The 144,179-nt window shown below is 36.8% G+C and overlaps 12 protein-coding genes across 13 annotated transcripts in view; 3 read left to right on the top strand and 9 right to left on the bottom strand.

Annotated features, from left to right (window-relative positions):
* Positions 1–2,961: 2,961 nt before the first annotated feature.
* Positions 2,962–28,831, top strand: LOC144437374 (protein O-linked-mannose beta-1,2-N-acetylglucosaminyltransferase 1-like). The gene is made up of 22 exons (XM_078126302.1): positions 2,962–3,059; positions 4,877–5,005; positions 6,894–6,977; positions 7,234–7,426; positions 9,467–9,528; positions 10,447–10,497; positions 11,122–11,339; positions 12,543–12,618; positions 13,140–13,302; positions 13,491–13,600; positions 14,709–14,799; positions 21,520–21,713; positions 22,749–22,841; positions 23,097–23,192; positions 23,946–24,022; positions 24,497–24,590; positions 25,128–25,304; positions 25,676–25,739; positions 26,234–26,449; positions 26,937–27,098; positions 27,753–27,887; positions 28,382–28,831. Exons 2-22 carry the CDS (start codon positions 4,957–4,959, stop codon positions 28,473–28,475), a joined length of 2,499 nt encoding a protein of 832 aa, XP_077982428.1. The 5' UTR covers positions 2,962–3,059; positions 4,877–4,956; the 3' UTR covers positions 28,476–28,831.
* A 1,015-nt stretch (positions 28,832–29,846) lies between these two features.
* Positions 29,847–35,989, bottom strand: LOC144440231 (non-structural maintenance of chromosomes element 3 homolog). 2 transcript variants are annotated; one of them, XM_078129549.1, is made up of 10 exons: positions 35,848–35,989; positions 35,266–35,379; positions 34,509–34,572; positions 34,252–34,331; positions 33,772–33,881; positions 33,002–33,081; positions 32,306–32,348; positions 31,873–31,935; positions 31,435–31,549; positions 29,847–31,019 (listed from the first exon to the last, which is right to left on the bottom strand). In XM_078129549.1, exons 1-10 carry the CDS (start codon positions 35,893–35,895, stop codon positions 30,900–30,902), a joined length of 837 nt encoding a protein of 278 aa, XP_077985675.1. In that variant the 5' UTR covers positions 35,896–35,989; the 3' UTR covers positions 29,847–30,899. The 2 variants fall into 2 exon arrangements, with proteins under 2 accessions (XP_077985675.1, XP_077985684.1); XM_078129558.1 differs by lacking the exon at positions 35,848–35,989 and adding an exon at positions 35,658–35,697.
* A 2,711-nt stretch (positions 35,990–38,700) lies between these two features.
* On the bottom strand, positions 38,701–41,486 carry LOC144442284 (uncharacterized). The gene is made up of 2 exons (XM_078131594.1): positions 41,404–41,486; positions 38,701–40,042 (listed from the first exon to the last, which is right to left on the bottom strand). Exons 1-2 carry the CDS (start codon positions 41,434–41,436, stop codon positions 39,212–39,214), a joined length of 864 nt encoding a protein of 287 aa, XP_077987720.1. The 5' UTR covers positions 41,437–41,486; the 3' UTR covers positions 38,701–39,211.
* A 1,723-nt stretch (positions 41,487–43,209) lies between these two features.
* On the bottom strand, positions 43,210–56,947 carry LOC144440063 (calcium-activated chloride channel regulator 1-like). Its single transcript, XM_078129345.1, has 11 exons — positions 56,768–56,947; positions 51,603–51,894; positions 49,701–49,975; positions 48,624–48,869; positions 48,057–48,281; positions 47,281–47,580; positions 46,786–47,010; positions 46,106–46,379; positions 45,021–45,194; positions 44,400–44,624; positions 43,210–44,069 (listed from the first exon to the last, which is right to left on the bottom strand). The coding sequence occupies exons 1-11, from the start codon at positions 56,945–56,947 to the stop codon at positions 43,210–43,212; spliced, it is 3,276 nt and encodes a 1,091-aa protein (XP_077985471.1).
* A 3,840-nt stretch (positions 56,948–60,787) lies between these two features.
* Positions 60,788–68,641, bottom strand: LOC144440148 (calcium-activated chloride channel regulator 1-like). The gene is made up of 8 exons (XM_078129461.1): positions 68,507–68,641; positions 67,458–67,694; positions 66,369–66,668; positions 64,304–64,534; positions 63,586–63,859; positions 62,753–62,923; positions 61,711–61,950; positions 60,788–61,401 (listed from the first exon to the last, which is right to left on the bottom strand). Exons 1-8 carry the CDS (start codon positions 68,639–68,641, stop codon positions 60,788–60,790), a joined length of 2,202 nt encoding a protein of 733 aa, XP_077985587.1.
* A 635-nt stretch (positions 68,642–69,276) lies between these two features.
* LOC144440228 (calcium-activated chloride channel regulator family member 3-like) lies at positions 69,277–74,397 on the bottom strand. The gene is made up of 5 exons (XM_078129585.1): positions 74,392–74,397; positions 74,067–74,195; positions 69,760–70,048; positions 69,344–69,445; positions 69,277–69,293 (listed from the first exon to the last, which is right to left on the bottom strand). The coding sequence occupies exons 1-5, from the start codon at positions 74,395–74,397 to the stop codon at positions 69,277–69,279; spliced, it is 543 nt and encodes a 180-aa protein (XP_077985711.1).
* Positions 74,398–77,457: 3,060 nt separating this feature from the next.
* Positions 77,458–84,563, bottom strand: LOC144440307 (calcium-activated chloride channel regulator 1-like). Its single transcript, XM_078129698.1, has 8 exons — positions 84,429–84,563; positions 83,511–83,747; positions 82,437–82,736; positions 80,725–80,955; positions 79,996–80,269; positions 79,116–79,286; positions 78,351–78,578; positions 77,458–78,057 (listed from the first exon to the last, which is right to left on the bottom strand). Exons 1-8 carry the CDS (start codon positions 84,561–84,563, stop codon positions 77,498–77,500), a joined length of 2,136 nt encoding a protein of 711 aa, XP_077985824.1. The 3' UTR covers positions 77,458–77,497.
* Positions 84,564–92,100: 7,537 nt separating this feature from the next.
* LOC144440403 (calcium-activated chloride channel regulator 4A-like) lies at positions 92,101–99,545 on the bottom strand. The gene is made up of 11 exons (XM_078129805.1): positions 99,372–99,545; positions 98,457–98,751; positions 97,715–97,995; positions 96,585–96,833; positions 96,032–96,256; positions 95,426–95,725; positions 94,748–94,975; positions 93,884–94,160; positions 93,458–93,628; positions 92,869–93,093; positions 92,101–92,588 (listed from the first exon to the last, which is right to left on the bottom strand). The coding sequence occupies exons 1-11, from the start codon at positions 99,543–99,545 to the stop codon at positions 92,101–92,103; spliced, it is 2,913 nt and encodes a 970-aa protein (XP_077985931.1).
* Positions 99,546–101,279: 1,734 nt separating this feature from the next.
* LOC144440486 (calcium-activated chloride channel regulator 1-like) lies at positions 101,280–112,807 on the bottom strand. The gene is made up of 11 exons (XM_078129905.1): positions 112,646–112,807; positions 109,959–110,253; positions 108,287–108,570; positions 107,753–108,010; positions 107,230–107,460; positions 106,263–106,562; positions 105,714–105,941; positions 104,876–105,158; positions 103,778–103,948; positions 102,645–102,869; positions 101,280–101,749 (listed from the first exon to the last, which is right to left on the bottom strand). Exons 1-11 carry the CDS (start codon positions 112,805–112,807, stop codon positions 101,280–101,282), a joined length of 2,907 nt encoding a protein of 968 aa, XP_077986031.1.
* A 2,792-nt stretch (positions 112,808–115,599) lies between these two features.
* On the bottom strand, positions 115,600–125,370 carry LOC144440584 (calcium-activated chloride channel regulator 4A-like). Its single transcript, XM_078130006.1, has 11 exons — positions 125,196–125,370; positions 123,372–123,662; positions 122,141–122,424; positions 120,963–121,214; positions 120,441–120,674; positions 119,493–119,795; positions 118,677–118,904; positions 118,131–118,413; positions 117,270–117,440; positions 116,506–116,730; positions 115,600–115,976 (listed from the first exon to the last, which is right to left on the bottom strand). Exons 1-11 carry the CDS (start codon positions 125,368–125,370, stop codon positions 115,600–115,602), a joined length of 2,823 nt encoding a protein of 940 aa, XP_077986132.1.
* Positions 125,371–131,638: 6,268 nt separating this feature from the next.
* On the top strand, positions 131,639–139,496 carry LOC144440692 (calcium-activated chloride channel regulator 1-like). The gene is made up of 11 exons (XM_078130108.1): positions 131,639–131,803; positions 132,360–132,654; positions 133,601–133,893; positions 134,362–134,607; positions 135,201–135,425; positions 135,705–136,004; positions 136,166–136,402; positions 136,747–137,023; positions 137,488–137,658; positions 138,072–138,305; positions 139,012–139,496. Exons 1-11 carry the CDS (start codon positions 131,639–131,641, stop codon positions 139,494–139,496), a joined length of 2,928 nt encoding a protein of 975 aa, XP_077986234.1.
* A 3,251-nt stretch (positions 139,497–142,747) lies between these two features.
* The window catches only part of LOC144440789 (calcium-activated chloride channel regulator 1-like), a gene marked incomplete at its 5' end in the record, with an annotated part of 9,433 nt that continues 8,001 nt past the window's right edge, over positions 142,748–144,179 (top strand). The window contains 3 exons of the mRNA XM_078130220.1: positions 142,748–142,767; positions 143,680–143,815; positions 144,027–144,179. The exon at positions 144,027–144,179 is cut by the window's right edge and continues 142 nt beyond it. Of these exons, the coding sequence (XP_077986346.1) occupies positions 142,748–142,767; positions 143,680–143,815; positions 144,027–144,179 (309 nt within the window). The remainder of the gene's footprint in view (positions 142,768–143,679; positions 143,816–144,026) is intronic.

The following is a 144,179-nucleotide window of genomic DNA, read 5'->3' on the forward strand; positions in this document are numbered from 1 at the left end:
TGAAAAAGACAGTTACGTTATTATTTTTATCAATATTAACATCTACACTCAATATGACATTCTCTGTTGACACGGCAGCCACCTTGCTCCTACACAGTATCGTTTCCAAATACACCTCCACTCACAAGTTGGCATCCAGACTATCTTGCCTGTCCGGGTCCTAAGTTTGCACCAGTGCCAGAAGATAGGTTATTCGGCACTTGAAGATCAAGTACATACAGTCTTGAAGTTGAAAAGTAGAAAGGACATTTATTTGTTGGACTGGTAAATTTTATTATTAATTCACAGTTTTATTTTATAGTTACTCGAACGCCCACTAAGACTAAGCTAATGTCCCAAGTAACGAGAACCTCGAAACCCGTACCCGGGCATGTCGTTTCTGGTACCAGTTTCGTTACATTTACATGCACACATGCTATTTGGAATTTGTGCAGAACTGAAATATATTTTCAACACAGTATAAAGGCTTACGTTGATTCTCTTTTGTAATCCTGTACACTGTATTTCAATACTCTTATATCCTTTGCAATTCTGATAGGTACGTATGGAAATGTCACACAAAGATCAAGCTGTTGACATGATGTCTGCGGTTTTTGGAAATGACGGACCAGTGTCCAGTCTTTTAAAGGTACCACATGAGTCAATGCGCATGTTTTGCCAAATCCCCATCGAACGAGCTCTGATGGATGAGGTGACAACCGTTGCCATAGACACCAAACAAAACAAGGTGGTCGGTGCTTGTGTATCATACCTATTCTCAAGCCATGCCGACGGCAAAATCTTCGATGATCCTGCAGGGTCGGCCATACTGAAGCCAACCCATCCAGCAATCGCTTTGTTAGGAGAGCTATCGGAGAGAGTGCTCGTGTCGGAAGAAGTTAAGAAAATATGGTCAGAAGGGAAGAAAGTGATGGAGATATATTTATTGGCTGTAAGTGAGGAATATCAAAATCAAGGCATTGCGAGGCAGATGATCAACCAATGCTTGATGCTGGTGGAAAGGTTGGGGGCCGAGATGGCATACTGTGAAGCTACTGGTCCCATTTCACAACATGTCTTCACTGCACATTGCGGATTTGAAGAAATACTTCCTATGATTATGTATCAAGAGTTTGAATTTCAAGGTTACAAGCCCTTTGAGAAGATGGATCCTCAGTTCCCGGGTTGTAAATTGTTAATTAAGAGATTATAGAACCATCTAGTCCAGCCACAAGCCTCATATCATGCATATCTACAGAGGATCTTGGTCCAGAAGATTTCCCTTCACGTCAACCTTATCTTTTTTTATTTTAAATTCTAACCAAGATTACATTATAATATAGCTGCATCACTTACAAGTTTGTTAAAATATGACATATTGAATATAAAATCACAGTCCGTCTGGTTATAAATTACTATTATAAAGTATCGAAGGTGAACTGTGTTCCATCATAGACAGCGGAGGGGAAACTCCACTGTCTTTGGTTACATTGGTGGTTTCACTTCCTTGTCCACTCCACCGTCATACTATTCAACAAATGGTAACTAATGTAGTTGTCAGTATTACTCAACAACTACTAATACATGTACTTCTTATAACATTTGAATTTGTATTTTGTATCCTTCTTGAGACACTAATTGTTGTATCTAAATAGATAAACAATAATAAATACTTAACATATACATGTAGTTATCTTTGAAGTATGTACCAAATTATAATTTGAAGTATGCATTTGGAGATATAGCCTAATTACTTAAAAGCTGCCGTGTAGCGGCTCATCAATGACTAGTACGCATGCGTGCCGTATATACTATGCGAAAACTCTATGCGAAATTTTTTTTGGGTTCTCCCAGGGATGCATTGCGGCACGCATTGACTACGCATGCGCCTTCCATATACTACGTGCATTCTCCACGCGCTACCGTATCGTCATATAGCATAGGCGACATAACATCACAATGCATTGCAATATTGTAACAGTTGGCCTGTTGGCACGATTATCGTAACATTTTAACGAGTATCGAGGCATCACTGTACCTCAAGGAGAAATTGTTACACTATTTGGAAGTTTGACGCATGGTGGTACGCGATACGGACCACTGATGACATAGCGCAGTTTAATTTCCAGGTTGTGGAAGTGTGGTTTTGACATTTATATTGTCGATAATTGATTTTTTTACATGTTCTAAAAAGAATAACTACTTTCCTATGTTTGTTGGTACAGTAACATTCCTAAATCATCGAGTTGAATTGAGAAATCATGATGTTCGGCAACATGTCAACAAAACATTTGTTCAAAGATCAACGTTGGTGGAGGGTCTATGATAAGTTTGCTGATTGAAAATGAACAATATTAATCTAATGACTATTGGTTTTTGAAACCACAACTGCATAGAGTGTTGACTTTCTTTACTTCTCATCCATGTCAGAGAATTAGATGTCATTCAATAAAATAATTTTTGATGGTCAATACCCCTGGATAATGACCCAAATCAAGTGTACGAACCCTGGCCCAGGCAGCCGGTCAGGAATGAATCTATACCCTGCGCGAGCTTATGGGCTTTGCCTAGTTATGATATTATGGTATATGAACTTTGTTACCATAAATGTATTACCAAATTAAATTTGAAAGTGTATTCTTAAGATATAGCCTAATTACTAAAAATCAATTACATGCTCGCTGCCCCCTGTGGATATACTGACACATACTGGCAATGTTATAGCGCCACCTACGCCACCTAAATCTTGGCGATTATAACTGCCTTCTGCTTCACATTTATGTACGAAATAATGTCGATTATGTTCACAAGACATGATGTTATAAAAGCATTTGTTTAGAATCACCATTTAAATGGAATATTGTTCCACGCCATACTGATCGGATGCAAACTTGATCACGCAATTTTTCATTTTTTTCACATTGCAGATCATTCGAATACAATTTTGAATCCGAATGTGAATTTCCTGATACCAAAGTAAAATAACACGTACAGGCGTACGATAACGTGTGTTCTGTTGTGTTCTGGTTCCCACCAATAACCATGTAGAAATGTTCACGTGAGCGAATATGTCTTTGCAGGTGAGTTTATTACAATTTCCATAATAATGACAATATTATCCTACGACAAGGAAGTGCAAATTAAAAGAAAAGGAAAGAAAAAAATACCAGTCAACGAAGGCCGGACCACGTTATATAGTCGCGATCCGCAAAGCAACGTGTACGTACGTATGGCCTATGGAGCACAGTCCCTGTGCTCTGTCATGTCAGAAGGAGGTTTGCCATTTCGTCGTGTAGTCAATATTCAACAGTTTGTTACCATATGGTTCTCTTGTAACTAAAATTGTGTTGAAATTAATAAATACAACAACAGTATAATATCGCAAGGGTGTATTACATATAGGACACACAGTATCTGTTTGCATAAAATTCGTACACAGGTAAATGACCTAGTTCATTACATAACTGGACTTTTTTGTTGTCATGACAATAGTTTCACCGATCAACAATGTATTTCATATTACATAACTCTTTGCAATGGGATTTTCAGTGCAATGTCAAACAAAGGTGAAGTTTTTTATTGGCTAAATTTCTGTGTGCTTTAGGGAACCAGATAAGTCATGTTCACAAATTGTGCATCTTGTGACTTGTTTATAAATAATTACAAAATTGGCTTAAAAATTGAAGCAGCCTGGTGTACACGTTGGCATCCAGACTAGGGGTGAGGCATCCTGGGATACAAACAATACCGAGGCTGTTCTTTAAAAGGATTTGGAGCTATAATTGTCCCCCCCCCCCCCTGTCCCGGAATGTTTTCCCCATATTATATTTGAAATGATATCGTCCATGAAATAAAAATGAGGAAGATAACTCAAGATTTTTGCATGACTGGTGTATGAATGAAAGCAAAATCAAACCATCATTGTTAGGTTTAGGTATGTAGATTTGTCATTTTTATATTATTTCTGTCAGTGTTTACATTACAAACTGAACATATTTAGTTAGTATGCAGCAGGTGTTTTCTGAACTCTTGTCCCTTAACTATAGCTATATCACTCCGTTGTAGCACATACTAGTATTCAAATACCAGTGAGTGAATAGATTTATTGTTGGATCATATCATGGAAGTATTATACTTCCATGGTTTGATATAAGTTAAACCCCATGACTTATGAGACAAAAAAAAGTTTCCGATGACATGACTTCAGAAAATAGGGTAGGTAGGTCGGAATTTTATTTTATTTTACTTCAAAGTTTAAAAAATTACTTCGACCCCAAGATATAAGATATCTTACCTTGGAAGATACTTGTCAGTCACAATACTTCTGTGAGAGTTTGATGAGGTATGATAAAAGAAATAGATGAACAAATTCATACCATAAGTAGATGAATATGTCGTGCATTGTATTATTATAGTCTCAAAAGACCTGGGTTCTCTCAGGAATAACATTTTTTTTTTTAAAAAGTGACCACAGATGAGGCAAAGGAATGAAAGTGTACTACATAGAAACAAAAGTAAATTGTTACTATTTTACCTTTTTGCATAATTTGCAAAAAATGTTTAGGGTTGTGTGAACAAGTATGAAACTGTACTCATTTTCAAACACATATACATAATATGCAGTAAATATTTGTATTATTTCACTTCTTACCATGGTATGCATTTGCATTGATGTCATTAATTCCTGGGGTGTATGTAATAAAACTAAATTTTGAAATTTGATTGGCTCTACCATTGAACATAGATATAGTTAGTGGTACACCTATAATCCATGTTCTACAGCATGCTACAGAAGTGTCACCCTTGACTCTATCTTGCAGTCTAGCACTACATATGTATCTCACAAAGCTTTCAATTTACAACAGTGTCACCCATCTTGAATTCTTTTTGTTTCTAGAAATGAAGACATTAAGATTTTTTGACTAATTGGTAGCAATGGAGAGAGGAAAAACTGTGTTGTAGACTGAGAAGGTGAAAATGTCGTGGGTGGCAGTTCTATTTGGAAGACGTACCTTTAAAGCTACTGGTAAGTAAAGTTACAAAAGTAAAAAAATAGCTAGGTAATGGCAAGGAACATGTACATGTTATATAAGGGGCAAAATCCTAAAGGCTTTCAGAATGCACAGTGGACACACTAAAAGGTGTACACTACCTCATCGTGATTTTGACCAATGCAATACTTATGAGTTCATTGATAAAACTAGAATGTCCAACTACAGTACATGCATTGATGCCAGTGGATCATAGAACCAGAATTTGATGATCATTGAGTCAAGCAGGACTGGATTCCAAAATGGGATATACTAATTGAAATATTTAATTGGCCCAAAGGATTATTATTATATTAATTATTATTCTCATTCCATGATGTTTCTCTCTCTCAAGTTGTTGTTATTGTTATTATAAAGCAAATGTTGTGGGGGGGGGGGGGGCTGATTGTTGCTTAAAATAAATAAAATATTAAATGGTCTTACTTTTTATACAACTAGTCTGCTGTACTCCTATAATTTTACTACTGAGATTAACAAGTGCACATAGCCTATTTTATTGTACACTGTGTTTACTAACCAACAAATTGCAGAAAAATTTAAATATACTTTCAATGCATGATTAGTTATTGGCATGATGCATATTATACATGTATTCTGATGCCCATTTTAATGTAGTTTTAGAAACTTATCTTGAAAATGATGTGAAAAAAAGATAATCTTGAAAATGATGTGAAAAAAGGATAATAAGACAAGAAGAGATGTCATACCCCACCCTTCATATCATTACACAGAGACAACCTATTTTTGAAATGTATGTGTATTTATTTATTTATTACACCTTTGCAACGGTACACAAAAAGTTATTAAATAAGATAAAATATACAGACACAGAACAAATACACATGACAATACAATCAAACAAAGCAACAAGAAACAAAGAATGGTACTCCCCTGTCAAATTACATGCATACTTAATATGCCAATAACTCTTAGTGACTCAAACTGGAATGTGTATGTGTATGTCATTGGAACCACACCACTTTGTTTACTCACTGTCTCCATGTTATTGGGCACAGATCTTAACACTCTGTATGTATATGATAATAGTAAATAAGTCTCATTTGTTTATAACACTGTTCCATACTGCGTAAAATGATTTACAACTATTACCCCTGGTACATGCTTAAACAGCACGACAGCCTGTTATACTTTCTCAACATCCTGGGGAGGAGCATACAGTGTATGACAGTCTCTGTAAGCACATTGGATAGCATACATTATTGGTTCTGATCACTACTAAGTGCTATATTCAAATATTATATTTATTAACAAGATATACATAACAATTCACATTACAGCCTCTATCCTACCAGGTTCCCAATTACACAGCCGGGTTGAGTGGGGCACAATCATGGTTCAAGTCTTGCCCATGGACTTTAGCCGTTAAGAAAGAAATGGCAGCTTCAACAGTGCTCAAATAAGGAACTTTGGTATTCCAAGCCAACCTTTCTAACTGCTTGACTCTCATCACTACCCAAAGTATCTTACACATTGAAGCATGAATCATTGTTTTGAAACCAAACATTACAGTTAGAATCCTATCCAATCCATTTGTTATCATAAAGGTATCTCATTGGTAAATACAATATGTAAATATAGGCATAATACAGAACAGTGATGTCTATACATAAAAAAGATATCGCATGACGTATATGCCTCAGTGTGTTTCCCTGTTTCAAAGATATAATGTAAATATAAATTTAAACTTTTTTTATGACATCGTTTGGATAATACATATAGAATTTAATTCTTGAGCATTTCCAGTAATTCACAGAGAATTTAATTTTGAATTTTGTTTAACATGTGTTGAATGTCCAGTATTTATATCTGGTGATACTAATGACCTCCTCTTTTCATCCACAGTGATACGTTTGTTCATTATCTTGTTTGGGGTAGTCATTTTGTATAACTGGTACAGTAATAATGGCAGTAATTTGCCTTCAACTGGTAAGTGTATGTTATGATTTGAATGGTTGTCTTGTATTTGAACTGGTTTATATTAATAGTGAAAAATTGAAATGGAAATTGTGATGTCAATTACAAAACAATGAAATGTTTTAGATTTATTACAGCAAGAGGTGAAGTGTCCATTGTAGACTGTACTACGTGGAAATGTAGGCTTCAACAAGAACAGTTCCTTCACTTTGAATGAGACATGTCATGATTTCAAAGGTTTGATTTAATATTACCATTTTTCTTACAGATTTCCAGATTAACATTGATCAGTTTGAAAAAGTAGAAACGGCTGTAGTAACTGAAGAGAAACCGAAGGAAGAGTATGATTCCAGGCCCAAATGTGGAAATATAGATCCTTGTAAAAAAATTGAGACAAGCTTTCATTTAAAGAGTGGAAATGCCCAGTTGGAGGCGCCAAGCATTTGTCTGAATGACATATAGTAAGTGACTTACAGTTGTAGTAACAAATATCAGTATTGATGCACTCTTGTATAAACCTTCATAATTTGTTCATGATACTGAGAAGGAAGTGCTCTCATCACACACTTTATATACTTACAGTTTAATCACAGAATTTTGCAATATTTCACCATAATAAGTAAGTTTTGGGCATTGCGTCAAACCATGCCTCTATTTATCAGTTTGTTTTGCTGTCTTCAGTTCATTATTTATTCACTGATTCTCATTAGTATGGTTGAAAGTTTGCTAATTGATTGTGTGTTGAAGTGAATTTCAATTAGTATATTTGTATTAAAGGATTTGAAATAAAATTTAGGTGTATTTTTCCAAATTACCATCTTTGTCAAGGGGGTGGGGTGGTAGTAGATCTGTAATGGTAAAATGTTCAGGCTGTCACATCATGGATCTACTCTGGGAATAAGGGGAACGTCTGTTACATTTGTAGGTTTATCAGCTGTCAGACAGCAGGCCATAACTCATATATACTCAAGTCCACCACTGTTTATGATTGTATAGTAGGCTTGATAAAATGTTTTTATATATGAAGCTTTAACAAATCTGACCAGTGTGACCTCTCTACTTTTCACTGATTTTCGTTGGTACCATTTTTTTGTCAAACACAATATATGTGTAATGCCTTGCCTACACACTATTATACATTCTGAATGAAAGTTGAAAGTACATATATAGTGACAGAAATGGTTGATAATGGATAAGCATATCCATCAGTAATTCCCCCCCCCCCCCCCCCCCCCCCCCCATATATAATTTCAGAGGAAACTAATCGGTACCAGGACTGTGTTAAAATTCAATGCCTCAGTACAGATGGGGATAGGTTCAACTGTAGACAAATTTGGTATTAAAGCAGATTATTTTAATAGTAATTCTGTGCAGAACTTTGCAGTGAACACATGCTTGTATATGTTATGGAGTGTTATATGTAAATTACTGGTTAAAGGAAATACAAAGTGGCCATATGATGCCCCATTGCAGCGTTATACATGTAAATTACTTTTTTAAGTAAATATTATTATTTATTATTAATTAAGCCGTGTACACAATAAGTGACAATATAAATTAAATTAATTATTATTAAATAGAAAGTGGCCATATGATGTCACATTGCAGTGTTATACATGTAAATTACTGGTTGAGGCAAGACAGAGATCACTGGTACAAAAATAGGAAATAGTGTATGAATGAAAAAGCAAGAGGAATGTTGGCAAAATGTGTTATTAAACCCATAAATTTAGGTGTAATTTAATATGCGTGAGTAGCATAGGATATCAAAAACACAGAACTTTTTGTTTGCATTTCTGTCTAATATAATAATGAAGGTTTATAGTGGAAGTGTATATCAAAATTCAAATTAAATAAAAGCACTCCATTATGATGTGTGTCATGGCTTTCACTATAAGTATAATGAAGGCACAGGTGGTTGTAAATACAGTGTGTGTTTTATTTGCTGGAAATATGCAGTGGACTGACATTATGTTTCAAGTGTTGACCATGAATACCTTAACAGTCACGTAAACAATACAACTTTAATAACATGATATCCTGCAAGTATAGGCCCTAACATACCTAGATACTTAGCATTTTTTGTGCTGGTGATGTTCATAAATCATGTATCAACAAAAGGGCAGGGGCAAAGGATAAAGAGGGTTTCTATCCCAGGTTCTTGCATTAATATATGGTACCATTGGAGCTATGAGGATTACATGGGATCATGTTAAGGACCAACTTTTTTCTATAGCTCTATACCAGACAACTATTTTCAAGTTCATGCCTAAATTTTTAATTCTAATCCAAAGTTGGCCTGGAGTAGAAAGAAATATACCATGAATGAATCATTTATCACCTATTTAGAATACTGGCTCAACATTTGACGCTGTACTTGTGGTGTCTCTTTTAATTTTCAGTATGGTGAAAATAAACGTTTCTTTATTCAGATCCATATTTCAAACATTTAGAAGATAATTAAAACACTTACAAGTTCATTTTTTTGTGTCTTTCCCTAGTATTATTGGAAGAGACCCTAACTTTGTTCCCAGTAGGGGCATGAACATAGCAATAATAGATGGTAAGTCAATTTTTACTTGTTAGGTATGGGTTTATTAGAACCAGTGTGCCTTCTAATGATAGCAAAATATTGTTGTTGCAAGTCAAAATGATAAAAACTGTGATTTCTTGTGAGCCACCACATAGTAAGAGATAAGGGAACACCAAATTTTGGTGCGTCACTAGAAATTGTGTGCACCAGTAGTGTGTCAAATTGGCTTAGAGGGCACACTGATCAGAACAGTATGTCGTAATTGGAGGGTCATGTTACACCTGAATTTGAATGACCATTTACCAAATGAGCCACATGTTTTAGTATTCAACATGAATGTGTAGCTGACAGAACTAGCAGACAGCTGTGAAACAAATGACCATTTAGTATGCAATGTACATGTACATTGTGTATTATTGAAATGCTTTTAGAGGAGTCTATTGAGCTGTAATAACTAGTGTGATATCACTGCCATCTTTGTACTCAATTGATATGACAGACATGTTAAGGAGACAGACTTGATTAGCAAGTAGCTATTTTTCTGGTCTCCTTTTACATACCTCAAAACATGTATTATTTTATTTTGTCTACAAATGTAAAATTTAATTAGTAGGTAATAAAGAAGATATATATATAATTATATGTATTCTGTATATTGACATTGTTACAATGGATCTTTGGATATGTAATAAACTTACTGTATGTCTTGTAAATTACAATTAGTTTATTAAAATGTGCACCTCAATGGATTCCCCAGATTTCTTTTCTTATTTTCAAAAGCACCAGGAGGACACTTTCATATGGCAAAGTTTGAAGTGATTTGAATAACTTTGAAAATCAACATTTTTTTTTAGCCAGAGACAGAGAGAGCTAAGAGAGTACATGTGTGAAACACCAAAGTAATCATAACTAACCTTTTCTTTTTATCTTATCTCATGATTTCATTAGAAACTAGTCAAAATGTGATTTCAAAAGAAGTATTTGATTTGTATGATTATGGTAAGTCTTTTAATGTGTGCTAGTATACATTTATCATGTATTTAATATATTTATTTATTTATTACGCCATTTACACAAGAAGTGACATTGGCAAAAGAACTTAATGTTCAAATGAGTTAAAAGTATTACTTAAAATGTTTTGGAAATGTCCAGTTCATCTTGTATTTAGTATCTACTAGTATACATTTATCTTGTATTTATATTTACTAGTATACGTTCATCTTGTATTTAAATATTTTCTAGTATACATTTATCTTGTACCTGTATACATGATAAAGACAAGAAATTGTGCTTATATGTAAGTCTCTGAATTGTAGAATATAAAATATGTTACATACAAACACACATGTTTAGAAGAAAGTGGTAAAGGAGTAATGGATTGTTTGGTATTTTTCATCATTTTCGATCATTGTTAAATAAAAGGCTATCCCAAATAAAAATTTGTTTTCAATCATTGAAGATTGAATATCAGCTGTTGTGGTATATTGACTAAGTTTAAAAATATCATAAGCTATAATGTGCAAGCATTTCAATTTTTATTAAACCTATCAGACTGTGTTGATCTACCAAGCTGATGAATAATTTTGGTCATTAGGAATTATCATTTTGATGTTTTTTTTGCAGACAGTAGTAAGTTATTGGAATTTTTATCGTCAGTCCAAAATAGCCAAATTCTTCTGTTAGCTACTTTTGATGATGCAGCTGCTCAACTTTCTAGTGAAGCCAGACAAAAATTTAAAGAAGATTTTGGTAGTACAATGATACAGGACTTGAATTACAGAGGGAATTGGGTATTTATTGGTCAAAAAGGAGTGCCAGATTCACCATACCGCCATGAAAAGGTAAGAAATGTGTAGGATTTGTAAAAAGGCACGGTTAATCTTGACAAATGCTCCAATCTTGAAGCAAGCAGGACAGGAGTTACCTGTAAGGCAAGAGAAAGTCTCTGATCTGAAATTGTTTCCTTTACATGACCACTAAAGGAAAAGTCCAGTTAAACTTGTTTCTGACTTTAGTGCACTTGTACTGATTACCGCTGTCAACTTGTATATGATTTTGGGAGATAAAATAGCACCTTAGTAACTTGCTCAGCTTTGAAATCTTGTAAAGAGGCTCTACTACATGTACACGTGTTTAATCATTTTGGGAATTTCCTGCAAAGGTTTGTAGGAAAATCTTGCAGGAAATGACATCACATTACCACAATCTCTGTCATCACATCAAGACAAAATGACTCTCAACCTCAATTGTTATGTATTCATACTTTGAGAAGGAAAATTTCAACCAATTACTTTCCAAAACATTTATGTAAAAAACTATATAATAATATTTTTGTATTGGAAACATAATTGCTTAAAATTGACTGAATTTTGATCCAAAAATGGTAACCAATCAAAGTTTACATTTAGATATTTTAAGTGATAATTTGTAGTACACCATTGGCAAGGAAGGGGTGAGTCTGAAAGACCCAAGAATTGTTCCCATTTAAATAATACACTCAATGTGTGTAGCGAATGGTTACTAAGCAGACAGACGACAGGACCTTTCAAACTATGAAGGGGTATTCTAGATGTAATCCTTATGTAGTCTGATAAACATCAATGAAAAGTCTATTACTGAAATGTCTATTTTTAATATTACTTCAGAGAGTCACACTCTCCAAATTATCACTTAAAAATTAAACAGTGCTTGGATCTTTCAGACTAACCCCTTCCTTGCCAATGGTGTACTGTATAGGAAAAAGATTGTAGTAAAAGTGGTGAACATCATATTATGAAATACATTTTGTGTTCATCATGGACTTTTCAAAAGGTTATGGTTTTCAAATGTATTGTGGTTTCAGAGCAGTATGGCCATTTTTAATCTGAGATTCATTCTATCATCAAGTTGTACAGCCATGTCACTGATATTTTTTAACTCGTCCTGTAAAATTTAGATTTAAAAAAAGGAACAGCAATTTTGGTACAATAGTTGTGCTGTGATTCAAAACAACATTACACTTACAGTCTACTAAACTTGATGAATGACTTTTCAATATTCACCAGATTTATCTATTCAACAAAGAAGAAGGTGAATGGGCTGCTCAGATAGAAATTACAGGATGCCTTCCATTGATTCCAGGTGTGTAGATTGTAATGTATACTTGATATAATTGGCTGAGAATAGCTTGGAAACAGTTAACAGAAGTTCTCTGCAGTAGCAGATAAAATTTAGGTGATCCGCAAAACAGCAAATACGTGGGACAGTATTGTACATATGCAAATATTGCCAATGTTAAACTGAAAAGAATTTGCCAGACTTGAATTATTTCACAGATATGTGTGGGTTGACCAGTAAATGGCTTTATGAATATAAGGTTGATAACAGTTGCCTGTGTTGTACATGAGAAAAATGTGGACCAAGGGAAAGTGCGTAGTCACTGCACGACTGTCCCTCATTCAAAGCCATAAAACTGCCACCAAATAACACCCTCAGTGGTCAAACTGTGCAATCCTTTGTTTATATGGTAATCAAAGTATTGTGTTTTACTAACAATAGCATGTTCAGTAATTTTCATCATACCATAGACCCTCCACCCAGATGGGTGGAGGGTCTATGATCATACTCACAAAACCATTACTTTTTCATATATTTCCTGACAGCTGCAAATGAACAATCTGAAGATGCACCTAAAACTAAACTTGATACTACGATGAAGTGTGGCCTTAATGCACCATGTTCTGTAGATGAGGTAGCTGTCAGTGCTCATTCTGGTTATGTGGAGAAAGACAAGGTCTTCCCCAGTGTATGTGTGGATGGATATGTGTAAGTATTTTAATTTTAATATGTCCAAATTGTTGAAATTATGTGTTATTTTGGTGTACATATATGGTATTTGGTAGGACCTAGAGAAAGCCATTTCATATACAATGTCCTGATCTACCATGCCAGTTTATCATGTTTTTCCACAGAGTTAAGGGTTCTCATCCACCAATATGTGTTTTTCCCCACAGAGTTATGGGTCCTAAAGTGAATACACCTGGAAGAGGATTTAATATTGTTACTGTCAATTCAGAAACCAAAAAATTGGAAAAGTATCGAGTGTTTGATACATACGAATCAGGTAATTGATATGCCTCTATCAGTGAAACTATTGATGTGGCAAATACAGTACTCATGCACGCAATAATTTCCAAAATACAACAGCAGACACAGAGCTTTCAGCTTTATACTGAGATAGACAAAAAATGAAAGTATTGTTTTGACACGTTGATAGAAGCTATTGAATGGATGTGTGTTTAAGTTATACACGCAGTAGGGGAGGGTGTTGTTTCTGATGACTTCCATGATCTTACAGTGTACATTCTTGGGTACTTCCAGCGTTTACGCTATATTGTGTAATCTAACTCATCGAATAGCAACTATAGTCTGAGTTAGTGTCTAGTTTGGTATTAAAGGCTGGAAGCTCAGTCTCCACAGTATTAAGCTTTATTTTATATAGTGAGGATAGCATACCAAATTACCAATGTGATTCTGTCTTAGTATGGGTATTCCAAATTACTAGTGTCTCAAATGTCTGTCAAATTTTTTTGTTGGTGAACTATATTCATATTTAGTACAAATTTTGATTCAAAATAAGGCCAAACTTCACACCAAAACAAAAGAAAGAGCTTGTTTGCAGTAGTGCTGTCCTGTCGGCTTCCTCATGATGACTAGAATTTCATCAGTTTACTTATATTTATTAATGGAATCTCTCCACAATATCTCAAGAACTTAATTACACCTCGTTCTTCATTACGCACTCTTCGTTCATCGGATAAATGCCTTCTGCATACACCCAAATGGAATCTAGTTTCCTATGGTCGCCGCTCCTTCTCTTCAGCAGCTCCTGAACTTTGGAACTCTCTACCCCTGGACATTAAAACCTCTCCCAATGTTAACATTTTCAAAAGACACTTGAAAACCCACATATTTCAGAGAGCTTTTTCATCTCCTTTCTAACTCTAAGCGCCACTGAACATTGTTTTCTTTGGATATTTGGCGCTATATAAATCTATTAGATAGATAGATAGATAGATAGATATTTTGTGACATTCATGCTATTGGCATGACAACAATCCGAAATATTTTTCTTCGTTAACTATTAACTATATAGGTTGTGTTGTTATGTGGGTATACATCATTACAACACACTATATGTCTTAATTAATATACCAAATTTCACATTGCAGAAGAACAGAGCAGAAAAGTGGGTGAATTTCTTGAATCTGTGCCTTTGGGTCACCTGGTTATTGTGACTACATATGATGAAGCTAGTCAACAGTAAGTAACAATGATTCTCTGTAGCTTGCTTGCTCATCAAATTCTATAACAGGATAACTGTGCAGTTGTGATGAGATGAGATATCAAGTTCAGTGAGATGTCTGGCTACAAGGATTTATGTATACAATAGACACCGGTGGAAAGATAAACAACAAGGCGGAGCCGCGTTGTTTATCTTTCCACCGGTGTCTATTGCATTTATGCCCGACAAGTTTACAGGATGGCAGGATTAGTCCATCTCACCCTCGCTAGACTAGATTACGGTAAAGTACACACATCTCACCCTCGCTAGACTAGTCGCTAGACTAGATTACGGTGAAGTACACACATTAATAGTCAGGATGGAACACCAACATGCAAACTCTATTGTTCACTCTTATCACTAATGCCGCTCACACCTTTCATGTTCACACGGACACAAGCGTTACCTCACATGGAGACACAGGCATTATCAGGTGAAAAGTATTTAATTTAAAAACAAAAATTTAAGAAACGGAAAAATATTTACAAGAAAACTAATTGCACCATTTGAAACAGGAAGGGTTTGCCAAAAGAAATTTTCAAAATCAAACTAAACAACACTGGTGACGCGATAATTATACGCTTAGCAATCATAGTGAATGATCAACATTTATATTACACATCTTTGCAAAGTACACACTCACATCAAAATTTAAAATCAAAGTTCACTTCAAATGAATCTTGTAATTTGACATAGTTAAATTTTTTGTGGACGTATGGAAGTGGAGTAGTTGCGTCATTGGTACTAGAACATGAGGAAACGTTTGATACGTGTTTTACTTCACCGATAACCACTGTTTCTTTCCATTGTGAAGAAAAATCTTGACCTTTACCGATGATTACTTTGCGAGACTGTGACTTTGTACTTTGTGCTCTGAACAGGTTTTTGCGTACATTTTGCGAATGACTTGAACACTCGTTGTGTTTTGCGACTGTGTGGAAATATCTATGCCGGATGGCGAGATGGGGACTAGCTTCATGAAATGATTTAACGGTAGTTGAGCATGGTCGTGAATATGTTGCGTTGGTTCAGTCCACCAGTGACATTCTTACTATTTCTGCCGTAGAAAGTAACAAACCGGCCCTGGTCATCGCTTTCAAAGACAAACTGCTCGGCTAATAAATTCCTATGCTCGTCACCAGACCATAAACCAAAAGCTTTGCACGTATAAAAAAAAACATGGCGTGCGATAGTCCGGTCGATGTGCCCATAGACATTAGCCCCTTCGTCCACAACATCTGCTCTTGCTGCATACTTATTGGCTGTGCCTGTTCCTTTACTTCACCATAACCTTGCTGGAGGAGCGCTTTTCTCTTTGCGTCAAGAGCGGCCTTGAACTTCAAGAACCTGCCATTATCATCCATGAAATTAATGTCCCCTCTTCCAAATTCTTCTCTCAGGTGCAGCTGGATACCGGCGCTGAGCCCATTGAGAGTGTCCGGCTTATATGGTTTGCCTTCCCCGTTTCGTACTTCCATTGCAAAGTAGCCCATATAGACGTCAGTGTCTTTGACATTGCATGAGGCTAATTGATCTGTGTTTGGGATTGTTAGTGCATTGCCAGGCAAGTCTGCTTCGTTTCTTGCCTTTGCCCATTCATTCCAAACTTTTGTACTCCATGAAGTTGTTCTTCTCGTACTTTTAGGTACACGGTTCCGTACCATGTCATCCATCTCATCTTTGGTCATGAAACTAAAGCGTGCTTTACTAGTCATGGTTCACCAGGTGACAGTAGAAATCTCTATTACTCTGGATCGACGGGTGACTTGATAGGTTGGAAACGTTGTTACTGGTTTGGAAGCTATATCAGAGTGGTGGTCAGTTTCTACTAGAAAATGCTCTACATAGTACATTGTTATTGTGTATATCTTCACACCTATTTATCCTCTGTTTTATTGACACCTTTTTATCCTCTGTCTGTTTCACCTCCTAACTCAAACACACAGGAGACATGTTGTCCCTGGTATCTTTTCCACTACTGATAGCACTAAGCTCCATGACAAGCTGAACCCATGAAATATCCTGGTGTTGATGCTATTGAAAAAAATGTGACAGATAATCTGTTAATGATCATAACTGAACAGATTGATTGATTGTTGATAACTTGTATATTTTGAGGACAGTACACGTATGTAAAATCTACCTGCAGCCAGACAAGTCACAGCCATGATGTTACTTTCACCAACAAAATAATCATTACAATTGGATACACTAATAAATGCTCTAATACATGTAGTTGTACAATTAATTCAAGGTCAGTCAGTGGAGTTTGCCTTAAGGGAGTGATGAAAATAGATTCATTAATAAATCATAACAAATGAGCTGCTTTGCAATGGAAAAGGGCATCACCCCTGTGAAAAACTTCCCTTGTGATTCATCATTCGTTAGGCTTGTATCATAAAAAAGAAAGCACCTTGAATGTTCACTGGACTGCAATCAGACATGGCATATCTATGCATGTGTATTCTCGGTAATAATTTAGCCAAACATCTCTGATCAAACACAATTTTTGTGGAAGTAGGTGGCTCACACAATGTTGATTGTACTTATGTACTGATGTAAATACTTACATGAAGATTTCACTGGAACTTAAACTTGTAAAACTTTCTGTTTGGAGTCGGACCATTTGAAACCATTGCTCGCACATAGAATCCATTGAATTCCAGTAACCGCACTACAGGCCACAAGAGCCATAAATAATTGGTTGCTGTCACAGTTTGTGCTTGAGAACCATCCAAAGACTTCAGACAGGTTACAAAAGATACCACAGACCATTACTGCAATGTCAATGATGTGTGATGCAAGGGCTACTTCTGATTTGTCTTGACTACCCTGTTGGTCAGTTACTGTAAGTTTGGCTACATATTCTTCAATTTCCTTGTTAATGTCACCGAGATCAGAAAATCCAACTAGTTTACCTGATGTCTTGGAGTAGACAAGGCCAGCTTTGACTTTTATCTCGTCAAATACAACTGTTACATTTCTCTTGAAGTGTGGTAGATCATCAATTTTGATATCAGAATTGATTCGTTCTAAGACATCTGGGTTGTATCCATTTGTGTCCGTACTTGTAAATAGAGTATAGTCATGTAGAGTATTTTCATGTGGAAGTATGAGGAACTTTGATCCACGGATCATCCTGTAAGCTGCAGGCGATTTGAGATGTAGACTTATACACCATTTAATCATGGTAGGATGCCATCGTCTTCGTGTTTTGCTAACTCTGGCTGCTTCTAGTTGTTGTTCCCACAATAATAGTTGTGGACTGTCAGGTGGAAATTCTTTGAAAATACTGTCTTGTTGTTGAGTCATTACTTCTGAGAGAGAGTCTGACATATTACAGTCAATTGCCTCTCCTGTTGTCTCGATGGATGCCTTAATCTTTTCCCTGAGATTCATCACTTTCTCCTTCAGAAAAGTGTTTTCCTTCTGTAAGTGTCTTGCCTTTCTTGTAGCTTGTCTGGTGCCAGCCTGTCATTTCTAATAAATTTGGTACACGTTGGTGTAGATGTGTTCTCTTGTTTATTTTGACGACGAGATGACAAGTCACACTGGTACATGCGACAGACATTGCATTTTACTCTTCACTTGGTCTGATTGAATAAGCAGTTGACAGTCAATTTTGCGCACTGTAGTGTATTCAAGGTACCCTTGTTCTTCATACGCAGCAACTTCACCCATAGAATTTAAGAAGGTGGCTGGTGCTTTCAGTGACACATTTCTACAGAGTTTCTCAAATCCAGGATTTCCATGACATACTTCACTGTTAGCGACGATGGATAAGAGTTCCTCACAACTATTGGAGTTCAGCCTTACAGGGAGTCCTTCAAACAGCACACATTTTTGTTGTTGTCTACCATGGACTTCAACATCCCATGTGCCATTTGAGTTCACTGTCTCTCTGCGTGTCACTTTTCTACAATCATTGCTGTGTAGAATGCAGTACACTTTGTCAGCTACCACTTTCACATAGTACCCATGCACCTTTGCTATCTGTGCAGTTGCTTCCATAAGATGCTGACTCTCAGAGCTGTCACCACTTGGTGTGAAACATATGCAGCATGACAAAGGGTGACACTCAAAATCTCGTAACTTTATGGCACAAGTACCAGGTTTTCCCCTATTCGTGCAGTCTTATTTTCGCGCAATTTCGTGCTCGATCATGACCGCGAAATTAAAACTGCGCGGATGTACTTGTGTGTGCCCCCATGCGGCAATTATTTAACTTCTTTCTTTTTTGTTACAATAACTCCGTATACAACCACACACGCAAACACACTGACACACGAGTTTTCAGACAAGACCCAATAAAGTATTTGCAACGAAGTTTTACAAAGAATTATGCCTCTTTATTTCTTTATACTGTACTAATTCTTCATTGACTAAAACACACATACAAAAATGTGCACAAATAAAACGAAACAAAATGACTTCAAGGCTGCTCACAGTTACAAGAAATGTTCATTTTAATAAAAATACTAGTATACCGTATACAGTGTACAACACAAAACAAAATGCACTGAATTAGAAGATGTACAGTACATGTACTTTATCGGGTATAGTGAAAAGTTTACGAGTGTAACAACTTGTAATGAAATAAAATGACTACAACAATGTTGATCTTTCAATTTACATAAAGGTAGAAAGTTTTAATTTTTTACTTTAGGACACAAACGTTGAAACCTATATTGTAGTACTGTATTACAGTTCAGAGAGTTTAGTTTTGCTGTTCAGCTTCACGCACAACTTGTACACGGTCAGTAATACCAGCATCCCGAAAACCATCTAAACATAACTCCGGGCGATTGTGCAGTGAGTTGACGGCATCGACCATCCACTTGGAATGGATTGGTTTCAGTTCCGACAAACGCAAGTCCACTTTCAAATCGGAGATCGGGGCATCATTGTTGAGGTGACTTAGAACTTTGTCAGTACACCATGATTGGAAACCTTGCCGGAGAATGTCCTTGAATGGTTTGTTTACAGTGAGATCTGGAGGTTGTAGGCGATCGGTACAGCAGGCTGGTACAAACACAGTGGCGATATTGTTGTTGTGAAGTTTTGATAGTAGGTCGGCTGATCTGTGTGCCTTGTAGACGTCAAAAATGGCAAGAGCTTTCTGGTCAGCTGCTAAACCTAGTTTTTCACGTGTTGACGACACAAATGGGATGACAACTCTGTCAACGTAATGATGCATTGTGTCAGTGTTCGACCAGTGATTAGGTGAGTGGAACACGTCCCAGTCGGCTGGAAATTTGTAACGAGGATGACACTGGTTAGTTTTTCCTTCATACAAGAGCTGGGGTGGTAGAACTTGACCGTCAAGCGAAATACCCAGTATAACTGTTATCTGTCGCTTATCGTCGAGGCCTGTAATCTGTACTTGCTTACTTCCATGCAGATCCATTGTCCAGCTACCTGACGGGACGATCGAAACTCCTATCTGATCCCAGTTGAAAATAAGGTCGTCAGGAATGCGATGATCGGTGACTGCTGTTTCAATTTTTTGTAGGTACTCCTCTTTGACGATTTCGAAGTCTTCTACGGGTTTCTTAGCTGCCTTCATCCCCTTTCTCTTCGGGTAGTTCATTCTATTCAGAATTGACTCAGCCCATGTTTTTGATAGTTCAATGCTGCCTCCAAATTCAGTATTTTCATACGACAGGCATCACATATACAGGGTGGGTGAACGTCATTGTCATCCCCATTCACATTGACAGCAGATAAAACGTCTTTAGAAAACTTCTGCTTATAATTTGGGGCTTAATCACTTCTTAACTTAAAACTTTTGCCACACAACCGACAATAAGTCTTTAAGTTCTCCTTGTGAAAATCCATTTTCTGCTGGGGAATAAAAAGTTTCAAAATAAATCTTCTACATAGTAACGATTTGACAATACATTACTTTTAGGTGACATGGGGATTATTTATACTACATACTGAACTAAACAGTCAAAATTACTGACTGTATACATCAAAATTCTAATGTTAACAAGGACCAAAATCTCCAAACAACCTGACCAGTTTCTTTCATTAATACATGAAGAATCTAAAAATATGAAAGAAATTATGATACACATATAAATACATAGAAAAAGTACATTTCGTGTTGTGACATAATTTTCTAGCCTGATAAAGAATTATTTGACTGTCAAGTAAGGGAAGTAATCTATTTTTTCAAAGATATTCATCAATATTTCTCCTCCAAAAAGTATGGAATTCGGACACTGATCTGAAGTGAAATGTCATCGACAGGCTAGGCGAGCACTTGGTCTGATTGAATAAGCAGTTGACAGTCAAGTGAAGATGGATAGTGAACAAGTGAAGATGGATAGTGAAACTTAAAGTAACAACTCCATATTTTCTACAGAAGTCTGAGGTAGAAAGTAGGGGAAATGATAGTCGCTTTGTAGTCAACAAGTTTAGCAACCACCACAGCAGTTAAATAATAGTCTTACTGACACCAAAACCACCTAAAAAAGTAAGGAAAATGCTTCCCTGTGCAACACACACCGTGCATTTGTATATAAGCAAATGACAAAAAAGGGACACGAGCGTATGTGGTGATGTCAAGAAATCAAAATTTTCAACTCGCGTCTGCACACTCCGCAAAAACAACATGTAGACAAAAATACCGTTGGAAAGCATGTAATCTGCGGTACATGGTCAAATACATCTTATGTTTGTTAACGTTACAGGTTAACCTATGAGGCTACAAGTGCTTTGATTGACGTTGGCAGTGGTCAAATACATCTCTTGGAATACAGAGATTCATATATTCTGATTGGACAAAAAGGATTGAAAGGAGTTTCACCATATGAAAAACTGGGAGCAAAGCAGGACCAAAGTTGGGGTCCAAAAGTGGAAATCAAAGAGTGCATCCCAAAAATAAGTAAGTTTAGGGGGAAAATGGAAATACAATTGAAACTAGACAAGTAAGCGTTGTCTGAAATTTAAAATGAAATACCAACAGTTGGTGATTATTCATGTTCAGACTGACATTACATGCTTGTATCTAGTAACTTGATCTGTTGTCTATACATTGCAATTCATATAATTGTAAAAGTGCAAATTTAATTTAAATTGTAATAACATTTTTGGGATATACCATTACAGGTGTCAAAGAGTGTTCGTGCAATTTTCCTTTCTTCCTTTCTTTACATTTGTCAAACACATCACACATATCTTGAGTTTGTTTGTCTTGTATGTGAAACATGTAGTGCAAGTATCATCTTATTGGTTGATAAACAATGGTTTGCGTAATCTGTACTATAATTAATTTCATCCATGAATAACCGCCCAGGGTCCGGCTCACGACAGTCGGCAGCTGTCGGGCCCGCGACCGCCACTCACAATTGCCAGCCTTGACTCAAAGGTTGCCGATGGTAACTACTAGTACTTGAAATACACTTTTCTCTCTTCCCTTGTGTTGATCCATCATTGTCACCTAAGTTTTCTGCTCACATGTGTGTATTGATTTAAAAGACAATGAAGTATAAAAATGTTTGAGAAAAGAGCAATGTAGATGACCATTAATTACAATAATGACAAATACTCAACTATTTATAAAGACGAAGTGTGAACTGACAACAGCTGACGCGATACATTGATATCTGCATGTACAGTACTGTGTGCAAATAAGATGCTGCATACGTTCGACTAGCATTCTTCAACGTCGTCCAAAAAGTATAACACCCTCATATACCTTTTTATAAAGTGTTGATGTTGCGTCCAATCATTAGTTTTCTGTTCAATTTTACTCTGAAAACACTTTTAGTTAGTAGTTTGACATCGTACGTAGCACGAGGATGAAAACATGTAATTTCCAAAATTGGTCCACCAATAAAATTGTCTGTGGTTTTTCACATATCTCGTGTATAAAAATATTTAAACTGTGTGTCATTCTGTAATATTATTATTGTCACAGTTGAACCAGAGGAAGGTGTTCAACCAGTGGTCAATAACAGAAAACGTCAAGAATTCTGCAGACAGTACGAAGGCTATGAAGACTTCTGTTCTGGTATGTTAATATTGTATATATGAATTGAATGCGATATTGTACCAATAACAAATATTGTGTTGACTATTAAATTCTAATTAGGCAAACATCATGTGTACATCCTTGTGTGTTTAGTGGTTACAACAGCACTACAAATAGAAGACATTGAGACATATTATGTACTTGTGTCTGTAAATGACTTTGACAAGCATATTTTCACGTTGGAATAAATGTAAGTATTAGAAGAAGTTAAAGATTCAATTTTTCTCATTTCAGAGGACAAGGTCAAGGAGCTATTGCTGCCAATACCATTAGAGGATGAATCATTAAGGGGCAACAAGGCATATTCTACTCCAATAATAGTAATCCCAGGTAATTTGTACTATACAAACTTCATTGTTTACTATATGTTCATTTGTATGTTCATATGTTTCTTCTAATGAATAAATACCCCTTCTATCAGAGTGTGTGAGTTCAATTTCTATTCGGAGAATATGGTGATTTCAATAACTAAAGGTCATGACAAAGTCACAGATATAGTTTACTTTACATTTGCATAGGCTACCACTAACTCAACCCAACCCAACCTAACCCTACCTTACTCCAACCCAACCCAACCCAACCCAACCCAACCTAACCCTACCTTGCTCCAACCCAACCCAACCCAACCTAGCCCAACCCAACCAAACCTAACCCTACCTTGCTCCAACCCAACCCAACCCAACCCAACCCAACCTAGCCCAACCCAACCTAGCCCAACCCAACCTTACCTTACTCCAACCCAACCAAACCTAACCTTGCTCCAACCCAACCCAACCCAACCAAATCCTACCTTACCCCAGCCAACCCAACCAACCCTTCACATCCGACTCACCTTATCTAATCCAACAATTCATTTCAACCCATCACATATACCAACCCTATCTGCCCATTTCACCTCATTCACCACGTCTCTCATCTATCTCACCCAAATTATCGCAAACCTCCTCCACATGATCCATTACACCCCTACCCCCCTACTAACTCTACACACCTCATCTCAGTAGTCTGCATTGTGTAGTTTGCATCATAATTCCTTACATGATTACTTTATCACATTCATTTATATTCTGCTATATTTATCAGGTGTAGATTTGAACGCATTACGTATTCAACTTGACTCGTTGCTGACTATACCAGGGTTGAATCCACAAATGGTGATGGTATGTAAACTCTTATGATGCCTATAGAGGACTTCTATGTAACAGTAATATTCATAGTGTTAAAAACCCCAAATGAATGAATATTATCAACCACAGACCCTGAAATAGAAATCAAGAAAAACCACTGCAGTAATGTTTAGCCATTGATAGTTCTACTTTTATCATGATATTCACTCATGTTTTTGTTTAGCTTGTCAGTTTTCATTGAATACTTGCCTTTGTTTGTCACTCAGGTAAAACTAGTTAAAAATAATGTACACTTGAATTCAAGAAAGTAAAATCAGAAATGAATGAGATGCAATTCTCTAACAGCCCTCCAGCAAATATTCAACTCAAATGTCACCATGCAATATATTGATTTCTTTGTCTAAATGTTGCAAATGATGGAGACTTTGCTGAACCTATAGCAACAATCCTCCAGCAAGTTTTCAACTCAACCGTTACCATGCCATATATTCTTTTCTTTGTCCAAAGGTTGCAAATGATGGAGACTTTGCTGAACCTATAGCCTTGACACAATTGTATGGTTTCAGACCAGAGAAGTTGAAAGTTACTACCCAGTACCACTGTAAGTAAGCAATGTCAAGTACATGAATATGAATGTTACTGTAAACTGGAAAACTCACTTCACAGCAGAACGAAAAACATGAAAATAATTTTTGATATATGAAAGGAGCCTTTGAAGTTTTTCGAGAAAGTTAGTCAAAAGAATCTACAGAAATCAGGTAGATTTTACCTTCATACAATACAATCCCTAACATAAACACTGTAGGTCATGAAAGAAATCAAAAGTAAGGGAATAACCTCCACAAGTGATTACCCAAGACTTTGGTCCCAAATTTGAAATGATTGTGGTCTTGTGATCTGTTTTACTACAGACCTTGATCATGTAATGATTTCAATTATTATGCATGATCAAGACCTGTAGTAGACAAATTGAAATTGCTTTAAATTTACCTTTCCAAAGTGATCAAGACCTGTAGTAGACAGATCAAAACGTCATAATCATTTCAAATGTACTCTTCCAAAGTGACTATAATTCAGTGTCCAATTCAATTCTTGGAACCATGATCATTAATATTTCCCACTCTTACATTTAATTTAGATCACATGCATAAAGCAATGGAAGTTGCCTTTATCAAATACCCACAACAGGAGTATATAATAATGTTAGAAGAACAGTTTGAAGTGAGCCCAGATTTTCTCAACTATTTTGCTCAGACTCTGCCATTGTTGGACAAAGATCAGAGTATTATATCTGTGTCGGTCTGGAATAATAATGGTAAGTTTGGTTCAGTCTTTGTTCTTGAGTACCTTGGATTATAGTATGTATCCATTTGAATGACCATGAATCAACAAACATGAGGTAGAATTTACATGATGTAGTCACCCACAGAACCATTCAGTTTGATGAGTAGTGATAAACTCTTATGATGCATCACATGTCTAATGTACATACTGTATGATATGTATGCTGTATTTCCATTTTGAATACAACTTGAAAGGCAGTCATTGTTTTTATTTTCATTTTGAAATTTGACCGTCTTGATAATTTTTAACATGTCATTATAATATCAATTATCATAGACATTATTGCAACTTAACTACACCCAAGAAATAAAAGGTTCTTATATTTTTTGTTGCTATTTTCAGGATTTATGGATACATGTGGAGACCCTGCATTGTTGTATCGTACTGAAAATTTTCCTGGATATGGGTAATTTGAGTATTTGAAGATATTATAGTTGTGTTATTGTAAAGTAACTCATATCTCCTCTCATATGTCTTTCCATTTGTGCTGCCAAGTCATCAGCACTCGGCAACCCCAATGTATACACATGTAGTGCGTATTTCACCTTCACAAACTTTTACAGTGTGAAAATCATTTCTCAGTATTCAAAAAATTGTTTTTGTTGAATGTGATGAAATGAAAACCATGAGTACACAACAGTTACTAGATATTTTACATATATCCGTCCAGATCTCGTATTCAAGATCGCTGATGAATTTTTTATACCCAATGTACACTTCAATCATCTAAGTTATCACACAGCATCAAGTTTGTCATACCCCTAAGGTGATCACAAAAATCACACTCCACGAATAGCACTTCTCATCGATTGGCTCCCATACAGAGTACTATGTTTTCACAGTCTAACATATTGCAAAAATTGAAAACAAAACAAAAATATTTGCAATCTTTCTTGATAGGTGGGTATTACGTCGTTCAGTGTGGAATGAAATGAAAGATAAACTAAAGCAGTGCTGTGATACCAGGGTATGGCATGAATGGATGAAAGGAGAGCTACGTAAAGGACGTGAGATGGTCGTACCAGATGTGTCAAGACTGAATTGGTTCAAGAAAGATATATTTAATCCTGAGCAAGACTTCATAGATGTCTTCTTTGTGAATAGAAAAAGTATAGGGTAATGTACATCACATTGTTGTACTAGATATGTACATTGTAGACCTCATCATACAAGTTAAAATGACAATGAAAAACTTTCACTTTCCTGCCCTACATTGTGAAACTGGGCAAGGCCTTGCTAGACTGTGTATGATTTCCCATTTTATCATTGTCTAGCTTTGCTGCACGTTAGCAGGTCTTTGGTATTTAAAAAAAGAGAAAAAACTTGTTTTGATATTTTGTCATGTTTATACTTGATATAATTCAAGTGTTCATGTCTGTTGTACTTTTAAAATAAAGTTATTTTGACTACTTGGCTTATTTTGAGCCACCAACCTGAACAAGGAAACTGCAGTTGACAAACTGTATATCAGTCTATGGGGTAAATACTTCTCACACACAAAAAGCCATATTGTGGTATTGAAAATTTGACCAGTTTCACTGTGATACCCAAAATGGAATATATTCATGATTCATAATTCTTTTTCTATTTTCTTGTTACATAGCAATAATATTATTAAACTGAGGGATGTTGATAACCTGGTGAATGATGAATATGAGAAGGAGATAATTAGACTCCTAGCTTCCAGTACAAACCTTGGTAGTTCATACACCAACATGTGTCTTCAAGGCAAAACAGACAAGTTTACAAAACAGGATGGGTATGGGTAAGCATTGCCAGATTCTGTTTGTGTTAGTTTGTTAGAGCTAGCCTTGTTAACCTGAAAGTTTGAAAAAACACTGCTATAACATCCAGATATTTGTGTTGTACAAAAAAGGGAGTTCTAAAGAAAAAGTGAAAACAAAACATGCAGAAGATTACCGACAAACCATTTTCAAATCGGTAGTATAAACCTAGGTTTGTTCAGGTCTTAGTCTGTATATAAGCAAAGTAAAGCATGAGAGATATTGAGATGTATACGAGAACTGTGTTTAATTGCTTTCAATACATGACTATGTTATCAGTATGCACTTGGAATCTTTCAGTGTAAGTTTCACAATTACAGAAGATAATGTTAAGAAAACAGAATGAAATACATTGTGGTTACAATTCAAGTGTGGTGTGATTCACCCAAATTGTACATTATTCAAGAAAAATTGTGTTGGTGACTGAGATTTTAGGGTGTGTGTGTGGCTCTCTCAATTTCCATCTTTTGAAATTGCAGCGTATATAATATAATCCCTGTGTGACTCAAAATGGTCTGAAATCATTTGAAAATGATAAATATGTGTCTAGTAGTCCTATATAAAATTACCCAAAACTTATTTTACTATAAATTAAATTAATCAACGTTATACCTTTTTCCTATACTTTCTAACAGTAAAGTGTACACAATATATTATGAGGAAAAAGACAACTCAGGTGGTCAAATATCACTCAAGAGGCTATGCAAATGTTTTGGATTATTTTCAATGGACAATTTCAGTGTCAAAGGTTTACATAAAGGATTACTCAGGTAAGTTTTAACAAATCATTGCCAAGTTTAGACTTATAAAAAGTTCAGTTAGTGACTCAGTATAAGAAACATACAGGAATGTTTATTATATATGAAGAATGGTTGATTGAATTCAGTCCACACGTCTTGATACAGTAAAACATGCATGTAGATGTGTATGCTCACATTTGACATTTATAAGAGTGAGATGACAATTATATCATTTAATTTGTAATTCAGTACAAAGTCATATTGAATCGATCTTCAATTAGTTGGGCTTTTTAAAGAAGTTTAAATTAAATTGAGTGGAACCGTAAATGTACCAAAGATTAAAAGAATGTATATGAAGCAGCACTTGAATTACAAATAGAACATCAACTTCAGTACATACATCATAAGTTCATCATGGGGTGAGGTATTTTGCCATGATAAGTTCAGCTAGCCTAGTGCAACCAAACTCACACTCTCAGTAGTATATCTAATTCTATACATTTCTTCATTTATTTGCCATTCAGATTTTACTACCAAGGTAATCATTTCATGCTGATAGGATCACAGTCTCCATACTTTGCCAAAAAAAGAGCTGATGATACCGTTATCCAGGTGTAGTACTACTTAGTAAACTGCATCAACCATACACAGATTTATCATTTCGGATTTACTATTTAATGGTGACAGGGAAACTGGCTGACATTTTTTTTTATGTGGATATAATTAGGTGCAGGAAATATTGAAAGAACATTTTTTCTCCAATTCTTCACAATCAAAAGTAATGAATTATAAGTAATATCAAATAGCGTTTTTTTGTATTTATTCAATATTTATGTACATTTCTGTAAAAGTATAGTATGTTAATGATTTTAAGTACTCAGCTATTTAATAAAATTTGAAAGCATGTATGACAGATTTGACTCAATGCTGTATTTAGGTTAAATTTTGTGGTTATTTCAGGTGTCAGACACTTGTTATTTTATGTATTTGAAGTACATTGGTTATTATTATTATGTTTTTTGGATAATAAATCATAGTCCTAAGGACTCCCTGAAAACATGGTAAAATGTACCGGGTAGTTGTTATTGTGTGAAGCATTAGCTGTGTGTGTGCATTCTTATTTCAGTCTTAGCCTTTACATGTGTTACACTGGTTGAATTTAAGAGTAGAGAGATTGGTTCGTTCACCCACCCCCCCCATATGGAGGAAGCACTGTGCTAACACCATCCTTGTCATTCAGGGCTCCATGCTGGGCAGGTTTCTGTCGTACTTAAAGTGTTCTACCATCCTTCAGCTTTAGTGATCTTTGATACTTTCACATGATTAGAAATGGCTGATCCCAAATGTGCATGTATGAAATAGACATTTTAGAGAGTTTGTTGCAGTGTTGAAGATATGTGTATTATACGCAGATCATTATGCAAATTACCAATTTTTGTATGTACACTATTATGCAAATTAACTGCCATCCCTGCAATCTATCCTGTGGAGAACAGTGGCTGCAACCGTGACATTTTTTCGATCAAACAACATGTATATTTGCTAAAAATTGTTCAATAACTTATAAAAAGACATTGTAACTGTTGTAGTGGTCAATTTTATCTGTAGGTGATGTATGTAGTGACAAGTTTAACTCGAGCGAAAGCTTGATTCTCTAGCTTCATCTTAGTTTGATATGCCTTGATACCTATTTACAGTAAGGCTCATTAGATTAGCTTCACTTTCACTGTGTGCACATTTGGATCAGGAGGTTATCTGCCAGACATGAGAAAGGGAAGAAATCCATCTTACTCACGGGTGCCCAAAGCTTATATTGGGCCAGTAACATTACTAATGTATACTACATCTACTGAAGAATATAACAACTAATGAAAGGAACAAATACACCACCCATAGACTGTAGTTCATTCTATTTTGTCAGGAATTTTTTTATTAATAACATAACATAATATAACATAACATAACAAACATAATATAACAACATGCATGCATGACTGTGTAGCATTTCTTGTAATAAAACTTAACTGAAAAGGCTATAAAAGCTATAAATATTATCATAACAGAAATAAACTTTAGAATAATACCTTTGTATGTAACATTGCACTGAAACATTCTAAACCTAGCATTTGTAAGAAGAGCACAATCTATGTAGTTTTCTGCCACCATGTAAGCTGTTGAAATCATGATTACACTGACAAAGGTAGCCTATAGTCAAGCCATGTGGGGATTTTGACTGTCATCGCCACTCTCACCTAGTATTCCCAATTATTTTAATGAAGAAAGCTGGCATAAATTCCTTTTTGAATTTGCCTGCTGTGACAGGATGTCAATAGCGTCATCATGTGATGAGAACCATCAAGGAGATTGGAGCAGTACGAAGTAATTATGACTACCATATCAAGAAAGTCACTGTGTCTAATTGTAGGTTTGAATACCTAAACCAATTGAGAAATGCTAGGCAACAAGGGGGATAATAGTCAAAATGACCACATGAATTGACTAGGAATTCACAAAGGTTGTTATTTGCATCTGAAGTGGGATGAATTTGACAAAAGATTGGAATTTACATCACTCAGCATTTTTGTTTCTTTCTGTATCACCAGACATAAAAATATAACGTTTTGGACAAATAAGTTTTTTGTAGAAAATGATCACATTTACAACAAAGGGGTATTCCTTTTCAATGTTCTCATTCCAAAATCTGTGTGGAATTTGGGGTTTAAAAGCGATACAGAAATTGTTCTTCATCTATGCTTCAATCTATAATTGTTAGATAGCTTTATGAATAATTCTATGTATACATTAGGCACATTGGTATTGTAGTACATAATCAATACACCATACTTTCAGAATAAGTGTCATTTTGATTCCTGTAGGTATTAATCTCAACAGCAGCCCCGCACTACCAGTACACAAACCTTTTCACGTTATGACAAAAGCAATGACATGGATAGTTCTTCTATCACACTATAATGTATTGATCCCCTGGTTTCATTCACATTACAACTAGATGTGCAGGACTTTTCTGCTGATCAGACCACTTCATACCCCATTACTCTCCCCTCTGTTCACCTGCCCATTGCTGGCCAGTCTTCCTTCTGACCTAAGAACTTCTTTATACTGTGATTTCCATGATTCGACTTGCATATCTTTTCCATACATCTGTAAACGGATATTAAGAACATTTAATTTATAAATATAATGAGGAACTTTTAACTCAATTACAACTCATTTAAGGATCTAGGACCACAAAAGTATAGAAATTACCTTCTCAATATCTAAATTTTACTGTAACAATTATCGTATCCTGTACACAACTTTTTATAATGATGTAATAGAGTATTGTGAATATCATCTCGTATTTTACATACTTGTATTTCCATTAGAGCTACCTCAATTTTTTGAACAGTTCATTACATCATTTTATGTCCCAAACAAAATTATCGGCATGATAAAGAGGTCAGAGTGAATACAATTTATTTGCAGTTGCGGTAAATTATGGAGGCTTGGAGAGTTATTTATGATTTTGATTTCTGTGTATATCTGATATTGCTCCTGATCAAAGATATGAACCTACCTTTGTGACAAACTCTAAAACTTTCCTCTTTGTTGTTTCTTTCAATGCCCTTTGACCCCAACAAAACTGGTAGGCAGGTGGGTCTGAATTAATAACTCTATTGTGTTCCAGGTACCTACACATATAGAGGAAATGAATGGAAACTATGTTGGGGATGCATGTAGTGTTTTGAAAACAAGAAAGAAAGAATACAATTGTGGCAAAAACAAACTTTTGGTACATACTTAGGTGAAGCAAAGTGACTTATAATTTATCATGAAAGCAATAATGAATAGACAAAACTATTCAGACAAATCAAAACAGAATGATTATCCCTGACAAGATTGAATGCCTAATATCGGAAATTTGCTTGTATTTGATTATTGCCACACGATGGCATTGAACTGACCTTAACATTAAACTCCAGGAACCTAACAAAATATTAATTCTAGTACTTACATCTGTCTTACAAATTCTTGAGTTAACAACCTCTTGACATCACCAAAGACTTCATGATTCTTGCTACAAAGTGAACACAATACAGACTGTTTAGAAATTATTACACTGTGTAATACTATGGTGACTCAAAACTAGGCATTAGTTATATGCAATTAAAATAAATGCAATCCCAATCACATACTTTGGGGGATGGAATTATAAACAATGGATAGTGTATGATTGAATCACAGAATTTCATTTTCTTTTTGTCATTAACACAAAGAATAACTTGAAGAAACAATTCCAGTTAACAAGTACTACAGTGAAAATGGAAGACCAGTGTATGGTTTACTACATTAATAATCTGTGTTATCATTTCACTTCACATTGTGCAATGGTTACAGAATACTTATCTCCAGTTATATTAATTTTAATATATACAGTCAGTACTTACTCATTATGAATTCCAAACTTCTTTAGAGTATGCCAAAGTATGGCTGTAAATGAAAAAAAAAAATAATGAAACAATTAAAAAAAGCTGAATTTCTTGATTTTAGATTTTGATGATAAATTACTGGCTGTTAATATTATCAATCTGATTAAAAATTTGATATACCGGTATACATCAGATAGGTGATCAATTTTATTTTATAAGCATTAATTTTTGATTGACTCATCCATCCATTGTAAGTCATATTTATATTTTTGCTTAGGGCAGACATCAAACCCTGGCCTTAAATCCATGACCCCAATATATAGGGTGCAATTACATAGAGTTACAGAAACCAAGTCATTATAGGGTTACACAGATGATTTTTAATGCACACATTGTGGTGAGTCATAAAACTTTCATCACAAGTAACAAGATAACTGTAGGGCCACTATGGTACAGTAACAAAACAGACATAGACTACACTTCCATCATTTGTATGTTCATAATTTCAATGAAATTTCCAGGGGACCCATTATATCTTGCAGATACAACTTGGAAAGACAGCATTAGCTGTGACTTGATACTTACTCTCTGTAACTACACCACCACTCATAAAGATGGTAATCATTAGCTGTGACTTGATACTTACTCTCTGTAACTACAATGTACACCACCACTCATAAAGATGGTAATCATTAGCTGTGACTTGATACTTACTTTCTGTAACTACACCACCACTCATAAAAATGATACTTAAAATCACCATTAGTAGTCCCATCTTGGGTTCTTCAGCTGAACTGTTAGTAATAAATAAATATATAGAGTGTTTTACAAAGATAGGGTTGCAGCATATGATTATCATTCAGTATCAAAATTATGAACCAGAAACTAAACAGTGATTTTGTTAAGGGTGGTATGCAGGTAAAATCTACCTGTCACTTTCCCGGGTTCCCCACCAAAATGATGGTACAATGTATTAGAAACAATGTGTGTTTTACCATATCCCCCATTCTGTTACAGGGTTCCCTAACCTTAGCAAAACACTGCCTAGCATAATTTACATTGTATACATTTGATCTATGTTTCATTGCTTTTACTGTTTGACTCTTAACAGTTCATTCCATTTCATGATATCAAGCCTTTTTTTCAGTGACAAACAGTTTTGTTTATAACATCTGTATCAACTTGTATTTACTATAGGGTGTTTTTCCAAGTTCTCATATTCATTACTTACAATGTATGTGTGCTTTTAACTAATATGCCGTTATAGACATAGACAAACTTTAGTGGTTGAGAACAGTTTCTAATCATATAACTGAATTATTTGCTGTACCCATCTTTTAAAGGTTTTTTTTTCATTGGAAGACAAGTACTTGTACCATCAATTGATTTGGATTTTCTTAAGTTACGTCACTTACAATATTTGTTTGTGTTTTGCAAATGCCAAACAAACAGTATAAGGTAGACAGTAATCCTCCATGACTTACTGATCAATATGATCTGTATCACTGACATCTAATGAGTTAAGTAAAATGTAAGACTTCTGCTTTTTATTGCCTGAACCCTGTTCCAATTCTGTCATTTCAAAACCAAATGTCTGAAAAGAAGCACAATGGAGGACATCTATGTGAATTATAGTAGATGTACAAGTGATGACTTGCATTGGTGTGCATGCATACTATTACTTTTACTATTGGTATTTGCACTGCAATGCAGTAAGGAAAACATTCTTAAACACTGTACGCAAATGAGCATGTGATGTTAAATGTACAGACACATCTTGTGTTTGATAAACACGTAATAAACCATAATAACAATCTATGTAAATCTATGATGTATGTCAGTATTTGTACCTTTAATTGCAGTGTTGTTTACTGCACTTTCGCTCACTCTTGAAAGTACAAAGACCCAAAGTAGGCCTTGGGCCTTTAAGCAAACAATAATAACAATAACAAATGATTACATACCCTTGAAAGTTTGGTTTTGGCACGTGCCATGGCCATTACAAAGATGGCTTTATGGTCTTTTAATACATGTTTATTAATATCTGAAATGAAAAATAAATGTCAATAAACATACAAAATTATGAAAATATCATAAATGTCAATTTAAACATTCATGTTTGAACACTCAAATTTCACAGATGTAAGCATTACACATTTAACAATATTTTCATACAGGTTCCGTTGTTTTCAAAAATGATGACAATGAGACAGACTGTTACCTTGTCTTTTTACGGGAATCTTCTTTTGCTCCATAATCAGCATAAACTGAACGATGTCATTGACCTGAAGAAGTTATGAACGTATACTACAGTTTTAATAGTGCATGTATTTGTTAGTTTTGACCATACAGACACAAGCTGAGTTTGTAAGCTTTTTACTCAAGAGAAAATACTTACATAAAACCTTGATTAATTTTTTTTAGAATAATGTCAACATCCAAGCATACTTGCCCTTCTATGACATTACTATCATTTTATGTCATTGTTAGATCAGTTCACTGTATAGCAGGGACTTCCTTGACATTAGTAATATGTACAGTAAATTACATCAGTGGATCATTGTATAAGCTATATCTAGCACCAGGTTTGAATTCAGTCAATTGCAAATGATGGTCAAGTATATGCCTAAAGTAGAATACTTTGAGTATTTTGAAATATGCAGAAAAAAATCATACTAAAAAATGTATACTGTGTGTACAGTACAGCTTATGCCCCTTACAAATGTTTAGCTATACTTTCATCCTGGGAAGCCAATATCTTTTCTACCACAATTTTTCACTATCAAACTTACTCTCATCAATAGCAACATTTGCAGAATATTCGTCAGCTGAATACTTCATTGTTTGGGGGTGTCAATACAAACAACCCTTTCTCACCATTTGATAAATACTAATAGAAAGTTGACCATCAAAAGACAAGTCTGTATGGTATGTAGAGAAATAATTCAGTACATATTAACACACCGCAAGGGACCTACCAAACCATCAATAGCATCATGAGTTAGATTTACAGCAGCTTTCTGGGCTTGTGTCATTGTCTGGGTTTGACTTTGACTGGCTTGTGTCATCTCCATTTCATCATCATCGTCATCCTAATAGATCAAACAACAAAGACACAGTTGAAAGTAACAATTGAGGTGATCTTCGGGTGTTACCACTGAAACTGGTAGATATTTTGGCTGACCAAAAATGAAAAGGATACATGACTTGTACAGAAGACATTGTTATCGTTTGGGTTGCGTCTCCGATTCTCATGACATTTTGTATTCATATATGTAGTGTCTCAGGCATAGAACAACTGTTGCATGTAATTCTGCCAATGCATGGAGGTGGAACTTGAAGTGCCTACAAGATACACCGGGGTTCCTACCTCCATGGCCACTGTCAGTCGACGTGGAAGAATGGATAGTATTCTAGTACTGTGTCATTAAGAGGATATGTACACACACAGTGACACATAACGGGAGTTCTTATGGCAAACTACTAATAGTTGGCACCTCGTTCACTACATGAACGATTGCAGTAGCCGTACTTTCATTTCATTTTTAAAGTAAACTCACCGATTCCACGACATTTGATCGGCTTGGGTTTCCTCTGGCTTTTGGCATCTTTATTTGGTGTGGAACAATGTGGTCTTCTCTGATACCAAGATACTTGTATGAATAATTTATTCTTCAGCAAATGCAAACTACATTCGTCGTATCAAGAGGAAACCGGAAATGAAATGTTTCTGTCTTCCCCGCGAAAATAACTGCGCATGCGTAAAGGTTGACGGTAGTAGCTCGGTAGTGCTTGATACTGGAAAGAGTGAATAGAAATGTTACTTGCCAAGTCAGTCCTAGGTGATTTAAGCTGGTCGGATATACAGTTTATCCTCAACAATTCTAGGATTACATATCTTGATAGATTACAGAAAATGAATGCACAAGTTGATTTTCACTGAACTCAACAAGTCTATGATAGAAATGGAGAGAGAGACAGACCATGGAAGTAGTTCTACTTCCATGGACAGACAGAGAGACAGAGACAGAGACAGACAGAGAAATTTATATATACATAAATATTCTTACAGAGAATGGATTAGACCATGTATATGGATCCAAACAACCAACAAATACAAATTGACTAAATAGTTATGTCTATCTAGTAACCACAATGAGATGGTATCATTTAAGCGAATCGTTATGAAGTCTTTAGAACACTACGGGTGAATGAATTGGATGAAAAATGATAACGCAAGCGAAAACTACTAGTATGAAATGACCCCGAGGATCATCGTGGCACCTCGCTTTGCTTTAAAATAAGATCTAATTCCATTAATATAGGCGAATAAAGTAAGTTGCACAAATTATCATCTGGTGATTGTAAGCTCTCCTCGAGAGGGGAAGAAGATATTTATCACTTTCTTTTCATGTGTCCTGCTTTTCTTGACATTAGAAAAACGTTTTTATTGCATTTTAAATGAAGTATTTGTAAATTTTGGTAATTATAATGTTTGTAGTAAATTTCATTCAGGGGGTCTTCACTTTAAATTCAATGTTCTTTTCAGTAGGGTCTTGTGGGAGGTCAACCATGACCTTGGGGGGAAGACGTTACAAAGCTAACAAAAACATTGATAAGATCACTATGTGATAAAAGAAACTCGAGGTTGAGACACTTATAGATAATAGACATATTACAGTAAGCTAAATAATAAGACAGTGGAGTGCCATTACTGCTTCATGTTGATCTTTTTGATTTTGTATTGTTATGTGTACTTGTTCGCCACCTGATCTATCTTATGCTATTTTATTGTTCTTTTTGTACTGATGCAAAGGTGAAATAAATAAATAAATAAATGAATAAAAGTAATCTTTTCTAAACTCATTATACATGTTTAGTTGACAAACAAAAACAACTAAAACAACTCAACGGTGTTTTTGAAAATAAGTTCTCCATTGCTGTGACAGAAGAAGTCCAGAATACGGTTGTTCACTCTATGGAGTGTAATCCACATCCTGATCCCTATTCATTCACGCCCCTTTATGGAGAAATCTTTCAAGATGCGAAATGTACTTTAAGAAATGAATTCTGATACAGAATTTAAAACTAACCTTCCCAAAAGTAATGTCTTCGAGACTTCGTTTTGTAATAATTTAAAGTGTGTCTTGCTTAAATGTACATGATAACTTGAGAAAGCTTTGTACGCCTGGAACTTGTGGAAGTATTAAAACACATGAATGACTCCATTTGATAATATTGATTGATTTCAGATTTTTACCTTTATTTGCTATCATTTACGTTTGGTATTTCCATGGTGTTATTTTACACTTAGACTGACAGATCAGCCGTTGTGGGCACGGTCTAATCTCCCTTTCCCCAAACTCTATGACGGTAAAGAGGACGGATACTTACTGGAAGACAAAACGAATGGATTTTTGATTTGTACATTGAGGGCGCAAGTCATATCTCGCCAGAAAAATACTCCTGGTCTTGGGAACGATGAGAAACACTATTTACCGGTAGTTGCCTTACCACAGTCCCTCTGATAGAGAGAGTGGGGCCTTACTTAATTTGGTAATAGTAGGAAACACATGAGTGAAAGCTTCAATATCCATATAACGGTTCAAAGTCAAGAAACCACCTGTTAGATTCTTTACCAGTGCAGCCGCGTAATCAGCAATGCTGATATGATATGCGTATTCAAACCATGTATACACGTCATTAACTAACAGTTCTAGGACTAGGTGACGGGTGCAAATATTAACCAAAATAGGTTGCAGCCCAATGTGACATATCTCCCTGCAAAGCCCGTGACATCTATTTGTAAAGAAATCTCTTGAATATTGTGTATGGACGGACGCCGAAGTCAATTGCCACGGTTATTTTAATGTAGTGTACCGTTCATCTCCAGGGGTGGGGGTACCGTATAATTGTATACTAGTATATAAAAATATGTGTAGCCTGTAGGGGGCTACGAACAGTTTTGGGTTCATTTCAGAGGTCCATAACATTTTTTTGAGATCGGGAAGGATGGGGGTGGGGGTGTTTCTGCGGAAAAGAATTAAGCAAAATATTTTCTCCCCAGCCCCCCCCCCCCCTTCGTAAATTATGTCCTTTCCCCAAGAAGAGTTATACGAGAGTGACATTTTAAACCATAGACAGTGGATTGAGAAAAAAGTCACAAATTGAATACCAGAACAGACATACAACGTGATATCTGTAAGATATAAATGACTAGCACAGTCAGTACCTTCATAAAGTTTATCTGTGGCGATTATGCTTTATTTTGATAGGTTAGTGACTGTCACTGAACTGGAATATATAATTATATATGTATACTCACAGCAGGATTTAAAACAAGAAATGTGTTATATAGCTTGATAGCTTAGACACTCGAATTCCTGATATATGAGAGGATACGTATACGGGTGAGTTTCCACCTCCAGCCCCACATTTCTTCCATGCATGTGAAGGTCGGTTTGGAGTAAATGAATAATAAACACACCAATTCTTGGTGAAAGTACATGTTTCGAACGTGTTTTCGCTATTAAGAATATTGGACAGAACTGTCAAATTATAAATTTTTCAAACTAGCAACCAGAAGCGAGAGTTGACTGACCGCTCTGGTCAATGTCACGGGTTTTACTTTCAAAAAAGTTACTTAAAGCTCAGACCATCAAACAGTCTGAGACTAAAGGCAGCAACTCTCAGCTCTCATTATCTGGTGCAGCCAATATAAATACCATAATGACTAAGTTTTACATTACAAAATGCACCATGGACTACTGTCAAAGTTTCAAAATATTGGAAAATATTCTTATTTGTTTGTGTACATATCTGTTTGCATCGTTCCCCTACCACCCTTCGTAATATTGACTTGGATATATTTTATTTACTCATTGAATTGCATAGGTGACTTTTGGACAGATGATGAATTTGAATTTAGATAACTCGCTCTGTCGGAGTGAACGGCTCAAGGTAATCCTCATCGGGATATTCATTTTGATTCTCTGAAGGATTATCAAGGTGATTTTGACTGGTAGAGTAATCCTGCTGATACTGACCAGTGGGGTCAATCGGGTAATGCTGACTGACAGGATATCCCTGCTGGTCTTGGCTGGTAGGATTATTTCCTTGGTGAAACTGGCTGGCAAACTGATGAGTTTGGCTGACAGGATTTACTGGGCGAAACTGGCTTGCAGGATATTCCATGTGGCTTTGGTCAGTGGGGTTCTCTTGGTGAAATGGAATGACAGGTTGAGGATATTCCTGGTGATTTTGGCCTGTGGGGTTTCCCTGGTGAAGCTGGCTGAAAGCTTCATGATTCTCATACCAAGTTTGTGTCCCACCAACGTGATTCGAACCCATCATGACCGGATTATCAATTCCTTGTGACGTGTTATATCTCATGTCTCTTTGTAAAGCTTCCCTATGAGAGTGCTTTGGCATCTTGGGCTTTGACGGTACAGGTGGTGGATTAGCCTTGGGACCATGGCGGCGGCGGCGGTGGTGAGGAACGGCACCATTCATGTTTATTTCCTTCGGTTTGGTAGTTGCATTTTTGTTAGTACGACGCCTTCTCACACATGAGATGTACACAGACATGAATATGACAATAAAGATAAAAATAGCACTCCACACTGCGATGGTTATGATAATATTTGTCGACAGCAGTGGTGCCTCAGAAACCTGGTTAGTTGTAAGTAATGCTGTGGAGAGCATGGTTGGAGAATTCGACTCGTCATCAGTCATCATGGAATCTGTCGAGGTTGTCTGCAAAATGAAACAGAAAACGGCTGACATTTATTCGAGTGACAAATTCCAAATTCTGGGTCAAGACAACAGGTGTGCACGCACGCACGCACACACACACACATGCGCGCGCAACGAGAGCAAATAACAATTCGGTCATAAAGTTGTTTATTACTATTATATGTATAAACTCAATCTATAATAATGACGAAAGGTAGATTTTTCTTTCCTCTTTTGCATGCCCTACACAGCATGCATGTACATAATGCCACGTCTATGGGCCGGGGACGTATAGGCTTATGCAGCGCTGTAACACATGGATATGTCAACAGTTATATTACTTGACTTGATAAATTTAGTGATAACCAAAATATAATTCGAAAAAATCACAATGTAGTGATACAAAATAATGAGAAACACTAGACACAGTCAGAAATTATTTTCTTAGCTATTATTCAGCATATAGCTTCAATTTACGGGAAAAAAACAACACAAAAAAACAAACAAAATATCAACCGACTGATGAATGTGATTTTTTCATTGGCATTGCAAAGATTGATAAGTATTGTTTTTTCTTATATATTTATTTAGGAACCAACAATTACAGGTTCGACAAATAGACGGAATGCAAAAATTTATGCAAATTAAACATGGCATGCAACCGGAATGGCAGAGTATTGCTGGCCGTTCGTTACGTTATGAAGTTTACACAGTGAACCTTTCTATCCGTCCAGTATATTCAATTCTTTTCCCTAATTCCTTGGTACATCAGATCGTATAACACATTCCTATTTTAATGTAGTCAAATTACTACTAGGTCGCAATGTTCCATGACACTTTGACCTCATACAGTATGAATTGAAAGGCTTCCTCGGGTCCAATACAATGCTTAGCCCATGCATGTGCATGCATCAGTGCTTTTGTAATTCTTTGAGTAGCTGAGGTGAAATAATTCCCTAAGATCCGGGTTGACAATTTCCTGTTACATGCGCAGCTGCTAAGGGTCACATAACACGTACAAGTACAGTGTGTCTTACCTTCGATTTCATATTCCAAAGCGTGTGTAATCAGTTTGTATGCAAAGTTGTGTGAAATGACGTCCCCAATGAATCAACTTTCCATTTGAGATTTGACTATATTGAAATCAATAGAATCTGTACGATGGTAGAATCACCACGTATACTATGCAATTACAACTATTTTGCACTTGAGAATTTAACAAGTGGTACCTCGCTTACTATACGTGCTACACAACTACGGAATGTTTCATGTCACTCTCCCGACGTTTGTTGTCATTTTCGTCCTACTGTGACGAGTTCTTATATACGCATAAGCTTATACTACAAGGACACTACAAGGACACAACATGAAAATATTTTTACCTGTGCTAGGGTACTACCGGTAGTTGCCGCCATGATAGCAGTAGGTTTTAGGTTATGGCGATGTCTTGTTATGGTCCGTCCTGCTATGACACAGAAATCAAAGTAGCGTAAAGTTTTAACACGGGAACACGGGAACACTTTCACATTTCCGAGTTACGCCGTAGATGGCGTCGTGAACACGGTAAATGATTTCCGGGTAAAACAAAAGAAAGAGTAGCCAAGGGAAATCCCCCTTTCGCTACCGTTGTTGTTGTTGTTGTCTCTTCCAAAGTAGTCACAGGAATATGAATACCTGTAACTTACAAGACGTACACCTATAACAAGACGAATGGAGAGTATTGAGTCAATAAATTATAGATATGCATATGTTGAACGTACGGTACCACCAACGATTGCCACTCGTCGCTTGGATATTATTCTCCAACATTGTCTTCGTTCAGCTATGGAAAATACGAGTGATATATTAAAGGGGTCTTGTCACTACGAGTCGCGAGACGAGTATTTTCTGATTTAATGAATACAAATATTGGAGGAGAATAATATAATTATACCTGTGACCCCTCTACCATCAAATAGACCATACCACCACCACCACTACTACTACTACTGCTACTACTACTACTACTACCACCACCACCACCACCACCACCACCACCACCACCACCACCACCACCACCACCACCACCATAGTCATCATGATCTTTGTAAAATGACAAAACTAATTATTAAACGTTAGTTTATTCCAATGTACGCGTAATGGCCAATTACAGACCAAACTACAGACAAAATTACAGACAAAATTCTTTTACCAAAACAAAAGAAACTTTATTAATCTGAATAAGAAAATTAGGGTTAAAACTGTTTCCAGCATAGTTATAGTACTTCTTTTGTTTTGTACTGTATTTTTTTTCAAAGTGTAAGCATATTATTTTCATATCTAGTCAACATTAAAATTGAAGAATCTCTTCTGTAAAGTACGACGACTGACACAATTACTTACGTACAACAATGTTTATCAGTTGCTTGTTTGACATTCCCAATAGCACGATTATAATAGCCAAGTGATAATTGTGCCACGGCCACGGCAATTGCACTGAATTCGAAATGTAGCTAGGACACAGAAAAAATAAACCGTTCACTTGTTACCTGGCTATAAATGCTGTTAGAGGCACCTGATTAGAGAGACTGGAACTCTCCTTTAAAGCTTGGTGTATATTCACCGGTAAAATACGATGCTTCCGTTCTAGTAAATAATGTTCGTTATCTGAGACGGACCAATATATTGTTCACAAAATAATGTTTTGGAAATCTCGTGTACAATACATGTAAGTTCATTTCATATTCTGTATATATAATGAGTTCATAGCGTCAAAGATACTGTGATAAAGTTCATAATACTGATATTAAATCTGTAAATCACGAGCCAAAAATCCAACCTTCTGGCAGAGAACTTTCAAAAACGAAACTCACAGTTCAGTGTTCACTGATCAACAAAGTGTTTATAAGTTAGATGGTATACATCACCACAGAAATGTAAAGCTCGATCATCAAGCGCGCTGACCAAAATCACCCTACCATTATGTTGTAATATCTCCAGATTAATTGACGAATGAATGTTGACTGTCTGTACTTTGTTGTGTATGTCACTGAGTTATATGACATTTTAGTACATGACATTAAAATGTCATCGAATATACCGTAACGTTCAGTTGGGATGCCGAGTACAATATATTTCAATGTAATTTACGAAGTGTAGGTTTTTATTTGAGAGTCAAAACTAAAACATCGACTATGCAAAATTTAATGTTAAAAGTAGCCGTCGCCGCCGCCCCTGCGAGCAGTGTTAAAACAGGCATCGACGTCTATGGTTGTGTTTTCATAAAAAGCAGATTGAACACGTTGTGGAAGCAAGTGATGATCCTGATAATCTATTGGTGGTGTGGTATAAGCTAGACTTGTCTGCGAGTGAAGGCCTCCTTGGGGTACTGTTGGTGGTGTTGCATGATACGGAGCTTCGATACTCTCAGGTATGTCTTCGTAGTCGAGACTGTCAGTAGACGTGAATTTGGAACTTTCAGAATCGCCATACCCGACAAGGTTTGTTTGCCCCTCCATCGTGGACGGCCCTTGTGGTTCGGGTAAGTAGATGTTCCTGTATGACACACGTGGTAGTTTCATAGTTTCAGAATTCAAGAAAGTGTCTATGTATTTCTTTTTCGTCTTCATCTTTTTTGCATTCTTTGCTTGTCGTTTGGCGACACCGACGGCAACAAGAGCCACGATGGCGATGTATATAGCTAACCCGCCACCACTTACAACGATGACCACTGCCAACCCAGAGGTGCCGGATTCAGAAATAACTTCTGGTGGTTGTGTCGTCGTTCCAGGGTTCAATAGACTCGGTGGAATATACACAACGCTGGTGAACACGACGTTGGACGGGTCACCCTGGTTGTCAGCTTTATCTAGTGCTCTTAAAGAGAAGGCATAGGTGTAATTTCCACCGGTATTATTGACGATCAAGGTTACACGTTCACGAGATCCTGAAATTTGTGGTGATGACAGGTTACCTGACACCAAGTCTTCATTTGTTAATTTTGTAGCATTGTCGAGGTCGTCGTACAATTCATCAACGTCTCCGGACATTCTTAAATCATACTCTTGTGCTGAAAATAGAAAATAATCAATAGTGAGAATGATAAAAGTGTTCCAACACAACACAACACAACACAACACAACACAACGCAACACAACGCAACGCAACGCAACGCAACGCAACGCAACACAACGAGGAAATAACACATTTGACAGTATCAAAATGAAGGAGGACACAACAGAAAACCCTGCACTATTTTACAGTTCATTAAAAAAAACTACGTAATTGATTAAACGCTTTATGTGTACTGGGGTCGCTTAGTCATTCTCTTCTTTCCGTTCTTGCAAGATCAAAGCTGTACCGTTCACAGTTTGACACATCGAAAGGTCTTTGCACGTACCTGTGCCTCGATCAAAGTCATCCCCAACAGCTGTCCAGGCCAACACGACAGTACCATTCTCGTAGAAAGTTTCTTCTACTTCTAAATCTTGTATACGTGCTGGAGGAAATACATCTTCTGGCGAACTGCTGTCTGGCCCACCTTCCACGTCAAATGCACCAGCCGACAGAACACGACTAAATGGGTCTGCTGACACCTTGGTAACATTCAATCTGGCGGTGTTTTCTGTAATGTCAGAAATGCAGTATCCATGAAACTACATCTAAGAATCCGAATCCAAACTTAACAGACTTCGATCGTAATGTCACATGACGCTAAGTTTTGAGCTTGTTAAACTGCACGTGTTGGAGAGAGAAGTTCTTTCGATAGCCTTGAAGCTTATGATAGTTGCCTTTCATTACTTATGCAATTTACTCTATCGGTAGATGCATGGGTGACGAAGTTTAAAAGTTTTAGTTCCTTATTTTGGTTTACAAGGAAGGTTGTTTGTACAATAATCTTTACTCTGCTTGTGACATGAGGGAACCAGGAAATGTAAAATGTAAAACTATTGAACCCATTGTTGTTCGTTGACAAAAAACACCCTTATTTATAAGTTCATCGAATTTTACATAGTTTTACCTGGATTCAGTGTCAATGCAGGGCTGTAACCACTGTTGTCATATTTCACTATTTCAGCTTTACCGTCTGCGTTTTTCACCTTGATCTTAACGCCATATTTACACGTGCCGTGACAAGAGGAGTAGTCCAAGAAGAAGGCCGAGTAAACTCCATCGTCTTTTTCAAGGTCAGCTCCTGTGATGTGATAACATTCAATTCATCACTTATATTTGGTCCAAATGATACGTACATTGTATAGTTGGCCTACGTTAGAGTCGTAAAATAGTACATGTATACAATCTGAGCTGCTTGGCTGCTTTACGCTTTAAAATAGTTTTATTTGAGTGAGACTATTTGGGTTCTCCTCTAATGATACTTATTCCATCCAAGAGTTCTATTTTGCTGTTGTAAATGTTCCTATAAAAATTTAAACTAAGCAGCTTAAAGAGTCTGGTACACATTCCTGTATTTATTCAAATCCTTAAGTCATGTTGAATTATGTTTAGCAACTAATAACACACTGCTATTAGGTATTCGGATATGATACTGTATGATGTGGGATGACATATAGCAGAATTGTTTGGTTACCAAAACACCGCAAAAGTTTTACCAAATTGAATTTGCGCCCCCCTCTTTGTACACAGTCAACTACCTCTGTCGATTTGCTCCAAGATATGATTGTGCATTATGAGTGTATCTATGCACTGTCTTTGGCTGAAATTTGGTCCCAGTTATAAACCATCTCATTTTAAAGGCCCGCGATTAATCCCAGGTTCTCGAATTGATGTTTTCTTATCCGACCATCTTTTGGCTCTGGACCATTTTTTCTATAACTATATAGCACATCTGTTTTCACACCTAAATTTGTATCTTTACCCGAAATTACCTGGACAGATCTAGAATTGCGTTCATTCTCATTCAAACAAATTGAGATTTGACTGTGTAAGTAAAGATACACGTTGGCATTTTCAAATCATGATTCGACCCTTTCGAATACGTAATGATTATGACATCTGAAAATATTTGTACTTCGAAGAGGATATCGATTTTATATTACACAGCAATGCTACTTCACTTAGCAGTAATCTCTTACAGTGTAACCTTACCTGCACCATTATCGAGAAGTTTTACTTTCACTGGGATTGCAGGTCCATCTACTGTGGCGATGACGTCAGCATTGAGTACAGTAAGATAGCCTTTCTTGACATCAGCTAAAATAGTCATTGTTGGGTCCTCTTTGTAATTAACGGCACTTGCCCCTAGATATGCTTTCACCAGAATCGGTTTGTCGTCCGGATCTTTCATACGAGACTCCAATACTACATTGACGGTCTGAGCGGACCCAACCGAACCGTTCACCACGTATGTCCATTCACCGGCCTGTTGGGGGTATAGAACGATGAATTATATGAAGTTCTACTCGAATGAATAATTCTATCACTAGTCAACAAACCAAGCAAGCGATGGACCCCCTTCTTCTTTAATACATCTTTCATACAAACTATAAAATGATAATAATTACGGCTTTACAGTAGTTTCCAAAACTTGGACATGGCACACGATCTAATTTGATCTAAACTTTTTTTGAATTACTTTTACAAAGTGTTTTTTTTTGTTTTGTGTGTGTGTGTGTGTGTGTGTGTGTGTGTGTTTGCTTGTTTGTTTGTTTGTTTGTTTGTTTGTTTGTTTGTGTGTGTGTGTGTGTGTGTGTGTGGGGGAGATGAGGGTTTTATATGATGCTATATCAAAAGTTACTATATTAGGTATCACCTATGATATTTCCTACCTCTGCAATGCCGTTGATTTTGATTTTGACTCTCTTGATAGCAGTGTTGACATCATAGCCAGGATACGTCGAGTCAATACGTTCACCACTGGGTGAGATTAAAAAAACAGCAACAGTTGTTGAAGAAAATAGGAAAGTGAAGACAGTGTTTTTACCAACATCGGAATCCACATAGATTATGTTCGTATAGTTGGCGTTACTCAAGGTCACTGCATTGCTTTCCAGCTGCAATAGAAAATAGAATGAAAAAATTGGAATGTTTCTTATGTCTGAGCAATTAACAAAGCGAAATTATTGCTGAGTACCTTGATATACGTGATATTTTACGCTGATTCAAATTTTGATCAAAATAAACGAATTAAAATGTTCAATGGACTGATGATGTTATTTATATGATTACAACTACATGTATTGCTGAAAACGAAAGACCGTGTCTGTACGTATACTGAAGTCACTATGTACAAATAACGTGAAATACTTAAGAAAAGCGCTTACAACGATAGGAATGGCTTCATAGTTGTCAATCGGTCTTGAAGTTATTGTGGCTGCTAGACTGTCCAGAAGAGACGTTATGTCATCATCAGTTGGTGTGTAGTAATATTTTCCTCCACTGCCCTCTGATAAATGTCTAAGCTCATCTGCAGCGTTTTGCGTATATGCTATGGAGTCAACTCGTACACCGGCTTCATGGACTTCATCTGTAACATCGGCGATGTACGGCCACGTGTTTTCTTGGCCGTCAGTGATTAGGAGGAAAGATGACCCTTTTGTTGGGAGGCTACTGTTTTGTAACAACTGTAACGACAATAGTATAAACAACAGTTGTTTGTAATTTTACTGTTGCTATTACTACGGCACGTCATTTCAATCATGGAAGGATAGCACACTTCCATGTACCCTACCCACTTCGTTGGTATTGTAAAAGTAATGATTGCCAACCATAAATGTCTGGATATTTGTTGTATTTAGATATCCACTCCCCTATGTGTGTATTGTGCATCGTTCTTTCTGTTCTCTATTGAAACAGTTGCGTACAAATACATTGTTTGTGTCATCCATTATCTAAATCTACATGTGTGAGTTACGTATATGTATACCTCGTATGCATTGTTTCTCAGTTGTTGTCCATAGTTCAATAAAAACTGAAATTTGATATTTTTTTATTAAAAACCTGATATATGATATCATACTACTAGTTTATTGATAAAACATTATTTGACCGCCCATGTGATCAAAATTTATGGATCCTTGTTAGAGGAGTGTCTACTCACCTGTAAAGCGCTCGCCAAACCAGCCCCAATACTAGTTGCGCCACCAGTTGTACTAGGTACTTTACTGGCTAGGTTATCCCGATCTTGATCGTTGTTGATCACTGTCATACCAGCCAGAACCGAAGCTACATCGTCAAATTCTACTATTCCGACAGTGCTACCGTCGTCAATAACATTGTCAATGAAGTGAGTGGCAGACTGGTGCAGTCTTCTTATGGGGTCACCCTGACAACGAGATTGATACGTCATTTATACTACCAGCCAATGGCTGTATACATACTTTGACATATCTATATTTACCTACTTGTAGATTTTAATTAGTAATATCACATAGTCATGCAAAATAATTGAACACAATTTCACGAAATCCAACTTAAAACGTGTACTTTGATTTTGATCAACTATACATGGATTTATTGGATATTTCTTAAATATACAGACTCTGTGCAGGGATAGGATTCACACAGCCTGGGATATATGCTACCACATACACTAATTATGTAGTATCTACGTCAGCCTGTTTGCTTATTAGTGTTTGTTTGGAATGTTGTCCATCATGATACTTACTGACATACTACCTGATATATCAAGCACTAACACCACCCTTCTGACACCGACAGTTTGAACAATCTTAAAGGTCGGAGCAGTGTCGTTTATATTAACGGGAGGATTGACATCGTCCTTGAAATCGGGACGATCTTTCATGACTTCCCAAGAACTCAGTCCGCTACAACGATCATTCTGTCGGTTTGGTGCCTTTCTGGCATGGAACCCGTTCGGGTCAGTAGGGTCGCCATGACAAAACCCATCAACCTGAATGCATGAATGAGTTATGATACGGTTTGTTATCTTCACGTAAGACATACAAGTAATGAAGTATAGATGTACCTGGTCACATATTTCAAATCCATCACGCTATCTAGGTACGGTGTCTTTGTGACCTGCATACATTGCAATAAGTTACGTGATTGAATAGTTGCCTTGTCACTTTATGAGGTAGATATGTCACCGAATATATTGTGCACATTAAGTGGTAAAGTCTGTAACCAAGGATTTGGTTCAACTAAAGTCATGTACAAATGCACAAACAGTATCCATAGTAAAGCTTATTTAGAGGGATATCCGCCACAACACACCACAGTCTGCACAAAGGTGGTTGGTATATATATCTGGTGTTTTGGATTTTTTTTTAGAAAAGTCGTGTCGTAATGTTATTTTATGCCATGTCTGAACATCTGGTGAGAGCTTTATAGAATGCAAAGCTTTTGAATAACATAAAACTACCTTTGCTTCAACTGAAAAAAAAATCACGAGTAACCATAAAGTTACAGATTATTGATTCGTTTCGTAAGGGTTGCATTGCTAAAACTGCTATAATACAGCAGAGTGTTGGATCTTTGTTGAATTGACTGAAAATATTGTTTTATTTTTAGCAGTAAGCCATGGTGTATCTCATCGTGGATCACATTTCCATGGGACCTAAATATCATGTGAAAAATTAAACCCGAGAGTAGAATGCGTTGTAACATAAGCGTTCAACGTTTTTAGACTTTAAACGTCATTAGACATACTAGTACTATTCCAATACACGTGAAAGAAGTTCGTTTTGATTAGTCGTACTTTTAGCACATTTGAAATACTCACGGAATCTATCCACTGGGCGTACATAAAACTTGCTTGGATCGGAGCGTCTTGTTCACTATCAGGCACATAAGTACACTCTGGTGGTGGTAAGAGATTTAAGTCCAGCCATTTCTTGCAGTCGCCCTCTGGTTTGACTTTCCCCGATATCCCTTTGACGCACGTCACCGGTATGATACTCGGACCATCCCTGTAGAAATGCTTCTTACCTTCATCTAGAACATACTCATCAAATAACCCCCATCGTAGATGTCCCCATTCATGGACGATGACTTTATCTATGGGAATTATGAGAAGAACCAATACATTTGTAATTTATTTTGGTAGTACATGTACTCAACCGCACCTACATGTTTACCTTACCTACTGCCTTAGTTTTTCAGACTAGCTACCTGCTTCCTGCAGTTCAGTGCCTTTGAACTTTTGAACGTTATTGTCTGCTGGATTCGAACAATTTTTAAATGTTTTGAGTGAGTGAGTGAGTGAGTGAGTGAGTGAGTGAGTAGTGAGTGAGTGAGTGAGTGAGTGAGTGAGTGAGTGAGTGAGTGGGTGGGTGGGTGGGTGGGCGAGCGAGCGAGCAAGTGAGTTAGTGATTGCTTAATTCGATGGATTATTGGTTGATTAGCAAATGTGAAATGAAATATATACACACACAAATCGACATCATCTAGTGTCAGCTGTAAAGCGACCACTCTCTAGACTTATTTACGTCACAGTACTTAGTTTTTATACATTGAATAAAGTGATAATAATACTAGGACTGTATTTTATACTGTCAGTGTTTGTTTTCCAGAATATTTTAAAAATTGGTTGAATTTGTAAACCTCATTTTAAGGCTAACATACTAAACAAAACCAACATAAGAAATTATTCCGACACAAGATAAAGAATTTACATAATTATCCGAATATCATAAACACCGTGATTTATTAAATACAAAACATGACAGACTTAGTGTCGGATTTTCCGATCGACATGCGCAAGTGCAACCACGCCCCTTTTTGAACAATCGTAAACTAAAAACGATCAGCGACCCCACTTAACATGAACCTGCATTTATGGTGTACAAGGTGGGCCGGTTTGTTTGATGGTCATGATTTTGTAGCACAGAATTAAATCAAAAGTAAGAACGTTGTCACAGATTGTGTGTTTGGACAGACACACTCAGACATTCCATATACTGACAACACTTGCAGAATTTTGATCATAAACGTTATTTAACTTAAATACCCGGAAAAATACCAAAGGCACTACAAAACACATGGCAAATCGCCAACACTACGAGCATAACACATCAGTCAATATTTACGCGTTCACAAAAAACCCCCAAAATTTAACTGAAGTACACGCAAAAATAGGAATAAGCGTACGTTGTCAAACGTTCACTGTCACCACATATACATTATAGTATAGTGCAGCAAAAGAAAACTCTTTTTACTTCATGGTTGTTTTTAAGAATTCGGTTATAAAATGAGTACTGCGTCATAATGGCTGAGAAATAAATCATTTACATGTAGTACACACCCTCTTCATACCGTTCAGAAAGTAAGAAGTCAATCTTTACCTGTTGAAAGCTCTTGAATAGATTACGAGTCATACCTATTTTTAACCATTTTACATTATTTTTGCAAACAGAGTAGGTAAATGAAAAAACAACTGAAAACGACTGATGCAACTTACCACCTGAATTGGCTTCGAAATAGGTCTACAGTCGATTATGATGCCTCTACATTATATCAGCTGACTAAGTAAATTAAAGAAACTATCTTTTATTCAGATACACAAAGCACTTATGTGTGAAACTTTGAACTTTCTCCCAAGAACTTGTTAGAACCATGGTAACCATGGTGTTGGCTGTTTATTGATTACTTTAAATGAAAACTAACCACAAAATTAAATGCTCACCTCGTGGTCCCTGTGTTGCAGGGATGTCATCACCGAAAAAGAAGTTCCTTGTTAAATGCATTCTAGTACCTGGTTGTCCACATTTGTTTATTTGTTGTACGTGTGGAACGTCGCCATACTTTGGATGAGGTTCGTCTAGAATTATGTTGGCTGTTTCAAACAACTCAAAAGATGCCACGTCATAATTTGAATCGTTACTCCAACTGGAGGGCACAAGGATGGTTATGTTACGGAAATATGCCCGTTTCTTGGTAGCTTTGTATAGGGTTGCTGACGCTGCAGTGAATACATTCTGCAAGGCATAATTTGTATTAAATCGTTCAATTTACCTGTACATCATTTTCTAAGTAAAATTTACACCGTTTATAACATGGACCAAATTGTGGAGATGACTCATTTAGTCCACATATTGACTTTCGATAATTTAACAGATTACAAAATGAAAATACGCTTTTCTTAAGACTAAATATTGATCGAATTATGTGTTAGGAATTTGCAGAAGGTTTAATTCTTGTCTAATGTCTGTCATCGTCAGTACAAATAATGGAAACGGAAATGTAAAACAGTAAGCCACATATCCCCACCTCTCCTTTAATTGTTACAGACATTGTGTACATACATACATACATACATACATACATACATACATTGACATGTGACAATAGTGACGTAACTGTGAAGACGTATGCATGCGTCGCTCCTGCAAAATACTAGTGTTTAGACTGTTCTTACACGTTTTTTGCAACTGATTTCACTCCAAACTACAAGTATGAAGTGCCAAGACTGTGGGAAGAGAAATGCTAGACTGTGTCAAGGTGATCTCCACCTCTGTCAAAGATGTAACAATATTCGATTTCCAGTACCAAGTCAAGCCATTGACAAGATGGCCGAAATAGACACTGGCAATGACGATCGAGAGGCGAGTAACAAAGTGGAAAACTCCAAACTGGATGGCATCCAAGCTACACTTCTCAACCTTACTACCAAAGTTGATAAACTCGTTGACATGGAAGGCACACTGCAAGACCTACAGCAGTCTGTCACTTATGTGAGTAATTCGTTTGACGAATTTACACGACAGCTCCAGAGCCTCAAAAATGAAAACAAAGGATTGAAAGAACAGCTCGCGAAGACAACAAACGAACTTAACGATCTGCAACAGTATACCCGCAGAAACAACTTAGAATTGTCGGGATTACCTGAAGAAGAAGATGAAGATACTGATGACATCGTGGTAAGAGTAGCTGCAGCTGCAGGGGTGAACATTTCACCAGACGATATAGACATATCGCACCGTCTACCACGCAGAACAAATCGTCAGGGTCAACAACAACCTGCAACCATTATCGTTAAGTTCGTCCGACGTACCGTCCGCAACAAACTATACAACTCAAAGAAACATCTTAAAGACAAAACCGCCCGTAACATCGGATACACAAATAACAACCGTTTATATATCAATGAAAACTTAACCCCGACAAATAAACATCTATTCTACGAGGCAAACCAACTACGCAACACAAAGCAGTGGAAGTTCATCTGGACCTACAACGGCAAGATCTATACAAGGAAGAATAATGGTGACCCAGCTATCTGTATAACAACAACCCAAGATCTTAGCCGAATTGTCTGAATAATATAACATTTATGCAGTGAACTTGTACATATTTATGGAACTGAACTCAGATTCTTTGCCAGACAAAACAAAATGTTCATTTTACTCTACAGACCAGTTCAATGAAGGTACTTGTACATCTTACTCCCAAAACTCGTTTTCTTTTTTACATTTGAATATCAGATCGTTAGCTAAACACTACGATGATCTAGTATCTCTCTTAGATATCTTAGATTGTAATTTTCATTTTCTTGGTTTGTCAGAAACTTGGTTAAATCACAATTCAGATCCTTCTTTTTATAACTTGCCATTGTATCAACTCATTACTTCTAACCGGGAAATTGCAAGGGGTGGGGGAGTAGCACTTTACGTTCACAATTCTCTATCTATTACCCGTATTGACAACATTAGCATTATGCACTGTGAATCGATCTTTGTAGAAACTGTCATTGATAACAAAGCAATCATAGTAGGTGTCAATTACAGAAAACCCAACACACCACATCTTGAATTCCTCCATAGTCTTGAATCGTGTCTTGACCAGCTGTCTGCTTCAGGTAAATCCTGCATAATTCTTGGTGATGTGAACATTGATACTTCCACTGACAGCGCACCTGCTATCCAGTACAATACTCTTCTAAATTCCTATAATTTCTACCAGATCATCAATACCGCTACCCGTATCACCGACAACACCAGTACAATCATTGATCACTGCCTTACAAATATCACTAACTATTTTATCAACTGTGGTACACTTCAGTCCGACATCACAGATCACTATCCCATCTTTTGTATTATCAACCACCTCAAACATATACTGAAACCAGCAAACTCAGCCCAAATACTTAACTTTAAAAATTATAACCCTGATGCTTTCTTATCTGACTTGAATGCTACATCTTGGCAACCTGTCTATGACTGCACAGACCCAAATATTGCCTACGAAGCCTTTTACAACATATTTTATAACATCGTATCAAATCACGTTCATACCAAAACCGCCCGCCATTCCAATAGTATCCGCAAACCCTGGCTCTCAAACGGCCTACTTAAATCAGTACGTACAAAACATAGGTTGTTCACAAAAATGAAAAACAATCCCCACAATGTTAATTATAAACTTAAGTACAAAAAATATAGAAATATTCTAACAAAACTCCTCAAGTCGGTAAAGAAACGTTATTACTTCAATAAATTTCGATGGGCCCAAGGTAATATTAACAAGACGTGGCAGGTGATCAACGAAGTACTGAACAAATCGACTAACAAACTCTACCCACGCAAACTGATCTCAACGACGCCCAACAATGATCCTCTGACAGAAAGTTCTGATATAGCGAACGAATTTAACGACTTTTTCACAAGCATTGGTCCAAGCCTTGCATCAAATATTACTTCAGCCACCAAATTCACACAATATCTCGACGGTAACTATCTCAACTCTTTCTTCTTCCACCCTGTTTCTGAACAAGATGTTTTAAATGAAATCAAAACTTTAGACCCACGTAAAGCTGTTGGATACGACAATATTCACCCAAGACTTGTCACACATGCTGCACATATCATCGCTCGTCCTCTTGCACACATCATTAATTGTACACTGAGCCAAGGAATTGTCCCAAATTCTTTAAAAATAGCCAAAATAATGCCAATTTATAAAAAAGGTGCAGCTGACAATGTCAGCAACTATAGACCAATCTCAATTCTCCCTACATTTAGTAAAATTATAGAGTCACTTGTAAATAAACAGTTTATCAATTATCTTGAAACTAAACATATTCTTTTAGATACACAATTTGGATTCCGAAAAAAATATAACACAAAATTGGCCCTTGCAGACCTGGTCTCTGACATTAGTGAACAACTAGACAATGGATTCATCACCTTCGGCATTTTCATTGACCTAAAGAAAGCATTTGATACCATAAACCACGACATTTTAATTCATAAATTAGAACATTATGGCATAAGAGGCATTCCACTACATTGGTTTAAAAACTACCTCACAAACCGACAGCAATACGTTACCATTGACAATGTATCATCCCCCTATAAACACATTCAATGTGGCGTCCCACAAGGATCGATTCTTGGCCCCATTCTTTTCTTAATATATATCAACGACATAGCAAATTCTACCAACTCATTTCAGTTTCGACTTTTCGCAGATGACACTAACTTATTCAAATCTATCGAAGGAAACGAAATTAATCTTACCCACATAAATGTAGATTTTCAGAAGGTGTGTGACTGGTGTGGAGCGAACAAACTAACGGTCAATGTTGAAAAAACAAATTACATGGTCATCAAAACACCCCGTAAACCTGTGAACATAGAGGGTAGTTTGGGAATAGATGGAAATGAATTGAACAACGTCTCCTCGACAACGTATCTTGGAGTTTCTCTTGACATCAATTTTAACTGGAAGTCCCACATCCAAAAAGTTGTCAAATCTATTGCCCCAAAGATCGGACTTATCTCAATACTCCGACACTTTATTCCGAAATCTATTCTTCTGTTATTGTACAACTCCCTAATTCTTCCACATATAAGCTACTGTGTCGAAATCTGGGGGAATACTTACACTTCTTTCTTGGAACCAATATATTTACTACAAAAGAAATTTACACGTCTTATCACTTTCTCTGACTTTCGTGCACACACTGACCCTTTATTCAAACAGCTACATATTTTACCAATTCATAAACTTTGTTCATTTCACACCTGCCTCTTTACTTTTGATTTGTTACACAATCACTTTGCCCATGATGTAAACCGCTATTTGGATACAATTTCACATTCCTATTCTACTCGTTCCGCTACACATCGCAATTTCTACGTACCCAAAGTTAACCTAACACAAAGTAAGCACAGTATAAGATATGCAGCCACTCATCACTGGAATTTATTACCAAGACACATTAAAGACATCACCGATAGGAACAGATTCAAATCAATTTTAAAGGCTCACCTGAGTAATTCATAGAAAACACATGACATGTATTTTTTTTTTCTTATTAGTATAAATTTTATTTAAATTATTGAGACATGTAAATATTTTGTACAATTATTGTTTCGTATTTGTAGATATCCCTTTCTTTTCTTACTTTTTGTTGCCCAGTTACACACTTGTATTTTTTTTTTCTTCTATATTTATTTTGTCAGGGTCACAGACTAGACTAGTTCAGACCGAACTATTTCTGTGGCCCTCACCAGATATATATATCAAATCAACCTCCTTTTTGAAATGTACATAAAAATGTTATCCTGTTTTATATCTGGTGAATAAACAATTCAATTCAAACAATTCAATTCAACATACATACATAGTATACATACATACATACATACATACATACATACATACATACATACATACATACATACATACACACACATACATACATACATACATACATACATACATACATACTTACATACATACATACATACATACATACATACATACACACACACACATACATACATACATACATACATACATACATACATACATACATACATACATACATACATACATACATACCTTGATTTCGTCAAGAAGGGCAGGCTCGTCAGGAACATCTCTGTGGATAGCTATAACAATACCTTCGTAGCCATTGTTGTTTAAACTAACTTCGACAGTGGGTTGGGTTCCGTGACTGTATCTGGGGGTAGCCACCATTAGAAATAGTAAGCAATAATGCTGGAATACTGTCAGAGCCATTGCTTTGATTCTTATATACTCAGACGTTGTGTGTTCGAATCTTCTGAAGTTCCTTGCACGACTGTGTACAGAACTGTCATGTGAGTGACTGTATATACCTGCTAGAATAGGAAATAGTTTTCTTTCTACTGGTAGACCATGAGTCGTCTAGTTTTGACAAAGCAACTCAGTAACACAATATACGACTTGCGACACACAATAATACAATGTTACCGGTCTGACTTACTGAACAAAGAACGTATCATATATCTTACACCAACAAAATGAATTAGGGAAAAGCCAGAGAATTTCCCGGTCAAAGGTCACTGCCTGGCTTATTAACGTTTTGTATGAGGACGTCTTACTAAATTGTAATAAAACTTTAATTTATGATGTTCTAAAGATACATTAAAATGTGTGGGTTTACAAAAAACATTTCCAATTAAAGTTTATTAAAACAATCCATGGTAGGGAAACTATGTGACATACACTTATAATATACTTAAGTTGTGATTATAGGGGTCCTACTTAGTTACTTATAAGTACACATATACTGTATACACATATACTGTATACACATTGAACTACTTCCTTGTTTGTAAAACTGTTGTCCGTACACAAAGCAACTATTTATCTGCATATACATATGTATTATTCAATGGCAAATTTCAAATTCAGGTCTTGCTTTCCCGTCTTACAGTCCACTAAACTCAATTACTTTTGGAATTCACAGTATTTAAATATAGTTATGACTCATCGAGGTAACAATTTTCAAGTAGATGTGCAGACAACTTGAAAACATTTGCAGGAACAGTACATAGACATTTATTTCCTGGGGCACATGGGTGAAGTGTTGCACAATTACGTCATCAAATATCAATAGCGCTACCATAGTTTTACAGTATAATAAATGTGAGCTCTAGTGACCCAAAGGCAATGCATGTACTTTGTTTACAGGTGACCTGCACTGGTACCTACAGATTAAGACTAGACAGGACCGAAGACATACTGACAAGTCACGCCCACTGTCTGCATATGCTATTGTCATATTGATATCATGCCAAATTCTGCAAGTGTTACCTGGAAAACCATTTCACTTTTCTTGAAAACTACCCAACGTGAAACAAAAACACTAAAGGCCGGGGATTTAATTCCAGGTTCACGTATTTGTGTTATCGTATATGGTAGCACCGTAAAGATTACACAGGACTATTAATTCTTTTGTTGTGGACGAACTTGCTCTAATGCTCTGCTAAGCATCTGTTTTTTTACACCTAAATGTTAATGCTTACTAGGACTGGCCATGGATAAAATGGCCATGTTCAGTTCAGTTCATTGTGTTGGCCCAGTCGTTGTCTGTCGGCTCTGGAAGTTCAAATAATTCAACTTCAATAATCCAATAGTTAAAGTTAAGAAAGTCAAGGACTACAGTGTAATGGAAACAGATGGATAATTCGGGTTGATAGCTGCAATTAGCTTGTTTCTCGATGTATGCAAATCGAAGCAAAATTGTCTACATTTTGTTTTGCATGTTCTCCAGTTTGGTGAAATCAAATGTAAGTTCAGTTAACATGGCTGGTGTATTGGTGATTGTTTTTATTTCAGGGTAGTGTTCTTGAATGGCGTTATGTATATATTGTTGATGAGTGATAGGTATATTCGTTTTATCTATTCAAATTTTGATGTGGCCATGCATTAAAGGGACGTACCCCAGGATATAAAAGTATTTTCATAAACTTTTGGTTCTTTGGAATTATTTCATGATTTATCATCACATGAATTTTGCGTGATTGGCAAGAAATAATTAATTGAAACTCTAATTCTAGTTCTCACACTGGTCCACCATCGCCTCATGGGACTTAGCAGACATTTATTAGATGCACACTGAACATTCATGTCTCCTAAGTGATTATTGTCTTTAGATAGATAGTCATGGCAATCACGCAAATTTTATGTGATGTGAAATCATGAAATGACTGTCCAGAATCCTCATTACAACCCAATATGTTGCAAGAATTCAACTTATACAATCTCATTTTTTGGTACGATTCGATCGAAGATTTTCTAGGTTGAGATTGCAAGTATACGTGCAGTCCCACACGTACACACACGTACACACACACACACACACACACGTACACACACACACACACACACGTACACACACACACACAAATAAACGATGTTCTGATAGAGTTTGCTATACTAACATTTATTATAACACTCCGATGTCTATATAATGGCAACTGATTGGCAATACGTTTGAATAAATCATACCACAGAATTTATCAGTAATGTCATGATATGATCTGATATTGATTATTCAGAATTATATGATATGATTATATGACATTGATTATATGATCTTATGATTATATATATGAATGCATATGACTTTTTGTTGATTATAGATATTGGTCTTTATAGCCCGGATATGGGTTTTTACGGACCGAGGTCGTGCGGCGGAAGGACCCGACTTTAGGAGGTTTTAGGAGTTTTCCCCCAATTTTATGTATTGCTCCATAGCAATACATAGGGACGTGATTATAGGTATATGATAATATATATGATTGTATGATATTGAATATATGATATGATTACTATTAATTGTATGATATTAATTATACATGATTGTGTGAAATTGATTATTGATTATATGTGATTAAATATGACTATATGATATGGTATGATATTATATGATATTATATGATATCATATGATACGATATGATATGATATGAATGATAATATATTGATTATATATGACTATAGATGATTATTTGATATGATTATATATGATTGTATGGTACTGATTACATTATATACTTACATTAATCACATTATCATATTAAGATTATGTATTATAGGTCCATGGTTTTTTTCAAATATTATTCAAAAGAATCCGTACAGTGATGTTTTAGCAGGTGATTAAACCACAAGGTTACTTGTTTGATGTTTGTGTATTGTACTTTACAGTAGTTTTAACAATTTGTGAACCAAGACAGTAATGTTTGTGTATTGTACTTTACAGTAGTTTTAACAATTGGTGAACTAAGACAGTAATGTTTGTGTATTGTACTTTACAGTAGTTTTAACAATTGGTGAACTAAGACAGTAATGTTTGTGTATTGTACTTTACAGTCGTTTTAACAATTGGTGAACTAAGACAGTAATGTTTGTGTATTGTACTTTACAGTCGTTTTAACGATTGGTGAACTAAGACAGTAATGTTTGTGTATTGTACTTTACAGTAGTTTTAACAATTGGTGAACTAAGACAGTAATGTTTGTGTATTGTACTTTACAGTCGTTTTAACGATTGGTGAACTAAGACAGTAATGTTTGTGTATTGTACTTTACAGTAGTTTTAACAATTGGTGAACCAAGACAGTAATGTTTGTGTATTGTACTTTACAGTAGTTTTAACAATTGTGAACTAAGACTGTAATGTTTGTGTATTGTACTTTACAGTCGTTTTAACAATTGGTGAACTAAGACAGTAATGTTTGTGTATTGTACTTTACAGTAGTTTTAACAATTGGTGAACCAAGACAGTAATGTTTGTGTATTGTACTTTACAGTTGTTTTAACAATTGGTGAACCAAGACAGTAATGTTTGTGTATTGTACTTTACAGTAGTTTTAACAATTTGTGAACCAAGACAGTAATGTTTGTGTATTGTACTTTACAGTAGTTTTAACAATTGGTGAGTTAAGACAGTAATGTTTGTGTATTGTACTTTACAGTAGTTTTAACAATTGGTGAACAAAGACAGTAATGTTTGTGTATTGGAGTTTTTTCATATAGTGTACTTCTCTCAGATTTTTAGAAACTATTTTATACTGTAATCGTCACCAGTAAAATCAGGGAATATTATCTTTTTGTTGCATTGCCTCTGCATTGCCTCGTCTACAGAAAGTATAGAATAGTACCGCGGTAATCATTAATACAGCCATCGCTACTGCTGATACTATGGCGTATACGTTTGACCGAACATCTTGAGATTTGGGAGAACGATCACCATCGTGTGATTTGATTGCCATAGTAACTGTCGTAGATGAAGCATCGGAGAAGCTGACGCTGACGATTGAGTCACTACCCTGCGGTTCGGTTGATCGATCAGCATCGTGAGATTCGGTGGTCACAGTAGTAGTCGACGTGTAAGTAGTGTCAGAGGTGCTGGTGGTACTGGTGACGGTGGTGGGAGGTGTCGTGGCGGGAAAAGAGAACAGAGTGAAAACAACATTCGATAATTTGCCTTTCAAACCAGATTCATCAACAGCTCCAATTCTGAATGCATATGTCATATTTTGTGAAGTTGAGTTGACTAAAACTGCAATTACTTCACGAGAACCAGAAATCTGAGGGGTAGTCAAACTGCCAAGTAGTAAATCGTCATCTGTTATCTTGTATGTATTGTAGAAGTCATCATATAGATCCCTTATACCATTAGACATCCGCAGGTCATACTCTGCAACTGAAAACGAAAGAAATTTAGGTAAGAATAGTAACTCTCTGTTGTCACAAGTAAGAAATAGATCATGTAAATGTTGCCAAAGAACTGCTACAGACATCTAATTATCATCACAGTAAAGAAACTGAACTATCTCGGTATTGTGGGCATTTTACCTGGACATATATTCCATATATTTAAGGGCATACTGAACATTTTTTAGCGGGAGTTATAACAGTACTTTCATAGTTTCGTATACTTTAAAGATCATGATTCTAGTTTTAAATTTTCAGTAAATTGACTTTTTTCGGTTGAAACATTGAAACCTTTTACCTATTCCACGGTCATAATCATCTCCAACAGCCGTCCATGTCAGCACTATGGTACTATTCTCATGGAAAGTTTCCACAACTCTCAAGTCTTGTACACGGGAAGGAGGAAAGACATCAATAGGTTGGCTATCATTTTCAACTTGAAGTTTGGGTCCACCATGAACATCAAACGCACCACCAGAGATTGCTCGATTAAACGGTTCTGCTGGAACTGTTGTCACATTCTCAATGTTTTCACTCACTGTAATTATAAAGTTTTGTGTGAATATTTTTGACTCCAAGGACACTATCATTACAAAGATCATTTGTAAATTAGTGTCTCGAACGCAGATTCTATTAAAATCCAAGACATTACAATTAAGATAGTTGGTGAGGTCAAATGGTGCTTTGGAGCCTTACTTTGTAATACTTTGAATAGACAAGTATCATACGCTATATAAATAACGCAAGTGCGCATGCTCAATCTCATACGTACGTCAGCATGGATATCACTGCAAAATGTTTAATTGAATTTCAGATGCAGTGCTAACAGTGTTGATCAAATGTTACAAGGTAGAACGACATGCTCCTTTCAATCATGGCCTTTGAATCCTACATTAGTTTAGCAAAATGTCTATAAAAGAATGTTTTACATGGTAGGATATTATTTTGTGAACTGGGCAAAGTTACATGCACATTCATGAATTGGGGAGTTTATATATATATATATATATATATATATATATATATATATATATATATATATATATATATATATATATATATATATATATATATATATATATATATATATATATAGTTCAAAACTATTGCGCTCTGCCACTGCGGTATAGAGCACTGTCTTAGCAGATTGATACTCACCGAGTTATATATACAAACACACACACACGTATGTAACTTTCAAAGCTGAACATGTTTAGAGAAAAATAATTTATTGATAGTACTAAAACAGTTGAATGCACAGCTAACCAACAGATTTGGTGTCACTGTATCTTTCACAGTGATTCCTACTTATTTTCCTACTCTTTGTTTTACCAGCTTACCTTCGTTTATCAGGAGTGCTCTGCTGACTGACTCGTCGTATGAGATAATTCTAGCAGTGTTATCGTCATTACTGACCTTGATTTTAACACCATATCTACATGTACCAGAACATGGTGAAAAATCAAGGAAGAAGGACGAGTATATACCATCTCCTTTCAATAAGTCTGCACCTGAAGAAGGATGCATTGATGTTATTAAAGTCTATAATGTTACCATGTAGAATAAATACAACATTTATGAACGTTAGCATTTCCATTACCAAAATTTACAAATTTGAGTAACCATACATAGAATATCCTCAAATTGGTAAAAATCATTATTTACGCAAATGACTCATTAAAATAAAAGAAAACATATACCGGCTGCATAGAACACATATTATTCTTTTTATCCATGTATAAACCAAATTATATTGAAATTGCATAATTACAGAAAATCATCAATTATGCAAATGATGTTTACCAACATCTAATAAGTTTTTACCATTGTCATAAGAGAGATGTCATTACAATTGATGTAGTTAAAAAGATTATGTTTACAGACAAACACACACATATTTGTACATGTACATTTGTACGTACTACGTTTATAAATATGCACACACAAAGCTATAACAGAACCTTCCTGTACGTCGTTACGTCAGGCAGCTGAAACTGAATCACAATTTGTAGTCACAACCACAATGTTAGCCACCAACACAAAACAACACAACTCTTACACTCAGTAAAATACGTAAATTGTTGGTCTGGTTTTATTCAAAGTAAGTAACATTTGTAACGCTCATGCTGTTCCTCCTTCACGTTGACATCGAGTGTACGTATGAATGACTTACCAGCTCCGTTGTCTGATAACGTTATCGACACTGTGCCACCAGTTGGTCTATCAAGTATAGCCGTTACGTCAGCATCAAGAACCGGTAAGAGACCTTTCTTCACATCGGCCATAACTGATACTTTTGGGTCTTCTGTATAGTTGACTAGAGATAAACTTAGATAACCCTCTACCGAAATAGGATCAGTACCATAGCTTCGTACACGTGACTGGGCTAACAATATGACGGTTTGGGTTGTTGCACTGCCTTGTATAACGTACTGCCATTTCCCAATCTAAAATAGAAAATGTACATGTAACATGGGAGGGGGGGGGGGGTAATTCTAAATTCATACACTACATTTCACAATTCGTAAATCTATATTCATTATCATTACCACAGTTTTCGCTAGTAGTAAGAGTACTCTTCCTAATACGCCTGCTGTACATACCTCTTTGTTGAAACCTAGTACTAGCAGTGAATGCATCATTGATGGCTGCATGGATTGTACCGACCGCCATTGAAAAGAAGTTCAAAGTAAAAGGTATATAACTATACTGATATGTTGAAAGTGGTGGACCAAGGCTTGCGACTTCTTTCTAATGCTATAACCATATAGTGTCATTCAAACGGGTAATAATTCACATTGAGAAATCTAACTTAAAAGCTTATTATAAGTTCGCATGAATTATAATGACACATAAACAAACAAGAAACAGGAGAAAACCGTAAATGTTACCTCAGCTATATCTGCTATTTTTATAACAACTTTCCTTGTCACATAATCTCTACTATATCCAGCATAGTTGTGGTCGATGGTGTTACCGCTCGGGGAATATACTGTGACATCAAGCAGTGTGGATGAAAATATGAATGTGAATGTCGTATTCTTTCCGATAGATGGATCAACAAATACAACGCCTGTATATTCCGACCCATCAGGCGACATGGTCATAATATTGCTTTCAATCTGTGAGAGGAGAAAGGTCGCAATAAATATCTGTCCATTTCTTATTTATTATAGAAAAGGTGTTTATTTTGGTGGTGAATGCATCAACGTCATATTTTGTTTCATGTTTATAGCATGACATAACAAGTAAGTAGGTGGAGGAATAAATGAACGAATGCATGAATGAATGAATGAATGAATGAATGAATGAAAGAATGAATGAATACAATGAATGAATAAATGAATGAATGAATAAGTAAATAAATAAATAAATAAATAAATAAATAAATAAATAAATAAATAAGAATGAATTATTTGGTAAGTGGGTGAATGAATGTGTGGCTATGCAAGAGCACAGGCAGAAAAATAGACGAACATGGCAATGTAAAACAATTATAATAATCATCTATATGTAGGAATATTTACAATATTATACAGTATATCTAGTTTGTATCTGCAACTGTACGTACTGGGTAATGCGAAATATTAGCTTATTACTTCCTTGAAGAATACCTTAACATCAAACGTACTTTCAAATCACTTTTTGGCGTTAGGGAACGAACAGAATTTACGACGGTTGCAGCACAACCAATTTATGTTTTGTTTTAGTTCATGCCCTGCAAAGTTTTCTTTTCTGTCTTGAGTTGGTCAGCAAATATTTTTTCCTGTTTTTGGCCGGCGACAACTTTTTTCTTCTCGAAAATCCTCCAGCCCCACAGAAATCAAATGGTGTACCACTTAGAGATTTTTCTTTACAAATAGGAGCTCAGACCACAGAACTCAGAACTCAGAGGAACTTATGAGATTTAATTTGAGAGCTCGGAAACATACAAACAATAATCGTCAAAGGTCAAATAAATAACGTCGAGCGATAGTAAATATCTTCAATTTTTCAATGTATCATTGTCATCTGTTTAAAATGGCCACAGCTGGGTTAACTTATCGCTAAATATTGCCATCTGTGGCCATTTTAAATAGATGACAATGATACATTGAATTGAAGATATTTACTATCGCCAGACGTTATTTATTTGACCGTTGACGTTGATTTTTTGTATATTTCCGAGCTCTCAAATTAAATCTCATAAGTTCCTCTGAGTTCTGTGTCGTTCCTTCTCGTTCTTACGCACTGTACATGTACTTGCTAGGCGAGCCTTCGGGTCGCCCTCTAGTGGTGAAATTAGCAACAACGCGGGCTCCTCATCGTCGCAAACTTGAACCACGGCCTCTTTTACAGCACCGTCCAAAACGTGCCGTCCGAACGTTATTTCGAAGTTCGCGGAAGAAATAACAGCTCTGGTTTGCGAGAATGGAGCTCCTGTGCCCTAGCCTAAGTAAAGAAAAATGTCTCAGATCGCAATGGATCAGGATGATGCGACATGAAGCAAGTTGGATACGAAAAAGATTTTCGAGGGTAGATGATTAAGAATGCTAAGAACTTATTGGGTACTCGGTAAACGGCCGCGCTGAGTCCTGAGGTTTCATTTGGTTCAAAATCACAAGCAAAATATTTCGTGACCCCCTTTCCGACCATGAGAATTTTCATGGCCCCTTCGTATCCCCAATTTATTTCGTGGCCCCCTTTTCTCCTCAGCCCCCCGTAAATTGGGCTTGTTCCTTATTTACAACCCTTATCCTACAGTTTATGTACACATGTGATAAACATTGTGAATATACATACACTTTGTGTTGTTTAGGTGTTTTACTATTTATCTATTTATTTATTTATTTTTTGGTAGAGTCAAATACTAGTATTACTCGGTATAGGATCTTTCAAAATACAAACAAACAAACAAACAAACAAACAAACAAACAAACAAACAAACAAACAAACAAACAAACAGACATTTCATACCATGACAGATATGGCTTCGTAGTTATCCATTGGAGTGCTGGTTATAGATGACGCAAGGGAGTCCATCAGAGAGATGGAGTACTCCTCTTCCGGTGAATAATAGTAATGACCTCCACTGTCTTCTGACAATTCCCTTAGTTGTTCTGCTGCTGATTGAGTGTAAGCGAGGGTGTCTATTCTTATCCCAGCATCGTGAACGTCACCAATGACGTCAGATATATATGGTGGTGATGTTTCACCACCATCAGTTATCAGGAGGATAGATGCCCCACCAGTTGGTATTTCACTGTCTTGTAACAACTACAGATTACAGTTAAAAGAAGAAGAGAGAAAACAATTGAAAGACACTTAGCATGCCTGTTATGATGTGGAGTTCAACTCTGTCTCCACGTACAGTAACAACTATTTATTACCAGTCCCTTACTTTGTCACTCCGATTTGCATATTTTTGAATACGTTATTCGTGTATTTTATGACCGTTCTGTCCCTCACCTGTTGGTCTAGCCCACGGCGATATTGGTGTATTTGGTCCATTCCTTCCAAGGTCGGTAACTCATCTCAGCGTCAACCCAATCTCGACCCTGAGACTCGCTCAGATCACAATGCTTCAATATTACATGCTGTACTTGATATACCTTGAAACAGCTCAATTTGTGCATTTTGCAATAACGAATGAAGACCTAACTCTGCTATTATACTAGTATTTGATATGAACACATTCAAACCTGTTCTGACAGAAATCAGCCACAAGTCAACACTTTGTAGCATATGTGATACCTTAAGTACGGCTTGATGTAGCCATTTTTCAGCTAATGTTAATTATTAATATAGAACCATCACCATATGGGTCCAACAACATGTCGAATTGAGTTTATGGTGTTGCAGTAAATTTCTATAATTATAAATTACACTTATATCACTGTAACAACACTTGTCGCCATTCGGCCAAAATGGGTCATGACGTCATCACGTACATGTACAATAACAAACTCACCATCTCAGAATATTCACACCGAGAAAAGTTTCGTTAATATAATTGTAATTATCATTAAAAATAATAAAATTCAAAGTTAATTTAGTTGACTCTACCTCCAACGCTTTGAGCAGCCCAGCACCTATACTTGTAGCAGAATCTGTGGTAGTGGGCACGCGCTCAGACAACCAGCGTCGATCAATGGCGTTTGTTATCTGTGTCATCTCAGCTAATATTCTCGTTTCCTCGTCATTGTTTCCAGAAAATTTTACGATTCCAACCATGCTCCCATCATCTACAAATTCTTCAATAAACTGAGTCGCATAGAGGTGTAGCAGCTTTATCCTGGAACCCTGGCATATACAATACGATACAATTTGTCACGTTCTCGTCAAATGAAAAAACAACAACCCCACATACATATACATTTCTTGCAATGTTGTATATATGTTTTCATTTCTTTATCAACTTTTTCCTGGAAGGTCGTACATCACACCTATAAAACCCATTACGTGCAATTAACCCTACAGGTAGCAAAGGAAGAAAACACGATACCACCTATAGCTACAAACCAGTCATGTCAGATTCTGAGGAACTGTCACTCGATTTGGAAAATAACTGGTAACATAACAAGCAAACTTGCCGGGACTTGCACTTCCAAATTGTATCAATGCTCTACTGCTTAAGTTTGTGATCAGATTATGGCAGAAAGAAGATCTTCAACTATTTTACTGTTAGTAAGAATCATACATACTATACTATAGTTTACATCTGCTGTAAATGTACACTATATACCTTTTCTACCAATGTCTTATCTGCAAATATTCCTGCTCATTAAGAAGTTTGTTTTATTGTATGAAACTAATTACAAATGTACCTAGCGTTATCTTTGTGATATATTTCGATGCGACGAGTTGCAGACAATGACTCATGGATATAGATAAGACGAACTGCATAGGGTGTTTAAAGTATAATTTTGACGAGAAATGACTATACTCTCATATTATTAACGTCCACGTTGGTCTTTGGACACTTTGAAATAAAATATTTACCTGCATGCTTCCCGAAGTATCAAGAACCAACGTAGGTTTCGAAAAGATTTCATACACATATTGCCGAACATTACTATATAATGTAGGTACAATAGCGGCAGTGAGTTACTCACCGACATACTACCTGAAGTATCAAGAACCAACACTACTCTTCGTGTACCAGTTCTCACAATCCTGAATGTAGGTGTTGTGTCTTGGATGGATCTTGGTGGATTGTTGCCGTCTTTGAAATCTTCATGTTGACCCATGACCTCCCATGCACTCTGACCACCACACAACCTATTTTGTCTATTTGGAGCCACTATATTATGATATCTGGTAGAATCACTCGAATCATTATTACAAAAACCGTCAACCTGTACAAAGAAATTTGCGTTTCAAAATTGGATGTTGCAACAAAATGCTATAAGAATGGTAATAATAAAAATATATTTATTGAAGGTAGTTTAAATATAAGTGCTACAGTACTAACGTAAATTAATATAAACACTTCTTTCCATTGAGGCCCTCAATCATCACAACATTAGCAATCACGCAAAATTATACAAGTAGGTAAAAGAGAACTAAATACAGTAAGCGAAAAGGTCACAAGACGAGTTACAAAATGGACGTAAAGTCACTAATGACAAGTGTTATTTATGAAGGTATGGAAAATTGTGCTGAACAGTTATATCACATGCACAGAACACATTCTAAAAAAATATAAGCGTATCATCCAAATACGGTGTCTACTTGAATGTCGAAATAATCATACTCTTTTCACAAAATTGAATTATTTATTCATTATATGATGTGGATACTAACCGTCGGAATAAATTGTGCATACATGAAGGAAGCCTTGATTGCTGTCACACCATTCACACTTGCCGAATCATCGACGCCATCACAAGGATCGGAACCCTGAAAGTTTACTGGATCAATATCAGCAGGACATGACGTGGTATGAAAACCTTGCTCATCATTGTATATGGTATCGTCTTCTGTATCACTCGTTGCATATTCGTCAAACAAACCCCATCGAAGGTGTCCCCATTCATGCACAATGACCTTGTCTGTTCATAATAAAAAACAATGATCGTTTAATGGCATGCCTCTGAGAACAAAAGAGTGAGCACTGAGAAACAACGACAGACATACCAAACATTTGTTTATTGCCTAGACAAGCAGAAATATTCCTTACGTCTCTGTTTGTTTGTCTGTCTGTCTGTCTGTCTGTCTGTCTGTCTGTCTGTCTGTCTGTCTGTCTGTCTGTCTGTCTGTCTGTCTGTCTGTCTGTCTGTCTGTCTGTCAATTCTAAACATACAATACCGATAAACCATGTGGGCGAATGATTACGCTGTAAGCCATAGTTGGCATGCTAACATACCGAGAGGTCCTTGTTTACACGGTGTATTGGGATTGGTCAGAAATGCTAGTGGTAAATGCATATACAATCCTGGTCGTCCACATTCTTGGAAGTGTTTCACCGATGGTCTACTCGCACTGAAACCTTTATTGGTGATGATGATATTTGCGGTTTCAAAACTTTCAAATGTCGCCACTTCGTACTCTGGTCTGTTATTCCAACTGGATGGTACCAGTATAGTAATGTGACGAAAATAGGCACGGTTATCAGTAGCTGTATGTAGAATTGATGAAGCATTGGTGAAAATACTCTGAAAAGGAAATAAAACCATTTGTAAAAGCTATTCATGAGTAAGGTAGTCATTCACATGCTTTTCATCGTGAATTATCAATGCTTTATTTCGTTTATCTCTACTATAATATACTCTAAACTGTGAAGCACTGAAATCTATCTCACATGTTTCAGCATGCAGTGCAAAGTAAACAAGTTTTCTTTCAAGAATCATGGAGTGTATTTAAGATTTGGAGTTATACAATAAACCTTTATTTTTAACTACAAATATGTTCGGTGAAATTTGCATATGTCGTAAAAACAAAGTGGCCCGTTATGAATGAAATTGAATGTTAATGTTAGAGAAATGATGTATTACAGACGATGTAAGAAAGCACGGACTGAGGGTGTCCAGAGTATATCGTAATAGCCCCTCCTTCGCGGGCTAAACAAATTGGTCAATCAAATACGTCCTTCTTAGAAGGATAGTCACACATCTTGAAAAGCGGAAGCCCAAGTAACGAATCGCCGCATCAGGGAATGCGTTAACAACTGTAACAAATGAAATTATCCTCGATAGTTGGCGCCCTCATCAATATCCGTATGAAGGTAGACAAAGACGTGCACAGCATCATGCATGCAACCATATGCTTTATATATACTCAGACCACAGAAGTGGTCTGAGTGTATACAAACAGACAACTGGTTCGTTGATTTAATACAGTAAGACTTTTTCCTGGAGAGAAAAGATAGGGTTGCAAAATGAACAAAGAAATTATCGAATTTTTTTACTCTTACTCGAGAAAGTTAATTAGAAATGACGGTACTCATTACAATACGACGTTTTTCGATGTAATACATATGTTTGTGTGCTGGTGACAAATACACAATTGTTTCAACCTATCATTCATGGCTGAATAGATTTATGCCTTCGATAGGCCTTTATCAATCTTGCGACTGTCAAACTATACTTTTTGTCGCCCTTGCAGCCTGACCCAATACAATACAATATAAATCGGTTACACCCGTCCATGACACAATGAAGGTAATGACTTCTATTGTGCACTATTTTTTTCATGGTTTTTTCCGGGTGCTGGACAACATATATAGTTGTACATACAAATACGTACTGTCAGGTACCTGGAAGAAAGACCTCGCCAATAGCGCAGAACAACTTTGTTGTGATATACTCTTCCATTTAGCGCGTTATTTTTTGCGCTTTCGTCGTCTTAGACTGCTTACAGTATTGCCATGGTAACCGAGATGCCAATGCTAGAGTTACAGTGTCATTAGAAAACAACGGCTATGAAGTTATTGCAGTACACCGTGATGTACCATGGCCAGTTATGAATGAAATTGAATGTTAATGTTAGAGAAAAGATGCATTACAGACGATGCAAAGAGGCACGGTCTGAGAAAGCCCATCGTAACAGCCCCTCCTTCGGGGACTAAACATATTGATCAATCAAATAGATCATTCTTAGAAGGATAGTCTCACATCGGAGGACCAAGTAACGAATCGCCGCCCCAGGGAATGCGTTTTCAACTGTTACAAATTAAATTATCCTCGATAGTTGGCGCCCTCATCAATATCCGTATGAAGGTAGACAAAGACGTGCACAGCATGCAACTATATGCTTTATATATATATAGACAACTGGTTCGATGATTTATTAAAGTAAGACTTTTTCCTGGGGTGGAAGGGTTGCAAAATGGACAAAGAAATTATCGAACTTTTAAAATCTTACTCGAGAAAGTTCTGTAGTAATGACCGTACTCATTACAATCCGGTGTAATACTATAAATCTGTTTGTTTGTTTGTTTGTTTGTGTGCTGGTGACAAATACACTATTGTTTCAACCTATCATTCATGGCTGAATAGACTGATGCCTACTATTAGGCCTTTATCAATCTTGCGACTGTCAAACTGTACTTCTTGTCGCCCATGCAGCCTGACCCAGTGAATGGCCACCGTGACCCTTTGTCTTTCATGTCATGTATGTAACACTAGAATGCACGGTTTCATATATATATAATATATATATCGAATTTAACTGTGTAACTGTGTTTCCTGGCAGATTCATTGCATCAGTCCGTGACAGTTATTAGTGTCACCTTTTGGATAGACCCGCACGGGTTAGAGGGGGAGATAAACCCTGTTTACGTGACTTGGTATTTACAAATGAGAAAGACATTATACACACTGTCAACTATTGATCACCCTTGGGTAAGAGCGACTATGCTGTGGTCATGTTAGAGGTCATCTGTGGCGCTAAGTAGAAAGAAATACCTAAAGCACGATATAACTATGACAAGGGAACTATCCAAAGATGAACGAGTATATGGAAATGAAGTGGGAGGAAATATCTGATGATGGTGTCTAGATGATTTAAAGAACATGTTAACAATGGAACATCACTTTGTCTGTATACCGTGAGAGGCAGAAGAAAAATGCGCTCCAAAAAAAGAGTGTTAGAAAAGGTCAAAATAAGTCACATTCTTTGCCAGTGAACCGTAACACCTTGTCTAAAATTAACCGACCTACCCCTCCTTGAGTACGCAAATCGGGTGTAGACTCCACATCTCACTAAACATATCTCGGCTATTGAACATGTTCAGCGACGTGATACAAAGCTTATTCCAAACTACAAGGATTTGTCATATGAGTAGCGGTTGAGACCTAGATACCAACCTTATATTAGGTTATCGTCGCCTTATAGCAGAGATATGTTCGAGTTATTTAAAATTGCAACCAAGAAATATAACCCAAGTGTGTCAGATTTTATCATGTTTAGTGTTGGTGCAACTAGCGGGTAGAAGTATACACTTTTGAAGGGACACACTAGGTTGGACGTATCCTCTTTTGTGGATGTCAGTGTTAATACTTGGAGCAATCTGTCACAGTCTGTGGTTTCACCATCAAACGTTGTCTTTTGAGCGACGACTTAATAAACGCGGGGAGAAATTACTGTACAAATTTAATATTGAATCCCAACCAACCACTTCAGAAATCGACACACACTCGACGCATTACATGGACCACAGCCTAGTGTGAGAATTTAGATATATATGCATATACCTTAGTTACATTTCTAACTGTTATACATATCAATATTAATCACAAGGAAATGTGACTTGAAGCTTGGAATCAGAGTCCATCCATCATAATACGTTGAAGAAGCATCTTCTGGTACAACCAATTGAGACAACGAAGTCACCGATCGACAAATCAAATATCACACTCCATTTACAGTTTGTAGATGAACATTTATTTGCCAAAGGCTGTTCTTTTCGCAACGGATATATTCTTGTTTATTCACAATTTGCAGCCAATCTCGGTTTTTACATGGTTAGTAAATAAAGTCTTACTAAAGTGAAATGGCCATCATAGAATTGCAACATACAACATACATGTAATTAACATGTAATTACAAAATAATTTGGCAAGTGCAGTTTGTGCAAAGGTTTTGCTAGAAATTGGTTTCGAATTTTAGACAAAAGCAATGTTCAAGTGACTGTGTTAAGAAGGGAAAGTGGAATGCTGCCAAGATATAGATAAGTCGTGTAACACTTTGGTGCATTTGGTACCTGGTTTTTGTACATCCCTTATATAATGATCAAAACATAACTTTGCTTGTAGTTTAAAAGTCCACTGGTGATCTCTAGTCGAGGAATTCGGAATCTGCGCATTGTAACGTTTTTTTGTCAGGAAGTGGTCGGAATTTTTCACGGACGGTGGGGACATGAATTGACACATGTAGGCACAGTCGCTTGATCACATAGATTCTCTGCTGCAGCAGATTGCAACGGCGAGGTTTACATTTTGGGCTAAGGGACATCATTCCCTTCAGAAAATGTGCAGTGTTCATGATACGCTTGGTAGAATTGTTTGTTTGTTTATTAGTTACAATCAGTTTGCCTGTTGGAAGCATCTGTTTTCAAGTTTTAATTAAGGGGCGCATAAATGTACAGTGTGCAATGCAAGAAAATCGCTATTTAACCGACCAGTTTCACAATTTCAGTGGGAGTGTTTTGAAGAAATATATGTTTTAACCTACCTTTATTTTATCCAGTAGGGTTGGGGTTTCTTTGACATCACGGTGTACTGCAATAACTATACCTTCATAGCCGTTGTTTTCTAATCTCACTTTAACTCTAGCATTGGCGTCTCGGTTACCATGGCAATACTGTAAGCAACCCAAGACGACGAAAGCGCAAAAAATAACGCGCTCCATGGAAGAGTTTATCACAACAGTTTTTCTGCGCTATTGGCGAGGTATTTCCTCCAGGTATCTGACAGTACGTATTTGTATGTACAACTATATATGTTGTCCAGCACCCGGAAAAACCACGAGAAAAATAGTGCACAATAGAAGTCATTACCTTCATTGTGTCATGGACGGGTGTAACCACTTTGTATTGTATAAGTGATTTCCTGTTGCTGTTGTTCCTGCTGTTCAGTGTATCAACAGGAGAACTTACATGGATATTGTCTTTTTATTTAATTCTTGTGACGTTTTGAAGACGTAGCTGGTTAAGGCCGTGAAAAATTTTAGCTTCCAGGGCCCCGAAGGATTTTCGGGGGTGTGATGGGAGAGGAGGGTGGTGATGGTGGTGGTGGTGGTGGTGGTGGGAATCAAATTGGGTGTGTCCAATTAAGTCGCAACTTCTTTACAAAATCTGACCTCAAGTACGTATAGCTGAAGATTCACCGTCTCTGTCATCATATGATTAACCGTCATTAGCTGAATTGCTACCTGTCACTGTCATTGTAACGGTCACTCATTCAAATGAAATTTTTCCTGAATTTGCCAGTGAAGTTTTTTTTTTAAATCCAGTGTTCAATTTGTTTATCATAATTTTATCGTTTCATTTTAATTAATTTTATAGCAGTGAAAATAAAATAAGACAGCACATTCCGTAGCTGTAGGATTTGTGACTTCATTGAGCTGCTGTCTTGAACGACATTATACACCCCCTACAACTCATATGGTACTATACAAAATTTTGCCGGTAGCTATATTGTTCCACAGTTTGGTCATTCGTTCAAACTTATTGTATTTATCACCTACCATGTGACGTAAATGAGAACCAGCCACCCGGCCACACAATCAACCAACTAACCAACCAACCAACCAACCAACCAACCAACCAACCAGACCACTAAACTATCCTCCATCTGTCCATCATAAACACTTTCTTACAGAGTTCGAAAATTGCTCAACATCCAAAGTTATTGTGAACAGACAATTATTAGACATTAACAGCTTTTCCAGATTTTGATAGGTGTAATGCCATATGGACTTAGGCACAGGGTGAACAAGGACACGGGATCGTTTTAGTTTTTTTTTTTAAATTTTAACTCGGAACAAGGGCACAACCATACGTAATTTCCGGAGAAAGTCACTGGTAGGCCATATGGTCTGAATGTGGAGCGATGATGGTCGAATGGTTAGAATGGCCGGCTTGAAATGGCAGGTTTGAGCCCAAATCACGGCCGCTTGTTTTTGAATGGCTAACAAAAGTCCTTGGGGGAGATTTGAACCACGATTCTGCCTCAGTCAACCCAGTTGTATAATTGGGAACCTGGTAGGATAAAGGACGCAATGTGAATGCTTTAATCCCATGCACTTACATAGACAGGCTGCAATGAATTGTATGTTCCACAGGGAGCGTTAGGAAGTATAATAAAGGGCCGATGTGTTGCTATAACTCTGCGCCAGGTGTAATAATTGTAAAGTACAGAGACTGGCAAAACAAACATTATTATTTATTTATTAATATCTGGATAAGCATGGTATAGTAGAAGTGATCATTATGCATGCACATATCACAATAAATAGTGATATACCAGCATGCACATGGTTAGAAACGTTGTCAAAATACTGAAACACTGCCTATATTCAAAGAGTGACATTAACATTCTTATATTGTTTTTAAATTTAAAAATGAAATGAAAACAAATCACTACAATCACACACATTGGTTATACATGTATTATTATTCATAAGACGTCATTACACATACAATATTCCTTATCACTTATATAGAGTTAGTGATAAAATAGTGGTTGATTATATAACATTAATTTTCAATCTTTGCGGCATTTCAAATAACAGTGAAGCAACTTATACATTATAGAATTTGATCCAACAATGTCTGCAACTACTTATATCTATCATCAAAACAGTTGGGTATGTACATGGTATATAATACAACAATCGCCCGTTTCCTTATTTTCTTTACTTTCTACCTTATTTTACCCATTTTCACAATACAAAATTTAGGCTCGGGTACACATATTAGGAAAATTAAGTGCTAATAAGCTGAAGTCATGACACCATAATAAGTAAACATTTCAATCTTAATTTCATCTGGATACTAATACATGTACTTATGGGACTTATGTAACTTTTGTTAACAGAATACAGCGATTTATTCACTTAGTACTGTAATGTGAGTGCATCACTATTACTCCACAAAAAGTGGTTGTTTTAAAGAATAAAAACATTGCCCTTAGATATGCTTTACATCACAATATGAAAATCTTTGCTGTTAGTGTGAGAGATGAAAATTTATGAGGAATGCCATATTAGATTGGGGACAGAATTTACGTGGGGGGGGGGGGGTCTGGTGAGATATCGGAACATCCCTCCCACCTAGCTATCATGGGGATGCTGTCTATATTGTTTTATTATGCCGAAAATCAAGAATGAAAAAGAGAAAACACGACTGCGGGCAAGTATTTCCAAGTACAAGTTACAGTTACAGTTTTTAGCTAAGTACAGAAATCTCTCAAACATTTTGACTAAAATATTTTTTCCCAGTCCCCCCCCCCCTCCGCCGTAAATATTTCCCACCTGTCTGATTTTCGGTAATTAGGATATTTCTTAAAAACATAACTTCAAATTTCGCTTAACTTGGTACATCCATCAACCATAACAAACCATACGTGTTTGATGTAGTTGTTTATGTAGTTTTTAATTGTGATATATCATTTGATAATTAATAAGGCAATATCTTTTGAATACAAGCTTTAAATTTCGGCTAATTTAGTACATGTACTGGTGGTAAAGAATTGCATGTATCATTTAGAGCTTCATGCAACTTATAAGATAAATGGTCAATTTGCATAATTAATGAAGTTTAATAGGCAATAAGTTAATTATGGAAGCTTAATTTTCATATAGTTTCATATAATTGATTTTCAAATTAAGTGGTACATCACGTATAATAGTTGTAATTAAGAATTTTGCATTCTAACAATGTGTGTAGGCCCAACAATCTATGGTTTCGTCCTTAGGAGGGGGGGGGGGGAGGCATTCAGTTTAAATCTGGTTCTTAGTAGAAACAGATCAGTGGTGAAGAGCGACAACAACACCAAGTAATAATCTTAAACATAAATTGTTAATATGGAGAATGGTTAAGAATGTATCAAAATGTTGTTTCTTTTAGGACAATCTAGGATAAGCACGGTTTTCACAGTGAATCACGGAGTACTCTCGAATTCAGCCTTCATCACTTCGGGATACTGTGAGATTCCACCGATGTCCCTTTCTCCCAACTCGACATTATACCCCCTCTGTTTGCTCCGTCTACGGACGACACATACCAGTACCACAACCACAAGTAGCACAGCGACTGCTACTATTGCACCATAGAGGTATGACCTACTACTTGGAGACCCGTTAGACCGATCTACATCATGCGATTTCGTGATCTTGGTATTAGTAGACTCAGAACTGTAAAGAGGACTGGTCATGGTGACGGTGGTGGGAGGTGTCGTGGCGGGAAAAGAGAACAGAGTGAAAACAACATTCGATAATTTGCCTTTCAAACCAGATTCATCAACAGCTCCAATTCTGAATGCATATGTCATATTTTGTGAAGTTGAGTTGACTAAAACTGCAATTACTTCACGAGAACCCGAAATCTGAGGGGTAGTCAAATTGCCAAGTAGTAAGTCGCCATTTGTTATCTTGTATGTATTGTAGAAGTCATCATATAGACCCCTTATACCATTAGACATCCGCAGGTCATACTCTGCAACTGAAAAATGAGATAGAATTTAGACATGATACTAATGCAATGGGAATAGTACTGGTGCATGGGAATGTATGTAATAATGATTGTTTATCAAAGCTGTTTGGTGTCACAATGAGAAAGAAACCATATGTTTTCTTTTAAAATTGTCATTGTCCCAAGATACTACACGATCTATTACGTGCTGTTTCGGGATACTTTTAAGCATGGGTATTAAGAACTCGGCAATCCTGTTTAAATTGTGTTTGTTTGATTTAACTACTAACATTGTCTAACGGTACTAAAGGTGTTTTTTTTACCTATTCCACGGTCATAATCATCTCCAACAGCCGTCCATGTCAGTACTATGGTACTATTTTCATGGAAAGTTTCCACAACTCTCAAGTCTTGAACACGGGAAGGAGGAAAGACATCAATAGGCTGGGTATCATCTTGGGGTCCACCATCAACATCAAACGCACCGCCAGAAATTGCTCGATTGAACGGTTCTGCTGGAACTGTTGTCACACCCTCAATGATTTCACGCTCTGTAATTGTATTTTGTGTCCAGATGACATTGGAACATTTAGATATTATATTCTAGCGAAGACTTGTACAAGTCATGTAAAACTAAAATGTTCATTGTAACCACCACCACCACCACCACCACCACCACCACCACCACCACCACCACCACCACCACCAACAACAACAACAACAACAACAACAACAACAACATCAGCAGCAGCATTCACATATAATTGAGACATATCATTCAACACATTTCAAAGTAACGCTATGACCTATGTGTAACGGTGTATCTTACTATCCTATTGTCTGCTTTCGCTAAAATTCTTCATGTATTCTTCGATTTGGCAATAAAGAAGGTGAGACACCTAAACAATATCGTAAAGTTCAATATTCACAGGGCTACCGGTACTTATTGGACATGGATACTGACATGCATTTCATTCACACGACACCACGGAAAATTACCAACACGCAAGAATATGTGCATGGTAACATTACAATTTTTTGACTATAAGATTTATGACAAATCATAATCTTGATGTTTTTAAGCTTACCTTCGTTTATCAGGAGTGCTCTGCTGACTGACTCGTCGTATGAAATAATTTTAGCAGTGTTATCGTCATTACTGACCTTGATTTTAACACCATATCTACATGTACCAGAACATGGTGAAAAATCAAGGAAGAAGGACGAGTATATACCATCTCCTTTCAATAAGTCTGCACCTGATGATAGATGCATTGATGTTATTAAAGTCTATAATGTTACCATGTAGAATAAATGCAACATTTATGAACGTTAGCATTTCCATTAGCAATATTTAAAAATTTGAGCAACCATACATGGAATATCCCCAAATTGGAAAAAATCATTATTTACGCAAATGACTCATTAGCAACCAAAGTGTATGTAAAATTAGTAACCAAAGTGAAATTAAAATAAAAGAAAACATCTACCGGCTGCATAGAACACATATTTTTCTTATTATTCATGTATAAACCAAATTATACTGAAATCATTATTACAGAAAGTCATCAACTATGCAAATGATGTTAACCAAAAATCTAATAAGTTTTTACCATTGTCATAAGAGAGATGTCATTACAATTGATGTAGTTAAAAGAATTATGTTTACAGACAGGCAGACAGACAGACAGACAGACACACACATACTTGTACATGTACATTTGTACGTACTACGTAATGCACACACAAAGCTATAACAGAACCTTCCTGTACGTCGTTATGTCAGGCAGCTGAAACTGAATCGCAGTTTGAACAATGTTAGCCAACAACACAACACAACACAACACAACACAACTCTTACACTCAACAAAATACGTAAATTGTTGGTCTGGTTTTATTCAAAGTAAGTAACATTTGTAACGTTCATGCTGTTCCTTCACGATGACGTCGAGTGTATGAATGACTTACCAGCCCCGTTGTCTGATAACTTTATCGACACTGTTCCACCAGTCGGTCTCTCAAATAAAGCCGTTACGTCAGCATCAAGAACCGGTAAGAGACCTTTCTTCACATCGGCCATAACTGATACTTTTGGGTCTTCTGTATAGTTGACTAGAGATAAACTTAGATAACCCTCTACCGAAATAGGATCAGTACCATAGCTTCGTACACGTGACTGGGCTAACAATATGACGGTTTGGTTTGTTGCACTGCCTTGTATAACGTACTGCCATTTCCCAATCTAAAATAGAAAATGTATGGGGGGGGGGGGGATTTTAAATTCATTTAACACTACAATTCACAATTCGTAAATCTATAGTCATTATGATTATCACAGTTTTCGCTAGTATTAAAAGTACTCTTCCTAAAACGCATGTTGTACATACCGAAACCTACTATCAGTGTCTGCATCATTGATGGCTGCATGGATTGTACCGACCGCCATTGAAAAGAAGTACAACTTTAGTAAAAGGTATATAACTATACTGATATATTGAAAGTGGTGGACCAAGGCTTGCGACTTCTTTCTAATGTTATAACCATATGGTGTCATTCGAACGGGTAATAATTTACATTGGGAAATCTAAATTAAACTTATTATAAGTTCACATGAATTTTATATCAATTCTGAAAGTCAAAGTCGGAGAATAAACACTCATAAACAAACAAGAAACAGGAGAAACCCCTAAATGTTACCTCAGCTATATCTGCTATTTTTATAACAACTTTCCTTGTCACATAATCTCTACTATATCCAGCATAGTTGTGGTCGATGGTGTTACCGCTCGGGGAATATACTGTGACATCAAGCAGTGTTGATGAAAATATGAATGTGAATGTCGTATTCTTTCCGATAGATGGATCGACAAATACAACGCCTGTATATTCCGACCCACCAGGCGACATGGCCAATATATTGCTTTCAATCTGTGATAGGAGAAAGGTCGCAATAAATATATGTCTTTTTCTTATTTACAATTATAGACAAGTTATTTATGTTGGCGGTGAATGTATCAACGTTTTATTTTGTTTCATGTCTATAGCATGATAAACAAGTAAGTAGGTGGAGGAATGAACGAACGAACGAATGCATGCATGCCTGAATGAATGAATGAATAAATAAATAAATAAATAAACAAACAAAAAACCAACCAACCAACCAAACAAACAAATAAATAAATAAATAAATAAATAAATAAATAAATAAATAAATAAATAAATAAATAAATAAATAAATAAATAAATAAATAAATAAATAAATAAGAGAATGAATTATTTGGTAAGTGGGTGAATGGATGGGTGGCTATGCAAGATCCCAGGCAGAAAACTAGACGAACATGGCAATGTAAAACAATTATAATAATCATCTACATGTAGGAATATTTAGAATATTATACAGTGTATCTTAGTAATTTGCTTGGTAAACCTTTGGCTCTGGGTTCGTAGCGGAGAGCTAAAATAAAACCGATTCAACCCCATATCTTGCACTAGATGTTTGCAACTTATCGCTAAATATTGCCAGCTGTGGCCTTTTTAAACAGATGACAATGATACATTGAAGAATTAAAGGTGTTTACTATCGCTCGATGTTATTTACCTGACCGTTGACGTTTTGTTTTGTATATTTCCGAGCTCTCAAATTAAATCTCATAAGTTCCTCAGAGTTAAATCTCATAAGTTCCTCCGAGTTCTGTGTCGTTTCGTCTCGTGCTTACGCACTTGCCAGGCGAGTCTTCGTGTCGCCATCGAGTGGTGAAATTAGCAACAACGCGAGCTCCTCATCGTCGCAAACTTGAACCACGACCTCTTTTACGGCACCGTCAAAAAACGTTATTTCGAAGTTCGCGGAAGAAATAACAGCTCTGATTTGCGAGAATAGAGCTCCTGTGCCCTAGCCTAAGTAAAGAAAAACGTCTCAGATCGCAATGGATCAGAGTGATGTGACATGAAGCTAGTTTTTTTCGAGGGTATGCTAAGAATACTAAGAACTTATTGGGTACTCGGTAAACGGCCGCGCTGAGTCCTGAGGTTTAATTTGGTTCAAAACCACGAGCAAAGTATTTCGCGACCCCCTTTCAGACCATGAGAATTTCCATGGCCCCTTCGTACCCCCAATTTATTTCGTGGCCCCCTTTTCTTCTAAGCCCCCCCCCCCGTAAATTGGGCCTGTTCCTTATTTACAACCATTAGCATACAGTTTATTTAAACATGTGATAAATATTGTGAATATACATACACTTTGTGTTGTTTAGTTGTTTTACTGTTCGTTTATTTATTTATTTATTTATTTTTTGGGAGAATCAAAAACTAGTATTACTCGGTATAGGATCTTTCAAAATACAAACAAACTAACAAACAAAACAACAAACAAACAAACAAACAAACAAACACAAACAGACATTTCATACCATGATAGATATGGCTTCGTAGTTATCCATGGGAGTGCTGGTTATAGATGACGCAAGGGAGTCCATCAGAGAGATGGAGTACTCTTCTTCCGGTGAATAATAGTAATGACCTCCACTGTCTTCTGACAATTCCCTTAGTTGTTCTGCTGCTGATTGAGTGTAAGCGAGGGTGTCTATTCTTACCCCAGCATCGTGAACGTCACCAATGGCGTCAGCTATATATGGTGATGATGTTTCATCACCATCAGTTATCAGGAGGATAGATGCCCCACCAGTTGGTATTTCACTGTCTTTTAATAACTACAAATTACAGTTATAAGAAGAAGAAACAGAGAAACAAATTATGATGTGGAGTTCAACTCCACGTACAGTAACAACTATTTATTACCAGTCCCTTACTTTGTCACTCCGATTTGCATATTTCTGAATACGTACGTTATTCGTGTATTTTATGACAGTTTCGTCTCTCACCGGTTGTTCTAGCCCACGGCCATGCTGATGCACTTGATCCATTCCTTCCAAGGTTGGTAACTCATCTCAGCGTCAACCCAATCTCCACCCTGAGACTCGCTCAGATCACAATGCTTCAATATTACATGCTGTACTTGATATACCTTGAAACAGCTCAATTTGTGCATTTTGCAATAACGAATGGAGACCTAACTCTGCTATTATACTACTACTAGTAGTAGTATTTGATATGAACACATTCAAACCAATTCTGACAGGAATCAACCACAAATCAACAGTTTGTAGAATGTAATATCGTAAAATACGGCTTGATCTAGCAATTTTGCAGCTAATGTTAATTATTAATATAGAACCATCCCCATATGGATCCAACAACATGTCGAATTAAGTCTATGGTGTTGCAGTAAATTTCTATAATTATAAATTACACATATACCACTGTGACAACACTTGTCGCCAATCGGCCAAAACTGGTCATGACGTCACTTACATGTACAATAACAAACTCGTCTTAGAATATTCACACCGAGAAAAAGTTTCGTTAATATAATTGTCATTATTTATTAATAATAATAAATTCAAACTTAATTTAGTTGACTCTACCTCCAACGCTTTGAGCAGCCCAGCACCTATACTTGTAGAAGAATCTGTGGTAGTTGGCACGCGCTCCGACAACCAGCGTCGATCATTGGCGTTTGTTATCTGTGTCATCTCAGCTAATATTCTTGTTTCCTCGTCATTGTTTCCAGAAAACTTTACGATTCCGACCATGCTCCCATCATCTACGAATTCTTCAATAAACTGAGTCGCATAGAGATGTAGCATCTCTATCCTGGAACCCTGACATATACAATACGGTACAGTTTATCACGTCCTTGTCAAATGAAAAAAAACAACAACCCCACATACAGGTACATTTCTTGCAATGTTGTATGTTTTCATTTCTTTATCAGCTTTTTTCTGGAAGGTCATACGTCACACCTATAAAACTCATTACGTGCAATTAACCATACAGGTAGTTTTAATAGCACGGGATACCACCTATAGCTACAAACCAGTCATGTCAGATTCTGGGGAACTGTCACTCGATTTGGAAAATAACAAGCAAACTTGCCGGGACTTGCACTTCCAAATTGTATCAATGCTCTACTGATCAGATTATGGCAGAAAGAAGATCTTCAACTATTTTACTGTTAGTAAGAATCATACATACCATACTATAGTTTACCTCTGCTGCAAATGTACACTATACATCTTTTCTACCAATGTCTTATCTGCAAATATTCCTCCTCATTTAGAAGTTTGTTTTATTGTATGAAACTAATTACAAATGTACCTAGCGTTATCTTGGTGATATATTTCGATGCGACAAGTTGCAGACAATGGGTTCATTCACGCATGAATATTGATAAGATGAGACGAACAGCATAGGGTATAAAGTATAACTTTGAGACGATAAATGACCATACTCTCATATCATTACCGTCGAAGTTGGTCTTAGGACACAAATAAAATATTTACCGCCATGCTGCCCGAAGTATCAAGAACCAACACTACTCTTCGTGTACCAGTTCTCACAATCCTGAATGTAGGTGTTGTGTCTTGGATGGATCTTGGTGGATTGTTGCCGTCTTTGAAATATTCATGTTGACCCATGACCTCCCATGCACTCTGACCATCACACAACCGATTATGTCTATTTGGAGCCACTATATTATGATATCTGGTAGGATCACTCGAATCATCATTACAAAAGCTGTCAACCTGTTACCATAAGATAATTGGTAGTTTTACATCAAAGTGATGATGCATTTGTACATACATACATACATACATACATACATACACACACATACATACATACATACATACATAGTCATAAATACATACATACATACATACATATACATACATACATACATACATACATACATACATACATACATACATACATACATACATGCACGCACGCACGCACGCACACACATCCATCCATCCATCCATCCAGCCAGCCATACATAGTTACATACATAGTTTACATACATGCACGCACGCACGCACGCACGCACACGCGCACACACACATCCATCCATCCATCCATCCATACATCCATCCATACATACATCCATCCATCCATCCATCCATCCATACATACATACATACATACATACATACATACATACATACATACATATATCTATTTCAGGTACACGTATTTGTAAGATCTCCACTGAGGTTGAAGGAGGAGGAAATTACTTTCCCTACCATCAAACCACTTCCTATTATTCTATCTTTTAGGGTGCGTCTTTTTAAAGCACGTGATCCTTTAAATAGTTATATAATAATTATATATTCAAACTTTTCACAGAGTATCGTTCACTTTTATAAATTTTATCGTCAAGCATACCAGACTGTAACTTTTGCACACATGGTAACGTGTTACAATATAATTTTGAAAGTTGTTTCATTGTGGTATCCCCATAAATTAAAAGTGGATTTATCAATGTTTGTACTAACCGTCGGAATAAATTGTGCATACATGAAGGAACCCTTGACTGGCATCCTGTCATTAACATCTGTCGATTCATCGACGTCATCACAAGGATTGGAACCCCGACGGTTTGCTGGATCAATATCAGCAGGACATGACGTGATATGAAAACCTTTCTCATCACTGTATATGATATCGTCTTCTGTATCACTCGTTGCATATTCGTCAAACAAACCCCATCGAAGGTGTCCCCATTCATGCACAATGACCTTGTCTGTTAATAAGTCAAACACAAAGAACCACATGCAAGTACTGACAATATCAGGCATACAAAACAAACAAAAAGAGATGTAGCAAAGATATTGATGCTGGTAGATAGTAAACCTGTTAAAATCAGAGAAACGCGATATCAGAAGGTAGTCATAGGCTCATGATCAGGTCCAATTGGTTATAGTTACGAAAAACAAACAAACAAACAAACAAACAAACAAACAAACAAACAAACAAACACACACACACAGTGTCACGCAGATATCAACTATGAGAAACATGACAGATTTGAACGATATAAATAATCACGATGTATTCGAAAGAAGATCGAACAATACCGCTGTATGAGTACAACACTCTAGTCATCACACGTTGTCTTCTCCAATGCAATCACGAAAACTGACTCCACAAACAAACAATAACGTACATGATGAAGCAGTGTGCTAGACTAAAAGAATTGATGATGGTCAGTTCCACTAATATATAGTATCATGGAAGTATAACCCCACGTGGGGTTAAACTTCCATGATAGAATACACTTATTGCATATGAGGGCACTAGTAGATTTCTATTGCCACGAGGGTGGCGGTTATGTACATAAGGGAGTCTTCAGAAATACAAGGGGGGGGGGGGGTGTTTCGGAATATGGGGAAAATCACATTTTGTAAAATGGTTCGTGGGGGAAGGTGATCATATTTTAATTGGATTAGGGGAGGGTCACATTTTGTAATTACTGAAGGCTCCCTAAAAAGGTTAAGGTCACTATATAGGTCGATAGTCCATACGACGTACTACGATCTAAGCTAATCACCGACGGCTATATGAACACGATATGTGTTATAATACTGTATATAAACATCACTACAATATTACCTAGACGTCCTTGTTCACACGGTATCTCGGGATTGGTCAGAAATGCTCGTGGTAAATGCATATACAATCCTGGTCGTCCACATTGTTGGAAGTTTTTCACCGATGGTCTACTCGCACTGAAACCTTTATTGGTGATAATGACATTTGCGGTTTCAAAACTTTCAAATGTCGCCACTTCGTACTCTGGTATGTAATTCCAACTGGATGGTACCAGTATAGTAATGTGACGAAAATAAGCACGGTTATCAGTAGCTGTATGTAGAGTTGATGAAGCACTGGTGAAAATACTCTGAAAATAACAACATTAACACTTTAAGGTGAACTTTTATTTACTTCAGCAATCATAAAGTGGGATCTTGTATATATTTCAGTGAGGGTCCCATTAGCATATTGTGTGATTTTGAGCTGAATATGACTCGGAGTTCAACTACAAAAGTTCACGCTACAGCAGCTATGTTTACATATACATGTGTACCTCTTTGTACGGTGTTTTTAGTATAACTTACCAAAGTGTATATTATCATCGCCTATGGTTGAGCTTTGTAGCCAGCAAGGATGTGTTCTGTTTTCTTTTAAACCTACACTAGCTGCAACTGGAACATTTCTTTTCATCAAATAAACAAAATATACAGTAACAAAAAATTGGTCAAGGTAGTGTATTAGCAAATTTGAAATCTAGAGCGAAAGCTTGGTTTTGAATTGAATCTGTCACTGTGAAAACTGTACGAATTGTAACTGCAGTATATTTTTTCGATCAGACAACCACAATATATTCACTTAAAATTGCTAAAATACATGTAACAATAATCAGACATTGTACATGTTAATCAGTAGTTGATATTGTCCATAAGCTGTAGAAACAGGTTGAGATCGTGATCGCCGTTGAGGGCGCTGGTTTTTGGTTTTTCGGACCCAAAATTGTCGTGTATACATCTACAAAAAGACACGTTTTCCAACAGGTGATACAATACTGTTCATGGTGTACGATTTTACGAGTAAGTTATTCTAACAAAATACTTTTTTTTTAAAAACGATCCAGTTGTGTTTGCATTTACGTGGGCAACTCCAGCCACCGTATAGCTGGCACCAGACACTGCTTTGGCTACGCTGAAGAGGACAGCATATTTTTTGCTTGTTTTCGCCTCGGGCTTTCACAGGCACTTTGATCATTTATTTTTGTATCACCAACATGAAAGAGAAAAGATTCCACCATTTCCATATGTTATTGACTCTATTGTATACAGTATAGATGTCTTTTTTTGTACCTAAGAAGTGTATATATACGTAGTATATTACATTCGCCATTTCACTATATTCACTCCGATATTTGAGGCCTTCCGTGGTGGATCTTATTATGACATCGCCATGGTTTACTAACATTTTATGATCATGGTTGTGACTGGTAGTAGTTTGGCCTGGTTGTACATTTGTTTTTGTCACCAGTCCATTTGAAAAGATCTACGTGCTGTGTACATATGTGTATTGTCGTTTATTGACTAACGAGTTTCTTTTCATCGTCAGGCAGTGATGAATCGTTGCATAATTGAGTTGTATAGGTGCCCTTCTTATGAGCACTACAAGTTGATGTAAATTTTGCCACAGTGTAGAGGTACGTTGCGACCCCTATGATCAAGTGAATATTTCTGGTAACAATTCTATTATATCCAACTGAGGCAATTTAATAGAATTAACATATTAACCACACGTGACCTATATACATATGTGGTATATGCGTGGTTGTTTTTTATGTTAGGGACAGTCTTCGATTGTTTGTACAGTCGAATTGACTTTCTCATTTATGTTGTTTTTGGATGTAGGGTAATTCTACTTAGTATATTAATGAGGTGTGTAAACAAAGGCTATACAATTGTCTGCGAGTCAACTGTGTAATTTTACAAGTTAAAAACATGTACAATTTTCGTTTCAACAGACACGCAATGAATATTGATGATAAAATGCACACCAGTTTTATTTTACAGTAAGCACCAAGGCGAATTCGTATCAAAATAGATTTAGTTTGTTCATCAAAGCCAAACGGGTTTAGAAATAAGTGATTTTCGTATGATTTACCACAACACCAAACAGCCATAGGCGAAATATTTCTATCCGGTACTGTCAAGCTGTAAGCATTTTATAAGAAATAAGCGAATATAATTCAAATACCAACTCTGGTTTCACAACAGATAGAAGAGTAACTTTAAATTTGCCAGTAGTTAGCATAAGTTTGCAAGGGTAAGTATGCTGGCGACCTCATTGATCCAGATCTTAGTGCCCTCAATCTGATTGAAGTGTGCGGCAACATGCTTTATGCTATCTTTAGTGTTGTAACGCAGCAACATACTTTCTCTTTAACCTGTGTACACTCGCCGTACCATGGCCATATTCTACATTTTAATGTTCCCTGTTACTAGACGACTAGAACTTGCATGTAATGATAAATACAAAATGGTATACTGTTGAAAGAGAAAATGACACGAGTGCAAGCATGCCTGACAAAAGTCAGCGGAGAGGGACGAGGTAGCTGGCAAGATTTCACAAAAGAGATGTATTAAAATACGAGAACTTCTTCAACTTTCTCCATTTAACGCTGTGGTTTACTTTATGTGTAAACAATGAATTCAAATAGGGGTTCACTGCATTGAGTCCAGAGATAACCTGGATAGAGCTCTGAATTTGATGAATGCCTTACTCTGTGTCATGGGTTTTAAAAGTGGTTTACTTGTAGCTTCGATTCTTCTGTGTTCTCCTTTAATTGATCGTGTACTTAAAATTACCAATCAGGTTCTGAAAATCAATTCCCGTATTTCATTGTTCACAGTCCTCCTGAAATACATGTGTATGTTTAAGCCTACCTTTATTTGCTCCAGTAGAGTTGAATTTTCTTCGACGTCACGGTGTATCGCAATAACGACGCCTTCATAACCGTTGTTTTCTAATTTGACGCTAACTTTAACGTTAGTGTCCAAGTTACCATGACACTGCTGTAAGAAACTCAAAACGACAAAAACGCAAATAGTACTGAGCTCCATGAAACTTTTCTTATGGGACGCCTTCTCCATTAAAACGCTATCCCAGGTATGTGTTAACGCATTACGTTTTTTGTGATACACACCTACTTTCGCCACCCGGAAGAAGTGCCAAGAAAATAGCTGAGGAGAAGTAATTACCTTGGAACACTTGCGTGTCAAGGACACGTGAAATATACATGACAAAATAGACGATCCATCACTGAAAAATTACAGCAATACGATGACGAATCACAACTACGAACTTCTATGTGAATTCATCTTACTTTATAGAATTTATCATATTGTAATGATTCTATCTATTCAAACAACTGAAAAGTGGAACATTTTGCCGCGAATTCCTCATCTGAGAAGTAATGCCATGGAAGAATACAAAAACTGTGGTTCCCCGAACGTCTATGCGATTTTATACCCGTTGTGCGGGTCACTGCATGCTTACATAGGTGACGGTATTCAGACAGCGGTGGACTAGGTTTGTGTAGTCAATGTAGAGAAATATTTGCATTGGGTTATAATCGTGTTAAAATTAGTGCAATGTCATTTAAAATTGTGTGTTGTGTATATATATCAATTAGACATACTCTTGCACTCCATCTTGCAGTTTCAACACGTGAGAATCTAATGTTGCATTCCTTAATTTAGACGGATGGTGTAAAACTTACGAAACTATTACATGTAATGGAAAATCATAATATAATTTAGGGCATACATGTTAACCAATCTATTGTCTTTTTATGAAGTGCATGACACTAGCCCCCTCCCCCCCATCGATACTCTCTCTTTGATGATTGTATGGGTTTTTGCTTTTAGTCGCAAAATGTATAGGTGTTCTGGAAGAAATTGGACCACCCTTTGTTAGTTCTACCCATGGATGACTTTACACATCTCTTTATAAGTAACTGCAATCATGATGACACGGACAAGATGTCCATTCTGATGCAATGTGATCAGGATAGATTAAGGAAGTGCAATGAAATGCAGTGAAATGAACACTGTTGATAAATGAATCCATTAACGGACACGTTCGTATCACTTTCATGTGTGAGTGCCCTGCTGTATACTTCAGTACGGAAGAAATCCGATCACCATGACATTCACACATATATGTATGGTCCATTGTACTCTCTGTGAGCGTACAAAATTAATACATCATTGACGTACTACATATAAGAGATTAATTATGTTTTATTAATGAATAATTGAAATATTACAGCGCTACACTTTATCATATTGTTTTTTTGGCAAGATATTAGGGCAAAGAAAGATTTACTTATTGACAGAGAAGAACACTGTTTATGTATTAACTTAAACTGTAAATTCTTTTGTCGAATCATCGATCGACACACTTAGTTTTCGACTAATCTATATTTTCATATAAGAGTAGACTGAAATATCGGCCGTTGAGGGCGCTCTTATCGTTAGGGGAAGCGATGATAAGGACGCCCCGGCGACGTATTTTACTGTCTAAATCTCAGTAAGACTAACAGAGAAGAAGGAAATACACATTGTGGTACGTAGCAAGACGATAATCTACATTTCTTTCACACAAACAGTCAGCCAAGTTTAGAAATGTATTTTCATCATGAGATTTCAAACATGGCCAATACGGAATTTCCATCGAGATGTTACCTCAAAAAAATGTAGATAGCATAATATCCGACTATAAATACTGGTCAAATATGGATAAATTATTGATTACATTGACAGCCTTTACTCGTATTGACTTCCTAGGATGATGTTGTGTTAAACATTGTTGATACGCAGTGCTGACACTGAAATTTTATATTTCCGATTATACGTGATCAGTATGAAGAAATACAATGAAAAAGTTATGTTAGTAGTATAGTTGAGATTTACATGAATGGCACTACTCAAGTCGGGAACCAATTACACGTTGAGAAATTCATACTTCGGATGTGCAAATGTTTCTAATATAGCAGTAACTATTGATATATATTACATTAGATATTACCACTCAGTCTAACAATATAACGTATTTGTCTCATTGTATCGGAAAAATCTCTGCCAGACTTACTTTTGCCTTTTAATAATATAGTCGTATTGATTACTTCTATCAACTTAATTATGATTTTGGGTGATAAAATAGTACCTTATTGAACTTTGAAATCTTGTAAAGAAGTTTGGCTGCACGTGACATTTTCAGTCATTTTGGGGATTCATGCAATGGTTCTGGTGATGACATCACATTGACCACAATCTCTTAGACTCAGTCTGTAATGCAACGAGATAATAGTAAATGTGATATCAGGTTTCCATAAGCCCACACAGGAAAACCACGAAATGGTCGCTGAACAAAAGTTATATGCACTAGAGGTATCTCCACAAGATTTCAAAGCTGAGTAAGTATAAACCTACTAGTATATATAGGTGATATTTCACCACCAAAAAAATCACATGTAAGTTCATAGAAAAGATTATTAAAAGTGTACTAAAGGCAGTAATAAGTTTGTTTGGAGTTTTCCTTTACTTTGTGTATTGGGAATGCAAAACGTTACTAGCAAACGCGAAGCGATCAGTATTGGGGAAAGGCAATTACAATGTCGTCATCATGGTCTTGTTGTCCTTCGACGATTTTTGATTTCGTACCGCCCTCTTTCGCACGTTCTCGTCTTTTGATGTAGAGCCAAGTAATGACAAACATTACTACGACGAGGACGAAAACTCCAGCTATACTCAGACCAAGAACTAACATGATAACGTCATCGTCATCAACTGCATATGCCGAGTTCGGTTCACGGACGTTCGGTACTAGAGTTGCCAGGACGATATTAGACGGTGGACCTTTGTTTCCAGCATCATCTACGGCGATAACACAGAAGTAATACAGGAAACCATGATCATCCGACATCACTTGAATTGTTATTTGTTCCCGTTGTCCCGATAACATTGGTGTATGAATGTTTCCACCAGCCACCGAATCCTGACTGACTTTGTTACCTTCATCTAAGGCGGTAAAGATATCTGTTACCTGTCTGCCAAAGTACATCTCGTAACGTTCAGCTGCAACGATATAAGAAATTCGAATAAGTTTCTACAAGTTTCCCTCGCCAAAAAATGTGCATATTCACGAAATTCATAGTGTCGTCAACTTGGATGACATTATTATTGGAAATAATTTATGAAGGTACACCAAGCCTTAAATTTAATTCAAAATGCGAATCGAAAGAACATTTCTATTCAAACTTCAGATGACTACTCACATAATTGGCAATGACAACAGCTGTAAGATGATTTCGAAGTTAAATATTTAAATTCAGTCAAATGAAAGTATATTTTTTACCTTGTCCACGATCGAAGTCATCCCCAACAGCGGTCCATGTGAGTGTTACCGTACTGTTACTGTATGAAGTACCGTGAACCTTTAGATCTTTGATTTTATCAGGTGCAAATAGGTCCTGGTATGCAGGGCTATATTGCACCTGTTCGTCGACTTGGAGTACGCCACCTAGAGTTGATCTGTCAAAACCTCCGACGGGAACAGGGTCTGTCTTTTCTGGTATCACAGCTGTTGAACGAGATGATCAAGTTGTTTACAGACTAGTGACAAGACAGAAGTATGAGCAAAACTCGAGACTTATTTGAAAATAAATAAGAATGACACTGCACGATCTCATGTTATACACTCACAACTTATCATCATCAGTATAATACCCTGTCTTGTATAATACTAAGATTTTTTTCTGCGAATGCCTTTTGAAGCTGAGAAAAAACACGCGTTAGATTTTCGGATAATATGTTGGGAGAAATGAGGATATGTAAGAATATCGTTAAAATTAAAAAAAAAAACCATGGCCGAACTGAACGTATTAGCTGAAACTTGAAGGTGTTCGTATAGTAATGTTCGAGTTTTATGTCGAAGTCCAACTTACATAATTCCGAAGGCATTGCCCCACTCATTCCACTTGTTCTGGTCTGTGCTGTTCCCTCCAAATCACTGGCAGTCACACGAACACTATAACGACATTCCCCGTTGCATTTGGCATCAACAAAGTCAACAAAGTATCCCGAATACACGCCATCATCTTTATTGATATCAGCTCCTATCAAAGTAAAGGACAAAGGCATAGTGGTAATGGACAGAGATAGTATTTTTATGATTTTTTCCCCCGCGGAAATGTTAATCATAGATCAATCGAGGGTATCAGGAATTGGATATTTAAAAAAATATATATATCATGGATTCATCTTGGTACTAAATAAGTAAGCAATTGATGTTTTCTTTGTGTGCAGACAGACCTAAACTTTCTATGTGCGCAGACAAACCTAAATTTTCTAATGATTAATAAATTATTCACCTGTTCCTCTATCATGGAGTCGTACATCAATGGATTCGTGAGGTGCAGGTCTTTCAACCGTTGCTATGACAACTGCCCCTTTGACAGCTATGTGTCCCTGTCTGACATCGGCATAAATGACAGCCATTGGTGGAGATTCCGATATTTTGTGACTACTTAGAGTAGACTGGATTCTTATCGGCGATGCACTTGCGTCCAGTGATTTGGATTCTATGGACACCTGAATAGCTTGGTCTTCTGTGTAGTCATTGGTTATGGTGTACGACCATTCACCTACCTGATTACGTATAAGCCAAGTACAAGTTCATTTATTAATATGGAGAGAATATGATTTTAGTCATCAATATCAAATGTCAACATTTAGAGTGATATCTGACGTTCAACGACTTTCCCCATAATTTGTGAAAAGAATGGTATGTCTATGACAACAAATTACAATTAAATTGGCCCAGAAAATGTTATGTATGCACGTACTGTCTTGTACATGAAGAACCGGACCGTCGAGAGCAAACATCTAGACATCACATACTATTAGCTAATGATAACATGCAAATTCCTTGTAGCTCCGTGACGGCCATCATAAACACACCTTCCAACTTCTTCCAACTTTTTCAGAAGAAGCCTGTTTTACTGAACTGTTAAAGAAAGCTGATCTTTTGTCACTTTTGATTGGACAAAGGATCCTTCTGTGTGTGTTGTCTCTATGTTATTATTAGGTTTGATGAGTTGAAATGTGGCCATCTTTGTGTCAAAATATCATGCCCCATTGATTAAACACCAAGCCAATATCATTTCTACTGTACTATCCATATGCTAACATTACAAGCGGGCTACGGTATATGCACACATCATGGTAATACTCACCTCTGCATTGCCTGGTATGTTTACTACGACAGCTTTCAAAGTTTGGTCAATTCTGTACACTGTTGAGTGTTTCGTGTAAGTAACTCCTGATGGACTCTGTATTGTAACCTCTACTTCTATGTCCACGTAGAAAAACATAAATTGTGTATCCCTACCAATGGTTGCGTCGATGTGCACTTGCTTCGTCACCATGCCACTACTTGGAAGGACTGATCTGAAACTTGTCAGCTAACAAAGACATTTAGAATGGTCATATTTGGGAATAATTTTATTGAATTTTAAAATCGATTTTTTGTTTTCAGTTTGGGAAGGTTTGCAACAACACATAATACGACGAGAGGAATCATGTGAAACAAGCGCAAACTAGCCTAGTACAACGTCGGACTTCCCTTCAAACAACAAAATATGTGCTCCAGTCTAAAATGTCATTTGAGAACGGAAAGCGTTTCCATGATGAGGATTTTGAATTTACCATAAGTAAAGCACACCCATAGAGCATAAGCCAGAGAAATTAGTCAATAACCACATACAGTGTCCACGAGTAAGCGTTACACTTACAGTTACATGTATGTCGTCGCATCATCAGAGGATGTTAGTGATAGGTTGGGAAACCTCCGACCGCAATTGCAATGATCTGAGCTTTAAAGTAAACTACTGTCAATTTGAAAAAAAACTTACTTGCACACTTGTATCGGGGTTAGACCCAGTTCGGCTTGTTATTGAATCAATCAATGCATCATGCAAGACCGTAGATTGTGCACTTCCTGAATAGTAATACGAACGTCCACCAGTTCGATCTGACAGCTCTACCAGTTGTGGATCAGCGTCTTCGCTTAGAGCTAGGGAATCCACTACAACCTTCCATTTCACTAGCTTGTCTATGACATCATCGATTAAGGGTGACGTGTTTTCTTTGCCATCAGTAATTAGAAATAAAATCCCACCTGCAGCAGTGTCGTAAGGACCATTTCTGAGTATCTAAAGAAGAGTTCACAGGGCTTTATCATATGTCAGAAAGCTTCAGGCTTTAGATCTGGTTCTCTAGAGATTCAAGGTTTTTTCCGGAGATTAATTGAATTCTTTACTTTGAATTTACCGTTAACGGATATAAAAAAATGATAACTGTACGGATCTACCTATTAAAATTCATTGGAAAATTTTAGGAGAATAGCGGAATCTGTTACAAACATTTACAGTTTATCACATGTCATTTCATCTACTCGAATAGAAGTATGATTAATGAAATGTATAGAAAAATGGTTTAAAAGGTACTGAAGAACCCACCTTGACACCTTCAAGAAGACCGCACCCTATACAAGTATGTGACTGAGTGCTACTAGGTAGCATGCTTATCAGTTCTTCACGAATTTCATTCCCGTCCACAAGGACCATCTGCGACAAAGTGTCTGCTTCAGAAGCAAACTCCACAATACCGACCCAAGTATTATTAGGTACGACATAGCGAAGGTATCTAGTGGATGCCTGGTGCAGAAGCTCTAGTCTGTTCTCCTAGAAAACGAAACGATTTTGGGGAAAAACAACAACTTGAAATTGACTTCAGATAACAATATTTTACATGTAATACAGTTTTTGCAACTTACTTTGTACCCAGACTAACATAAGAAGTTCGTTATAAATGCATGATAGACATAAAGGTATAGTAATGTCTCCCACAGTCATGTTTTCTCACTCGAACGTGTGAGTAAGTGTAGACTAAACATGTCTGTCTTCGTACGAGTGGTTGCTCCATATCCTATTTATCACAAGATACAAGTGACTTTGATAATACCCCACATAAAAATGTCAAAGCCCTCTTATACTGAGTGAAGTAACTTGCCCTTGTCATACTCCAAGAAACATCCAGTACCAAGACCACCCTCATCTCAACTTCTTGCACCACTCTGAATGTTGGAGTCGTGTCTTCAATTCGTCTTGGTGGGTTCGCACCGCGTCTGAAGTCGGGTGTTGTTAACATCACATCCCAAGCACTTCTATAGTCGCACTGTTTGTTCTGTTTGTTGTTAGCTTGTTGATTATGGCGAGATTTTTCAGTACCTTCTGGCTCACTGTGGCAGAAGTCTGTTATCTGTAGAGAAATCAGTGACCATGTTTCATTACGTCTCCGACCTTAATGATTACTAGACTAGACGTTCGTAAGACAGCTATTAGTTACATAGTCACATACAATAACAATGAACCGTGGATCATGGAAACTTCTTTGCCCATGACTATTATTAGAAACGATGCCAGGAATATTCAATAGCACATGAGCTAGCCTTATCTATGTTGAAAATTAAGCAGAATGTGAAAATGTAATACCTTCACACGCTTGGAAATGTACACGTCTATCGACAAGTGTATATTGTGTTTCGGTAGAAACGATATTACATTGACGAATTTTAGAATTGCGTGTAACAAGAAAGTGTTGGGCATTTTGTCTGATTCTCATATACTTTGCCGGCTAACGACAGGTATAGAATGTGACGTTAACTTTTCTGGCTAAATGTATTCTTTAGCTAAATGCATCCCTTGTATTAAAGGAGAACAAAGAGGAGACTGGTTGTATCATAGCTAGTTTCTGTTTGCTTAGAGGGCGGTTATAAAAATTGACAAATGTGGCTCAGAAGAGGGGCGACCTGCCTTGTACTCTGGGACGAGGCATTATGGGAAAGAAACAACGTTATGAACTTATTTTATTCTTCTAGCTAGCTGACCTCAAAATTGTGTGGCCATTGGCTCGAGGTTTGAAGCTCTTAACGTTCTGTTTTCCTTAGAATATCTTGCCCTAGTGTACAACAGGCCTCTTCTAAGCAATTTATGACTATTTCACAGAGGTCACGTGATGCGGGGAGGCGAAAATGAATTTTCTTACGTCCCCTAAGCTTAGCTTGCATGTAAAGAATCCCAATGGTAAAATTAGCCTCGCCTTTGTAACCATTTTAACGTCGGCATACATCATTTACTTACCACATTCAAATAGTTAGCGTACATATAGGAGCTTGTTGCAGAATTCTCAAAATCTGGAAAAAATCGGCATCCGGGTCCTGGCATAACTCCAGAGTCTGGGTCAGTATTGCAGGAACTATATCCATCGTATATATCACGTGATTGGCCTTTGATATCTTTTGAACACCTCGTCGGCTGTATTTGGCCGTTTTCGTCATAGTAGAAGTGTTCGTCATCATCAACGGGATATTCATCGAACAATCCCCAACGGAGATGTCCCCATTCATGAACTATCACCTTACCTGTCGGACAAATAAAACAGACATATCAAATGTAAATAGAGTTATAGAAATACTACGTGGCTTATCGAAAGTAGTTGCTGCATTACTAATCTATTGCACAGTCATCTATAGTAATAATTACATATGCCTGGGGTGCATATATAATAATCCATTGCCTAAACGTTATCGTAATAAATGTTCATCAACCTCTGTCCAACCAGGTCCCTAATTATACAACTGTGTTGACATCTAACGATTTAATGATTGAATTTTTCTCTCAAAAAAGTGTATTTGTTCTGCTTACTTTTATAGAATTAATGCAGATTCGGATTGCGATGATCGGTACTGTTTATGGTATAACGTGAAAACTATCTCATTACAATGCATGGACACCGGTCATAAATATACTGTCATGCTATTCTTTTTAATCATTGACACATCTATAACCCTTGCCCTTGCCCGAAAAGTTGGGTTTCTTTTACCTGAAACGCCCCAGTAATACTGACTGTAGCTTTCATCAATCACCCATCGCTCTGTCAAGTGTATATAGTCCGCTTCTTCACCGCAAGGTGTGGTCTGACGTGTGTACGGGTTGTCTCCATACTCCGGGTTCGCTTCATCCACGATTACATTGGCGAGATCAAAGCGTTCTATACTTGCTGGTTCTTCTCTCAAAGCATCGCTCCATGTCCGTGGTATCAATATCGTGACATTCTTCAAGTAGGCACGGTGTTTGGTAGATTCATAGAGAAAGTCCGACGCCTCTGTGAAGATTGTCTTGAAGAGAGACAGGGTAACTATGATATTATCATAATGGACGTAACTATTACTTTTTAACGCCAATTCCCATTGACTGTATTACCCAAGACTTCGAGCCAGTAAATTTTGAAGATGTTAAACGACCAATATTCCAGCCTTCAAAATACTGTTTATATGTAAATACGTCTCAAATTCCATCCAAGGCTTGCATATGTACATGACATTGTATGGATGATAAAAACGTTAACTGGGTTTATTCTGAACGATATTTGACTAGTCTTTTGGAATGAGAATCAATAAATTAAAATGAAGATCTTCGAACAGATATGAGATGTTGCGGTGACCAAGTAATATCTGTTTTATAGACTGTTATCGATTTGATAAACAATATGTAGTATTCATTAACCAACTGAAATACTTCATACGCATGCTCATTGTACAAATACAAGCACAATCATTTCTTCAAGTTGATGGACGAAGGTACTCCAGGCCATCGATCTTTGTTTTCAAAACATCGAATTAGAAACATCTTTGAAACTGATCAAACTGATGACCTATATCAATGTAACTCAATATGCTAGAATGAAAGATGATTGTTTGATTTTAATTTCTATACAAAGTAAAGTTAACCATCATACCTTTATACGATCTACCAGTGTTGGGTCTTCGGGTATCCTCTCATTAATGGCTATCAGAAGCCCCGTATATTCGTTGTTTTCTAAGTAAATTGAGTTCCGTTCGCACGAAACTCGAACAGAGACTGCAAACACAGCGACCAGAAATAGGATGAGTGTACAGACTTTGGAGACCATCATGTGAGATAGACTATCGATACCGGATCGATAGCAGTGATAGCTGTCAAGCATATACGGTGTGTTTCTTGTTATGGTCTGCTACACCGTTTATATACCCAGAAGAGTTACATTGTATGGACATCGCCCACAAAGTAAACCTACTTTACCCCCCGAAACTTGTCTATGGTCAGGGCGTTCCCCCGAAGAAAGACTTTCTCTCCTTTAGCTGACGTAATATCCGTCGATTAATCGTGTGTTGATGTCAATGATGTTTACATGCCCCATTTGTTATAATTCATGTTGTTACATAAATCAATCAACAAAGCAAACGATTCATAGATGTAGTTGGGTTTCATGCCATATTTATTTATTTATTTACAGTAAATTAAATAAATAAGATATTGGATAACTAACAATGTATTTATACGTTCCATTACAATTTGTATTTGTACAACCATGCATGTATTTCTTACCTGTAAGCAGCTTGTTGGTACCCTTAAGTGAGTGATTAATGATGTCTATGGGTCAAGCCTTGAAACATTCTGACAATTGCAACTTCACAGGTAAGATAAATAATGTGTATGGCATACAGATGTGTGAGCCAACTGTACAAAGACTACTTTTAATTAACTTATTCTTTTTTCAACAACTAAATATCACTTGGATTACAATATAAATACGTAAAGTTCTTGACATACTATGGTAAAGATTATAGGTATTCGTTGGATTCAAAATACACTTTACAACTGTTCGTTTGGAGCACATAGAATGCGAACACAAAAAAGTTTCGAAAATACAACGACTTGAAATCAACCTCTACTTGAACAGAAAGAAGTCTTCATCACTGTAGCAACGGCTTTGCTTTCTGAAAACAATTTCAAGTGATGAAATAATACTGTTTGGCAGTTGCATAGTAAAGAACGATAACTTAACTTACGATGTCATGAAAGGGAATTTTGGAAGTGTTCGTTTACAAATGTATACTAGTAGGATAAGCTTACTGTTAATCACACTTCTACTCTCTTGAAATGGAGTATGAAAAAGTGTTGTGGAATATGAGTACCAAATTAAATCTAATGGAGAATATTTCTTACTGATTATTGTGAATTCGTATTTGTATAGTTGAAGTCACGGTTGTTTTCTATACCCTGTGACGTAATATTACTATGCATAATCCTGTAATACGTCATATGCATGTTATTAGAAAGACAAAAGATTGCATAGATTGAACACAGGGAGCGCTATTCGGTGGCAACTTAGCGATGATTCACTATGGCATCCTTGAAGTGGTTCACAACAAAAGTAGTTGAATTCTCACTTTAGTTCAGATTACATAATGTTTAGTAGCTCATGGAGTTGTTTTGGTCACATTTTGTTGACCACTTCATGTACTGCCATGTAATCAAGTTTAGCTCTTATTATTTCCTCATGCGGGGCGTCCTTTTGTGACACTTCTTTCGAAAAAGACAGAGAGGGTACAGATGGGGTAACCAGAATATGGTGTATTCACAGTATCGTACACATAAACCTTTATCTAATATTACAATTTTCCTGATCAGTTTTATTCCGAAAATATCTACTTCATGTACATAATATACAATATCGTGTGGTGCTGTCTAGATACATGTGTAAGGAGCTGGCGTTGTTACTAGTTTCTCTAAGTTAAATATAGTTTGGGATATATATACATATATATAGCGATAAATAGTGGTTAGGGAAGACCTTTTCGCGTCACCTAGGATACCAGCAACGTCATGGTTCTTGTACCTGTACTTGTCCAGGATTATCGGTTCCATTCTTGGTCTTGATTGATTCCAGTGATGCTACCCTGCTGTTTTTACCGGCAGACTTTTTGTAGTGGAACACCATCGCAATTACGACGGATACTAGTATTCCTGCAGCTATTACACTCCCGATAACAATTAACGCTATTTCCCAACTTTCCAATTCGCTTTCTTCTAATGGTGGTACCAGTGTTGTCTGGCCAATGTTTGAGATGTCGCCTACGTTGCCAGCCTCATCGACGGCTTTGATGGCGAAGTAGTACGTAGAACCTGTCCCCAAGGACTCTAAGAGGACGCTCACACTTTCTATTTGTGAAGCCGGTAGTGGTGTGGTAAGATTGCCTGCAATGACGTCATCATCTGTAATGTTTGCTGCCTTGTCGAAATTATCAAAGACGGCGGAAAACGTTGTGGCATATCTAAGGTCGTAGTGGTGAGCTGTTAATTGCAGAAAAAACAGGACAAGTGAGTTAGTGGGTGGGTGAATTAATCATATGTGAAAATCTTAACTGAAAATGTTAATAATTCCATATCAGCAATTGACGTTATTCCCCAATGTATGATTCAAACTAAATTTGCGTAAGTGAACTTGATGAACTTGACGAATGACAATTATCGTACATATATAAATAAAACTTCGTAAATCGGTTTATTTTTTCCCTAAAATATTCACACACACACACACACACACACACATATATATGTATGTATGTATGTATGTATGTATGTATGTATGTATGTATGTATGTATGTATGTGTGTGTGTGTGTGTGTGTGTGTGTGTGTGTGTGTGTGTGTGTGTGTGTGTGTGTGTGTGTGTGTGTGTGATTACATGCGTGACACTACGATCTTCAATTAAGATGCTAATAATGGTAGCTAAGATACAGCTGGGTACAATCTGATTAAAATCTGATGTAGATGTCGGCTAATCGTTCATTGCTATTTTACCTTCGTTATTTTGCCTGGATTGGCCTTCTTGGTACATGTTTACATTTCTAGGAGGCGATCAGGTTAAAAATGTAAACATGTACCAAGCAAGAAGGTCAATTCAGGCAAAATAACGAAGGTAAAATAGCAATAAACGATTAGCCGACATCTACATCTACATCGGATTTTAATCAGATTGAGCTGGGTAGGACATGCCAATCATCGTCATAATTGATGACCATGTAGAAGTGCTTCAGTATTTCTTTTTCTAAAAAAGCCAACTCTCTCAGTTTGTTTCAATCATGTTCGTAATATCCAAAATATAGATTGCTGAATAGTTTGTTGGTAGAATTGCATTGTTTCGTAGTTTCAAGTCATTGGCGTCAAGCTCAGACATTAAGACATACCAGTGCCTTGATCTAAGTCATCACCAGTAGCTGTCCACTGCAACACAATCACCCCATCTTCGTACGATGTTGCCACAATTTTTAGATCAGTGATTCTACCTGGTGCCAAAAGATCACTACCCGGGGGAGTATATTGGACGCTGTCGTCGATTTGAAGAGCGCCACCAGACGCAACTCTGTTAAAATCACCAACAGGACTTGGATCTCCCGGTGTTGGCAATACGGCTGTCAACAAAAGAAAAGATGTATCCATGATAACGGCGGCGAAATCAAACGATAAGCCTTATGGAAGGAAAGAAGACTGGCGACATGCGTATCTAACGTAACGTTTACAGGAGTGTCCTGATAAGAACAGTTTAACAATAGAAACGTATGGACTTATAACGGTTTCTGGGGTTTCTTGAGAATTTCTTTCTCTGGAATGAAAACGTATCAAACCAAGGTAGTGATAACTCTCAATAATGTTTTCATTTTTATATAAAGTATTCATGTTTTGTGATGATGACTTCATTTTGCATAGACTGTAGAATGAAGTCACGCCAGAATATATACTGTTGGTATAAACGGGTTTTTATCAGACCGTAAATATAAATATTTTTTTTTTGACATCACGTCAGAAAGTTTCAGAGTTCTAAATGTCATTTATAGCACGAGAAACACTGGTCATGATAATGAACAAACCCCTGACCATTTCCTTTTATTAATATTATATGTGAGTTCGAGTGGAAGATTCATCGTTGTAACATCGGCACATTTTTGACAAGTAAACATTATAATATTTCAATTTTTCACTAACATTTCAGTTCAAAGTTCAACACCTGAAATGTTTATAACCACAGCTACCGTGGCTTTATTCGAATAGTAGCAACTTATATAAACTCATAACACCTCTCTGCAAAAACTACTTGAGTCACAATAAAGTGTGGGCAAACGTGGGCGAATGATTAGCTATGTACTTAACTACACGCATTACATGGATCTCCGGGTTTTAAATCAATCTTTATCACTAACATCAAAGGATTTATTTTTTGTTTTGTAATTAAGTCAGCATTTCTAAGATTGCGTATCAGTATAATTAGACGCCGGTGTAAACCAAACACTCGTAAAATGCGTAGAGAAATCACTATACTTACATAAATCAATGGGATATGCTCCAACTTTGCTGGTCTTCGTTATTGCTGCATTTCCATTTTTGTCATTTGCCTTTACTTGGACACTGTAACGACAGGATGAAGGACAGGACGCCTCGACAAAATCTACAAAATAGGCCGAATATACCCCATCACCAGCCGTCAGGTCCGCACCTGTATTAGATAGAAAAGACATGGTCATTTATTTAAAACAATCGAACCAGACGTTCATACATTTCGTCATTCAAGAAAACTCCCTGATGTCTTATTTGCTGACATTTGTGTTTCTTTTGTTAGATCGATTCAATTTGAAACTTTGAAAAGCGATGGGAAAAACTATGAAAGTTTATTATACTAAACACGTGGAACACGATAATTTATAGTAATTACATGCGAGGTGTCTGAATGGTAAAATTTATTTGCTCATTACTTCACATTGGTAAAGTAAATACTCCATTTTGTTTGACCATATACAAAGTGTTGAAATTATATTCTATAAACTATTAGAGAGGAGGAGGACTCTATTGATCTACGTCACTGCAACAATAGCACAGCGGATATTGTGCAAGCCAACACTTAGTATAGGTGTACGTGCAATTTATTTGGGATCCCAGTGTCGTTGAGAGATGTTCTTTGTCGTAGATCCAGACTCATGATATCTCCTGTAATAGCACTATATAGCAACGACACCCTTGCGCTCAATCGTCATATTTGACAATTTTCCCTTACTTTGAAAGTCAGTTGGAATCAATTAGAATCCCTTCCATAAAAAAAAAACTAGTTTTAGACTAAGTGTCCTATTTCGTCTGTTTCACCTCGTTATGTTTAGTCCACCAGGTAAAGAAACAGAGATGGTTATTACAATCTCCAAACTATATATTTCTTAAATTGGATATATATCTTGTTGTGTCAATGTGTTTCATGTTATGCTCGTAGGATTGTGTTGAGACAAATGATACAACAATGTAAGGTTAACCACCTGGGGTTTATTGTCGAGCTACATGCCATACTCTTACCACTGTTTCGGTTGACATGGTTTTCACAAGGGATTCTAAGATGGGGAACATTCGAAATCTTTATGATTTGTGTGCGCATGCTCACCTACACCGTTGTCCAAAAGTTGGATCTCGACTGATGGGTTCTTAATTGGTTCAGGTCGATCGACCACGGCTGACACTGTTGCACCGGTAACCGGGGAATATCCATTGTGCAAATCTGCGTAAATGATTGCCATAGGTGGAGATTGGGTTATCAATGGACTACTCAATGAAGTGGTTAGTTGAATTCCAGGATTGTTTGGATCTGATGATTTAGATTGTACAGATACTTCAACTATCTGACCTACAGGTGATGGGTTTCTCACTGTGTAATTCCATCTACCAACCTGTTCGGGAAAAAACAAACCGTGAATATTAGACCTTGAAAAGATATGCAATCAATCATTTGTAGAGAGTCTATAACAAGTACATGTAAAAATGTTGCTCGACCGGTTTGCCTAGCCTATTTCGGGTATCAAAAGGAAGAATATCTTCCAAGGTATAGGCCATTTAATTTGATCACACAATATTCTTTAATTACTGAATTTTTGATTCACAACTACCACTTTTTAGAAATATCAACGAAGCCTGAAACTTTCGCAGATGCTATCAACCTGACCTTTCATTTTCTTAAACTACAGTAAACAAAAATGACATTGCTCATAGCTCATAGGGTCTTAGCCTTCTTAGCTGTAATTGATATGACATGATGACATAGACTCTTGGCTATTGTGAATGCAAATCTTTGGATTCATAGTGAGGTATTTCTTATACAATACCTTAAATAAATCGACAATGTGTTCGATTCTTTTCTAGCTACTTGAACAAATGTCATAATTTACTGCATAATACAACACAGCAACAATCCACAAGTTCTCGGTGCTACAAAAAGGAAAATATACCTCAGTTTCCGTTAGTATCTCTATGATGACGGCATTCGTTGCGATATCAACTTTGTATTCCGGAGATCCTTTGGATATAATATTACCACTCGGAGAAACCAATGTTATTTTTACTTCAGCAGTTTCCCAGAAGAAAAAGAAGGTCGTTTCTTCCCCAATAGTTGAATCTATGAAAACGTACTCTTCGTAATCCGTCGCTCCGTTCACTCTAGTTTTATAACTAACAAGCTGTGAAGAAAAGAGAAGGAAGTAGATATAAATTCCTTGGTCATTCATTTACGGACCATGGCTGTTGGAAAAAAAATCTGTCATGGTCACTGCAAAGATCTTTATAAAGATGTATGTATAGACAATGAAATCATTTGACATAAAATGTTCTGACTACAATCAATGTGCATATGTGACAATTTTCGCTACAAGTGTCTGTCAGATGAAGTTAATAAATTCAAAACGTTTGTATATTTTCCTCGTTTGCATGCGTTTGGTTTGCATGCGTTCTTTGAACCGAAGAAGCATCATGGGTCTAGACAATGTACACATAGACGCTACCTGGATAGTTGTTTCACTGTCACTGCAGACTCGATCGGTAATTGTAGCTGAGAAGGCATCGTGGAGACCAGTTGATTCTGTACTTTCTGAATAATAGAACGATTGCCCATTGGTCTGCTCTGACAGCTCTGTTAACTGGTCATCTGCATTCTCACTGAAAGCCAAAGTGTCCACAATCACTTCTTTCTGGATTAGTTCTCCTGTTACGTCACTGATGGTAGGGCTAAGATTCTCTTCACCGTCAGTGACTAAGAACAAAACACCCCCAGCTGCAGTCTTACCGGGTCCATCTTCAAGTGTCTTTGAAAAAGGATACATAACATATGTTATAAATGAACTGTTGCCATCGTCACCCTTAGTAAACAATTCAATACAATCGTTCTAACGTTATGCAGCAGTTGGATCACAACTACACAATAAGATAAAATTCGATTGCTATACCCACTTGATAGCGTGATAGATTTGCGGTTAGAGATTACTTTACTTCGCAATTTGAATTCCCTGTCAAGCTATGTTATATCAGTTTCATGTAAGATGGGCCGCGGCTAAGTAGGAAGACTACTATTATACACTATCTTAATCCCTCCCACCAACCTCCCCTCCCCCTCCAACCCTGCCTCTAATCTACATTTTCCACTATCTTCCTCTGATACATGGACATGACCTTGCCAGGACAGTGCCACACAGAGCCAAAGTTGGTATCAATACTGAAAAAATCCCTCTTTCGACAACTGATAGTCTTCTCTCCCACTTTCTATGGTTTACTTAGACACTGTCATGCACTGAATATGAAGTACTAAGTTAAACCTAGAGACTAGGCTATCTGATTCGACATACTGGCTCAACAGTACATTTCTGTAGAATGACACTTCTAAAGTCAGATGGCCAAATGTAGGCTAATGTAGCACACACCATCCAAGGTTTACTAGTCTAGCATTACACACGTATTTGGTGCAAAGTGAGTTACCTCTATTCCTTTCAGAAGACCACATCCGATGCATGTACCACCACCTGGGGCTGGCGGCAGAGCACCTACCAACTGTTCTCTGGTTTCAACGCCATCAATCAAGGTCAGATTTGCCAAGGTATACGTATTAGCATCATCAGAGAACTGCACAATACCAATATACATACCATCGGGAACAGTATACATTATATATTTTGTTGACGCTTGAATCATCAAATTGAAACGATTATTCTGAAATTCAAATACAAAGGACAATTCATATTATAAATTGTCTGCAAATTTCTGTAATGTGCGTAAAGATGTTATACTGTGACTATATGCCTAACATATTGTCAATTACTCATGGACCAGACTTTCAATCTCTCTCTCTCTCTCTCTCTCTCTCTCTCTCTCTCTCTCTCTCTCTCTCTCTCTCTCTCTCTCTCTCTCTCTCTCTCTCTCTCTCTCTCTCTCTCTCTCTCTCTCTCTCTCTCTCTCTCTTTCTCAGCATACGAAAAGAAGTAGTACTAGAATGTCAGCTAACAACACTTACTGTGGACATACTGCCTGACAAATCCAATACTAGTACAATTCGTAACGGCACCTCCTGAACTATGCGAAATGTTGGTACGGTGTCGGCGAACTCTAGAGGTGGGTTGTTGTTATCTACGAAATCTGGTGATTCTGCCATCACTTCCCAAGCACTGCGGTATGTACAGTGTTTATTCTGCTTATTTTTGGCAAGTTTGTTATGATAGGATGATTGATCCTTGTTGGAGTCACTGTGACAAAAATGTAGCACCTGTAATGTAAAAGAGGAAATAGTACGTATAAGAGTATTACGAACACACATACATGTACTTGACTTGTTTTGACAAAATGGGAAGAAGAAAAAGTGTGTGCATCATATAGACTGAGTTAACAATTGCATTCGATATGGGTAAAATGCTGTTTTCTGTAATGGTACATGTTCATATGTGTACTAGAATAAGTTGTTCTAAGTCATGCATGCATAGTATTTACTCTTCTGTATGGCTTAGAACACTAAATGTAGTAGAAGGCCATTCAGCTGACTTACCGAGTCTAGATAATTGGCAAACAGGAACGACCCAGAGCCTTTATTGTTTTTCAAATCAGGAAAGAACCTACATCCGGGATCTGGCAGAACACCTGCGTTGGGATTTTTATTACATTTGTCGTAATTTTTGTCGATGTTCAAGTATCGTCCTGTGATGTCTTCGGAGCATCGTGTTGGCTCCACTCGACCATTTTCGTCAAGATAGAAATGTTCGTCATCGTCGATTGGGTATTCGTCAAATAGACCCCATCTAAGATGCCCCCATTCGTGCACAACGACTTTACCTAATATTCAAAACATGGATAAGATATAAAGGATCAATATAAGAGAGAAGACATTATATATTTTTTAGATGTTACACCGACTACGTAGCCCCCGTGTTGTAGATGTTACACCGACTACATAGCCCTCGTGTTTCAGATGTTACACCGACTACGTAGCCCTCGTTTGTGCTGTTGCAATGCAAATCTTTACCTCGATCTACACATTTGTGGTTCCTATATCAGATGGAGACACTCTCCCTACACACATAAAATTCAAGGGTAAATGAACACTTATTGTGAGGGTTTTGCTTTCGAATGTTAACTGGTGAAATCACGTTGTATGAGATGTTAATTCGACCATGCTAGCCATGCGGCACTCTTAATTTGATCCGCCGTTTTCAGAAAAACGTGGCCCAAAACTACATAATTATTGTTTAGACAAAGAAATACTTAGCTTCCTTATAAGAATCGTTTAGAAAAATTAAAAAGTGGATACTAAATTATTGATATGATAGAAGTGCCAGGTACTTTATTAGCCAAAAGACTTGTCTTGGTGTTACTATTAAGAAGCTAAGACTCTACACCCAGAGACGTTTTGGTGTTACTATCTCAAGACGCTCTCCACACCAAGAGACATGTCTTGGTTCGAATACTTGGTTCTTTGTATCTCAAGAAGCGCTCGCTCTACACCATGAGACTTGTCTAAGGGTTACTATCTCGAGAAGCTTGGTGTGGAGAGTTTCTTGAGATAGAAACACCAAGGAAAGTCTCGGGGATGTATCAGTGTTCGAATTTAATCGGTATGATAATACAGTCAATGACAAGTAGATGTATGATTACAACTCCACTCATTTAAAAAAAAACGGTTTTGGATACTTTCACGATGGATTTAAACTTATTGAATAAACTTCTGTCAAAGGATACATGTAATATTTTTAGATGGATGGAACTATTTATTATGCAAATCATGCGATGAGATCTAAATGTAACATCTCATACTATCGGCTGGTACCACGTCCCACTTCGAATACTCTGACCTTGTGACAAGTAGTTTGTGTACTTGGAAACATTGTTTGTTTTTCATGTGTCGTTCGCACGAACGACAAAACACGATATTAACTAAACACACAAACTGAGCATGAGGAGGTATTGTCTGGTATTTACCTTCACAATTATACATTTCCTGAATATGAATCTCTATTAAAACAACATCAGTACATCCTAAGGGACATGCAATAGAGACCAGTAATCATTACATGTCAATAAATCTTACAACTGAGATATTTAATTTGTACCATGGAATTCAACCTGTCAGTCTATATATACATGTGCGTGAAGAAATGAAACGACCAAAAGTTTGCTCGGAATTTGGGGCATGATTTATTATCGATCGAAAGAATCAAACCTACCTGAATCACCCCAATAGTACTCGGAAAATTCCACATCAGTCAGCCATCGTGACGTCATATGCATATATTCACCAAGTTCACCACAGGGACGCATCTGTTTGACGTAAGGTGTATCCCCATATTCAGGGTTGGGCTGGTCTACTACGGCATTAGCAATACAAAATTGTTCATAAGTGGCTAGTTGGTCCGTTAAATTGTTGCTCCAAGTCCTTGGGATCAGTATGGTGATGTTTTTGAAGTAGACTCTGTTGTCCGATGCCACGAAAAGATACGACGACGCACCGGTAAATACTTCCTGCGACAGAGTTGAAAATAAAGAATTTATGGTGTTATTCTTTTGATGGATGCATGTATTTACACCTCACAACGACTTAAATGTAGTTATTTCTACGTCATTAGCTGTCTAAGAGCTCCCAAGTGTCCTTTGTTCATAATTTATGAAAGGCAGACTGGCGCACCTATGGAAATTGCGTCAAAAGTTATACACTGTAATTTCACAAAAAATGTCATATTGGCAAAATGTGCTTTAGCATGTTTTATATGTATAACCATTGCACTGGTTCTCCACATTGAAATAAAATGTTACACGCAAGTTGTAAAAGTCTGTTTCTTAGGGGTAATGGTCCTTGGCTGAAATATGCACACACGTCCATGACCCCAGGCGACGAAGTCATACCAAGTTTGATAAACAAGGTGTATGTGCAAAGTTACTGCCTCAAGTTAAAAAAAGATCAATATTTGTTATCTGTAATAATTAAAGGTAATACCTATATCTAATGCGTAACTAAGAAAACAAGTTTACACAAAGTGATAGTAACTAACAGTTTGTTTGACTACGATATCAAAGCAAATGCCACAATGCTGACACATACATGGATTTGAATCAAATAACTGTATATATAAGTATATTATAACTCTATATGAGAGTCTATGGTCTGGATATATTTCACGGTGAAGGATATTTACAGACTGGAAGTCATGGATAGCTTCTAGTGTAAGACACGGGTATCGATGTATAAGTTATGAGTTATATGTCCGGGTATAAATATGGGCCAACATTTTCATGAGGGTTAGCTATAAGCCAAGAACAGTATCCCATTCTCGTAGCTCGTATCAAAACTTAGTTTATCACGTGGGAATTCGGAGCATAGTCACTTTTTGTACCGATGAGCGGTTCTCAACAGTATGAATATAACTGAAATTCTGTGTAAACAAATGTTTAACGTAGCTCTGTAGTATGAATATAACGAATGTTTACGGTAATCGGTTCTAATGTACGTAACCACAAGCACCTTGATTCGGAGATTGTTCGTAGCACCACGTGGAGATTCCACTGTAGAAAAACTAGTTACTACTGTATAACCAAACGGGGCCCAGTATTGTCTATTGACATTATACTGAATTCTTCTTCTGGTACACCCACTCACTGTTTAATCAAAATTAGAAGCATTCTATTTACAGAACAGTCATTACACATTTAATTTGTCAATACAACATTATTATATGTATCACTCTGGCAACGAAATGGTAATCCGGCTCAGACAATTCAAATATCCGTATCCATTTGGTGTCGTGGAGTTTAGAACTGTTACTTATAATTAGGCGTCTCAAGATACGAATACAATGTTAATCTATGTATATGGAAACATTGTGCAAAGGTCGATGACTGAGATTTCGATAGGAATTCATTTATTTGATGTGTACATCATTTCAAGGCTAATTACTTGCTTCTCATATCGACATGTGTCAATATCACTATCGCTATCACATACTTCGTGCGGCTGTATTGCAAAATGTTGAGATTATTTACACCTACAGTTGTATAGCTGGACCGCCGAAGGACGCACACTACTTCCTTACATGCCTAGCTTAAGAGATATAGTTTTTAAATATATCTATAAATCCAATTGTATATAGTTTTCAGTTCTCTATCATTAGAATACTACATGTCTGGTGACCAGACTGATTTGGTAGCCCCACCCCCACCCCGACTCGACTCGACATTTTAGTCCGAACATTTTGACAAGTGAATATTAGGTGAAGATCTTCATTCACTGATTGATTTGGTTTCTGTTCTCTAACCCAGCTGTGAAGGTCCTAAGCTATGAATACATCACAAATGAACCCACGAAAACACGCCGTCGTCTGGCTGAAATAATTCAAAAAAGAAAGCCTCCATATGCTCCGGTACATAATTATAAATGCTAACATAAAACAATGGGCTAGTCATATAATGTCACTGGTGAAACCGAGGCAGATTTCAGGATCTTTAAAATCAAAGAAGCTCCATCAAATGCTCCGTAGAAGTCTAAGTAACAATTGAAAGACTTCAGAATTTCGTATAAATTACTATCCAGAAGACGACAATTGTTTGATCTAAGCTAAGATTTCAAGAACCACTGCCGGTAGCCTAGAATCCAGGCGATTGGGGATTTTGAAATTTGCCTTTTTTGGGGGAAATAACGAATGGGATTCCAGGCTACATTGCCAATGTTGATCACAGCACAATTACCGTTGGTTATGTCGAAAGAAAGTAACTTAACTTATATTTGTATATTATACTTTGCTTGGAACTGTTGCAGCACGGTACCTTGCGAACTTTCGGGGCTTTCTTGTAAATCAACTTCAGAGCGAACGCATGCCCCCACTCTCTAAATCTGCACACAGGTGAGTTAACTTTACCTTACCTTGATTCTATCTATAAGGTACGGATCTTCAGCTATACTCTCATGTATAGCTATCAGCATGGAACTGTAAGCATTGTTCTGTAGCTCAATCGTGTTTCTTTGCGACGTCGCCAAGCTAGTCAGCATGTAAATGCTGAGACAAAGAGAAGTTAGTAGTTTCATCTTGCTTACCAATAAGGAAACTGTGGTCAACAAGTGGAATGATTAACTTTTATATCCGTCATATCTTTTTCTTGTCTAGTGACGTGAAAGCCCGGGGGTTCCACACCCAGGGTGATGTAGTTGTATCCGTAACACTAATAAGTACACTACGGATATCAGCAATAATCTCTTCCTGGAAGGCGTACTATATATTACGTAACGGAAAATGAAACATTTTTTTAAACGCCTTACAAGACAAGTAACTCGAGATCTAAGAAACACATCTAAAGAGGGGAATGATGTCATAAAACGGAATTAGGCTAATGCTATTAATAGAATGTTTACTATGTTTACAAGAAAACAGTACTGAATGAATGAAATATTAGCCCCAGAACCACGCGCAAGGAAGAGTATTAATATACCCACACCCACAGACCTGTGCGTTTAATATCCACCGTCTGTGCGAGCAACTGCGCTCGACGCCGCGCCGAAACTCTAGCCGTTGCACCTGAGGGTAGGAGCAAAGTCTCAGTGTACCAACGATAGGACAATTGCGTGTAAATGCAATCGATTCATACATGTACATCAAATTGAAAACTTTGCCTTCCACTTTTAAAACGACAACCATTGCATATATGATATATGGGCGTTTTGTGACCATAAGCTTATTTATTGGTACAATGTGGTTGACATGTCTAATCATACCATGCCTGCATGACATTTTTTAAAATCAATGACAGTTGTGTCTGAACACGTCTTGTCCAAGTATACGCCTACACCAAACTTCCGTCATTTAGCAACTTCAAAATACCCGTTCAAGTTTGTGAGATATAAATTCAGCTGACCGACCGACTTCACTTTATCACCAAACTTTGTTGAATCAATAACAGGGCTTGGTACGTGCTTTACCGTGCCACGGAGGTAATCGGGCAAGGGGGATTGCTTTTGGAAGAGCTTGCTATTTATAAATACATGTGTACCCCTGGGTTTCAACTGTCACTGCACCGGTACGGATTTTCTTCTACAATATAAAAAAATTCCATGCGATCATAGATCAATTCTAAACTTAGATCAAAGCTACACATGACATGATCATGATGACTGGGACTCAAAAAGACGAATTCAGTAATAAAACTATAATCATTAAATTCCTGATACCTGTGAAAATGTATGTGCTCGTGATTGCATTGTGTGTTTCGGAATACTTTTGAAATAAAAGCCCAGATATCGTATTTTGTTTAAATTTCAAAAATACGTTTACAGGCATAAGATCAGTTGCTAGACAACTACATACACAGTCATGTAATGTACCCTCTAATCCTCTTTTCCTGGTATCACGTAATCATTTAACATTAGTGGTAATTCTCGCGCACTGAGCTTGTTCATGGGAAGTTTTCTAGTAGTAGAAATAACAAGACCAAAGAGTTGCAGGTAAAATATTGTTATGAAAATATATGTATAAGCGTTTCTTCTGATAGAGCAGTTGTTGTAAAGGGATTCAAGCTAATTTCAGGTACTTCTTTGGTACTTAGTAAGTGCTATTAATTATAGTGACAATGGACATGAATAGAAAATTATGTTTATAAGTTACTGTGAAATTTAATAACTTCTCGAAAGAAACTTGAAACTCTATGATGTACATGTAAGCTTAGTGCATGTCTTGAACTTCAGTAGAAGAGCCTGTTTACTGTCGATCACTAGACTCATGAGACTAGAACTGATCAGGGGGGTTTCCAAAGTACAATGAAAATAGATTGTAAAGATAGTGGCTGATAAGTTTGAACGAAGGTCAGAAAGGGTGGCCTATAGAATCAGCATTTTAAACGATGTTAATGTTTACCTTTTAGAGGAGTCCCTTGGGTTTTTACCAATGATGCAAGAAAATCAATTCATAGATATGAGTTGTTGGAATATTCGCTAGTGCTGTGTACCATTTATTCAATTCAGAAATGCAACTATATGCAATGCCTTTACGTGTGAGACCAGTCTTATGATAGATGCACACTGTGCTACAAGTTTGTGAGAATAAACATACAGCATTGTGTTTTCGCCAAACTTAAAAAATGTCATTTGAAATAATAAGTTGTTTATAACGAGTCAGGCTTATTACTACACTATTAACCAATGTGAAATTTGTTAGCAATGTAATGTTGGCAAACGTCTCAACGGAAAAAGTTATTTACAATGATTCGAACTTGAATTCTTTAATCCCCATACCACAAGGATCAGTTCTACGCTCTTTAGATCATCTAGCTACATCATGTAGATACATGCAGTTCTAGCATGAAAGGATTCTCCAAGTGTCTAACATGCGATTACTGTACATCTATGATACTATATGTGTCTATATATACTAAATGTCTAAGTTATGTTGTCTCGCTAAATAAATGTAGCAGTATAAAATTGGATTTGAATCGAATCAAAAATGAGTTATGCTGGATGTTTCAGGTTGTATCGGTTCTTGACCACTTTGTGGTCCAGATGATAGCCTTCATTGGTGCAGCTAATCAAACGTTTTGGGACGTGCCATAAAAAATTGTCAAATTAAACTGATTCATCAGTCTTGTTGGGCTATTCTTATGGCCATAATATGATAGATTTTGGAATACATACAAATATCAAAATCGACGATATCCGGGATAAAACTCCTGAATAACTTCTACAGATTGGGGACAGTAATGGGTGAGTATTGCCCCGCGGTGCCTGTCTAATTGGCAACGTTTATTATTATGTAAGCTTGGTTGTGGATTTATGCTACTTTCAACCAGTTCGACACCCTTGTTAGTTGGATAAATTGCTTTGGCTCGTCCCCTTTACATAGAAAATCGACGTACAACACATATTATAGCAATGACAATAATAGCCACCAGGATAACAGCGCCGACAGCGATGAGAACGATGTGCCAAACTTCCAAACTATCTTCCTCCTCTGGTAGAACCAACGTTGTCTGTGCAATATTTGAAAGTGCTCCCCTGTTACCAGATTCATCAACCGCAATAACGCCAAAGTAAAAAGCCTTTCCAGTGCCTCGGAAGAGTACATTCACTTCAAATGTTTCTAATGACTCTGCCGGGAGTGGAGCTGATAGATTCCCGTTAGCAATATCGCTATCTGTTATATTGGTAGCATTGTTAAAATTATCTAAAATATTCGAGAATGTGCTACTGATTCGAAGATCGTAATGGTCAGCTGTATAGCGGAGAGAGAGAGAGAGAGAGAGAGAGAGAGAGAGAGAGAGAGAGAGAGAGAGAGAGAGAGAGAGAGAGAGAGAGAGAGAGAGAGAGAGAGAGAGAGAGAGAGAGAGAGATTAACGTGAAGGACTGTTATATTGAAAGGATATATAAGTGCAAAGTGCCACACTGTGGTCATGGATTATCATTGAAATAGAAGTGTCGTCAAAAGTGCTGACGTCAACTGTTATAAGACTGGTTATTTTATCTCTTTTTCATAGCCATACAGAATAAAGAAGCAAAATATTTATGTAGCTACACACGCCAATGACCTAAATAAGAGGACTATAGCTGGCAAAAATGTATACAGGACTTGGTGTATCAAGTAATTTGCCGATGATTTTCAATGCTATTTAATTTTTTTCACACCGTCCATTTTGGCTTTTTCTCTATGTCACCCATATGATCCAATGGGCGATACATTTGATCTCACTAAATCGGTCTTGTCAAGGTTTATATTATTACTTTAGGGCGTAGTCTTGAATTACCTGTTCCCTTGTCATAATCATTCCCGGTTGCTGTCCATTGAAGCACGATTATTTGGTCGTCATAGGAAGTGGAAACAACTTCTAAGTCGGCGATTCTCGCTGGAGGAAACAGATCAGTACCAGGCTCAGCATATTCTACATCGTCTGCAACTTGAAGGACGCCCCCGGAGGCAATTCTGCTGAAATCTCCGATCGGGTTGGCCTCTCCATTGGCAGGAATGACATCTAAAATTTTACAAACCGAGAAGAAAATTCAATTAAAAATACATATATTTTCAAGTAAAAAAACATTCTGGCGTCTTGTTTAAATATCTTCCCGTTTTCATACACACATTAAGTTAGCGGAATGTCTCTAAAAATTATATGATGAAACTGCGTAGAAAGAATTAGAGTTTGGTGGAGAACCGCTTCCAGATCTGCATTGAAATTTATTTAGCAAAGATTTCACTGAATCACTAGCATTAACCATCGAAGTGAAATCCCCAAGCAAATATTAGATGTAATAAGTTACTAAAGCAACCCTGAAATATAAAGCTGAACAAGACGTTTTGAGCTAAGGCTCAATTTCAATGTTAATAAAGTCTGTATTATGAATTTGAAATGTCCTTGATCCTAACAGACGCATTCAATGCCAGCGAAGGCAGTAGGCGTTCTACAGGGTCTAGTTTAAATTTACATGTAAAAACCATAGACCCTTCGTGTAGGGTCTATATGGTAAAGCTTTGCTGGAGATACAGGAGATTCTCAGTAACTTGCTCTCTCACCATATTTTTTGGGCAGCGCCCCCACTCTTCCACGTATCTGAGTCAAGGCATTACCGTCTTGATCATTGGCAGTTACTTGGACACTGTATCGACATGCCTGTGGGCAGCTAGCCTCTATGAAATCGACGAAATATGCAGAATAAATACCATCATTCTTTGAGATATCGGCACCTGTAGTGAGGTATGGAGAGGTAGAGCTTTTAGTGGATTTCATTGATATTTGTGTGCAGATACTGTAAAATTTCGTGTGCACTGTGGTATTAGGTGCAGCACATTGCAATCATTAGTACTCTATAATCACTCAAGTCTGAAAAAAAAATGTTCGGAATGTATTAAAAGGACATGGGTAAACTTATAATGAGACTATTTTTTTTTATCTACGTGTACATGTTGTAACTACATAAAATTCATCTAGTATCATACCAATCTAATTAAAATCAGATGTGGCAATTCAGCCAGATTGCTATATGTTTAATATTTACCTACCCATACTGTCCTTTGTTTTCGATTTTGTTGTTCAGTGATCGCCCTCTTTCTCACATAAGATTTTACATGTATGGATTTTTATGTATTGGATTAGATTTGAAATTACAAATACCGCGTTGACATGTTTACGTATGTGCACGTTCTCTAATATTCTGGTATCAACAGCTACCAAAAACGTACGTTATCAAATAAATAATTTTGTTTACTTAATTGTTATGCGACGCCAAGATATCTCATTTCGTTGTGATGATTAGTTACGTTTCAATAATTATAATAACGATAACATTGCGTAATTTGTTACATGAAAGAAACACAAGACGGAATATGTTCCGAGTCTGATGATCTGACCCATGCATGTCAATACGAACTACTAACCTACGCCATTGTCTAATAACTGAATTGTAGACTGGCGATTCTTGTCTGGCTCTGGTCTATCTATTGTAGCAAAGACAGTCGCTTTTAATACAGGAACATATCCTCGATTCAAATCTGCATAGACAATAGCCACTGGTGGAGACTCCGTGATAAGATCATCACTAAGGGTGGATGACAAGAGTATTGGGGATAAACTTGAATCCGACGACCTCGATTCGATTGATACCTCCACAGACTGGTCACTACTTCCAGGATTCGTGATGTTGTAAGTCCATTTACCATTCTATGAAAGACAAACAAACAAACAAACAAACAAACAAACAAACACACAAACAAACACACAACTGATGAATGGACTAAGTATTTTCTTTCGTCGAAAGCTGTAAGTGTATAAAACTTGGGATTGGAGTTCCGGCTATCAGTAGAGAGAAACAGTCAAGATTGACAAGTGAATTGCATCTAGTTTGATTTGTTTTCCCCTTCCATAGTATTTAAGTTTACTTCCATACTGTGTCGGTGTCAAAATCATCAACAAAAATACCTTACCTCAGCTACACCTGCTATCTCTATAATAATAGATTTGGTGGAAGGATCAACCTGATATTCTGCCGATCCGTCCATGATGACGTCACCACTGGGCGATTCCAAAGTTACCTTAACCTGGTCACTTTCCCAAAAGAAAAAGAAAGTTGTTCCAGCGCCAACACTTGAATCGATGAATGTATGGTTGGTAGAAGTATCACCACTTGCCACAACACTCTTCTTGCTAATTAGCTGTAAAGGGCATAAACTTGTTCACTTCAAGTTTTGGTAACAGTAAGAATAATTTGCATTTTGCACTAACGGGCTGGGAATTTCTAACTGGTTGAAGTGGAGGGATGGGGATGTCCGGATGGGGTAAGTGTTTTTCAAGTTAAACTTCGGTTTTCTCAACTTGACAATGACTCATCCACAGATTCGCTGGTCAATGCCAAAGTGAACCCCGCCCGGTACAAACCATACTTTCCAAAATGACCACATCTATCTATGCATAGTTTGATATATCACTAATCATAAATTCCTGGTTAATTTGTTTAAAAACACCGTCCTCAATGACCATGACTAAAAAGAGTTGTAGAATAAATCTTTTTACATGAACATTTATTAGTAAAAAAACGAATTTGAAATCCATCTCCCTTTCAATTATTCTGTATCTAAAATCGTTCACAAATTAGTTAATAACATATTAATCAAATTATCTCTTCATAATTTACTTTAATAGCACATTGCTACACATAGATTGAAAACGATTGATTAATTTCCAGATGAGGGGTTTGGGATGGGGTGAAGTTGTTCTCAATCCAGTCACACAGTTATTTTTACCTGTATTGGCGTTGCTATTTTACTACTACATGTTCTTTCTGTTATGGTAGCGGTGAACGCGTCGTTAAGAGCTGTTGACTCAGACGTTTCTGGATAATAGAAGGAAAATCCATTGGTAATATCAGACAAGTAGGTCATCTTTCCATCAGCTGCATTGCTAAAGGCCAAACTATCGACTACCACTTTCTTCGATAGCAGCTCAGGAATGACGTCATCGATATATGGCGATCTATTTTCATCGCCATCAGTCAAAAGGAACAGTATGCCGCCCTCTGCCGTTTCACTAGGTCCACCTTCCAAGACCTATACAAAGGGACGATATTTCGAAGGGAACGTTTATAACATACCATTTACCTGTATGTAACGGAAAGCCTATCATTTTTTACACTCACAAGAGTAGCGACAGCTATTATGTCTTTCGTTAGCGTGTTAATGCTGCACTAGCTGTAACTTACTTTGCGATGATCAGCAATATAGTCTCTGATTTGTTTTTTAATTCGAATAATTAGATGCGCATGCTGTACATGATTGGAAGGTCCTAAGTAGTACAGGTTGAAATCGTGATTGCATCGCTTTGCTGACTTTTGGGTGCGCACCTAAAAATCAATTTGAATGCGTATAGATTTATTTTACCATGTACACAGCTACACAGACATGTTTACCCACGGGTGAGTCAGTAATGTTCATGCTATATCGTGTAAGGCATATCTTACTCTTTAACAAAAGAGTTGCAGCCAGTGTCGCTTTAAGACATCGCAAGCATAAAGTCGTATATTACCATTTGGTACTTTGAGAGGTATGATGGCTATTTCTCGCTTAGACTCTAATATTCGACACATTTTGTTCTGTCTTGAAGATTATGGTAAATATCTGAGCTAGGTTGCAATATTATTGCCATATTTCACAAAAAGGGTGTACAATAAAGTTTGTAAATGTACTAAAGCATACCTCAATACCGGACTCCAACCCAGCGCCAATAGATGTCCAACCAGTTGGTGATGCAGGTAGACGAGAGACTAGTAGTTGTCTGGCTTCATTGTTATTAACATACACCAAATCAGACAATATAGTCGCAGTTGTCGAAAATATTACAATACCTACGTAGGTATTATTGGGTACTGTGTATTGAATGTACTTTGTTGAGGATTGGATCATTAGGTCAAAACGAGTGGGGTTTGCAGGCTGTGAAAAGAATTGTAAGCGGAACATAAAGAGGTTAATAAGAACTTGTACAAAAAATAACAGACTTGGTGTATGCTATCAATTCATGGCTACAGATAATATTATGGTAACTATACCATATTATCATACAATATAGTTTTTTCATGAGTCTTGAAAGAGAGCAGATCTAGTAATCAGAAGGGATGTATTGCTCATGACTACAAATATTCACCAGACGATCATGCGGAATGTGACCGATTGCATTCTGTAGTTAAAGTAGATTTGCAATGTGATGAGACTGTAACTAACCGTGTTGTCCATACTACCAGAGACGTCCAACACCAGAACTATTCTCAGAGATTTCTCCTGTACAACACGGAATGACGGTGTACGGTCTTCAATGTCACGTGCCGGGTTACTACCATTGATGAAATCTGGCGTGTTGAGCATCACTTCCCATGCACTCTTGTAGCAACAGTTTTTGTTCTGTTTATTTCTGGCCATCCTGTTATGTTTCGAGTCTTGATCTTTTTCAGGATCATTATGGCAAAACCCAATTACCTAACATTGAGAAGACAATTAAACATTTAGTGATGATGAGTTATGAATGATGATCTGCTTTCTGTTCGGTCACAGGCTATTAATCAAAGCTTTTCGTCACTAGACACCGCCATCGTCAGAAGAGCACTCTGAAACTCTCAAGAACGTGTCCAAATTACTGCAAAGGGTAACTGTTTGTAATTGCCTATGCGCTATCGTTTTTGATTGTGCTAAATCTTAAAGAAAGAAAGAAAGATAGGCAGTTCACCCTGGACATTTTCAACAATCATAATACTATTTTTGAGCCGGGTATCCTTATTTCCTTTTCTGTTTCCCATTATTTGACCAACCCAAATTTTCAGCTCCGACACCAAAATTCTGATTTCCACCGCCCTTAATATTTTGCGGAACAGTGCTCTCTCTGGCAAGAATAAGCAAGTATCTGGACTGTCGACGTCATCTACAGTCATGGCGGCTGCGACGACACTTGTTTACGAACAGAGCATTTCTGTCACGACAGAAGATATTCAAGGGGGAAGGGTGCTGAGAACATGCCAATTGTGTAGAGAAGCTGGGAAAGGGCGTGTTTAACCAGGAATCCAATAAAAACAAGATAGAGAAGAGGAAAAGGAGAGGCAGAGAAACTTGAGGATGTTTTTTTTTCTTTTTCTTTTTTAAATCGACCCACCGTTCATAGTTGCTGTGAAAAATTAATGAGACACATTAAAAAAATAGGGTCACCCTCATGCCTAATTACTAGAAACTTGAAGAAAATGTAGGTAAAGTTTCCGTATCGTATTATTATGACAGTTTCATCTCTGCTATTGCTCAAGAATGTGGTTTTTAAAGTGATATTTTCGTTCACTCGCAAAATCATCCTATACGTTTTGTTGATGATATTGCTAGGTATCACCATAACATAATCATAATCAGATAACCGCACTCACCGAATCAAGGTAATTTCCGAACATATACGACGACTTTCCGTCACTGTTGTCAAGGTCAGGAAAGAATCTACAGCCTGGACTTGGATAAATGCCAAGATCGGGCTTCAGATTACAACGTCTGTAGCGGTCATCGATGTCTTGTGACTTGCCAACGATTGCCTTGGAACAACGTGTGGGTTCGACCCGGCCCTGCTCATCGTAATAGAAATGCTCGTAGTCCTCCACTGCGTATTCATCAAAGAGTCCCCATCGTAGATGTCCCCACTCGTGAACTATGACCTTTCCTGATATATACAAAGACACAGAAGGACAACGAAGTGCATTTAAACTACAGTATATGATTGAGTCACTTTGAAATTCCTCGATTGTGACGTTCGATAAAACATATACGACTTTAGTACAACAAGGTATTGATTTCCGAATTGAGTCGAGTGGGTGGACTCGCTTCTGTGTACTCTAGACTACGTATACATGTATATCATTGACGTTGTTTTTTCTTGATAAATAATTTCATGTATGATAATAGCAATTCTGATCCATCTAAAACACCAAGACACTTAGGTTTATACTGATATATGTCAAGTTGTGTGACATGCTGCTTAATGATATATTAACACTATTTACAATTTAAAATCATTACCATCACCGTACCCCTGCCCTCTGTCACCACCACCACCCCCACCACCACCACCACCACCACCACCAACAACAACAACAACAACGACGACGACGACAACAACAACAACAACAACAACAACAACAACAACAACAACAACATCAACAACAACGACGACATCAATCATCATTGTTGTCGTCGTCATTGTCGTTAACCTAATTCATTCATATGACGGTGACCAATACTAATATCACTGACAAATGTTTTCTAATTGTTTTTTTCCTTTGACAGGAAATGTTGAAATAAACTTATAATAATCATTTTACATACCACCGTCGTATGTCAGTTTATTGACACAACCTGAATATATCATATTGATTTAAGGGTTTGATCATGACAAGGTTTTATGAATGAATGAAAAATAAATTCCTCTTCATGACATGACATGACATTAAAATTATGTTTAGTTCATATACAGTAGAGAATTACTCAGTAATTGTCTCGATTTTTCTTTCTAGTGTTAAAAGTACTGTGATCTCCAGTGTTACCAGTTTAAGTGTGTATGCATGTATGACATTTAAGCCACTCAAGTAAGTAATAAATTTTTTAACATACCTGAATCACCCCAGTTATATTCAGCAAAGGACACGTCAGTCAGCCATCGTGACGTCAGATGCATATATTCACCTGGTTGGCCACAGGAACGGATCTGTTTGACATACGGGCTCTCACCGTATTCAGGATTTGGTTTGTCTACCACGATATTTGCAATACAAAATCGCTCAGTAGTGGCTGCTTCTTTCGTGATATTATCGCTCCAAGTCCTTGGAATCAGTATGGTGACGTCTTTGAAATAGACTCTGTGTTCAGTAGCCTCATAAAGATAGGATGACGTACGTGTGAAGACTTCCTTATTTTTCAAGAAGAGAAATTAATGTATAGAAATTATAACGCAGAGCATTTTCATGCGTTTTCTACTTGTTGAATTTTCTCGAAAATGTCAACGTAGTCAAACAGTACGATGTGTAGTGTTGCCATAGCTATCGACATTCACCTAATATATATTCAAAGTTCTAGATAAATATCTCGAAGCAAAAATGCCTAATTCAAATGTTCAAGTAGCTGTTGGTATGTATACACACACGAGTTAACATACTGATAGGCGAAGTCACCTGTATTTGAACAATTAATGTTTTGTCATTCGGCTTTGGGACAAGCTCTCTTTTTAAAGCTTAATTTTAGGAAAGTGTCATAAATTAAGATGTATATAAACATCATGTCATGAATTAGAGCAACATTCCGATAATTCATAGTTAGGAGAAATGTAACTGCTACTGAACAAATTCGAATGTTAACTATAGTATGTGAAACTTCTGGTCTGCGTTCTCTGTTGAAGATCTAACAGAGAACGTGAACATTTTGTGTTGTACCGAGTTGGTGGAGGCGGTGGCATCAAAGTGACGGAATAAGGACATACATTCCGTTGACGAATAACAGAATAACATCTTTTTTTTATAAGCATAAGAAATTTTACGTCATCTGATCTTTTACACGGTATACCAATATCAGATTTGAGTTTCACCAATCGTAAGGTAGTGAGGGTTTTGTATGTTTAAGAAGAACACTTTGAGTACCGCATGTAACAAAGATTAAACTTATACCCCTTGTACATCAAAAGCAACCAGTTGTAATCAGGCGACAAATCTTTAAAACCAAATTGAAAGATGTTACAGTTGGGGGTGAAAGTGAAAGAGCAATCTCTACCAATCTCAGTATTTAATTTAGCAAGAAATGCAAAACTGAACTTAACCATCACCCAAAGCATTCAATTGATTTTTACGGGATTGTGTAGATGTACTATTATTTTCGTTATTAATTATCTTCCGATGAATTATATATAAGACCGTTTGCCCTGTTATCACGTTGTCAAGTTAGTGTGTAAATTTGGCAAGCTAGCGTCATATTTTGCTAATAACTATAGGAACACAGTTATGGCTAACAGATATTTAAGGCATGGAATGTGCCGCACTTATCGAGGCTAAATTACGAGACATGACCGGCCATGCTTGGACATTCTAGACCAGAATAAATGACTTCTGTCTAAGACTGTTGTACTGTTTAACGGCAAATAGTACGTTTTTCACGTACGTATTTGTATATATACATGTATGAATATGTAAAATAAGAATTTAAGAGAATTTGACGTTTGTATTCGCCACTTTCAACAGCTACAGTTATATAGAATCTGATATTGTGTTATTTGCTGTATACTATTTCCATAAGGGCATATTAAATCTGATATATGAAGAGACGCGTCTTATCTAAAAGTATCGGTAATACGGCATAAACACAGCATATGCGTGTTGTCAGACTACTTAACTTAACTAGGTGTCTCCCGCTGTAATGAAAAATGTGACAAGACAGTGCAGAAACATATACCTACCTTTATTCTCTCTATCAAGTTGAAATCTTCTGGGATATTTTCACTTATAGCTACCAACAATCCTGTATATTCATTGTTGTTCAATTCAACGCGATTCCTTTGCCCACAAACAAGAACAATAACAGTGAGAAAGACCAGGATAATTTCAGACTTCTGACTTTGACGCTTCATTGTTAGCCTCGTGCTATCGAATACTAAAGTATCCGCAAAAAGCTACCCGTAGACATGAATTTTCTTTTGGGGTGTGGTGACAGCTGATTTGTTGATTTAATCTACAATAAATCTTACAAGACATTGAGTCACTTAGGGGCGATCGTACAATGTCACATAAGTTCAGCAAGCGAACTGCGATTCGTTTGGGGGGGGGGGAGTTGGTGTCAATGCAATAGATGAACTTCATTTTCTTACTTCTAACCAGTGCTGGGTTTACGGTAGTATTTTGATGTGCTTACCATCATCCCAGTAAACTGTAACAGGTTCAGAAGGTTGGAATTTCATGTTCATTACCATCATGTTTTTACACTGCATCGATTGTAGTGGTGTGACCGCTACAATTTTCATTATGGTTTACATAATATATAAACGCATGATGTCGCACTTGAGAATGATCATTTAGGGGGGGGGGGAGGGGAGGGGGTTGTCCTAAACGAACGATTTTCGTTTATTGAGCTTGTGCGACATTGTGCGTCGTCACTTATGAGAGCGGGTTGTAATCATCACTAACTTGTGCATGAGTAAGTACAGTGGTATTTAGTGATAAAATCCAGCAATGTATTTCAATAAATATGAATTATTATTTTCTGTCTAAATATCAAAGGCACTAAATGTGCAACACTTCACATTGGAGGTGATTTATAGAAGTACTCCCACGCTTGTCGTGAGAATCTTGTAACAGTTAACAATGCCACAGGCCGAGTGACATTTGATGATTTTATACTACAAATAAGACGCAGAGCACAATTTCTTTTTAAAGTTGAGTGATACACGAACAGAGTGGATCTGACCAATTTGTCAATACTAATACCAATAACTAAAATACATCTACAATCCTTCTATTCAATTCGAATGATACTAACGGATTACAAACCAAGGTCTGTCTCAACTATTAAATCTATCAGAACTTTACTTTCAACGAGTAAAATTCATCTTTTCGATTATGTTTTCCCCACCTATCCATGTGTCTCTCTGTTTCTATTTTCCTGTTCATCCTTCATCCGGTCTTTTGACTAATATACATCAGAATGTTCATACGTGCCTACCAACTTCAACGCACCTGTCAATCCATTTGTATAAATCCCCTCAATATAGTACACCCAGCTAACGAGCTCGCTACCACTTGACCGTGTAAACCTGAAATCTGCTTACAATAGACCGAGTGTGGCCACACAGAGGATTCGGGCTCTCGGAAGATACATACTGTAGTACTGGAGGAAATGTGACGATTTTGAGTGGAATTACTAATACATTTTTCATAAATAAAAACGATTAGCACAAATCCATAGTGAATAATTACATATCCGAGTGTTTCTGGCGAAAGAAAGGAATTTACGAGACACTTGAAGGGTTTTATCCGAATTTTTATGACAATGCCCAACAAGTGTGAGCCAGATGTTGTTATCGGTGTCAACAGTACAGAGACCCTAAAAGGATCTACATAGTTTGGGGACAACCACTTGATTGGAGGTCACCACAAAGTATTCTACAAGAATCATGCAAATCAACCTGACGACTTCATGTCACATGAGGTTAGCCTTGCTAAAATTGTTCTCTATACATAATATTATATGTAAGAAGAGTCTACCCTAATTTTGACGATGAAGTTTACACCCAGTCTTAAAAAAAATGTGCAAATATCAGTGTTGAAAGTTTAAGCCGTAAAATACCATATATAATCAATGCGGGTAAGAATCTAAATCATTCTGAAAAGTCGTTAGGGGCAATAATTTACTGATAAACTTTGCTGTAAATAGTTTCAAGGTTTCGAACAATGAGCATTACAATGCACCTACATTGTTAACTAACAAGGTACCATTAAATACAATGATTATTGTAGAATGAGGATTATCAAAGTTGCCAAATCTGGCAAATGACACTTTTATGTTCCACCTGCTCTTAGGTAAACTGAATGCCTTCCGTAAGCGTAAAACACAAACCCATGCCATGCAGGCTTTTATTGTTGTCGGAATACAAAATTCTTAGTTACCATACATGATACATGTGTATTCATAATACATTATATGCAAATGACTCATTGAAATAATTAAGCTACGTTAATCGGGTTTATGATACGTGTAATTTGTTATACTAGTAATCAATGTATGCACAAAATTGTACTACATGTAAAGCTTGCATTCATAAGAATTAATAAATTTTGCAACTTAATCAAATTAAAAGCTACATCAACATGCTTTCGAGGGCGTTCATTCAGGCTTCAAATTTCATATTAATTTGGTACCGTTTGTTATTATCGGTACCAAATTAATATGAAATTTGAAGCCTGCATTTAAGATATTGCCTATTTACCATAGATCATGCAAATGAATCTTCAGATTTTTCATACACGTTCCCTCAAAGGGGAATTAAAGTGTGGCTGGAACCATCATGTATGAAAGTTAGCGGAAAACACGTTTTTGCGTCTTTGTGCTGGGCGTCTTTCTGAAAAAGGAAAACAAGCTTTCCACATTTCCAAGTCTTCGAAGCTTCTGAGGCTTCTACACGCTTTCGAATTGAAACCCGGGAAAATGGTAACTGACGCCTCATTTGAAAAGCTTACGTCAAATTTACGTAATGGCTGTTATTGCTGGACTGTGCGCATTAAGAAATGTACATTATCATCATCATGTGAAGTTTGCATTTCCATTTACACATTTCGACCCCTTGCACTTTTCTAGACCGCGCCCCCGTGTCAGAAATTGAAATAATGCCACCTCGGACTAAGATTCAGTATAATGTCATTTAGGTCATAACTCGTGTTCATTGATGTTTTTATTTCGGATTCTTTAATATACGACTATCATTTGATAAAGTTCATCAAGACTTAAATGCATATCTTCTCTCTTTTTATATTCAAATTTATTAACACTTCCATAACTCTTTAAACTAAGTCACTCTGTATATTTTCAGGTATGTCGGTGTAGCTGACAAAACATGAATGGACGATATATTTCTCAATAGAAATCCAATGGTTAAATCAAGGTGAAATAAAATGATACAACGAAATAGACCATCTATGCTAATGTAGACACTCAAACTGGGTATATATGCACTGTAGTTCATGGGCAATTCAAGAAATAATGGACTTTTCTAATTGATATGGCCACCATTCATGCTAATATAAAAAGCCTAAGTTCGCGAAAAAGTAGGAGCATGTATATTTCTACTATGTATATGTCATCTTTGTACCAAGTTTGTTCGAACATACATGCCGGTGGTATTGCTGGTCAGAGATGTACAAGCGGACAGATGCATGGACACAAACACGCAGTAGCTAGCTCCCTCTCCACATTTTGTCTGTTGGGGGCTTAACACATTAGCATGATTGTGGGTACAAGTATGTCATGATCTCAATTTATTTTTTCAAGTCAGAATTGATTTTAATGTACATGTATTCATCGGGTTTTAGAAAGTCAACTTTTAAAAATTTCTTACAACTTCAAATGCGTATAAGTTGTATTGCATGGGGACTAAGAGTCTAGTTTTCACCCAAGAAAACAGATGTGAGAAATTTAGAGAACGGGTAGAAATTATATTATCTTTTTTCGCAGTCTTCCCTCCCCAAGCGCTCTGAAAACTCTCATTGCTCCTCGAAATAAACTCTAGAATGTTAGTAGCCCCTCCCAATGCTTGAGATTTAGATGTACAATTTTATAGTTCCCACCCCTGCACATTGGTGATGAATTGGTAATACAACAGTGACAATCGACTTGAGAGTCCATTATAGAGTTCATCACAAATAAACCTGTAGACTTCAAGGACTATTTCTACTACACTATTCTGCTATCCTAACAGACATTTTCATTTTTGACTTTTCGCTCATCCTCTCATCTACTCTAACTCCTCTTTCGAGCTGATATTAATGTAAGCCATGCCCAGTCATACGCCTAACGTGTGCAAACATTATCATAAATTTGATGTACGTGGGTCGACAGGTCACATTTACTGATTGCGTAATTTCAATATATCTAATTATGTATTCGACCAATCACGGTCTATAGTGGAATGCCATTCGAGACCAGCTCAACTGAAGAGCGAAAGTAGTGTAGTAGATATAGTCATTGAATTCTACAGGTAGGCTAACTAAATTTGAACTCCATGAGGAAAAATTATTGAACTATAACCTACACTTGCCGATAGTTAGCCAGCAGGACCTTAACCTTGATTTTGGGAGAGAGACAACACCATTGTGATGGCGGCAGTACAAAGCCATGGTGTAGGAGGCCATCACTTACAGGCATTAAATGTCAAACCATACACACAATTTAAAGTCATGGGATACTTAGGATTTTCAAGGACCCCCCCCCCCCCCAAGTTTTTGTCGGCTGCCCAATTTTCTCCTCGGCCCCTCTCCCGTCAATTCTGTTCGTACCCTTCAGTATGCCAAAGGTCGGGCTGGGATTTTCCATGTACCTGAGGGTGGTTTAACTTTAAGTCGGAAAAGGTTTTAAGTCGTGTTAACTTCTGAATGTGAATGCGTTTATAGACACCGTACGTTTAAGCAAGGTTCACAAATTCATATTCATCCATGATTTCGAGCTACTCACATCACAACGTGGCAACAGTGAAAGCTACCTGTGAAGTGAATCTTGACATCGTACAGACAGACAGACAGACAGTCAGACAAAAACAACATACATACAGACATGATACATACATACGTACGTACGTACTTGCATGCATACATGCATACATACATACATACATACATACATACATACATACATACAGACAGACAGACAGACAGACAAACAAACATATAGACAGACAGACAGACAGGCAGACAGACAGACAGTCAGACAAAAACAACATACATACATACATGATACATACATACGTACGTACGTACTTGCATGCATACATGCATACATACATACATACATACATACATACATACATACATACAGACAGACAGACAGACAGACAAACAAACATATAGACAGACAGACAGACAGGCAGACAGACAGACAGATAGGCAGGCAGACAGACAGACAGACAGACAGACAGACAGAGTCTCATTTGCTTTCAAAATACTGGACAATATAATTTAAAGATTGGACAGAACAAGAAAGAACTCACATTAACAGGATTTAATACAGTTTCCAGTGTACATGTACTTCCTGGTCGTAATATTTGTTATTTTGTCACTATGTGAATCCACCAAATTTCCAACATTTCCTTGACTCGACAAGACTAGGACTGACATTGTAAAAATTAGTACAGTCAGTCCTTTGAACAATCATTCCAATTTTAACATTGATATGCGCGTAATTATGGAGGGTGTGGTGATACAACTGCAATACAGGTTTTTCCCTGCCTGGGACCCTCTTGATATGCATAGTTTGGTAGTCACGGATCAAATCATGTACATCCTGGTCGTAATATTGATTAATTTGTCACTGTGTCAAGATATCAACCACGCACTTCTATAGTGTAAAGATAGGCTATCATGGGCATGTCGTATGAACAGCAGTTGAACAAAGATGACCTGACAGGCTTACAGTATGACCAACTGCATGCAGACAGAGCTAAGATATAGTAGATTTTGTCAAATCAGAGCTGGTCATACACCGATTTCAGTGTATAGTCCCATGTCTGTGAGCAAACATTGATAGCTGGATGTGACATCAAACTACGCACTATGTCATGGATACCAATCAGCGCTTATACATGTAGCATGGTCATGTTTTTATTTATTTATTTACTTATCTATTTATTTATTTACTTATCGTTCTCTCTCTTTCTTTCTTTCTTTCTTTCGTTCGTTCGTACGTTCGTTTGTTCATTCTTCGTTTAGCATATTACACAATTGAAAGCCACTGGTTTAACTTAATGTATTAAACTCTAAATGGAACTTGCCAATCGATCTTCTTTCACTGACAACTTGACATATATATAGTTCAAGTTCATGAAATACTTGCCCAACCTGTCTGTCTGTCTGTCTGTCTGTCTGTCTGTCTGTCTGTAGCTGACTGTGGTGGCCAAGGTTGATGTTTAAACATGACCTACTTATGCTGTTTAATAGATATGAACAAAGTCTATTGTATCTCGTCTTATCACACAGCAATGATGATATATAACAATGGTCTATTTTGGTTGTCGTGACCTACAGTTTGCACGCCAATTATGATTAGGTACATTGTGTATGTTACATCCGTGTTTTGATTGATAAAATTAGCGACCTTTTACATTAGGAATATACAATAAGTACAGTTACAGTCCAGTGATGAGCTACAGCACTGTCCGTCTCCGAGTTTTGCTTTTCCTTTGCGGTGTACTGGCATCAGCTGCGAGGAACCAAGTTGATCTTTTTAACAATAAGTATACTACATTATTGATAGCCATTAATGGAAACATCACAGAAGACCCTATGATAGTCGAGATTCTACAGGTAGGTAACGATATTCCATCCTGGCCTATGTCTGGGGGAAATATAGGTTTGCATTTATAACTACGACATCAGGTTGTTATGACGCTGATATATATATTTACAAAGAAGCAATTCGGTACACACATACAACAGTACCCATACTCTGTGATGACGAAAACCTATCTTTTTTTATCCAGTACATTATTAAAAAATGTGCCACATGTGCCACAAAATGTACTACTTGTAATCCTAAATATTTACAACGCATTGTTCAAAATCCCTGACTACTGTTCACAGTACAAACATATTGCTCATAATATCTTTACTCAATATTTCGCTAAATACTTATATAGTGGCGCCGTTTCGTGACTTACAGACGAGGAAAGCCATTGTAAGATTTTATGGCGGAATGAGCTCGCGCGTACAGCGCATCGCCAGAGAAATGAGATAAGCAAAGCATGTCATCTTTAAAATTGTGCAGTTTATCAATGATAACGTCGTGTATTGACGTTATATCATTATTCATGTTGATCGCTCTGATTTTTCGGTGACTGGCGTTTCCTACGCTCCTATATAGGATATATATGTTGGTGCTTCAGAAGAACTATACAAAGCTACCAACCAACGAGCTGCTTTCGGTGAAATAACCATTTTAATTCCTAAAACATGGAGTGATAACATCACAACGGAAGTAGCCACTACGGAAAGATTTGCAATTGCCAATGTGATTGTAGATGACCCTAATCCAGATTACGATGATACACCGTATGTAAAACAAAGTCGACCATGTGGCGAAAAGGGCGAATATTTGCACTTGACAGAAAAATGGATTGTTGACAGAACTTTTTCTGAGTATAATTTTGGTAACTCAAGTAAGTAGAAATATCGCACAATATATTGCTTATACATTTAGTGACAATTAACGTCAGTGGTATGAGTAAGTAGTGAAGTCGACATCCCGTCTAGAGAGAGAGAGAGAGAGAGAGAGAGAGAGAGAGAGAGAGAGAGAGAGAGAGAGAGAGAGAGAGAGAGAGAGAGAGAGAGAGAGAGAGAGAGAGAGAGAGAGAGAGAGAGAGAGAGAGAGAGAGAGAGAGAGAGAGAGAGAGAGACGGAATACATACATACATACATACAAATGTACATACATACATACGTACATACATACATACATACATACATACATACATACATACATATTTATCCTCTCTACATCATTTTGGATATACGCACTGGCATTTAACACAAATCTACGTCAGTTATATTAATGGGGCCATTTTCTTACTGAAAATGCCACAATGAAGCATTCCGACAGTCATTTTTAACAGAATATTTTATACATGGAACGCTTGTCCAGTCAAATCGGACTTGTCGTTTTAACTTAGTGTCAACTCATATAAAAACGATCTCCGTATATTTTATAGAAATGAAAATAGTTTTTTTTGTCTTATAATACTTGCACATGGGTCAATCGATGTCATTGTGCCAAGTGTCGTATTTCTTAATTCTGTTCTCGTACGTTTTTCGTTAGTGTATATATTTTATATATTGTATTTACTGTTTTTAATGTTCTTGTTAGTTTTCATTTTGTGTATGCCATTTGTTGTATGTGGAGGGTTGCTCTTATATATGTGCTTGCCACCTGTGCGACCTTTCCCCCCCTGTTGACTTATTGTCGAAGTTTAATAAATAAAAAAATTAAAATAATATATACTTATCATAAATATCATAAACGCTGATTCATTAGCACTTGTGAATCTCAGAACACATAATTTACATTACTTATTGTGTTTGCCTGATGGTGATCTCTATTTTCCTCAGGTAAACTTCTTGTCCATGAATGGGGCCATATGCAGTGGGGCCTATATGATGAGTATGCACAGGATATCGATAGTCTGTACTATATTGATCCAAATGGTAGAGTTGAAGCAACGAGATGTTCAGATGCAATCACAGGACAGTATATTGATTTTCAGAGTTGTGACCATAGTGGATGCAACCTCTGTAATATCTATCCGGAGTCAGGAGTGATACCCGACCCGTGGTGTGTATTTGTTCCCGATGAACCAAACGAAGGGACGGGATCTTACATGTATGCAAACTATCTGGAATCTGTGAGTATCTCTAAACATTTTTACGTTTTTCGGGTCACGGTCAAATCTCAACCACACAGACAGACAGACAGACGGACAGACAGACAGACAGACAGACAGACAGACAGACAAACAGACAGACAAACACGCATTCTGAAGATATTGCCTAAATTACAAATAATTATTACTATGCAGATCATTCATTACAAAGAAAAAAACTACATTGATCATTGTTATAATATTAGCCCATTAACAACTGTAAGCGCCTATGTCACTATGGAAAGGAAAGAGGCATACATGTATGGTGCTATATTAAATGCTTATTTGTTGTTTTTATGATAATAAATACATGTGTTAGGTGAATAATAAAATTTGTTAAACGAAGTCCTAACACCTTTCTTTCGCAGGTGTTTTACTACTGATTTCACTTTTCCCCTCCAAATATACTTATTATGTATTACCATATTTAAGATGTTTTCTCTATTTTAGGTTGTTCAGTTTTGTCATAGCGATCCGAATGGTGACCCGTACGCCAGACACAATCCTTTGGCATTGACTAAACAAAATGAAGAGTGTCGTTACAGGAGTGCCTGGGATGTCATGCATGATTCCACGGATTTCTCAAATAACAATCCCCCTGTTGATGGCTTGGACTCCAAACCGACATTTAAGCTGGTAAAAGAGGGAGACTATAGGACTGTTATCGTGATGGATCTCTCGGGAAGTATGAGTATAGTGAGTATTCCTCAAAATCATGTCATGATGTATTTCACAGTGCGAAGACTATTACATGTTACCTTGCAGTGGTATGGGGCTGCATGCTAGAAATAAAAGACGCGTACTATACAGTTATGCCATGCTGCTGGGAAAGTAAAGATTATCGTTTGTTCCGTATATGTTGAAAATCAAAGACTTTGCATATGTTTTCCCAGTTAGGATGGAAATGTAACTATTACAAAGATTGAAAATATTCTTTGTATAGTCAAAAATCCAAAGTCTGAAATTTTGGAAAAAAAAAACCTTCTCGGCTATAGTGAAGTTTTTGATATCATATTTGGTTATCAGAAAATGTATATTTGTACCTTTGAATATTCTCTTGTACAGAGTCACAGAAGGTAGTTGCTATGGTGAAAATAGCATTATTTTTGAAGGATACTAAACAGATATTTAACTTCCTATTTTGTTTTTCTTAGAAATAAATTAGACGGTGTTGGAACTAATTTGGGGATTTCAATAGCAAAATGTTGAGTTAATTGATATCAGGAAGGTTTTATTGATCATATTTACTAATTAAACTATTTTATTTTCATCTTTCATTTTGTATGTAGGATAACAGAGTAGACATACAACATCAGGCAGCCACTAAATATATTGCATTTACACTTCCTAATGATAGCTGGGTTGGAATTGTTCAGTTCAGTTCCAGTGCTATGACACTCGCTCCACTGACACAGATTGTCGATGACGAGACAAGACAAGACTTGATCAGTTTGTTGCCAACAATGCCGGGAGGTTCAACATGTATTGGTTGCGGGCTTAGAGAAGGTGTTCAGGTAAATCATACAAAAAAACTGAATTGGGGACCTTTTTTAAACAGGCATTCAATCAATTCTTTGCAAAAGCCCCCAGGGTGCGATACGTTCCCGCGTGTGTGTTTGTGATTTTCATGACGAGTCTGCATCGAATGGTCGGATTGGTTTTAGACCCAAGCCTGTTTCGTGTAATAATAGCTGCAGCTCTGAGTATTAGCAATTGAACTTTTCCTGGCTGTCTATTCATCAAGTAATCCAGCCGTCACTTCATTTTAATTAAATTCAGTTATATTTTCATAGGTTCTCGAAAACAGTCCATTCGGTTACGCTGCAGGGGGTATACTATTCCTTACAACTGACGGAGAAGAGAATGTCCCTCCATACATCGATGACGTACTACCTTATCTAATCGAGAAAGAAGTTATCGTAGATACATTGGCATTCAGTGAAGATGCCGATCCTAAACTGGTCGAACTGTCTGATGAGACTGGTGGAATAGCGTGTTGGTATTCAGAAGGTGATGATTCAACAGCCCTACATGACTGTTTTACAGCATCAGTAACAGAAAGGACAAGTTCTAATACGGAAACACCTGTACAGGTTTGTTAAATCAACTATACAGTTGTAATCATTCTTAATTAAAACTTTTATACTCTTGCTCTTTAGTTTATATCGTCTAGTTGCCCCTCTTCCCAATATGGTTTGTGATTCATACAATGCAACGACTGACTATCGTTTGGTACATTTTATTTTCATTTTAGCTTGCAAGTTACAAGACCACAGTGGCCGGACAGGGAAACGAAATATCCACCATCTACATAGACTCCACTATTGGAAGAGACACCATCTTCTTTTTCTTCTGGGATTTTAGTAGTAGTCATGAGGTTGACGTCATCATAACTCGACCTGACGGTACAACTATTGATAGTACTGATCCTCAATATAACAGTGAGCCTACCATACGATCTATCTTTATCAAGATTAGCGATATTGCCGAGGTATGCATGTTTCTCTTATATAAAAGGTAACAATGTCGCCAAAAGTGTGCGTATAATGAATTCTAATAAAATACTATTAGAGGAATACAACAAATTCCTTGATTAACGAATTAACAAATTAAAAGAAAAACAAGAAAAAAAATGAAAACAACGAATGTCTAAAATACGCTACATGTACTGGCTAATCACATTATTTCGACATTAACACTTCAGATATATGATCACTTTATCATTTCCCCTGGAATGTACATGCTGTTGTAAGCAGTTTTATTAGACCATAAACTATTGATTTGCGTTTTACTCCCGTTATTAATGTGTCACCTACTTCCCGTCTTTAATAACAGGTAGGAGAATGGACTTACCAAATCTATAATCCTGACACTGATAGCCAACTGGTTCAAGTCTCTGTTGATTCTAAATCAATAGATCCTTCAACCCATCCAATACGACTGAGTTCCAATCCAAGTACAGACTACGTGACTGAATCACCGCCGATGGCGATAATCTATGCTGACTTGAATCAGGGATACAGTCCTGTTCTGGAGGCCAATGTGATTGCTACGGTAGAGAGACCAAGTCCTCACAGTGTTGTGGATGTACAACTCGTTGACTCTGGAACAGGTATTGTACATGTATCATCAAATTAATGTGTGTGTCGGGTATATTGTTGCGCTTTCTTGTTTGAAAGGTTATACAAACTGTAAATAGTTACCCGGGTTGTGAAGACCTTTAACTGAAAATGCTTCTGTCTCCGTATTGTGTTTTCTTTGTTCTAGCCTGTTAAAAAGAGTAAATATAGTTAACATTCTGTTTTCTTAATACAACGAGTACCACTGAAGTAAAGCACCTTCTCGTTTATTTCATCATTTTTATATCAAGTGTAAAAGTATACCTTTTCGATTGATTTATTTACAAGCCAAGCAAGTGGCCTTTATAAAGTGGTCAATTTAGCAAATGAAACAGTATACTTTTACACTTGATGTGGATGTTATAAACGTTTTTACACACAGAAAACGCTTTACTTTGGTGTTATGGGTTGTAAATACGAGAAAATACATTTTCAGTGAATAATTATTTACCAACAGGTGCTGATATAACAAAAGATGACGGAGTGTATTCTGGTTATTTCGTGGACTTTGTTGAAGCAATTTGTACGAATGATTGTCGATATAGCATTCAGGTAACAGCTGATGATGAAGATGACACTGCTCAGATAAGAATGACGAGTAGAGTTGGTGCTATGCCTAGGAATTATAGTAAGTGTAAATGATTGTAACTGTTCAATGATGTTCAAGTTGGGTATGAGAAATTTGTATAATTAAGCATTTCATTTACCACTTTTAATGTACCAAAACGTATTACAATGCAGTACTGTAGAACAGTTGTCGTGTGCAAACTAAATGTGGTTCCTAACATTCGAGCGACTCCACTCTATTTCCACAGTTTTATCGGCGTTGTTTTAACATTTCTTCCACAAATCTTTCCAAGTTTTGTGAAAATTGTAATAGTAAGAATGTGATGTATCGTACAGATGGATTTAAAGTATTATATTAATTCATCTGTATTCCTATAGCAGGCTTATGATAGTAGAATTAAATTTTACAGATTTCAAATTAATTATCACTAAAGTTCAGTTATTGATTGCTATCTTTCTCTCTCCAACATCTAGCTGTTATTCCGAGAAAGGAAGATGGAGTCCCAATAGGAGATTTCAACAGAGTTGTCCAAGGTGGTATGATACAGGTTAACAGCTCAGTCGAATACGTAGACTGGAGTGACCCCAACGATGACCCCTTTCCACCAGCACGTATCAAAGACTTACGTGTGACCAACACATCGTATGACAATGCAACTGTCACCCTTCAATGGACGGCGACTGGTGATGATTTCGACGCCGGAACAGGTATTTACTTGCAGTATTCATTTTCAATTTTGATAAGCTACGTATGTTTCATGGATCACTATAAATAAGTAGCACAAACTTTTATTCTGATTAGGAGAAAAAACCTTGCACACAATTTTGAAAGTTAAATTTACAAGTGAACTGAAAATTGTCGATTTGCGACCTTGAAACTGTAATCTTTATCAATTGAGTATTTGAATCACACAGTAGTTCATATCTTGTACAAGTCGAGTGTCCTATAGAAGTAGATCTACTTTGCTGACCTCGTGATATTAAGTCAAACATGGACGATTCAAGATTAACAGATTCGGATTGTTTACGTTCAAAGATAGTCAAGGCATTTGTAAAGAAAATGTATGTTATTCTTGTCGAATAATCGCAAATCGACAATGTTCGAATAAGCAGGTCCATATGGTTTCTACGGTGAGTGATAAACCATTCAGGTCTATCTTTGAGTTTACGGGAAACAATACACTGTCCTGTTTTCATTCATTCATTCATTCATTCATTCATTCATTCATTCATTCATTCATTCATTCATTCATTCATTCATTCATTCATTCATTCATTCATTCATTCATTCATTCATTCATTCATCCATACATTCGCTCGTTCGTTTGTTCGTTCATAAAAAGGTATTTATCGAAATGAACCCACAATCATGATATATCACGTTGTAACTAGAAACATTTCTTTTAATCAATAGCATCGTTCTATGATCTCCGATATGATACAAACTTTGGACAGCTTGCGAGCAACTTTGACGATTGCTATCAACTAACCAATGACAACCTCACCGATGGGACCCTGACTGAACCAAAAGAAAGTGGTGAAACGGAAACAGTGACAGTACGACTGCCCTCAAGTGGACCTGGATTTACTTATTATTTCTCCATCCGGGCCATAGATGATGTTGGCAATGCTGGTCAAAGTTCAAGCATTGCCCAGACTACCATTGTTGCTGATCCAATAAATACAGATATCGATCCGAGTATAGGAGGGCTGGAGGGATGGCACATTGCTTTAATCATAGTTACTGTATGTCTATTGTGTGTTGGGACAATAGGAGTCGTCATTGGGCTTAATAAGTACTACAAGAAGAAGAAGAAGACTGCCAAAGTAGAACCTAGCAAAACAACAGAGATGGAGACATCATCAGAGATGCCACATGTAACAAATGCAGTCGTTTAGCAAGTGTAAAACATAAACTTATGTTATGTTGGGTATCTTGTTCAATTGAATACCAAACACACGACCCATCATAATTCTTTCAGAAAGGGTATACTTCCCAAACACCCTCTTCTTAGGCCCACAATAATATCGGTAAAATGAAATAAACGATGGAAAGAAGAATGGCCCTTACCTTAAATTTATTGGTGACATGCTGGCAGTATTTAGTAAATATATGATAACACAGTGCCACGAGCTCCGTTGTCACTAGCAAGTTCCCGACATGTCTACTTTCATAATTATGTGTATGTCACGTGTGTACTGAACAAGCCTTACAATAATCGAATACAGAAAATAAGTAAATAGATAAATCTCCAGAAAACTGATATTTCCCTGTGTTATTCTTCTGAGTGGAAAAGAAGCACTCCCCAAAATATCTGATGCAAGGCTTTCCAGTGCTACTAAATATTTTGGATTAGGTTGAATCAACCGATACGCTACTTACCATTAGCTAAATATCAATTGTTATAGGGACTTTCGTTGTAATGTACTTGAATGTGGAAAGGTACACTCTCTTGCTACCTTAATATTTCAACAAGAACTGCACTTAGTGACAACGCATCGTACTTTAATATGTTCATATTGCGTAATGAATGGTCATAGTTGTTTATACTATATATGATGTATATATTGTACATTTTTGAGACATTATTAGAAATTTGGTATAAATTAAATATATAAAACCTCTAACAACACAAATCGCGTCTCGGTTGAATTTGTGAACATTTTAAAAAATGTCTACGAAGTTGGTCTTGAATAACAAGTTTGTTTACGTGTGTTTAGATTTAATCTTGATGTGGTGCTGTGTACACCGAACTATGATGTTGCCTCCTAACTATAGGGGTGGTTTTGGGAGAAGTTTACAGTGCACTGCATGTAAAGTTATCTCGTATGTAAGCTCAGTAGACATGGTTAAGATTCGTTTAATGTGAATTTGCTATCATAACAAGGAAATAATGACTGAAAGATGAAATCTAATAGATGTGAGTGGACAGAAGAGACCCTTAAAACTTATATTATAATAAAACAAATAAGTTAAACCCCAAATCCTGCTTTATGAAAGTATATCAAATCTCAGGTATGACTTCTATTGATATACTAGTATTTCATCTTAGCTCCCTAAGAGGTGAGATCTATAACAGCAACTGTCAAGACCAATATCCTGTATCATGTAACATTACCATAGTGTTATAATTAAAGGTATGTCTATACTATTGGCAGACTGTTATCAAATTCCTTGACAAACGGTTACTGAGAGTGAGCTTTAACGAGTAGTAACACAGTCAAATAACAAATTATCGAACACCCCCCATACACACACACATACACTTACACACATCCTGACACATAAACGCAGACACAGACACGCTAGAATAGCATAAATAAGATTTCCTTACCTGCAAAACTCACATAACTGAGGATCTTCTGGCCTTTGATGTCTCCGCTGATGAACATCCATAACACAACATACTTATTATTGTAGTGTGTTTGGTAATATTCTGCTTGCATAACAAAGAGGTGATTCGGAGTAAGTCGGCCATCTCGCCACTGCACAGTAATTGAAGAACGCCGTTTGTAAGCGCCGAATCGCGCATCTTTAAACGCTGTGTATGTGATACATGTAACTGAACAATGAAGTACAATCATTATGGTGATAATTTCTAAACCATCTTTAGTTATGCTACCTAGCAAGAAAGCAATGTCTTGATTAGAGAGATGGACATTGTGTGTTTACTTGCCGACGTAATGACATATCCTGGTACGACGGATATTTGATTTTAAGGAATTGCATAGAGTATAGTGTGAGCTGGGAATATAGCAATCTAAATGCAGTTACTATGGTTTGCTACTACTTTACGTAAACTTGTACTGGGTGGGGGGGGGGGGGAAGGTTAAAATAGGGGAAAAGCTTTAACTCTTAATTCAACCCATCACACCTACATGTATGTATCCATCATTACCCAAACCCATAATCCTGTTTATCGATTGCTTCGACAAAATATGGATTGTAATTGTGTATCGGCGCCTCGCATATCAATTACTGGTTTAATTCCATTGATATGAGGCCTACAGACCTGAACAATTGTCTTTATCATACACAACTAAAAAACACAAATGCTATAAAACGAACTTTATCAACATTCACAGAAGTTGAACGGTATCCCCTCCCGAGCTAACAAAGAAACTTTCAATTACTTTAGTAATTATATTCTCGGTCATCAGTGTGGATCTAAAAGACTATCATCATATTTATCTTGTGTTACCATCGATTCTATGAAACTTCCATAACGAATTGTCAAAGAACACGCTATAAGCGTGCCATGGCCAAAATCCAGAAAAGACACCATCACGATTTCGTGCAGTCATTAAAGATCGGAACAAGCTCATCATCCGCCACGGATAGATTTCCGTATCAAATCTATTTGCACAGTTTATACAGATGTACATACAGCCTATCATCCAAACTATTTTGCATTTAGTTCTTGTCATGTACTGTTTTTATTTACAGGTGTCAACACAAGCTCGTTTGTCACAGGGAAACGCCACTTTGCAGTGAAGGATATTGTGACATCACTTGTTTACACCTACACTGGCTGCAACTGGGGCAATCGTCAATCTGCCAAAGATATATTAGCTTGAATTGATCAGTTACTTATGAAAGTACGTTGTGTCTGTTACACATGTAATAAGTGGTCGATGTATCCGCAGGTAGTAAGGTGACATACTTAAATGCTGAACACAAGTTGGTTTTGAATCCTCCACAGTTTTAGTTTGCCTTGCCTCAATACCTATATATACATGGCAGTGCTCATGAACTATTCAATATGGAGAACATATAGTATTAGTCACAGCTATTCCCACGTATTCTCTCATGACGCGTCTTATGAAGGATAATTTTTTTGTGCAAATGCAACGTGTTCTGGTCGATGAAGACATTGACTTTAGAGTCCGTACCGTAAAATACAAATTCGTCATTGTATCTAAAAACACATGTACACTTTCAATTCATGGTACAGTTGCATCTAGTATAGGGGAAATATTTAACTATTCCACGTATGATTTTTCAAAGCCATTGACAAGCTTAAGATAGATATCTTTTACGGGCATTACTAATTCCACAAACGTCAACACAATGCCCGACGATAACGTCATAGAACAAGACTGATAACAGAGTTTCGTACAATTTTCGCACATTTGTTTGATTGCAACTATCTTCATCTAACATATCTTAATGTGGAAATTTGATTTTAACGAATAATTATTATATTGTATATTGACAACTGGAACATGTTCTATAATATTATAACAATTCAAACATTCATCAAGATATTAAAATTATAGATGTCATGTACATATATATCTAGAAGACTGACACCAAAGGTACCCGGATGACATGAACAAGTTTTTTATATTCTTCTTTAATTATTTACCTGCATGGAATATAATAAATCAAGACTTGTAGAAAGTTTCAGAGAAGACACAGTGACTGCAAGAAAAATGCAAAGGTAACGAATAGATAAGGTAAGACGAAGAGGGAGGAGAAATTAGAAATCATCGGTGTACATGAAGGTTGGAGTTGGGTAGCAACGCGTATTCATGTAATACTGTGATTTTTACCCATCAAACACATTTAGGTTCTAATAACGATAACTAAATTGCATCGTGACAAATTAAAGATGTACCTACTTCATTTAGCCGACAAGGCATTTGTTTTACTACAATATCTAATATCCGCTGCATCAGGTCATGACATAGAGGTTAGGTACTCGAACAATAGCATTGCTTTAAGAAGGGAATGTTCGTTCCCGGTATCCTAATAATCGTGAGTCCATATTTATATTAAAACGACTAAACTGTAATTACGCCAGAATCGGCAACATGCACCTGTAAGCTTTGCTAATTACCCCCCCCCCCCCTTCTATCTTGGCGAATCATCTTCTTGACAACCATTCCTGGGGTGTAACACAATTGGACAAGTACGACTTTTGTTTACTATTATTTGCAATTAAAGGACGTCATAATTAAAACATGATTTTTTCCGTTTACAGATGCACGATTCGGTATTCACGCCGGCTTTATAAGTAATTCTTGACTCTGCGCCCATTCAAAGTGCCGAGATGGCCCACCATGTACTTCTCAATACTTTACTTCTTCTAAGTTTTGTGATGGTATCTGTGGCTAGGAACCCAGTCCACCTTGTTAACAATAAATACACTACGTTGCTGATAGCCATCAACGAAAACGTCACTGAAGACTATCGGATAGTAGAGGTTTTACAGGTGAGAAATCAAGCTCATATTTATATGCATGCATGGTTGCTTGTCTGTCTGTCTGTCTGTCTGTCTGTCTGTCTGTCTGTCTGTCTGTCTGTTGTAATATTTTATATTTTCTTAAATATATCTTTTCAAATAAATTGTGGATTGTCAAGAAAGTTATTAACAACCGATAATATTTGGAAAGTAAAAATAGATAGTTTTACTCAAACTACAGAATCTATATGAAGATGCTTCACAGATGTTATACCAAGCTACCAACAAACGAGCAGCTTACGGCGAAATCACCATTCTGATCCCGAAAACATGGAGTGACAACATTACAATGGAGAGAGCTACTACAGAAACGTATGATATCGCTAATGTAATC

This window comes from Glandiceps talaboti, chromosome 1 (genome assembly GCF_964340395.1).
Source record: "Glandiceps talaboti chromosome 1, keGlaTala1.1, whole genome shotgun sequence".
NCBI lineage: Eukaryota > Metazoa > Hemichordata > Enteropneusta > Spengelidae > Glandiceps > Glandiceps talaboti.

Excerpts from the sequence above, each read along its gene's own strand:
- LOC144440692 (XM_078130108.1), top strand. The coding sequence starts at position 131,639 with ATGAGCTACAGCACTGTCCGTCTCCGAGTTTTGCTTTTCCTTTGCGGT. Across the intron at positions 135,426-135,704 it reads GGCTTAGAGAAGGTGTTCAG|GTTCTCGAAAACAGTCCATT; the intron begins GTAAATCATACA and ends ATATTTTCATAG. Across the intron at positions 136,005-136,165 it reads ATACGGAAACACCTGTACAG|CTTGCAAGTTACAAGACCAC; the intron begins GTTTGTTAAATC and ends TTTTCATTTTAG.
- LOC144437374 (XM_078126302.1), top strand. The coding sequence starts at position 4,957 with ATGTCGTGGGTGGCAGTTCTATTTGGAAGACGTACCTTTAAAGCTACT. Across the intron at positions 5,006-6,893 it reads ACGTACCTTTAAAGCTACTG|TGATACGTTTGTTCATTATC; the intron begins GTAAGTAAAGTT and ends TTTCATCCACAG. Across the intron at positions 26,450-26,936 it reads GTGAATAGAAAAAGTATAGG|CAATAATATTATTAAACTGA; the intron begins GTAATGTACATC and ends CTTGTTACATAG.
- LOC144440403 (XM_078129805.1), bottom strand. The coding sequence starts at position 99,545 with ATGGTCTCCAAAGTCTGTACACTCATCCTATTTCTGGTCGCTGTGTTT. Across the intron at positions 97,996-98,456 it reads GTATTACTGGGGCGTTTCAG|GTAAGGTGATAGTTCATGAA; the intron begins GTAAAAGAAACC and ends TTTGTCCGACAG. Across the intron at positions 95,726-96,031 it reads GTCTTCTTGAAGGTGTCAAG|ATACTCAGAAATGGTCCTTA; the intron begins GTGGGTTCTTCA and ends ACTCTTCTTTAG.
- LOC144440584 (XM_078130006.1), bottom strand. The coding sequence starts at position 125,370 with ATGAAGCGTCAAAGTCAGAAGTCTGAAATTATCCTGGTCTTTCTCACT. Across the intron at positions 120,675-120,962 it reads CTGGTAGTATGGACAACACG|CCTGCAAACCCCACTCGTTT; the intron begins GTTAGTTACAGT and ends TTCTTTTCACAG. Across the intron at positions 117,441-118,130 it reads GTTATTAGACAATGGCGTAG|GTGCCGATATCTCAAAGAAT; the intron begins GTTAGTAGTTCG and ends ACCTCACTACAG.
- LOC144440063 (XM_078129345.1), bottom strand. The coding sequence starts at position 56,947 with ATGGCTCTGACAGTATTCCAGCATTATTGCTTACTATTTCTAATGGTG. Across the intron at positions 49,976-51,602 it reads TGCAACACAGGGACCACGAG|ATAAAGTCATCGTCCATGAA; the intron begins GTGAGCATTTAA and ends TAATTCCCATAG. Across the intron at positions 44,070-44,399 it reads TGACTTTGATCGAGGCACAG|CACAAGAGTATGATTTAAGA; the intron begins GTACGTGCAAAG and ends TTCTATTTTCAG.
- LOC144440231 (XM_078129549.1), bottom strand. The coding sequence starts at position 35,895 with ATGCCAAAAGCCAGAGGAAACCCAAGCCGATCAAATGTCGTGGAATCG. Across the intron at positions 31,550-31,872 it reads CAAGAATTTGTAAGACAGAT|GTACCTGGAACACAATAGAG; the intron begins GTAAGTACTAGA and ends CTATATGTGTAG. Across the intron at positions 31,020-31,434 it reads TTTTAGAGTTTGTCACAAAG|ATGTATGGAAAAGATATGCA; the intron begins GTAGGTTCATAT and ends ATCCGTTTACAG.
- LOC144440307 (XM_078129698.1), bottom strand. The coding sequence starts at position 84,563 with ATGGGTCAACATGAATATTTCAAAGACGGCAACAATCCACCAAGATCC. Across the intron at positions 83,748-84,428 it reads ATACTTCGGGCAGCATGGCG|GGTTCCAGGATAGAGATGCT; the intron begins GTAAATATTTTA and ends TGTATATGTCAG. Across the intron at positions 80,956-82,436 it reads ACGAAGCCATATCTATCATG|ATTGAAAGCAATATATTGGC; the intron begins GTATGAAATGTC and ends CTCCTATCACAG.
- LOC144440228 (XM_078129585.1), bottom strand. Across the intron at positions 70,049-74,066 it reads CCCTACTGGATAAAATAAAG|AGTATTTTCACCAATGCTTC; the intron begins GTAGGTTAAAAC and ends TTTCCTTTTCAG. Across the intron at positions 69,446-69,759 it reads GTGTAAACAAGGACCTCTCG|ACAAGGTCATTGTGCATGAA; the intron begins GTATGTTAGCAT and ends TATTATGAACAG.
- LOC144442284 (XM_078131594.1), bottom strand. The coding sequence starts at position 41,436 with ATGGCGGCAACTACCGGTAGTACCCTAGCACAG. Across the intron at positions 40,043-41,403 it reads CCGGTAGTACCCTAGCACAG|ACAACCTCGACAGATTCCAT; the intron begins GTAAAAATATTT and ends TTCATTTTGCAG.
- LOC144440148 (XM_078129461.1), bottom strand. The coding sequence starts at position 68,641 with ATGGGTCAACATGAAGATTTCAAAGACGGCAACAATCCACCAAGATCC. Across the intron at positions 66,669-67,457 it reads GGCTGCTCAAAGCGTTGGAG|TTGTTACAAGACAGTGAAAT; the intron begins GTAGAGTCAACT and ends TGTAATCTGTAG. Across the intron at positions 64,535-66,368 it reads ACGAAGCCATATCTGTCATG|ATTGAAAGCAATATTATGAC; the intron begins GTATGAAATGTC and ends CTCCTCTCACAG.
- LOC144440486 (XM_078129905.1), bottom strand. The coding sequence starts at position 112,807 with ATGAAACTACTAACTTCTCTTTGTCTCAGCATTTACATGCTGACTAGC. Across the intron at positions 110,254-112,645 it reads ACCTTATAGATAGAATCAAG|GAAGTATTTACCGGTGCGTC; the intron begins GTAAGGTAAAGT and ends ACTCTGTCGCAG. Across the intron at positions 106,563-107,229 it reads GTCTTCTGAAAGGAATAGAG|ACACTTGAAGATGGACCCGG; the intron begins GTAACTCACTTT and ends CCTTTTTCAAAG.